Source organism: Salmo salar, chromosome 18 (genome assembly GCF_965601325.2).
Source record: "Salmo salar chromosome 18, fSalSal1, whole genome shotgun sequence".
In the NCBI taxonomy this organism is placed as follows: Eukaryota; Metazoa; Chordata; class Actinopteri; order Salmoniformes; family Salmonidae; genus Salmo; species Salmo salar.
In genome coordinates this window covers 7121289-7265467 of record NC_138308.1, presented here as the reverse complement: position 1 = coordinate 7265467, position 144179 = coordinate 7121289, and the positions used below count along the sequence as shown (strand labels likewise).

Genomic DNA, 144179 nt, shown 5'->3' with positions numbered 1-144179 from the left:
TGATCATGAGAACGGTGAGGAATCAGCCCAGAACTACACGGGAGGATCTTGTCAATGATCTCAAGGCAGCTGGGACCATAGTCACCAAGAAAACAATTGGTAACACACTACGCCTTGAAGGACTGAAATCCTGCAGCGCCCGCAAGGTCCCCCTGCTCAAGAAAGCACATATACACGCCCGTCTGAAGTTTGCCAATGAACATCTGAATGATTCAGAGGACAACTGGGTGAAAGTGTTGTGGTCAGATGAGACCAAAATGGAGCTCTTTGGCATCAACTCAACTTGCCGTGTATGGAGGAGGAGGAATGCTGCCTTTGACCCCAAGAACACCATCCCCACCGTCAAACATGGAGGTGGAAACATTATGCTTTGGGGGTGTTTTTCTGCTAAGGGGACAGGACAACTTCACCGCATCAAAGGGATGATGGATGGGGCCATGTACCGTCAAATCTTGGGTGAGAACCTCCTTCCCTCAGCCAGGGCATTGAAAATGGGTTGTGGATGGGTATTCCAGCATGACAATAACCCAAAACACATGGCCAAGGCAACAAGGGGTGGCTCAAGACGAAGCACATTAAGGTCCTGGAATGGCCTAGCCAGTCTCCAGACCTTAATCCCATAGAAAATCTGTGGAGGGAGCTGAAGGTTCGAGTTGCCAAACGTCAGTCTCAAAACCTTAGAAGATCTGCAAAGAGGAGTGGGACAAAATCCCTCCTGAGATGTGTGCAAACCTGGTGGCCAACTACAAGAAACATCTGACCTCTGTGATTGCCAACAAGGGTTTTGCCACCAAGTACTAAGTCATGTTTTGCAGAGGGGTCAAATACTTATTTCCCTCATTAAAATGCAAATCAATTTCTAACATTTTTGACATGCGTTTTTTTTCTGGATTTTTTGTTTTTGTTATTCTGTATCTCACTGTTAAAATAAACCTACCAGTAAAATTATAGACTGATCATTTCTTTGTCAGTGGGCAAACGTTCAAAATCAGCAGGGGATCAAATACTTTTTTCCTTCACTGTATACTTGCGTGCTATTATTTGTACAGATGAACATGGCACCTTCAGGCGTTTGGAAATTGCTCCCAAGGATGATCCAGACTTGTGGAGGTCTACAATTTTGTGGAGGTCTTGACTGATTTCTTTACATTTTTCCATGATATCAAGCAAAGAGGCACTGAGTTTGAAGGTAGGCCTTGAAATACATCCACAGGTACACCTCCAATTGACTCAAATTATGTCAATTAGCCTATCAGAAGCTTCTAAAGCCATGACATAATTTTCTGGAGTTTTCCAAGCTGTTTAAAGGCACAGACCTCAACCCTCTCCCCTCACCTCCCTGGTGCAGGGAGCTGGCTGGATGTACTGGTGCCCACTGGTAGCCGTAGGTAGAGGTCGTCACCCCTCTCCGGGGGTCCTGCCCCCCTCCCTGGGTCAGCCTCAGCCCTCTCTGGCCCCTCCCCCCCATATCCCCTCTGGATCAAGACTCTAGACAGAGTCTCTGAGTCAGAGCATTAACATTACCTGTAAATGCACACTGGACAGGTGCCATAAACGCGTGTAAAAATGACCATAACAAGCGTTATAATCACCTGTAAATGCACACTGAACAGTGTAATGAGCGTGTGTAAAAATGACCATAACAAGCGTTCTAATCACCTGTAAATGCACATTGAACAGGTGTAATGAATGTGTGTAAAAATGATGACAACATGCATTCTAATCCCCTGTAAATGCACACTGAATAGGTGTAAAGAACATGTGTACAAAAAATGACATTTGACACTTGAAAAAAGCAAGTGAAAAATTATAATTACAATTGTTAAGACGTGTTCCGGTTACGACGATTTGAACCTTTTGGCCTTCCATACTGTTGCCTGTAAAACTGTGCTGTGTGTAATCCAATTGAGTTCTTAGCACCAGGGCGGGCTAATAATAGTGGTAATTTACAGAAAGAAAGAAATGCTTCGAAACACAGTAACATTCCAAGGCTGGATTGAGGCACTGGCAGGGAGTACAGTTTGGTGTCTGTAGCTCCTAGTTACAGAGAGGACACCAATATAACATTCAATGATCACAAGGATTATATTGGAGCGTTGTCGAAGAGGGTGAGGACATTACTAAAGGTTCGAGTTCTTCACATATCGAATGCGACCAGGTAATACGCTGCCAGCATAAACATGTTTGTCTTTCTTTTTAATTCCTGAAGTGTAATTCGGCCTTTGACTATCCCAATAATGGACTAAAGGAAGCTAACGCTATTCCTTATAGTCCAAGGACCTTACATGTTCTGTATAAAGGCGAACTTGCTCTGGAAGCCAAAACAGCCAAATACTCCATCTAAACGTGAATCGATTCTCAATTGTGGTATTGTTCTAGAAATATTAATCCCTCAACTTCCATATCACATAAATATAAAAGCAAAATACACACTTAATGTACAATGTTTTAACCGGGTTTAACACTGTTGCAGCCAACAGTACTTTCAGTGACACGTTTGTTGCGTCTGTCTTCCATTTACACGCAGGTGTTCTTCTTCTTTGGAGTTTAACGACAGTTGGCATCCAATATGTTGCATTACCGCCCCCAACTGGACTATAATATAAATCCATTATACCTTGTGATACAAAATGGAATCACAGGTGTTCGTAGACGCATAGAGCACAGGCATTCCACTCTGTCTTCCATCTGTTTTCTGTAAACAAGCACTATAACATGGCAATAAGTCTGTGTGGGAACCCTAACCCTATAAAGGTGTGTCAATTGAACCTTTTGTTTTTTGAAAATGATTTATCGCTGATATGAAAGTTAACCCACTGGGCACACACTGGTTGAATCCACATCATTTGAATAAAACATTGACCCAACTTGGAATAGACATTGAATTTACGTCTGTGCCCAGTGGGAAGATCCTTATTCTTCCAAAACCACACCACAATCGTTGCGTGTTGATGTTCAGACCGAGCGTCGGGGCTCTTAATAAAACCCTTTGTGCAGAAGATGCCTTCGTCCAATGACTCTTATGTGTAATGTAATGGAACTGAGTGTCATGATCAAGGGCTAGTCCAGCATTTCCCAAATGCTAGTCCAGCATTTTTCCCTAGCACTACACAGCTGATTCAAATAATCAAAACTTGATGCTGAGTTGGTTATCTGAATCAACAGTGTAGTGCTAGGGCAAAAACCAAAATGTGCACCCCTTTGGGGAACACTGGGCTAGTCTATCACCTGCTAATACAATTAGATAATTGGATAGTTAGGGCCTGTTCTGTATCTCCGGTTGTAAGCCCATTGTATCTCATTTTTAGATGAAAGTACTCCAAAACATTATAGGCTATATGTTGTCATGTCCATGTAGGCTACTTGCAAAATAAAATGCAAAAAGGTAGGCTTATAGTTGTGGGCTTATGTAGGCTACTCTACAACTGCATACTGACTAGTGATGTTCAGTTCAGGAACGATTTGTTCTTTTTGAAAAACTATTTTTACTGACTTGAGTCCTGATTTGTTTTTCTGAGTGACTCGTTCATTTCAGTACTTTGTTGTTCTGACCTGCTGGCTACAATGAATCCTACTGCAGTATTGATACACGCTCCTCTGGCTCAGCGGTCCAGAGACGTGCTCCGACCAACAAAAGTCTGTCATATTCATTAGCGCAGGAAAATAGATAATTCTGCAGGCAGCATAAAGAAGAAAAAGACATTCTTAGAACTGATCATTGATCGCATGGTGCAAGAATGAATTAAATAAATTGATTATTGAATGTTTTGATGGACAGCTTTATAGAACCAAAACATACACAGCCTCTGCTCAACAAACTCGAACTGCAATTCGCAAACTATATTGTGCGTACCACCCTCACGACAGTCAAGCAATGCATTCTGCCAAATGTCGTTCACAATCTAGTCCAGTTGCGGCTACAACTAGACCTTGACCTTATTTGTATTCCTAGCAACCAACAAATGTACATTGTTTAAAGCACACTTTTACAAGTCAGTTACAAATGACAGCTCCAATAAGCCAATATGGCTTGTAGAATCATGACTTTCGAGTTTTCAGTTCATTGTTCTAAGGTGGTCCTGGACATTACTAACTCGAACGAACAAAATAAATCGAAAGACTCGTTCTTTTGACTGAATGAGTCGAAAAGATCTGAGTCTGAGTAAAAAGGGCCAAACTTCCCATCACTAATACTTACTTCCAGTATGTGCCTTTGTAGGTTATCCAGATACTCACCCTAAAGTGTTGAAAGTATGCATGAAAGTAGATTTCTGAGTCTGTGATTTGATATTCCTCCTAATTTCTGACACACTAATTGAAAATATAATTCAAAGCATGTCTTTGTTATGCACATGAGGTACAGTCAGTGTCACTCTACTACAGTGAGAAGAGCGTGGGACATCTCTCCTGCTCCTAGAAGTTTATACAGCAGCCATTACTTTATGTCATTGTTTGTCATGATATGTGAGATTGTTGGCATGTACAGTGCCTTCTGAAAATATTCAGACCCCTTGACTTTTTCCACATTTTGTTACGTTACAGCCTTAATAATCTAAAATATATTACTTTTTTTTAAATCCTCTGCAATCTACACACAATACCCCATAATGACGAAGCAAAAACAGGTTTTTAGACGGAAAGTCTCTGACTGTGTAAAAGTCTCTGGTTGTGTAAGTCTCTGGTTGTCCACCAGTGGTTACCATGTCCTTTGTTGTCATAGCTTCTTGGTCTCAGAGTGTCTGTTAGAATGGATCTTCAAGAGGTGTACCACGCGGTGTTCAGCGGGCCTTGTCCTTTACTCTGTTTGTTTAGAATAGATACCCAAGAGATACCTATAGTGGTGAGAGGAAATTGTTCTTTGTCTCATCTTCTGTCACGTTTCCTAGGCTAACAGTGCATAAACAGCTGCAGACTCAATTTTCCTGTGTAGTCTTCTTCTTCTTCTTCTTCTTCTTCTTCGAGAGAGAGAGAGTTTCAGAGGGTCTTGTCATTTTCTGCTATTGTATATGTAAATGTAAATGTAAATGTATCCTTTAAACCATTTCACAATGTATTCAGCTCGTGCTGCACGTATTGTGACGGCCCTGAATTTTTCTGAACCGTCTGTGCTTCTCCTTCCAATAGGGCGCTTTCCCTTTAATTCCCAATTAAATAGCCAGCATTAGCTGTGCAAAAGTGGGGTTGTGATGGAGACGTGAATGAGGATGTGTTCAACTCTCAGTTCCGAAGCGTCTCTCTTCCGTTTGTTGTGTTGCCTTTAAAAGTGTGCTTTGTAGCCTAATAGCAAGTTTACCCAGGATTTGATCAACTCTTTGCGTCCGTGGACTACACCTCTCCGTTGTTCTTCGTGGCCTTTCTCCGCTGGAGATCTGTCGGCGGATTGGCTTGTCTGACTGACCGACTGACTACAACCTTTTTGTGTACGGTATTTCATTTGTTTTGGTGTGATGTATACCGTGATTTATGAAGTAAGTGTAAGTGAGGACGTATTAAGATGTGATACGCTTTATAGTTGTGTGGTAAAATATTTGTTATTTTGATTGATACTGGGTTTACGCTACACTGGTATGAACGGACAAACATTGCGTGACTAAGGTCACTTGAGTTCCCTGAACTTCTTTACCGGGCTGGACTCTTTTTAGGCCCGAGGTAAAGGACATTTCTGGAGGAACCAGAGCTCATTATTTGTTATATTGTTGTGTGTGTGTGATCATTTATGTTGGTAATACAACCCACGCAAAAGAATAGTTGTTTTTGAAGTTCTTTCCAATGTTTTAAGGGTTTATGAAAAGTGTATTTCCATCCTGACTTTTACATGAATCCTTTGTATTGGTGTAGACTTGATGGACCAGATGGGACTCATTCCCTCCCAAACCAAAAGGAGAAACCAATATTTTCTCTGGTAGGGACAACCTACCTGGCACCCCTATAAACGATAACCTCAAGCCAAAACCGTTACAGTATACTGGTCTTTAGAGATTCCAACCATTTCAACATGTGGATGATCCTCATGTTGTCTGGTCTAGTATGTTAATTCTTTAAGAGTCCTTTATAAACACTCTGGGGCGTTCCCACCTTTTGGTATAATTTTTGTGCTCACAGGGGCATGTTGTTACTGAATTGGTAAAACTTTACCTGAAAAACTATGTCTAAAATCACATTTTATCTTCTCACAAATAGTTTCATATTTAATCATATAAGTAACACAACATGAAGATGTATATCTGATAACTGAGACATATACATTTGTAGAGTTACCGTTATTTGGTTACACCATCCTTAATGATATCACAAAACAACAATTTATTTGACATGATTATTGTTTAGCGCCCCACCAACCATTTACCACATTATTTACGTTAGAAATATTGTTTCAATGTCCAACCTTTTGATGTTAAAGTTTTGGCCAAGTGTCTCTCTGTTGTAACACTCAGACATTCCATATTCAATACTGCAGAGCCCAAAGACAGAGTTTCTGCAAGGTATTTACGATCCAGTTATTTACTTCATCCTACTCCTCCTCTGCGGGAGAGAGAGGGCACTGTAGAGCTGACCCACTGTAACCCGATCCTTCGGATCCTCATAGGAGAGTCATGACATACCCAAGAAGACTCACTGCCAAAGGTGTTTCAACAAAGTACTGAGTAAAGGGTCTTTTTGCTTTCTTATTATGTGGTATTGTGTGTAAACTGATAAGGGAAAAATTATGTAATCAATTTTAGAATAAGACTGTACAGTAATAACATTTGGAAAAAATACTTTCCTAAGGCACTGTATATCCACCAGTGCACGGTGAGTTAGAATAGTAGTGTGTCATATTCAATCATATCCTCTCCTCCTACTTTTCCTGCCAGTCTTTCACTGTATTCCCTACACTGAACAAATATATAAATGCAACCTGCAACAATTTCAAAGATTTTACTGAGTTACAGTTCATATAAGGAAATGAGTCAATTTAAATAAATTCATGAGGCCCTAATCTATGGATTTCACATAACTGTGAATACAGATATGCATCTGTTGGTCACAGATACCTTAAACTATTTAGGGGCGTGGATCAGAAAACCAGTGAGTATCTGGTGTGACCACCATTTGCCTGATGCAGCGCGACACATCTCCTTCGCATAGAGTTGATCAGTCTGTTTATTGTGGCTTGTGGAATGTTGTCCCACTCTTCAATGGCTGTGCGAAGTTGCTGGATATTGTTGGGAACTGGAACATGCTGTTGTTCATGTTGATCCAGAGCATCCCAAACATGCTCAATGGATGACATGTCTGGTGATTATGCAGGTTATTTTCAGCTGCCATGAATTGTGTACAGATCCTTGTGACATGGAGCCGTGCATTATCATGCTGAAACGTGATGGCGGCGGATGAATGGCATGACAATGGGCCTCAGGATCTCGTCACTGTATCTCTGCATTCAAATTACCATTGATAAAATGCAATTGTGTTCGTTGTTCGTAGCTTATGCCTGTCCATACCATAACCCCACCGCCACCATGGGGCACTCTGTTCACAACGTTGACATTAGCAAAACCGCTCGCCCACACAATGCCATGCACGCTGTCTGCCATCTGAAACCGGGATTCATCTGTGAAGAGCACATTTCTCCAGCGTGCCAGTGGCCATCGAAGGTGAGCATTTACCCACTGAAGTTGGTTACGATGCCGTACTGCAGTCAGGTCAAGACCCTGGTGAGGATGACGAGCACGCAGATGAGCTTCCCTGAAACGTTTCTGACAGTTTGTGCAGAAATTCTTTGGTTTTGCAAACCCACAGTTTCATCAGCTGTCTGGTTGGCTGGTCTCAGACGATCCCGTAGGTAAAGAAGGTGGATGTGGAGATCTTGGGCTGGCGTGGTTACACTTGGTCTGAGGCCGGTTGGACGTACTGACAAATTCTCTAAAACGACATTGGAGGCTGCTTATGGTAGAGAAATGAACTTTCAATTTGCTGCCAACTGGTCTGGTTGACATTCCTGCAGTCTGCATGCCAATTTCACACTTCCTTAAAACTTAAGATATCTGTGGCATTGTGTTGTGACAAAATCACACATTTTAGTGTAATGACTATGCTGTTTATTCAGCTTCTTAATATGCCACATCTGTCAGGTGGATGGATTATCTTTGCAAAGGAGAAATGCCCACTAACAGGGATGTAAACAAATTTGTGCCCTAAATTTGAGAAGTGTGACTCATCACCTGGATTCAGTCTTGTGTACCAAAATTTGAAAAGGCGTTTTTTACATTGGATAAAAGTAGAGACTCACGGCTACAAAATGGTATATCGTACCCTGCATTTTTGAGATACAATGAGAAAGTAATTCTGCTTTGAAAGTTGATAAACTTGTAAAATCACTTTTGAGAAAATGAAGGAGCTCTTCACTAGATACCAAAACATTCAAAGGCCATTTTCTCAAAAGTCTAAACCCATTCAGCATTGTTCACACCCTCTTAAGATTTAGCCCCACACATCTCGTTTCGCACTCGCAGCGTTCAGAGCGCACACTTGACGCTCTGGCCAATGATTTGAGGGGTGGCAGGTAGCCTAGTGGTTAGAGCGTTGGACTTGTAACCGAAAAGTTGCAAGATCAAATCCCTGAGCTGACAAGGTAAAAAAAAAAAATCTGTCATGCTGGCCCTGAACAAGGCAGTTAACCCACTGTTCCTAGGCTATCATTGACAATAAGAATGTGTTCTTAACTGACTTGCCTAGTTAAATAAAGGAAAACTAAAAAATTGATTTACCACTGGATAACATAAACAGCCTAACCAGGTCTGCTGGCAAAAATTTCATTAGCTTTTTTTGCCGAAGTTTACTGACACTGGCCATATTCAACGAGACATGTAGCTAGGTAAACAATCACACAAGTCACGTAACATTAGCTAATGAGCCAGCCAGCTAACATTAGCTAGTTAAACAACAATGAACATGACTACCCTACATGAATCTGCTGGGAGTGTAATGGAAATTATATGATTAAATTATATCATTAAATTGACTAAATGATTTCACTCAGAAACCCTATAACCTGTTGAAATGTATTCGAAATAAGGCTATAATAATGGGTTAAAAACTATATTCCAATACTGTGTGTGAGTAAGACACTGTTACCACTTCAAAATGAGCAGGGCAGAGTTTATAAGACGACCTTGGGAAAGGAACAGGAGAAGATGCCTCCCTAAGTTAGGGAGAGAAACAACGGCCTGGGAACGGCTAGTTGGCAGGAGATTAGAAGACAGGTGGCAAGGTTGATAAGGAATGTATGTGTACTGTGGAAAAATACAGCCGCCTAAAGCGGGGTGGAGTTCTCTACTGATGTGTGTGTGTGTGTGTTAATATAAAAGGCTTTGTACATTGTAAGGATTTCAGAGCTCTCATAAATAAACGTTTTGACACTTGTGGGCTGGCTATCCATCTGCTTCATTCAACCAGAATCTTACACACTCTGGAGGGGCAGACTGAGTAGTTTAATTGAAGTTCGGTTTAAGAACATTGATAACTTAATTCACGTAACAGGGAGCCAACTAACCAGGTTCAGTGTTAGCTAGCCATGGCTCTAACTAGCAAAGCAAATGGCTCTGGGATACGAATAATAACATCATACACGTAACGTTAGCTAGGGAGCCAGCCAGCTAACGTCAGCTAGCTAGCTAATGTTAGCTAGCTAGCTAACAGTACACTTTAGCTTGAAATGAAACCACTTTCTGTCAAAATGTAGCTAGCTATCTTAGCCGTATACATCATCATGCATGATGGAAGCGTCTCCCTGTCATGGGTGCCATAGCACGGTTGCCCTTAGTTTGAAGATGTAATCCGGAGATACAGTTGAAGTCGGAAATGTACATACACTTAGGTTGGAGTCATTAAAACTTGTTTTTCAACCACTCCACAAATATCTTGTTAACAAACTATAGTTTTGGCAAGCCTGTTAGGACATCTACTTTGTGCATGACACAAGTAATTTCCCAGCAATTGTTTACAGACAGATTATTTTACTTATAATTCACTGTATCACAATTCCAGTGGGTCAGAAGTTTACAAACACTAAGTTGACTGTGCCTTTAAACAGCTTGGAAAATTCCAGAAAATTGTCATCGCTGTAGAAGCTTCTGATAGGCTAATTGACATCATTTGACTCAATTGGAAGTAGGCCTTGAAATACATCCACAGGTATATCTTCAAACTCAGTGCCTCTGCTTGACATCATGGGAAAATCAAAAGATCTCAGCCAAGATCTTTGAAAAAAAATTGTAGACCTTCACAAGTCTGGTTTATCCTTGGGAGCAATTTCCAAATGCATGAAGGTACCACATTCATCTGTTCAAACAATAGTACGCAAGTATAAATACCATGGGACCACGCAGCAATCATACTGCTCAGGAAGGAGACGCGTTCTGTCTCCTAGAGATGAACGTACCTTGGTGCAAAAAATGCAAATCAATCCCATAACAACAGCAAAGGACCTTGTGAAGATGCTGGAAGAAACAGGTACAAAAGTATCTATATCCACAGTAAAACGAGTCCTATATCAACATAAGCTGAAAGACCACTCAGCAAGGAAGAAGCCACTGCTCCAAAACCGCCATAAAAAAGCCAGACTACGGTTTGCAACTGCACATGGGGACAAAGATTGTACTTTTTGGAGAAATGTCCTCTGGTTTGATGAAACAAAAATAGAACTGTTGGGCCATAATGACCATCGTTATGTTTGGAGGAAAAAGGGGGAGGCTTGCAAGCCGAAGAACACCATCCCAACTGTGAAGCACGGGGGTGGCAGCATCATGTTGTGGGGGTCCTTTGCTGCAGGAGGGACTGGTGCACTTCACAACATCGATAGCATCATAAGGAAAAGAATGTGTATATATTGAAGCAACATCTCAAGACATCAGTCAGGAAGTTAAAGCTTGGTCGCAAATGGGTCTTCCAAATGGACAATGACCCCAAGCATACTTCCAAAATTGTGGCAAAATGGCTTAACGACAACAAAGTCAAGGTATTGGAGCAGCCATCACAAAGCCCTGACCTCAATCCTATAGAAAATATGTGGGCAGAACTGAAAAAGCATGTGCGGTAAAGGAGTCCTACAAACCTGACTTCCAAAACTCAACCCTCAAAGTGGAGAGCAGCACTTATGCAGCTCCACTACACAATACATTTTTTTTTAAAGCCGTGTTCGATACGATTACCAACACAGACTTACCAGCTCAAATAGACAGAAGCCTTCTACTGTATATGGCAGACCAATCCGAACTCCTCTCTCGGCATGTCCAGCCCACTCATAATCTCAGCCAATCATGACTAGGGGGAAGGTTGCTGACTGTCTTTGGCTTAACCAACAAGGCTCGTAATTTAACGTAATTTAACAATTGTATTCTTATTTACAGATGGCATACAAGTTTGTTATTAAGGCACATGAGAGTTCACATGTTCCAGAAGGCATTTCTGCCAAGAAGTCGTGACTTGTGACATACGCCTAGTTTCCTGAAACGGGTCACAAATAAGCTGTTTGTGCATATGGAACATTTCCAGGATCTTTTATTTCAGCTCATGAAACATGGGACCATACTTTACATGTTGTGTTTTCTTTGTTCGGTGTAATAAACATATGGGGAGGAAGATGGTTCAGAGGTGTCACCCTCTATTATCATATTCTCTATTCATATTTTCTCTCTCCCTTTCGTCCATCCTTCTCAGTCATTCAGTCCATCGAAATGTATAAAGTTATACAGTTGATGTCGGAAATTGGCAGTTCGTCCAACTGGCCTCACAACTGCCAACCACTATGTAACCACGCCAGCCCAGGACCACCACATCAAGCTTTTTTACCTGCGGGATCATCTTAGACCAGCCACCCGGACAGCTGATAAAACTGTCTGTAATAAAGACCTTTTGTAGGGAAAAACTCATTCTGATTGGCTGGGCTTGGCTCCCCGGGGAGTGGGCCTGGCTCCCAAGTGGGTGAGCCTATGCCCTCCCAGTCCCATCTATGTGAAATCCATAGATTAGGGCCTAATGAATTGATTTCAATTGACTGGCACGAAGACCGCACTCAATGAGCTGTATACATGCATAAGCAAAAAGGAAAACGCCCATCCAGAGGCGGCACTCCTAGTGGCCAGGGACTTTAATGCAGGGAAACTCAAATCAGTTTTACCTAATTTCTATCAGATTGTTAAATGTGCAACCAGAGGGGAAAAAAACTCTAGACCACCTTTACTCCACACACAGAGACTCATACAAAGCTCTTCCTCGCCCTCCATTTGGAAAATCTGACCATAATTCTATCCTCCTGTTTCCTGCTTACAAGCAAAAACATGAAGCAGGAAGCACCAGTGACTTGGTCAATAAGAAATTGGTCAGATGAAGCATATGCTAAGCTACAGGACTGTTTTCCTAGCAAAGACTGGAATATGTTCCGGGATTCTTCCGATGGCATTGAGGAGTACACCACATCAGTCACTGGCTTCATCAATAAGTGCATTGATGACGTAGTCCCCACAGTGACCGTACGTACACACACCAACCAGAAGCCATGGATTACAGGCAACATCCGAACTGAGCTAAAGGGTAGAGCTCCCGCTTTCAAGGAGCGGTACTCTAACCCGGAAGCTTATAAGAAATCCTGCTATGCCCTCCAACGAACCATCAAACAGGCAAAGTGTCAATACAGGACTAAGATCGAATCATGCTACACCGGCTCTGACACTCGTCGGATGTGGCAGGGCTTGCAAACCATTAGACTACAAAGTGAAGCACAGCCGAGAGCTGCCCAGTGACACCTACCTACCAGACGAGCTAAACTACTTCTATGTTCACTTCGAGGCAAATGGCACTGAAACATGCATATGAGAGCACCAGCTGTTCTGGAAGACTGTGATAACGCTCTCCGCAGCCAATGTAAGACCTTTAAACAGGTCAACATTCACAAGGCCGCAGGGCCAGACAGATTACCAGGATGTGTACTGCGAGCATGCGCTGACCAACTGGCAAGTCTCTTCACTGACATTTTCAACCTCTCCCTGTGAGTCTGTAATACCAACATGTTTCAAGCAGACCACCATAGTGCCTGTGCCCAAGAACACTAAGGTAACCTGCCTAAATGACTACCGACCTGTAGCACTGTCTGTAGCCATGAAGTGCTTTGAAAGGCTGGTCATGGCTCACATCAACACCATTATCCCAGAAACACTCCAATTAGCATACCGCCCCAAAAGATCCACAGATGATGCAATCTCTATTGCACTCCACACTGCCCTTTCCCACCTGGACAAAAGGAACACCTATGTGAGAATGCTATTCATTGACTACAGCTCAGCATTCAACACCATAGTGCCCTCAAAGCTCATTAATAAGCTAAGGACCCTGGGACTAAACATCTCCCTCTGCACCTGGATCCTGGACTTCCTGATGGGCCGCCCCCAGGTGGTAAGGGTAGGTAACAACACATCCGCCACGTTGATCCTCAACACAGGGACCTCTCAGGGGTGCGTGCTCAGCCCTCTCCTGTACTCATGACCGCACGGTCAGGCACAAATCCAACACCATCATTAAGTTTGCAGATGAAACAACAGTGGTAGGCCTGATCACCAACAACGACGAGACAGCATATAGGGAGGAGGTCAGAGACCTGGCCGTGTGGTGCCAGGACAACCACCTCTCCCTCAACGTGATCAAGACAAATGAGATGATTGTGGACTACAGGAAAAGGAGGACCGAGCACAACCCCATTCTCATCGACGGGGCTGTATTGGAGCAGGTTGAGAGCATCAAGTTCCTTGGTGTCCACATCACCATCAAACTAACATGGTCCAAGTACACCAAGACAGTCGTGAAGAGGGCACGACAAAACCTACTCCCCCTCAGGAGACTGAAAAGATTTAGCATGGCTACTCAGATCCTCAAAAGCTTCTACAGCTGCACCATCAAGAGCATCCTGACTGGTTGCATCACTTCCTGGTATGGCACCTGCTCGGCCTCCGACTGCAAGGCACTACAGAGGGTAGTGCGAACAGCCCCATACATCTCTGGGGCTTGCCACCCAGGACCTCTATAAAAGGCGGTGTCAGAGGAAGGCACTGAAAATTGTCAAAGACTCCAGACACCCAAGTCATAGACTGTTTTCTCTGCTACCGCACAGGAAGCGATACCGGAGCACCAAGTCTAGGTCCAAGAGGCTTCTAAAGAGCTTCTACCCCCAAGCCATAAGACTCCTGAACAGCTAATCAAATGGCTACCCAGACTATTTGTATTGTCCCCCCCCCTCTCTTTTACACCGCTGCTACTCTGTTATCATCTATGCATTGTCACTTTAATAACTCTACATGTACATATTACCTCAACTGGTGCCCACCCTACATTGATCTTGTACCGGTACCTCCCTGTATATAGTCTCGCTATTGTTATTTTACTGCTGCTCTTTAATTACTTTTGTTTCTTATTCTTATCCATATATTTTTTTAACTGAATTGTTGGTTAGGGGCTCATAAGTAAGCATTTCACTGTAAGGTGACACCTACACCTGTTGTATTCGGCGCATGTGACCAATTACTTTTGATATGATTTGATCAAGTATGCAGACATTTGCACATCTCTAGTCAGAACACGTCTTTGACTAACTTTTTCCCCCTGGCACATTTTCTATCTGGCGTCCGCATTGTTTGAATGAGTTTATTGAATGAGTTTTTGTTGTGGATGTGTTCTGTGTGATGCTTGGATAATATTTTACAATAAAAGGTCAAATTAAGAAATAAAGTTGTAAATACCATTATTTACTATCAGTACAAAACATTGTTTAGATGCTTTTCAGACAACAATGCTGTTTTAGACGTGTTTGTTTCATCATACGTTCTGTAGCTATTGTTCCAATCACATATTTGCGATGGTACACTGCAGGGAACACTCAACAATGACTCTCAAACACCAAGTTAGGCATACCTAATTTCAAAATAGACCATAATCACTGTCAATCGTGAATGATAATTCTTCATGTTTTATCAGTGAATCTGCATGCCAATAATTTGTGTGACTGGCATACCAAGAAGGAGAGTGATGGAGTGCTGCATCAGATGACTTGGCCTCCACAATCACCCAACTTCAATTGGGATGAGTTGGACCGCAGAGTGAAGGAAAAGCAGCCAACAAGTGCTTTTCAGCCAACAAGTGCTTTCCAACAAAAGCATTCCAGGTGAAGCTGGTTGAGAGAATGCCAAAAGTGTGTAAAGCTGTCATCAAGGCAAAAGGTGGCTACTTTGAAGAATATTAAATATAAAATATATTTTGATTTGTTTAAAACTTTTTTGGTTACACATTATTCCATATGTGTTATTTCATAGTTTTGATTCTTCACTATTATTCTAAAATTTAGAAAATATTACAAATAAAGAAAAACCCTGCAATGAGGTGTGTCCAAACTTTTGACTGGTGCTGTATACAGTAAATCAATCAATAATTTGTCTGTATGTATTTTTAGATATAGGCATATTGTAAATGTGTCTTAGTCTCGTCACCATCTTTGTTGCGAAAATAAATACAAATACAAACATAACTTTAAGCTACATATTATAGTCTTTTAGAGTCCAGTCCATCTGATCTGTGTGGCTCAAGGAAAGCTCATTATGTCCAAACAAACTGATTGTGGGCCACTGAGCGGATGATCTGTCACAGATCTCAACAGCTAACAACATCTAACTGATGAAATCCAATCACACTTCACTAAACACTAGAGTACTGGAAATACTGTTTGGATGAGCTGGCACTAGGATGAGCGGGCTCTGTTTCTGAGTATTGGCTCAGGGACAGTCCGTACAGTAAAAGGCTCAGAGGAGAGAATGTGGCTGAGATTTCGAAGAAACAAATGGAGAGGTCGATTTTTGTTTAGTTGCAAATTATTCCCTGTTATTTACCATGGTAAAACAAAAAATGATCTTGAATATCCTGGTTCGGACTTCCTTGTTTTATCTCCATCCCTGGATTTATTTATTATCTCAATGGGCTGGCTGCACCTCAAACAGTTGCTATTCCCTGACTTGTGCTGCTAAACTTCGGAAGTCTACTGCAGTGCTACTGAATCACTGCTATTGGCTTGTTTGTTTACTTTCGCACCATCAGACCTCAGTGACAAAATCACCAGACAGAGGGAACTAACTGTAATGGCTAAAATGTTAATGTTATATGGAGGATATGCAGTAAACAGACACGAGGCCAGAGATGAATAAATATGTTGAGCAGTGCAAATTAAATCAGTCTTAATGACATTAGTTTTCTAGAGTGATCCCTAGTTGATCACCTGCTCAGTTGTGTGTGTGTGTGTGTGTGTAGTGTGACAGACTGATTGTTTTTTTGATTGATGTGTCTGTCTCCCGGTGTGTGTGTGTGTGTGTGTGTGTGTGTGTGTGTGTGTGTGTGTGTGTGTGTGTGTGTGTGAGTGTGTGTGCAGGATGAGCAGCACGTTTGTGACGCTAGCGGAAGTGTTGGAGTGTCGAGGAGGCCCTCTTCTGGAGGACGAGGTGTGGTCCCTCCTCCTGGGCACTGCAGAGTCCCTGGTCGATGTCTCATACAAAGGTACAGTAATACTACTGATGTACTTACTCACTGCCACTGACTAATACTAAATACTACTCCTGGGCACACACTACAGTACTGTTCTTTAAAATGACTAATGCTAATATAGTAACTCAATATACTATACATACTACTTCTTAATATTACATAATAACATTATACTAAGGAGATATGGATTTGTGGAGAAACATGATTTATTTAGAGACATTTATCAGGTATTGCATGTCATTTCCACAGAATATTTCTATTCACTTTTCAGGACATAACAGTATGTGTTGCATCATAAGCCCGACCTCCCTGCTGCTCTCGGCCACTGGAACACTGGCGTTTAAGAACTGCACCCTATCAGATGAGGCAATGGCCTTCACCGCGCCAGAGATGCTGCAAGGCCGTGCCTCCTCAACCAAACCTGCTATAGAGAAGGTTAGCATACACGCATTGTGCACAAGCCCCAGCTCCAATTAGACGTTTCGTAGGCAAAGTCCTAAGGTCAGCTTACCTGCACCAAATCCTATCTATATATATCAGGTGTAAATGTAAACCTGACATTAGATTTGCCTCTATCGCAATGTGGTTTCTGATGTTGACATTAGTAGCAGTTCTGCTGTTGAGCGGTGTAAGTGTGGATTATCTTGGTTCACTACCGACAGAGGATTTATGATGTAATCCATCTCTCACATGGCCTTGGGCCAGCACCACTAACTAAAAGCATTAACACTGCTGCAGTAAGCTAAGTCCCTGCACTGACGCTAATACACAAGGGGGCAGCACTATGCTGTGTGGGGGGGTGGGGGGTGTGGGGGGGGGATTCTCCTGATGCAGTAGATGGCAGCACTAACACAGCAATGAGCCTCAAGTAACTTGAAGCAAAGATAACACACACATATTGCCATCCAGTGGTGCTAGAGGAAATGCATTTTCGTAAGTGCTGCCCTTGTGTCGACAGTGCTTTGCCTGTGTAAACCAAAACACAATACACAAGGATACACCATCTGCGGTGTTAATGTGAATTGTTTTGGCATGCAGATTTTTTCCCCAGAAGGATTTAATGTCTGACTCATATTGAGTGTCATACTCTAATCTCTCTGTCTTCTACCAGATGCTGGTGTATTCACTTGGTATGACTCTCTACTGGTCTGTCGATTATCATCTACCTCAGAATCAGGTGGGTCCATACATTACCGTGGCCCTCAACATTAATTGACTTCAAAATTGAGAAACATAAAACTTGTTGAACAACAAGACTTTCTCTCAAGCATGTTCAGTCCTTCAGTGATTCCGGGCACCCCATCACACTTCTCTTTTTCCCTCCGTTGATATTGATACCTGGAGAGAGATTGATACCTTGTTTTTCATCTTTATTCTTGTCTCTCCCAGCCGGTCCAGTTGAGTGACCACCTTAACAGCCTGCTACTGAGCATGTGCGAGGACCTGGCCCAACGCAGGGTCAATCTGAACAGTATCTTGGAATCCTGTGAGTCTCAGCACAAAGCCTCTCTCCTGCCTCCACCCAACAGAGTCATAGGACAACTGGTGGAGGATGTCTTTCACAAAGCTGTGAGTGTGTGTTGGGGTGGCGGGGTGTCAGTGTATGCGGGTGTCTGTCTGTGTAATGCTGCAATTTTACCCGTGGAATGCTTTTCTCTCAGGTGGACCATGGCTCTGTGCCAGAGCCCTTTGCCCCGCTGAGTGGGAGGAGTCAGATGATCAGAGAGAGGCTTCACGGTAAGGACAGTATCTAAACGGCCTCTATATCCCTCACAGCAAACCAGGAACATTCCCAGGACATTAGGCAACATTCCCCTTAAGTTGTAGTTAGTATGAAGAAAAAAAATCATTAGTATAAATAACGTCCCACAAACATTCAAAGAATGCTTTGATCACCCAATATTTTTTTGAGGAAATGTTTGAAATTAAATATCCTTGGTATGTTCTCGTAACATTCACTAATGTTGTTTACAACTGCCACAGAACGTTCCCCTAAGAATCTTATTAGGATGCCATGGAATGTAATAACACAATGTTCCGGTAATGTTCTGCCACAACATAATATGGGAGCAATAGAAGTGGTTCTGAGGAAACATTACACAAAAGTTCTGCTAATGTTGATGGATATGTTATTGGAAACACCCATAACAACAAGCAGGAAATATTACTTCAATGGTCTCATAAAGTTATAGTGTTACGTTATGACATGATGATGTAAAAACTTTCCCAGAACATGCTTCAGCAAATATATCTGGATTCAATTCAATGGGTTCTGAGAAAACATTACAGGAACGTTCTACTAATGTTCATGGAGACGTCATCCAAAACAACATGCATGGAACATTCCCCCAAGACTCTATAGTTATTTTGTAATGTCATGACATTATGTTCTAAAAACTCACTTTAAAGATAATGGAATTAGTTATGAAAACATAGCCTTTATGTTCTGCTAATATTAATCGTAGTGTAACCAGGGCTCTAAATAAAATAAAAAAAATCTATGGTAACATTGGTGTGCCCAACTTTAAGTAAGGAGCTCAACATAAAATCTTGGAGCACAAGAAGATGCAGTATATATTTTTTTACATTGACTGAGATATAGCATTTTTTAAGTACATGTTGTGCTCTAGAAATTAATATTTTACCCTGTAAAACATTTGTTTATTATAAAAAGCTAAAATGTTGATACAAAAATCTGTCATTGAAATTAGTCATTTGTGGAATAATAGGTTTCTACATTGTGTAAAAGCACTACCTTTGAGATGCATTACATTGAAAGTGCTACACTGTTTCTTTAAGAGCATCAAGTTTGTGAGTGATGACCGTGAAGCCTATCATGCAAGAGATCAGTCATTCATTCATCGCTATGATCATTGATTTTCTAAATAAGGTATCCCTTTTCCTTTCTTTCTGCCCCCCCCCCCTAAAAAAAAATATTTAGATATACTGGTAAAGTAACCAGGTTGTTAGCTAGCTAATGATGTAACATGCCTGAACAATGTGTAAACAAATAGCTGTGAGGGGTTTTGGAACGACCCACGACATGGTTTACGAACAGTTCCTAAAAATTAACTTTTTGGTCCACCAGCCACTGTAGCAGGTAGATGAAAAAAGTATACGAGCCACTCAGAATTCTTACCAGCCAATACATTTATTTGCCATAATGAAACACACTCAAAAAAATATCATTTTTGTTTTTCCAGGTTTCGCACTTCCCCCAGTTGTTTTCTCAGATTTTCACTATTATTCAGATTTTTGTAATAGAAAAACTAAATTGGATCTTCTAAATCCTCAACAATGCTTAAACCACATTAGGAGACCACGTTTGAGGTTTGGGGAAGAGAATTGAGCATCATTTGAGCATGTCAAGAGACTGGTGTTTGTCTGGCTGTGTTTCTGTACTGCATGCACAATAGCAGTTTGCAAAAGAAAATACAACTCGATTAATACAAATCATCATGATATCCTATCATTCTGCCAGTTAACCTCTTACATCTAGACGTTCCGCTAGCGGAACACCTGCTCCAATATCCAATGATGGGCGTGGCGTGAAATACAAATTCCTCTAAAATCCGAAAACTTCCATTTTTCAAACATATGACTATTTTACAGCATTTTAAAGACAAGACTCTCGTTAATCTAACCACACTGTCCGATTTCAAAAAGGCTTTACAGCGAAAGCAAAACATTAGATTATGTCAGCAGAGTACCCAGCCAGAAATAATCACACCCATTTTTCAAGCTAGCATATAATGTCACAAAAACCCAGAAGACAGCTAAATGCAGCACTAACCTTTGATGATCTTCATCAGATGACACACCTAGGACATTATGTTATACAATACATTAATGTTTTGTTCAATCAAGTTCATATTTATATCAAAAAACAGCTTTTTACATTAGCATGTGACGTTCAGAACTAGCATACCCCCCGGAAACTTCCGGGGAATTTACTAACAATTTACTAAATTACTCACGATAAACGTTCACAAAAAGCGTAACAATTATTTTAAGAATTATAGATACAGAACTCCTCTATGCACTCGATATGTCCGATTTTAAAATAGCTTTTTGGTGAAAGCACATTTTGCAATATTCTAAGTACATAGCCCAGCCATCACGGGCTAGCTATTTAGACACCCGGCAAGTTTAGCCTTCACCAAAATCAGATTTACTATAAGAAAAATGTTATTACCTTTCCTGTTCTTCGTCAGAATGCACTCCCAGGACTTCTACTTCAATAACAAATGTTGGTTTGGTCCCAAATAATCCATCGTTATATCCAAATAGCGGCGTTTTGTTCGTGCGTTCTAGACACTATCCGAAATGGTAAATCAGGGTCGCGCGCATGGCGCAGTTCGTGACAAAAAAAATCTAAATATTCCATTACCTTACTTCGAAGTATGTCAACCGCTGTTTAAAATCAATTTTTATGCAATTTATCTCGTAAAAAAAACGATAATATTCCGAACGGGAATCTGCTTTTTGGTAAATAGAGGGAAAAACAGAAAGACGGGGGCGGCCAGTGCACGCGCCTAAGCCCTTTGTCCTCTGATAGACCACTTAGCAAAAGTGCTCGTGTGTTTCAGCCAGGGCTTTGAATTACATCATTCAGCTTTTTCCCGGGCTCTGAGCGCCCATGGAAGCCGTAGGAAGTGTCACGTAACAGCAGAGATCCTTTGTAATGGATAGAGATGACAAAGAAGGCCAAGAAATGGTCAGACAGGGTACTTCCTGTACAGAATCTTCTCAGGTTTTGGCCTGCCAAATGAGTTCTGTTATACTCACAGACACCATTCAAACAGTTTTAGAAACTTTGGAGTGTTTTCTATCCAAAGCTAATAATTATATGCATATTCTAGTTTCTGGGCAGGAGTAATAATCAGATTAAATCGGGTACGTTTTTTATCCAGCCGTGAAAATACTGCCCCCTAGCCATAACAGGTTAAATCATCCCCCGTTTGGCGAAGTCGGCTGTCTTTGTTAGGAAGAAATAGTCTTCACAGACCCCAACAAGCCAGGCGGCCCAAACTGCTGCATATACCCTGACTCTGTTGCAGAGGTGACACATTTTCCATAGTTAACCTCTCTGGGCTAGGTGGGACGTTTGCGTCCCACCCTAGTCAACAGCCAGTTGAATCCATTGGCGCGATATTCAAATACCTTAGACATGCTATTACTTCAATTTCTCAAACATACTATTTTACACCATTTTAAAGACAAGACTCTCGTTAATCTAACCACACTGTCCGATTTCAAAAAGGCTTTACAGCGAAAGCAAAACATTAGATTATGTCAGCAGAGTACCAAGCCAGAAATAATCAGACACCCATTTTTCAAGCTAGCATATAATGTCACAAAAACCAAAACCACAGCTAAATGCAGCACTAACCTTTGATGATCTTCATCAGATGACACTCCTAGGACATTATGTTATACAATACATGCATGTTTTGTTCAATCAAGTTCATATTTATATCAAAAAACAGCTTTTTACATTAGCATGTGACGTTCAGAACTAGCATTCCCACCGAACACTTCCGGTGAATTTACTAAATTACTCACGATAAACGTTCACAAAAAACATAACAATTATTTTAAGAATTATAGATACAGAACTCCTTTGGCACTCACCAAACTCAGATTTACTATAAGAAAAATTTGATTACCTTTGCTGTTCTTCGTCAGAATGCACTCCCAGGACTTCTACTTCAACAACAAACGTTGGTTTGGTTCCAAATAATCCATAGTTATATCAAAATAGCGGCGTTTTGTTCGTGCGTTCAAGACACTATCCATTGGGTGACGCGCCGGCGCATATCGTTACAAAAAAATTAAAAATATTCCATTACCGTACCTCGAAGCATGTCAAACGCTGTTTAAAATCAATTTTTATGCGATTTTTCCCGTAAAATAGCAATAATATTCCGAATGGGAGTCGTTGTTTTCGTTCAAAGACTGAGAAAGGTAAATGGACTCTTCACGTGCATGCGTGTGCCCGTCTCATTGTTCTCAGATCGACCACTTACCAAATGCGCTACTGTTTTTCAGCCAGTAACTGCAGAGTCATCATTCAACGTTCTGGCGCCTTCTGAGAGCCTATAGGAGCCTTAGAAAGTGTCACGTTACAGCAGAGATCCTCTGTTTTGGAAAGAGATGACAAAGGCCAAGAAATGGTCAGAGAGGGCGGTTCCTGTTTGGAATCTTCTCAGGTTTTGGCCTGCCATATGAGTTCTGTTATACTCACAGACACCATTCAAACAGTTTAAGAAACTTTAGGGTGATTTCTATCCAAATCAAACAATTATATGCATATTCTAGTTACTGGGCAGGAGTAGTAACCAGATTAAATCGGGTACGTTTTGTATCCGGCCGTGCAAATACTGCCCCCTATCCCCAACAGGTTAAGCCTACTTTGCAATTAACATTTAATTTGGAACATTTTATGGGAAAGGCTTTAGAAATGACTGTTTCGACATCGCCAACTGGCTACACAAAGTGGTAGACACAGGCATTCCCCATGCAGTTACGTCTTCAGAAAGTTGCAAGAAATTCAAATCAGTGATGCATTCTTTAATATTCTTTACATGTAGGCTTTGGATTGAACCAATCTGCGCTAAATTTTTTCTCTAAGGCACTCAGAAACAACTGCACAGAGAAGCCTATCATTACATCAATTATTATCTGGGTGATTGTTTTTCCTGGTCGCACTGGTTGCTCCCAAAATAAAATGTCAGGTTGCACAGCAAAATATCTAGTAGCATACGCGACCAAAATGGTCTCACTTTAGAGCCCTGAATGTAACATTATTATAGGAACTTGCCAAACTTTTGAACAATTTTCATTTCAATCTTCATACATCATGATATTTTTTTTTTTTTAAAGAAAGTTAAATCAAGTAGATTTAAACCTGCAATCTGAGATCTTCCAGCCCTTTAGGCTGCTTAGTGTGCAGCGCCAACAGGATCCTAATGTTTCCAGTAGATTTCCCTTTACACTGAACTCGTTAGAGGGGCTGAACTCACCGATTCTGCCTGGGCTTTTCTGCTGCTCATTAAGAAACATTTGATTTGCATCTTGGGGGTGTGGTTCGATGTGGGTGTGTTCGCTATATCGCACCCTGACAGTTAAAAAAAAAAGAAAGCTGTGAACACCCATTGTTATTTTCTGAATTATTATTTCTTCTTTCCTTAACATGGTCAATAAGTCAAGCGTTGGTAACCTTTTTTCTAATTTGGCACACAAACTAGATGCATAAGTAACTTGGCCAAAAAGAATGGCACCAATGGCCTAAAGGGGGTGCTGTTATAAACAGTCTCACTTAAACCTCATATCCGTCACCCGTTTGCCCTAGAGACTTGAATATTTAAAAAAAATTTAAATGAATTTTTTAAAGGACCCAGAAGGTACACCTTTTCAAAAACCTTTCAAAAACATATTCTTGTGAACCACAAGTCCAAATAACACTTCGGTATGTAGACCCATGGTACATGTTTTAACTTAGTTTGAGAAAAACTAAGGGATTGGATAAGAGATGGCTGAGTTATTGATCAGGAAATAGGATTTTACATGTCCATTTAAATCCTTTGTAAATCCACTTCACAAAAGCCTATCAACTTGCAACTTTTTTAGGGTCATCAATGACATTAAGTTTGGCATCTATCTTTAAAAACAAGGAAATTATTAACAATTCACTTTGTTGACTATGTAACGCTATTGCTTAAAATAATCATAACACATCTTCTCAAACTAGTCCGATTCACTCCAAATGTGTTATTTTGACTCATCACAATAGTCCCTAATGAGTTTGAGAAAGTAACATGCAGTCGAAGATGGCCACACTATACCAGTAGATGCATATTAGCACATACGCTAAAATATGTTGGCCCATGATACATGTCTTAACAAAAATCAGATTTTACGTATCCATTTAAACCACTGTAAATCCACTCCACATTGGCCTATCAACTTGAAACTTGTCATTGTTATCATGGACGTGGATGAACCACACTAAATTTGGTTTTAAAAAACAAGGAAACTATTAACTGAATGATTACCTGCTGCACTCAAAGATAACCAACCTACAGAACTAGACTAAACTTCACTTGCGCCATCCTTGTGGTATTGCGAGATAAACATGGTAATGCTGTCACTGATTGCCCATAAAGGAAGATAGTTCCTACATGATAGTACTTGCTTTGTTGTCCAACTGATCTTGTCCTTTCTGTCATGCTGTGAACCCCATTCATTGCCGCTTGCAGCTATATTTGTTCTTTGTCCCTCTTGAGTCATGATAGCAACATTTTGCCCTCAAAATCTATTTAAGTATTTGCAGAGAAGATCATAGTCCGCAATGTTACATCTAATTAAGGTGTTTTGTGCAGTATAGCGCAAGTAAAAACAATGTGCATGAAAACTAGTCCATGCACTGCAGACAGTCGAGTCAGCTGCTGCTGAGCTCAGGAATTATTTCTGAGAACATGTCTACTACTTCATCAGCAAGCTGTCAAACTATCGTCACAGATGGAAAAATGAGCCAGATGTTTCACCGGATGTATAAATCGGATGCATCCGGTTGGCATTTCCACTCACCACCAAATATGGTGATGAGAGGAAGCCCAGTGCCCGACGTTGGGAGAAGACGGAGCGAGATGGATTCTGGCCGATGTTCTGCAAATTTTCTCATCTATGAAACATTTGATCCCAATACAGTTCTCTGTTCCCAAAACTAGAATCAGTTACAAACTGAGTGGACCAAGGTTGGTAGACTTTACCCTTTGCCAAAGTAAAAAAAAAGAAAAACATTGTGCAAGGGCAAATTTTGTTATTGCAGAATAGGCATTACCTAATGGAAATATGCAAATATATGCTAGAAGTGCCAAAAGGTTCTCCCTAGCTCATGCTTGGCTCTGCCCTCCTCCTTGCTTGTTTAATTTGTTCCCATTGCAAACGACATGCTGTGGTCTAGTTTGGGTAAAATAATTTTGCTATCATAAATAAAGCACAAGCTACACGCTGTTTATCAGTGCCCAAATTCACTAGCTCGTAAGGCCAGGACAATACCAGTATTACGATACTCATAAGTATCGTGGCTAGGAAAAAAAAACACAAAGCGGATTGACTTCTTTAGGAAAACAGCCGTATCATTATGTTGTCATCCAGAGCTACATTTATTCATTTTCCAAGCTATAGCACATATTTTACCAGAATTCTTTTGCGATACTGGTATTGTCCCTGTTAGGTTTTAAATGAACTGAGTAAAATCTCACGGACGATTATTCCCAATCTTCTGGGAGATATGTCAAGTGTTTTCTGTCTGTTAGAAATGGGGGAGAGATTAGTGGCGTTGAAAGAGTATCCAACATAACACTCTGAGTCACATGTTGGTTAATCACTCTCTGCAGTAGATGTGATGCTATTATTACAGCAGACTTCCCTTCCATTGACGTGGCCTCCTTTATACAGGGATCTGTGGCTATTCTTTCAAACATTGTGCCTACTTTGACAAACCCATCACTGAAAGTGGACACTATTTCTGCCACTAGTCACTAGTCACTACCACTAATCCACTTCTAGAGTGTTCATTTACAAATGGGACCATATATTACCGGTATTAAATGTTCTCATTACGGCCCTTGTTTGTCCCTGTTTTACTGTCGCGAGTGGCATGTTAATGACAGATCTGTATCTCAATGCATTTTTTACCTAAATTACCATGCATTTCCCAGTGTGTAGACCTCCAAAATCAACCTGATACCCCAAATAAACAGTTTAGGGCAACCTTAAAATCAATGTACGGGAACAGTTGACCCCCCCCCCACCTTCCCAGCACTCATCTCATCTCTTCATTTTCTTCTTCAGGGAGCGTTACAGTTCATCTTCCCAACGGCACAGTTGATAGCCCATGATAATGTCCTGATTTCAATATCTGGGAAATAATCACTTTCCCAAGCTCACAAGTCTCTCACCTGAGCCACCACCACCATGTTCTTGGTCAAATGATCCCTTCCATGCATCAAGACACCATCTGTGTTCACCTTTGAATTACTTGAGAGAGAGGACAGAGCAAAACAACAGTTTTAGACATATCTGATTCTGGAAATCCAGACCATCTATTCACCATATGACAATTTATTACATTCCCAATATTCTTAATACCAAAATCTCTCAGACAAACATCAAAGGGCATTACAACACACTGCTGAAACCATTTTTCAAATTGGCTTATATTCCCTTATCATACTGGCGACCTCACCACAGAGTTACCAGGTCAGGGAGTTAGAGCGCTAACAATACAGCAAACCCAATCTGGTGAGATTTGTATCGAAACAAAGACAAAAACAAGAACGAAAACAACAAGAGTACATATATCACCCAAGGTGGGGAAACCCTCAATCCATTTGGAGTAGCTGTCAAACATTATCCACATATATTTTCCTTTTATGTTCCCTTTGCATATTTACCAAGGCCAGGGCCCCAGAGAACTGGTAATTTCCCCTTTGAACACATGACTCACATCGTGATTCAAAAACAAACACCACTGCCTATTGAATCAAAAATAAACAAATTAGAATAACACATCCAATTAGAATTAGAACTCTTGATAACTCCATAAGGAAATAATTGTATCCCATAAGGTAATGGTAAAATAGACTAGAGACAGGTGTCCCTCATTCATATTATACTTAAATCTCAGTTAACATCTCAATCATTTCTAGTGAGGTTGATCAGGCCTCACCAGAAAGTCAAGACAAAGGTCATTCAACACCATTAAGTTTTTTCTTTCCCTTTCCTTCCCTGTACTTCAGAAACCGTTTAACAACATTTCAAACATTTCCATAATTCGGCATACCCAGTTTAAAACCAAATTAATAAGACCCAACACACAATAAATCAAACACGGTATAAACACCACTAACACATATTTATAACCGGTGAGTTGTGTGTGCGTGCTGGTGTGTGTGGCCAGGTCTTACTTATCTGGGAGCTCCCTTTACAGCCATATCCGGATACCTTATACTTAATAAAACTGCAGAATTTCACTAACTGCTCTCCGAAGACAGTCTTGGGAAACATTTCAGAGAGGAGTAATGACTCCTCTCCTGGAAGAGAAAGTACACATTTCATTAGTATTCACTATGCTAATCTTAATCAGCAAACCAACATGTTTTATTTCAATCAAAACATGATAATGATAAGTCCACTGTCCTCCCTCCAATCATTAATCATTGATTTGAATCCACGCAAACATTTATGTATCCTTTATTTAGCATGTACTACCCTTAGACAAGGCGACATTTATCTTGCCACCAAGTCTAACGTATATGACTGGTCTCTCTTTTCCCCATGATTTTTCATATCCAACGCACCTCAATGCCCATCATGTTCATGAACAAAAAATGTTATAAGTTAATGTTTGGTTTGGTAACCCCAATGCTGTCGCTTGACAGAATTGCTTCTTTAAAAGTCCACTAACACTTACCATATTAACTCTAATCTAATTTTTCGTGACCCCTCCTCCCTTTCGTCAATTCTATAAATATATTTCAGAATAAGACAACATAAAATGTAAATAATAAGACTATATAAAATGTCTCACTAAATTAACCCCCCCCCACTTACATCGCCATTTAAAATGATCTGGATATTGTGACTGGGGCGCGTCAACCCAGACAGGAAGATCACGTCAGTGACTCAACCTACTCAAGTGACGCAAATATATATTTTTTTCTATGAATGTGGCTTTCCTCCAGAATTTATAGACAACCTTATCACCATCCACATTCCCTCCTGTTGTCCTTCTCCATGGACTACTTCTTTACAACCTGATATACTAGTACACAAGCATAACAATTTATACATACACACACACTCTATGGCCTTACGACCACCGCGGCTGGGACTTTTACCCCCCTTTACAGGTCTAGTAGGGAACCAAACCCACTCTGGATTTACCCTTTAGGACTTACCCTCTGCAGGTACCAGCCTGCTCGGGCTTACCTTCCCGGGACTTACCATAAAGCTGCGATCGGTCGTAATACAATGGGACTACTGAATAAGCTCAGGCTTTCTAGGTCCGTATCCTATAATTGGTTCAGCCTACGACTCTCATCTCCCCAAGATGTCAGAATGAGTGGTAACAGGTGTAGGAACTGTGCCTACCTTGTTTTTGGTGTCGGCTCCTGTTTCACTGATTCTGAATATCTAGTTTGACTGTAAATCGTGGTGAACCCTGCTCGCAGCGCCAACTGTTAGGATCTAAATTAAATGAGTAAAACCTCACAATCGATTATTAAAGCTCAAAACAAGTTTATTCACCCAATGCATCAGACACCTCAACAGACAAAGACATGTTCCCACCAGCACAAGTGTATACATACCCCAATTTAGGTGAAGTCTCCTCCTTCCCTCTAAACATTACATCTTTATTGCTAGGCAGGAAGTACAGTGATCTGGGTAATAAACTGTTCCTTCTCCCTTAATGTGACCTGACCTGACCTCGGCCCCCATTCCTCACTAATCCACAGCTCTCCTCCCTTATCAGTGACCGCAACCATGTGATTGCCTTTCCGTTACACAGTAACATTCCAAGCCCCTGGCTCATATCCAACCTTAATTGCCTCCACCATATACATTCCTCCTACAGATAACCATTCACTTCTAGGTGGCCCTTCTCCTTTCCATGGGATACCTGATGTCTAACAATAATGTGTTCTGACAGAATGTAAACATTCTACATTCCCCTCTCTCCCTCAGTGACATGAATAAGGATATTTCATATTTTCAAATTTAGAAGTCAGAACCCATCAGTTCCATCTCTGTATTTGTCAGTTAAGGTAGCTAGGAGCTAGCAGGCACATTGAGCAGGCAAACCACTTAAGCTAAATAAGCTTATCAAGTCACTGGCGAGTGGCAACGTATGTGCTTCAGTGCCGTTTTGTTTTTACAACTTTCTCACTATCTATTACCGGAGTGTGGTTCTGTCTGGCAGTGTTTCATAGTGAATCATGTTACAAAACAGGTCACGGCGAGACACAAGATGCTTGCGAATGGGTTTTCAATTTTGGAATAATGACAAGTGGCACTTGGGATGCAAGTGCGGATTGTATCAATTCACATTTTACCCAAAACAGTGAGATTCGAGTGATCACTATCAAACACATCAGCAAGTGGCCACTCCATAAAGGGCTTCGGGGCCAAGTGTTCTTTCAACATTACATAAGACAACACGTCACCAATGTTAACAAGTCCAAGGCACTGCGTAGCCTAATGGGCAGGCCTGTCTCATTGTCAGCACATTTTTTTCTCTGTGCATGACAGTTCTCCCTAGGTGTTACCATCTTGTGTTAGAGGGCAAGGATGCATTATTGAAAGCACAACCCAACCCTCAAATATCCAAGAATCTAGGGACGTAATAGCTCCCCAAAATCTCACAAATCTCAATTTTGGAAAATACTGACTTTATGACCCTACACTTTGTAGTCAATATTAACACTAAAATCAAGTTTGACTAATATCGATGCAACATAGACCATTGGTTGAAGATCTGATAACATTCAGTATAAAACAATATGCATAAGTAAAGAAAATTAGAAAGGGGAAAAATACTTTTTCCATGTCACTGTAGATGGGAGGGGTAAGGGCAGCTGAAGGGTTGGACAAAAAAAGATAACTAAATGTGAAATGTGCCGTAAAATTGATATACACTGAACAAAAATATTAAACGCAACATGTTAAGTGTTGGTCCCATGTTTCATATGCACAAAAAGCTTATTTCTCTCAAATGTTGTGTACACATTTGTTTGCATTCCTGTTAGTGAGCATTTCTCCTTTGCCAAGATAATCCATTCACCTGACAGGTGAGGCATATCAAGAAACCGATTAAACAGCATGATCATTACATTGGTGCACCTTATGTTGGGGACAATAAAATGTGCAGTTTTGTCACACAACAGAATGCCACGTCTCATGTTTTGAGGGAGTGTGCAATTGACATGCTGACGGCAGGAATGTCAAATCAGAGCTTTCGCCAGAGAATTACATTTTTATTTATTCTACCATAACCAACCTCCAATGTCATTCTAGAACTTTCGGCAATACTCCCAACCAGCCTCACAACCACAGACTGTGTGTAACCACAAAAGCCCAGGACCTTCACATCCGGCTTATTCACCTGCTGGATAGTATTTGAACGGCCACCCTGAGAGCTGATGAAACTGTGTGTTTCCACAACCAAAGAATTTCTGCACAAACTGTCTCAGGGAAGCTCATCTGCATGCTCATCATCCTCATCAGGGTCTTGATCTGACTGCAGTTAAGCGTCGTAAACAACTTCAGTTGGCAAATTCTCACCTTCAATGGCCACTGGCACAATGGAGAAGAAGTGTGCTCTTCATGGATGAATGCCAGTTGCAACTATACCGGGCAGATGGCAGATGACATCGTTTGGGTGAGCTGTTTGCTGATGTCAACGTTGTGAACAGAGTGCCCCATGGTGGCGGTGGGGTTATGGTATGGGCAGGCATAAGTTACGGACAGCGAACACAATTGCATTTTATTGACGGCAATTTGAATACACAGAGCTACCATGACATGATCCTGAGGCCCATTGTCATGCCATTCATCCACTGCCATCACCTCATGTTCCAGCATGATAATACACAGCCCCAGTACACAATTCCTGGTAGATGAAAATGTCCCAGTTCTTCCATGGCCTGCATACTCACCAGACATGTCACCCATTCAGCATGTTTGGAATGCTCTGGATTAGAGGTCGACCGATTTATGATTTTTCAACGCCGATACAGATTATTGGAGGACCAAAAAAAGCCGATACGGATTAATCAGCCGATTTTTATATATATCAGTTGAAGTCGGAAGTTTACATACACCTTAGCCAAATACATTTAAACTCAGTTTTTCATAATTCCTGACATTTAATCTGAGTAAAAATTCCCTGTCTTAGGTCAGATAGATCACCCCTTTATTTGAAGAATGTGAAATGTCAGAATAATAGCAGAGAGAATGATTTATTTCAGCTTTTTATTTCTTTCATCACATTCCCAGTGGGCCGGAAGTTTACATGCACTCAATTAGTATTTGGTAGCATTGCCTTTAAATTGTTTAACTTGGGTAAAATGTATCGGGTAGCCTTCCACAAGCTTCCAACAATAAGTTGGGTGAATTTTGGCCCATTCCTCCTGACAGAGCTGGTGTAACTGAGTCAGGTTTGTAAGCATCCTTGCTCGCACATGCTTTCTCAGTTCTACCCACATATTTTCTACAGGATTGAGGTCAGGGCTTTGTGATGGACACTCCAATAACTTGACTTTGTTGTCCTTAAGCCATTTTGCCACAACTTTGGAAGTATGCTTGGGGTCATTGTACATTTGGAAGACCCATTTGCAACTAAGCTTTAACTTCCTGACTGATGTCTTGAGATGTTGCTTCAATATATATCCACATAATTTTCCTACCTCATGATGCCATCTATTTTGTGAAGCGCAACAGTCCCTCCTGCAGCAAAGCACCCCACAACATGATGCTGCCACCCCCATGCTTCATGGTTGGGATGGTGTTCTTTGGCTTGCAAGCCTCCCCTTTTTCCTCCAAACATAACGATGGTCATTATGGCCAAACAGTTATATTTTTAAGTACGATCTTTGTCCCCATGTGCAGTTGCAAACCGTTGTCTGGCTTTTTTAATGGCAGTTTTGGAGCAGTGGCTTCTTCCTTGCTGAGCGGCCTTTCAGGCTATGTCGATATAGGACTCGTTTTACTGTGGATATAGATACTTTTGTACCTGTTTCTTCCAGCATCTTCACAAGGTTGTTCTGCGATTGATTTGCACTTTCCGCACCAAGGTACGTTCATCTCTAGGAGACAGAATGCGTTTCCTTCCTGAGCAGTATGACGGCTGCGTGGTCCCATGGTGTTTATACTAGCGTACTATTGTTTGTACAGATTTCTCCCAAAGATGAACCACTTGTGGAGATCTAAAATGTTTTGCTGAGGTCGACCTCTAGTTTGGACCATGTTAGTTTGTTGTTGATGTGGACACCAAGGAACTTGAAGCTCTCAACCTGCTCCACTACAGCCCCGTCAATGAGAATGAGGGCGTGCTCGGTCCTCCTTTTCCTTTTCCTGTAGTCCACAATCATCTCCTTAGTCTTGGTTGCGTTGAGGGATAGTTTGTTATTCTGGCACCACCCGGCCAGGTCTCTGACTTCCTCCCTATAGGCTGTGTCGTGATTGTCGGTGATCAGCCCTACCACTGTTGTGTCGTCTGCAAACTTAATGATGGTGTTGGAGTCGTGCCTGGCCATGCAGTCCTGGGTGAACAGGGAGTACAGGAGGGGACTGAGCATGCACCCCTGGGGAACTCCAGTGTTGAGGATCAGCGTGGCAGATGTGTTGCTGCCTACCCTCACCACCTGGGGGCGGCCTGTCAGGAAGTCCAGGATCCAGTTGCAGAGGAAGGTGTTTAGTCCCAGGATCCTTATGGTGTTGAACACTGAGCTGTAGTCAATGGCATAGCAGGTCATAGCAGGATTTCTTGTAAGCTTCCGGGTTAGAGTCCCACACCTTGAAAGCAGCAGCTCTACCCTTTAGCTCAGTGTGAATGTTGCCTGTAATCCATGGCTTCTGGTTGGGGTATGTACGTACAGTTACTGTGGGGACGATGTCCTCGATGCACTTATTGGTAAAGCCAGTGACTGATGTGGTGTACTCCTCAATGCCATCGGAAGAATCCCGGAACATGTTCCAGTCTGTGATAGCAAAACAGTCCTGTAGTTTAGCATCTGCTTCATCTGACCACTTTTTTACAGACCTAGTCACTGGTGATTCCTGCTTTAATTGTTGCTTGTAAGCAGGAATCAGGAGGATAGAGTTGTGGTCGGATTTACCAAATGGAGGGCGAGGGAGAGCTTTGTACGGTGTACAGGTGATCATACATTTCTTTACCTCTGGTTGCACATTTAACATGTTGATGGAAATTTGGAAGAACTGATTTAAGTTTCCCTGCATTAAAGTCTCCGGCCACTAGGAGCGCCGCCTCTGGGTGAGTGGTTTCCTGTTTGCTTATTTCCTTAAATAGCTGACAAGTGCGGTCTTAGTGCCAGCATCTGTCTGTGGTGGTAAATAAACAGCCACGAAAAGTATAGCTGAAAACTCTCTAGGCAAGTAGTCTACACTATTATTCTGACATTTCACATTCTTAAAATAAAGTGGTGATCCTAACTGACCTAAGACAGGGAATTTTTACTAGGATTAAATGTCAGGAATTGTGAAAAACGTATTTAAATGTATTTGGCTAAGGTGTATGTAAACTTCCGACTTCAACTGTAATATTGCCCGCTAACGTGAATTTCTTTTAATGAAATATGCAGGTTTAAAAATATATACTTGTGTATTGATTTTAAGAAAGGCACTGATCTTTATGGTTAGGTACATTGGTGCAATGAGTGTGCTTTTTCGCGAATGCGGTTTCATTAAATCGTCACCCGTTTGGCGAAGTAGGCTGTGATTTGATGATAAATTAACAGGCACCGCATTGATTATATACAACGCTGGACAAGCTAGTTAAACTAGTAATATCATCAACCATGTGTAGTTAACTAGTGATTGTTAAGATTGATTGTTTTATATAAGATAAGTTTAATGCTACCTAGCAACTTTCATTGGCTCCTTGCTGCACTCCCGTAACAGTTGGTCAACCTGCCACAGTCTCCTCATGGATTGCAATGTAATCGGCCATAATCGGCGCCCAAAAATGCCGATTACCGATTGTTATGAAACCTTGCCGATTAATCGGTTGACCTCTACTCTGGATCGACGTGTACGACAGCGTGTCCAGTTCGCGCCAATCTCCAGCAACTTCGCACAGCAATGGAAGAGGAATGGGACAATATTCCACAGGCCACAATCAACAGCCTGATCAACTCTATGCCAAGGAGCGCTGCATGAGGCAAATGGTGGTCACACCAGATACTGACTGGTTTTCTGATCCACGCTCCTACTTTCTTTTTTTAAGGAATCTTTGACCAACAGATACATATCTTTATCCAGGCTGTATCACAACCGGCCGTGATTGGGAGTCCCATAGGGCGGCGCACAATTGGCCCAACATGGTATGGGTTTGGCCGGTGTAGGCCGTCATTGTAAATAAGAATTTGTTCCTAACTGGCTTGCCTAGTTAAATAAAGGTTGTATTTTTTAAAAATAAATCCCAATCATGTGAAATCCATGTTTAGGGGAAAATATATATTTTTTAAATTTGGAAGATTAGAAATTATGCAAACAATTACATTGATAGAACCCACAATCTGCAATATTAAAGCTGATCTACCCCCCCAGTATTTAAAGCCTTGCACTTTGAAGTCAACCCGGGTTGGACTGGCCTTGGTGGGCTAGCTCGAATTGCATTTCCACTGCCTCCAGAATTGAAATCTCTATCTAGAAATTGTAGAAAGTAATTTGGCTATAACTAGCTAGTTTGCAAGATGTTGAAAAAACAATTAAATTCACCCACCCCACGCTGTAACTGTTACCCTATACTCTCGACGCCAGCTAGCCGAATGTTTAGCTTGCTATCTAGCTTAACGGTAGCGTTGTCGCTAGCATAATAGGCTATCTATCTAGCTATCTTAATTCCTAACCTTGCTTGCAATGGCCACAGCTAGCGAAATGTTTAGATTGCTAGCTAAATGGTTAGCGTTGTCGCTAGCGTGATTCCTAATCTTGCTTGCCTTGGTATTTGCTATTACTTAGCAGGCTAACCAAACAAACCAGACAATAGGTTTGATCGGATGCAGCTAGCTTTCAATCCCTGCTCCCTCACATTAGCTATCTAGCTTGTTTCAACTCTGATTTGCTAGCATTCGAGGGCTGATTTATCATAAACATTTGTGACTCATCACCTGGATTCGGTCTTTATGTAGCAACATTTGAATAATTTTTTTCACATTGGCTAAAAGTAGAGACTCAGAGCTACAAAACGATATATCATCCACGGCATTTTTGAGGAACAATGGGAAAGTAATTCTACTTTGAAATTTGATACACTTGTAACCTCACTTTTGAGAAAATGGCCATTGAATGTTTTGGTACCTACTAAAGAGCTCTCCTTTTGTCTACACACATTCAGCATTGTTCACACCCTCTTAAACCAGCCCCACCCATCTCTTTAAGGATTCACATGAGGTCATGTGCTAAAGGCTAAAAGTGGTAGTAGCCTACAATAAAGAAAAATTCCAGATAAATAGATACACTTGTCTAAATTGATGGCTCATGTGAAAGAAATGTTATAACTCCCAGCCACATCCAGTGGTGGAAAAAGTACTAAATTGTCATACTTGAGTAAAAGTCTAAATAATTACAAATTCCTTATATTAAACTAGACAGCACAATGTATTTAAGTATCAAAAGTAAAAATATAAACCATTTCAACTTCCTTAAATTAAGCAAACCAGACGGCACAATTATATTATTTTCTATTGATGGATAGCCAGGGGCACAAGCCAACACTCAGACATAATTTACAAACAAAGCATTTGTGTTTAGTGAGTCTGCCAGATCTGATGCAGTATGGATGACCAGCGATGTTCTCTTGATAAGTGTTTGAATTGGACAATTTTCCTGTCAAAATGGGTGTCAAGGAAAATGTATGGAGTAAAAAGTACATTATTTTCTTTACGAATGTAGTGAAGTAAAAGTCACCAAAAATATAAATAGTAAAGTAATGCACAGACACCACAAAAAACTACTTAAGTAGTAGTTTAAAGTATTTTTACACCACTGCCAAAATGACTTTTACACCCAAATTACAGCATGCCATGTAAAGGCACGCGGACGAGGACCAAACAAACACTATACAAAACACAGGATTGAACCCCAAACAAAAGAGCGAGGAGTACCTCGAATAAATAACATATGCGCACAACGATTACCACATGGGATGAGACCCGTAATCATCTGCGCAATCCACAATGACACGAAAGCTAAAACACACAGCACAGGTACTCACACGAACCAACGGACATTGTAACAATAATCGACAGGACAATGGTAAACCAAGGACACACTTATACAATTACTAATCACTGGGAATAGGGGTCAGGTGTGCATAATGAAAGTTCCAGAGGGATCCGTGACACACCAGTACATTAGCATACTTTATATACTGTTACACACGCACTTATCACATAGTATTCCATACATAAGTTAAGGCCATGCAACCTGAGTTGAAACCTGAGTGAGGTGCACATGTACAGTACATAAACAGATACATGCGCCATATATTTAAGTGGTGGACACTTGATGCGGTCACATGATACTGTTATGGTATATCACAAAATCATGTTACGACCACACATATCAATATTAATTTTCTATATCAATATTTTGTCTTGCTAAGTGGATGGACTCTACAAAATGTGTAAACGGTACAGCCAAATGGTTACTTGCATAGTAGCACTTTCAGAAATAGATCAATATAAATAATGTCAATATAAATAAAATATACAGTGTGTACAAGAACAATAACGATATCAGTGATAGACGAGGTAGTTAAATGCATACAATCAGGGGTAAAGCAGGATAAAAAAATTATAGTAGCAGCAACGTATGGCGTGTGTGTTAGGAGAGAGTCATTTGAATAGAGGCACTGCAGATAGTGCTAATGACTGGGCCGTCCGAACCACGCATGAATAAGGGAATCTATATTTGGAGAGCCTGTTTCTGTCCTGCCCTTGACTTTGGTGCAGGGCATGTGATGTCCACCTCTTCGTCGCAAAACTCCCTGATCTTGTCAAAAGATAGTTTGTCTAGCTGTGTCCAGTCCAGGTGGTGCTTTTACAGGCAGACCATCTATGGGAGTAAGGATGTCAGCGTTGCGCAGCAGCTGAAACCTGGTCCTGACAGTCCGAACGCCCCTTGGCGACAACACCAGACTCCAGAGCATTGAAGCTGTAAAACAGGGAATAACAAAAAATCTGAAGACATGATGTATGAGGTAAGAATAACCTCATACAAAGAAAAACATTTTAGTACCTGAAGTGCTGGTACTCTTTGATCTGTGGCAGCAGCCTGAAGTACAGAGTCAGGTGTTTTTGCAAGCCATAGCTTTCCACCAGCCCCGTACCATCCTCCAGTCCAACCAACTCTGGGATGTTGACCCCTGTCACAGTGCTGTCCTTCAAAACACCAGCAATTTCAGACAAAGTGTTCACTCTGGTCTTTCTGAAGTGTTGCTCGATGAGGCCGAAGCACAAGTCAGGGGCAAACTTGGTGTGGCCTGTGATCAGGAAGTGAAGGTCCAGATTGTGGTGGAGCTTGTGCATGGTCCACCAGGCACAATATCAGAGCATAAACGTGTTCTTGTTTTGGCCACTGCAGTCATGACTATTCAGGTCCACAAGTGTGTCCCAAACTCCATAGTTGAAGAAATGGTGCATGTAGTTGATAACTGTGCTGCTGCCTTTGCTTGCTTGGGCCAGCTCTCTTTTTGATGACTGTATGACTGGTGGATTAGAGTCAGGCGCGTTCTACTGATTAATGCTTAAAGACAAATTCCTGATACAAATATTTTAGCATTATTATACAATAGATGTGAAATGGCATTCTGAGAACATCACTACACACAGTTCATACGTTCTTTGTTAGTTAGTTCATTGTTAGTTAGCAAAACAGCCATTGAACTCCAGCTGGCTAGCTAACAGCAAGCTTTAGCTTGCAATGAAAACAACTTTCGGACAGAATTGGAAACGTATAATATCTGAATCTGTAGCTAGATTCTTACCGGTATACATGGATGAAAGCTTCACAGGAGAAGCAACATATTTGCAGTTCTCCATGGCTAACATAATATCTTTTGAAAAAAAAACTGCAGTACGGGAGCAGCTCATTTTATAGACATAAGATGCAACCCCAACCAATCCAAACTCATCTCTCGGCATGGCCAGCCCACTCATTATCTCAGCCAATCATGGCTAGCGGGAAGGTTGCTGACGTTTTCCTGTGGCTAAACCAACTAGGCTCGTAATTTAACAATTGTATTCGTATTTACAGATGACATACAAGTTTGATATTAAGGCACATGAAAGTTCAGATGTTCAAGAAGGCATTTCTGCCAAAAAACACATTTTGATGAAAAATACTTTTTTCACATTCAAAAGGATCTCCTGTGAAGTCGTGACTTGCGACATACGCCTAGTTTCCTGAATCGGGTCACATTTGTGTAGTGCAAAAATAAATGGATCCAAGTATGTTGGTAATTCATGTCATGTCCGACTACGGCTTGTCCATGTGCTAGCTAACAACAACAAACCCAGACGAGCTAAATGTGAAAACTTCCAGTAGAAATCAGCTACTCATTAGCTAGCTAGAATTAGCTATATTATAGCTCTAAAGCATAATGTTTACGTTTTGAAATAACATATATTTATTTGATTGTACAGTTGTAGTCAGCAGTTTACATACACTTAGGTTGGAGTCATTAAAACTCATTTTTCAACCACTCCACAAATGTATTGTTAACAAACTATAGTTTTGGAAAGTCGGTTAGAACATCTACTTTATGCAAGACACAAGTAATTTTTCCAAAATTGTTTACAGACAGATTATTTCACTGTATCACAATTCCAGTGGGTCAGAAGTTTACATACACTATGTTGACTGTGCTAATTGACATCATTTGAGTCAATTGGAGGTATACCTGTGGATGCATTTCAAGGCCAACCTTCAAACTCAGTGCCTCTTTGCTTGACATCATGGAAAATCAAAAGAAATCAGACAAGACCTCAGAAAACAATTGTAGACCTCCACAAGTCTGGTTCATCCTTGGGAGCAATTTCCAAATGCCTGAAGGTACCACGTTCATCTGTACAAACAATAGTACGCAAGTATAAACACCATGGGACCACGCAGCCATCATACCGCTCAGGAAGGAGACGCGTTCTGTCTCCTAGAGATGAACGTACTTTGGTGCGAAAAGTGCTAATCAATCCCAGAACAACAGCAAAGGACCTTCGGAAGATGCTGGAGGAAACAGGTACAAAAGTATCTATAGCCACAGTAAATTGAGTCCTATATCGACATAAACTGAAAGGCCGCTCAGCAAGGAATAAGCCACTGCTCCAAAACAGCCATAAAAAAAGCCAGACTACGGTTTGCAACTGCACATGGGGACAAAGATCGTACTTTTTGGAGAAATGTCCTCTGGTTTGATGAAACAAAAATAGAACGGTTTGGCCTTAATGACCATCGTTATGTTTGGAGGAAAAAGGGGGAGGCTTGCAAGCCAAAGAACACCATCCCAACTGTGAAGCACGGGGGTGGCAGCATAACGTTGTGGGGGTGCTTTGCTGCAGGAGGGACTGGTGCACTTCACAAAATAGATTACATCATGAGGCAGGAAAATTATGTGGATATATATTGAAGCAACATCAAGACATCAGTCAGGAAGTTAAAGCTTGGCTTGGTCTCAAATTGGTCTTCCAAATGGACAATGACCCCAAGCATACTTCCAAAGTTGTGGCAAAATGGCTTAAGGACAATAAAGTCAAGGTATTGGAGTGGCCATCACAAAGCCCCGACCTCAATGCTATAGAACATTTGTGGGCGAAACTGAAAAGGCGTGTGCGAGCAACGAGGCCTACAAACCTGACTCAGTTACACCAGCTCTGGCCGGAGGAATGGGCCAAAATTCACTCAACTTATTGTGGGAAGCATCTTCAGAAGGTCCTTTGCTGTTGTTCTGGGATTGATTTGCACTTTTCGCACCAAAGTACGTTCATCTCTAGGAGACAGAACGCGGCTCCTTCCTGAGCAGTATGACGGCTGCGTGGTCTCATGGTGTTTATACTTGCATGTACAGATGAACGTGGTACCTTCAGGCCTTTGGAAATTGCTCCCAAGGATGAACCAGACTTGTGGAGGTCTACAATTCTTTTCTGAGGTCATGGCTGATTTATTTTGATTTCCCCATGATGTCAAGCAAAGAGGCACTGAGATTGAAGGTAGGCCTTGAAATACATCCACAGGTACACCTCCAATTGACTCAAATGATGTCAATTAGCCTGTCAGAAGCTTCTAAAGCCATGAATTCATTTTCTGGAATTTTCCAAGCTGTATAAAGGCACAGTCAACTTAGTGTACGTAAACATCTGACCCACTGGAATTGTGATACAGTGAATGAAAGTGAAATAATCTGTCTGTAAACAATTGTTGGGAAAATTAAATGTCAGTAGATGTCCTAACCGACTTGCCAAAACTATAGTTAGTTTACAAGAAATGTGTGGAGTGGTTGAAAAACTAGTTTTAATGACTCCAACCTAAGTGTATGTAAACTTCCAACTTCAACTGTACATTCTATACATAGTCTTAGCAAGTACAAGCTAAGCTTTTCTAGCTATAATATTTAGCTATCTAGCTTTTCAAACGTTTGCCTAGCTAGCTAGCGAGCTAGCATCACATTTAGGAGATAGAAAAAGGGTCTTTAGTTTTAAATATAACTTGGTGGGGGGTCCTCCCATATTTGGGGGCTTCTAAAGCTGATTACCTGCATTTCTACACAATATAATATGACCCATAGCACTTTTAGCAGTCTCTATTAAGAACAACATAAGGTAAGCAAAAATTTACATTTACATTACATTTACATTTAAGTCATTTAGCAGACGCTCTTATCCAGAGCGACTTACAAATTGGTGCATTCACCTTATGATATCCAGTGGAACAACCACTTTACAATAGTGCATCTAAATCTTTTAAGGGGGGGGGGGGTTAGAAGGATTACTTTATCCTATCCTAGGTATTCCTTAAAGAGGTGGGGTTTCAGGTGTCTCCGGAAGGTGGTGATTGACTCTGCTGTCCTGGCGTCGTGAGGGAGCTTGTTCCACCATTGGGGTGCCAGAGCAGCGAACAGTTTTGACTGGGCTGAGCGGGAACAGTGCTTCCTCAGAGGTAGGGGGGCCAGCAGGCCAGAGATGGATGAACGCAGTGCCCTTGTTTGGGTGTAGGGCCTGATCAGAGCCTGAAGGTATGGAGGTGCCGTTCCCTTCACAGCTCCGTAGGCAATCACCATGGTCTTGTAGCGGATGCGAGCTTCAACTGGAAGCCAGTGGAGAGAGCGGAGGAGCGGGGTGACGTGAGAGAACTTGGGAAGGTTGAACACCAGACGGGCTGCGGCGTTCTGGATGAGTTGTAGGGGTTTAATGGCACAGGCAGGGAGCCCAGCCAACAGCGAGTTGCAGTAATCCAGACGGGAGATGACAAGTGCCTGGATTAGGACCTGCGCCGCTTCCTGTGTGAGGCAGGGTCATACTCTGCGAATGTTGTAGAGCATGAACCTACAGGATCGGGTCACCGCCTTGATGTTAGTGGAGAACGACAGGGTGTTGTCCAGGATCACGCCAAGGTTCTTAGCACTCTGGGAGGAGGACACAAGGGAGTTGTCAACCGTGATGGCGAGATCATGGAACGGGCAGTCCTTCCCCGGGAGGAAGAGCAGCTCCGTCTTGCCGAGGTTCAGCTTGAGGTGGTGATCCGTCATCCACACTGATATGTCTGACAGACATGCAGAGATGCGATTCGCCGCCTGGTTATCAGAAGGGGGAAAGGAGAAGATTAATTGTGTGTCGTCTGCATAGCAATGATAGGAGAGACCATGTGAGGATATGACAGAGCCAAGTGACTTGGTGTATAGCGAGAATAGGAGAGGGCCTAGAACAGAGCCCTGGGGGACACCAGTGGTGAGAGCGCATGGTGCGGAGACAGATTCTCGCCACGCCACCTGGTAGGAGCGACCTGTCAGGTAGGACGCAATCCAAGCGTGGGCCGCACCGGAGATGCCCAACTCGGAGAGGGTGGAGAGGAGGATCTGATGGTTCACAGTATCAAAGGCAGCAGATAGGTCTAGAAGGATGAGAGCAGAGGAGAGAGAGTTAGCTTTAGCAGTGCGGAGAGCCTCCGTGACACAGAGAAGAGCAGTCTCAGTTGAATGCCCAGTCTTGAAACCTGACTGATTAGGATCAAGAAGGTCATTCTGAGAGAGATAGCAGGAGAGCTGGCCAAGGACGGCACGTTCAAGAGTTTTGGCGAGAAAAGAAAGAAGGGATACTGGTCTGTAGTTGTTGACATCGGGGGAATCAAGTGTAGGTTTTTTCAGAAGGGGTGCAACTCTCGCTCTCTTGAAGACGGAAGGGACATAGCCAGCGGTCAAGGATGAGTTGATGAGCGAGGTGAGGTAGGGGAGAAGGTCTCCGGAAATGGTCTGGAGAAGAGAGGAGGGGATAGGGTCAAGTGGGCAGGTTGTTGGGCGGCCGGCCGTCACAAGACGCGAGATTTCATCTGGAGAGAGAGGGGAGAAAGAGGTCAAAGCACAGGGTAGGGCAGTGTGAGCAGGACCAGCGGTGTCGTTTGACTTAGCAAACGAGGATCGAATATCGTCAACCTTCTTTTCAAAATGCCCAGTCATCAAGCTAGGTAAAAGATCATCACTAAATATGTGACCCATTTCAGGAAACTAGGCATATGTCGCACGCCCCTACTTCACAGGAGCAGTATTTGAAATGCCTTCTGGAACATGTGAACTTTCATGTGACTTAATAACAAACTTGTTTTCCATCCATAAATACAAATCCAATTGTTAAATTACAAGCCTAGTTGGTTTAGCCACAGAAAAAGCCAGGAACCTTCCCACTAGCCATGATTGGCTGAGATAATGGTTGGGCTGGACATGCTGGGAGATGAGTTTGGAATGGTCTGCCATGTAGCGTGATTCTGTCTATAACGTGAGCTGTTCAGTATGTGTTGACAGTTCTTTCTACCGCATCATTTTTGAAAGATTTAACGTTAGCCATCGAGAACAACAAAAGTTTTGCTCCTTTTCTCCACACCATTGCTGGCTCACTAGCTAATGTTACGTGTATGATTTGTGAGGTAATATTATTCTAATCAGAAAGCCATTTGCATTGCTAGTTATAGACTAATGTTATCTAGCTAACATTTAACCTAATTTGTTAGTGTTAGCTACCTGCAGATTCATACTACAGCTATGACAATGTTTGTATTGGTATGAGTTGGGATTATGCCGGTTCATTATTTAGCTAGTTAGCTACCTAGCTAGCTACATGTCTAAACAAAAGGCCAGATTATGAAATTACCCATCAAATTAGCCAGGTGTGTCTGGTGGAGATTACGGCCATCTATTGTATTTCATGAACATGTGTACATGTCTAGACAATAGTGACCCATCCACTTAGCTAGATGTGGCTGGGGGGTGGTTATAACATTTCCTTCACATGAAGTGTGTCGTGTAAGCGTCATCTAATAATGCAAAAATATCTCCCAGGTCATTTTTGTTTGACATATTTTGGGTCACCGGGAAAAGCCTCTATCAACCCTTGATACAGTTTGAAAATCAACTTTAGAGGTTTGTCAGACTGCCTTGAAATAGTTTCAGTCTTTGAAGCTTCTTGCTTGTCCAGTGTTTGCTGCAGAAAGAAAATAAAGTGTTGAATCTGCAAGTATTCACCTCAGCTCCGTCACAGACTGGTCTTCCCTGGCTACTTGACCCTGATGAAACCCTTGTCACCATCTGATCCTGCTCAGATGAGGTATGACAAACAATTACATCGGTGTACATTTATACATTGATTCTATTCATGGATAATATAATACCATTATTCCCAGATCCCAGACTGTAGCCTACCCATCAACTCAAGATGGAACTTTGTATCCAGTCACTGATTGTTATAATATCCTGCAAAATTCACCTGAGCTCTGTAGACTGGTCTTCCCTGGCTGTCTGACCCTGCAGGGACACCTGTCACCATCTGATCCTGCTAAGACATGATGAGCATAGTGTTGTGTACTTACTGACTGTGCACCATGACAGTGAAGCCTGTAGAGCTGTTTATACCATGTCAGTGTGAAAAGTAGGAAATTAGCTCGGGAAACTGACAGCTCAATAACGATACATTGCTATACTGACTAATAAAACTCACATTGTGCTGAAAAAAAGTCAGAATATTGGTCTTCAATCGTTTGGCTGCTAGTTTCATCGTTTGATTCAGGTCTAGTGTGATTGAGGCAAAAATAATTGCTAAAGTTAGCTAACGGCTAATGGTACATCATCAAATTGACTTCTGTTGAAATTGGACTAAACAAAGCATTTCCATACACACACAACAGCTGCTATTGCTACCTGACAGATACTGTAGCTAGAGGCTAGCTAGAGCTGAACTGGCTGTGGTAACTACTAGCTTGCTAAGAAGCTGCTAGTAGTTCATTAATTTCAGTCGAGAGGGGATAAAACATTAGATAACGTAACATTTCAGTTACACTACTAGCTCAGCACTTTTTTTCTGTCAAACAGCAGTTACCTTGCCAGCCAGATCAGTGCAACTAAAGAATTGCCAGTTTCTGCTCTGCTTGTTTTTACAACTTGGAGAAAAAGCGCAACACAGTCAGCAGCTGCATCTGTTCATCTCTCCCGTGCTGGTCCTATACGGCAGCTTTTCAGAAGCGTTGCCTTCACACAGCCTGTTCGCACGCTCTGTGATGTCTGTGTGCTCCTAAATCAAGCTGGCTAAAACTGGAAAACATCCTACCCAACCGCTCTGAGACGTTTGCATGGTCCTAAAGCACATTTGAGCCATGTTTTGTATCACAGTGCAAAGATAAAACTGGAGGGGGGACAAACATGCAATTTCAGAAAGTGGGGGGGTTATGTTCCCCCGTCGCCAGTGAAAGTTGTGCCCCTGGTAAAAACAGCTCTAGCTTAGTTTATAAGACAGATGTTTATTTTTTACAGGATAATTACTTTTAAATTACTTTTGATGCACTCGTAGCAAAGATTTTTAATAACTAGCGAAAAACTGGAAACAGTACATCCCATAAAATCCCCCTAATTAGACCCCCACACCCCCCTCCTCGCTGTGAGATATAGGCCTTTGAGTCTGGATCTGAGCACCTCCCCTATGATTTCTAGAATACAAAGACATTCTAACTGTTCTGGTCTGTCCCAGAAACCGATGGGCTGGGCCTGAGTAAGAACACATGTGGGTAAAGCAGTTTTTTGGAAAATTTGTCATGGGCCTTGATACTCCATTGGTTAGAAATTATCCAATTGCTGATTACTTTGTTTTGTTCAACACCACTCATTTTGACATCACCTCAAACTACTTCAATGATGGCAGTCTCAGATTTAAGTACAGTATGTAGCGAACAATAGAGCAGCGGAAGAATTCAGTTTAAGTCATCAGGCAAGGCTATTGTAAGAAGCTTCAACATTGCCAACAACATGTCGTAGGCTATTAAAAAAGGACCTACCTGATGATATGTGGCCACTGTGTTGAAAAACAACTAGCTTTTTCTCTAATCTATTGACCAGATACTTCAGTTGTAACTGTGGCTCTGTTGCGCTCATGTTTTACGGTTGATAGACAACTTTTCCACTTTTTCAAACATGGACTCTTTTCAAATTTTTACATTAGCCTATAAAAATCAAAAGGTCTCCGGTGTTGCTGCATGGGCTCATTCTTTGTCTTGCTGTCAATTACACAGGTTGTGTGACCAATTTCTTGGTCGACTCATGTCGGCATCTCTGTGCCTCAGTGATGGGGTAGGCTAAATAAATACAACCGAATACAGTGCATTCCGAAAGTATTCAGACCCCTTGACTCTTTCCCAAAAAACGTATGTTACAGCTTTATTCTAAAATGTATTAAATTGTTTTTTCCCCTCATCAATCTACACACAATACCCCATAATGACGAAGCAAAAACAGGATTTTTGAACATTTTGCAAATGAAAAACTTATATCACATTTACATAAGTATTCAGACCCTTTACTTAGTACTAACCGCCTTGAGTCTTCTTGGGTATGATGCTATAAGCTTGGCACACCTGTATTTGAGGAGTTTCTCCCATTATTCTCTACAGATCCTCTCAAGCTCTGTCAGGTTGGATGGGGAGCATTGCTGCACAGCTATTTTCAGATCTCTCCAGAGATATTAGATCGGGTTCAAGTCCGGGCTCTGGGTAGGCCACTCAAGGACATTGAAAAACTTGTCCCGAAGCCACTCCTGCTTTGTCTTGGTTGTGTGCTTAGGGAAGTTGTCCTGTTGGAAGGTGAACCTTCGCCCCAGTCTGAGGTCCTGAGCGCTCTGGAGCAGGTTTTCATCAAGGATGTGTACTTTGCTCCATTCATCTTCTCCCAATCCCTGCCAATGAAAAACATCCCCACAGCATGATGCTGCCACCACCATGCTTCACCGTAGAGATTGTGCCAGGTTTCCTCCAGACGTGACGCTTGGCATTCAGGCCAAAGAGTTCAATCTTGGTTGCATCAGCCAAGAGAATCTTGTTTCTCATGGTCTGAGAGTCTGGTGCCTTTTGGTAAACTCCAAGCGGGCTTTCATGTGCCTTTTACTGAGGAGTGGCTTCCGTTTGGCCACTACCATAAAGGTCTGATTGGTGAAGTTCTGCAAAGATGGTTGTCCTTCCGGAAGGTTCTCCCATCTCCACATTGGAACGCTGGAGCTCTGTCCGAGTGACCATCAGGTTCTTGGTCACATCCCTGACCAAGGCCCTTCTCCCCCGATTGCTCAGTTTGGCCAGGCGGCCAGCTCTAGGGAGAGGTTTAGTGGATCTGTCATGGGCGTCGTAAGGATTGGACCAAGGCGCAGCGAGTAAAGTGCTCATCTTCTTAATTTAAAGAAAACACTTAAACAAAATAAACAAAGGACCAAAAACAGTTCCATAAGGCATCCAGGCTATACAGAAAATAACCACCCACAAAACACAAGTGAAACGAACACAACTAAATATGGCCTCCAATTAGAGGCAACAACAACCAGCTGCCTCCAACATAGAAATAGAAAACTAGATTTAAACATAGAAATAGAAAACAGAACCTAAACCAAAAACATTGAAACACACAAAACAAACACCCCGTGCCACGCCCTGACCAAACTACAATGACAAATAACCCCTTTTACTGGTCAGGACGCGACAGGATCCAAACGTTTTCCATTTAAGAATGATGGAGGCCCCTGTGTTTATGGTACCTTCAATGCTGCAGACATTTTTTGGTACCCTTCCCCAGATCGGTGCCTCGACACAATCCTGTTTCGGAGCTATAGGACAATTCCTTCGACCTCATGGCTTGGTTTTTCCTCTGACATGCACTATCAACTGTGGGACCTTTATATAGACAGGTGTGTGCCTTTCCAAATCATGTCCAATCAATTGAATTTACCACAGGAGGACTCTAATCAAATTGTAAAAACAGCTCAAGGAAACAGGATGCACCTGAGCTCAATTTCAAGTCTCATAGCAAAGGGTCTGAATAAATATGTAATCAAAGTAGTTCAGATTTTTTTTAATAAAGTTCATCATTTTGCAAAAAAATCTAAACCTGTTTTCGCTTCGTCATTATGGGGTATTATTTGTTGCTGATGAGGGAAACAATGTATTTAATACATTTTAGAATAAGGCTGTAACGTAACTAAATGTGAAAAAGGTCAAGGGGCCTGAACGCTTTCCGAATGCACTTGTATGCCTAATTAAAAGAACAGTGATGAAGGAAATGAAAAAATCATGGGCAGAGCATGCTCAGAGCATTTGGCTGAGCGGGACTTGGAGCGAGAGAAAGCAGACGTTCCAACATTTTTTCAATCCGCGCCACGCTCCAGCCAAATTATGCACATTCCGCTCCTCGCTCCACTCCAGCTCCACTACTCCACTCACATCCTCTGATTCACATGGCACCAACGGAAACCCTTGTTTTTGTCTTCTGTTGCAAAACCTTTTGCTATGTATTAATACCGCGTGCATTAATGAACTGTCTTCATCTGGTGTTCTACCGGGTTTCACCTGGTATTTTGCTTGGTTTTTCACCTGGTGTTGTACCAGGTAAGCGTGATCGGTATCCTGACTACAGTGAGGGCAGCGCGGCTGGAGCGGAGAGCAGACGGTACTCTAACGACTCCACCAAGTCAGGTAAAATGCATGTGTTAAATGCTGAATCATGTTTGGTTGGAACAAAATAGCTTTTTGGTAGCACTTTAGTTTACAGTGCTGAAATAACAGGATAACGTCCGGAAAGTAACAGTAAACAACAAGGAAATAGGATGGCAACATCCAGGTAAGAATGCAGTAATAACCCATTAATAGTTAGTATGTAGCTGCTAAATACTGATATAAAGTGTGATGCATTTTCCTTGTTATGCAGAAACAATTATTTGTTACTGAAAACTATCAATAAGAGGCTAATAAGCAGATGTATTTTGAGGCCATTTCACCTCTTACCAGCACCGCCCATACTTATTAAGAATGTACTTGAAACGATTACGAGGCGCATGCGTGTACCGATAGGATGCATAGGGTGTGAGTAGCTCCGTTTAGTACCGACAAAACTGTCGTTTATATGTAGAAACTAGACAACAAAGTCTAAATCAAGCCTCTAAACGTGATCAATCAATATATCCCGAAGCAACTGGGAGAGTGCGAGCGATTAGGTTTGTGCAGCAGTGAAACAAACAGTTGGTAAAACACCTCAGCCGCACGAATCCAACAGACCATGGCCTCCTTCAAAAGAAAAGGAAAAGACAAAGGGCAACTTGGAGACGCAAACCAACAAGCTGCTTTGTAATATGTTGTCAAAAAAAGTAGATTTGCTCGATAAAACAGTAGAGGCTGTCAAATCAGACAAGCAAAAACGTGCGCATGAATTTACAATAAAAAATAAATATCCTTTTGGAAACAAAGTTGCAAACTTTAGAAGAGGAATTGGACCAGCAATAAAACAGAATGAGATGTATATTGTCCTTACGAGAAGACGAGGAAATAGGAGACAGTCACTGGAGGAAAATGGGATCAATTCTCAACTCAGTTTCCCGGCTGTGTTGTAGGTATGGAAGGGAAAGCAAAGGATGGAATTCACAAGCACCGATAAAGCCTTAATCTAGCTGCAAGAAACTTTTCCACTCGAAAGCCTACAAACATTAAGCGTAATGGAGACCTCCATGGACAGAGTGGAGCCCCCTGCACTGAGAAGATGGAGTGGGAAGAAGCGATGCACGCAGGCTACATACAGTAATACTTAAGACTTGCTTATCGTACATTGTGACAGTATTATTGTCCCCTCCCCAAACACAATCTATAATCTACTTTCCCCAAGTAACTGTTCATCTCTATGAAGTAATGATAGAAGTAGCCGATGCCAACAGGCTACATGGACACTGATAAGAAAATTCAAAGGGGGAAATGTAGCATAACATAGACTGATCAGGTGAATTTAGGTGAAAGCTATGATCCCTTATTGATGTCACCTGTTAAATCCAATTCAATCAGTGTAGATGAGGTGGAGGAGACAGGTTAAATAAGTCTTGAGGCAATTGAGACATAGATTGTGTATGTGTGCCATTCAGAGGGTGAATGGGCAAGATAAAATATTTAAGTGCCTTTGAACGGGATATGGTAGTAGGTGCCAGGTGCACCGGTTTGTCAAGAAGAACTGCAACGCCGCTGGAATTTTCACACTCAACAGTCTCCCGTGTGTATCAAGAATGGTCCACCACCCAAAGGACATCCAGCCAACTTGAAACAACTGTAGGAAGCATTGGAGTCAACATGGGCCAGCATCCCTGTGGAACGCTTTCGACACCTTGTAGAGTCTGGCTGTTCTGAGGGCATGTCAATAGGTGTTCCTAATGTTTGGTATGCTCAGTGCATGTCAGTAACTGTTCTATGGATGGGTGTGTGTGCGCCCATGTGCGTGTGTGCTCGTGTATATGAATGGATGTGTGAGGGAGGGTGAAAATGTATAGGAAGGCAGGAGAGAATGGGTGTGTGGATGCATAAGGTAAATGTTGTATGTGAATTAATGAGAATGGACGAGTAAGTCGATGTATGAATGCGTGTAAATGTTTCTGAGAAGAGGGGAGGGTGGGAAGAGAGAGGAGGTTGGGACAGGCTTGGCTTGGATGGGGGTGTGTAAAGGGGGGGAGGAAAACGGAGGGGCAGGTGGAGAAGGACAAGCTTGACTTGGGAAAGATGGAAGGATTTATCTATACTACAATGTAATTTTATTTATTTTGCAAACCTGCTGTAAAATTAATAAGTTCTGGCCAAATTAGGAGAGGTTGTCAAGTCATTATTATTCCTTGTGTCATTATAGCTAAGATCCAATGGTGGTTATTGGTGAGAGTGGAGATGGGCTTTATCCAAGGGATCGGGGGGCTGGAAGGGCATCAGACACTTCCGTGAAGTATGTGTGGTGCCTCCACTCATTTCACTTTGTTTTTTTTGGTGGACCCACTCTCCCTAAGTAGAGCCCCACCAGCCACTATACTTTAATTTAATTCACACGGTATTATAAACTGACCGCACTATTTAAGTGGCAGTCTTTCTCTCATGTATTTACAATCACATAATCCACAAAATGTTGGTACATTAGGAGAAGAGTTGGCGCTTAAAAGCCCTAAAAAGGAAAAGTGTTTCAAAGTACAAACTAGTACTTGCTTTATGTTTTTTGTGTGTTATTTGTTAAATGTTTGCTCAGCCTACATGTTCACGCATTCTATACAGTGGCAGTCAAAGGTTTGGACATACCTACTCATTCAAGGCTTTTTCTTTATTTTTACAATTTTTTACATTGTACAATAATAGTGAAGACATCAAAACTAAGACACGGCGATTGGAACTAATAATCTCAAATTTGGACTTATCAGACCAAGGACAGATTTCCACCAGTATAATGTCCATTGCCTGTGTTTCTTGTCCCAAGCAAGTCTCTTCTTCTTCTTGGTGTCCTTTAGTAGTGGTTTCTTTGCAGCAATTTGACCATGAAGACCTGATTCAAACAGTCTCCTCTGAACAGTTGATGTTGAGATGTGTCTGTTACTTGAACTCTGAAGCATTTATTTGGGCTACAATTTCTGAGGCTGGTAACTCTAGTGAACTAATCCACTGCAGCAGAGGTAACTCTGGGTCTTCCTTTCCTGTGCCGGTCCTCATGAGAGTCAGTTTCATCATAGCGCTTGATGGTTTTTGCGACTGCAGCTGAAGAAACTTTCAAGGTTCTTGAAATGTTCCATATTGACTGACCTTCATGTTTTAAAGTAATGATGGACTGTCGTTTATCTTTGATTATTTGAGCTGTTCTTGCCATAATATGGACTTGGTCTTTTACCAAATAGGGATATGTTCTGTATACCACCCCTACCTTTTCACAACACTGATTGGCTCAAAAGTAAATTCCACACATGAGCTTTTAACAAGGCACACCTGTTAATTGAAATGCATTCCAGGTGACTACCTCATGAAGCTGGTTGAGAGAATGCCAAGAGTGTGCAAAGCTGTCATCAAGGCAAAGGGTGGCTACTTTGAAGAATCTCAAATATAAAATATATTTTGATTTGTTTAACACTTTGTTGCTTACTACATGATTCCATGTGTTATTTCATAGATTTGATGTCTTCACTATTATTCTACAATGTAGAAAATAGTAAAAATAAAGAAACTCTTGAATGAGTAGGCGTGTCCAAACTTTCGACTGGTACTATTTGAATTAAACCAAAGATACTGCAGTACGGGAGCAGCTCATACGGGAGTACGGGAGCAACACCGACCAATCCAAACTCATCTCTCGGCATGTCCAGCCCACTCCTTATCTCAGCCAATCATGGCTAGCGGGAGGTTGCTGACTTTTTCTGTGGCTAAACCAACTAGGCTCGTAATTTTAACAATTGTATTCGTATTTACAGATGACACACAAGTTCAGATGTTTCAGAAGGCATTTCTGCCAAAAAACACATTTTGATAAAAAAAAAAAAAGGATCTCCTGTGAAGTCGTGACTTGCGACATACAACTAGTTTCCTGAATCGGGTCACATTTGTGTAGTGCAAAAGTAAATGGATCCAAGTATGTTGGTAATTCATGTCATGTCCGACTACGGCTTGTCCATGTGCTAGCTAACAGCAACAAACCCAGACGATCTAAATGTGAAAACTTCCAGTAGAGATCAGCTATTCATTAGCTAGCTAACGTTAGCTGTATTATAGCTCTAAAGCATAATGTTTACTGTTAATGTTTTGAAATAACATATATTTATTTGATTGTAAACTTGTAGTCGGAAGTTTACATACACTTAGGTTGGAGTCATTAACTCGTTTTTCAACCACTCCACAAATGTATTGTTAACAAACTGTAGTTTTGTGAAGTTGGTTAGGACATTTTCCAACAATTGTTTACAGAGAGATTATTTCACTTATAATTCACTGTATCACAATTCCAATGAGTCAGAAGTTTACATAAACTAAGTTGACTGTGCCTTTAAACAGCTTGGAAAATTCCAGAAAATGATGTCATGGCTTTAGAAGCTTCTGATAGGCTAATTGACATCATTCGAGACATTTGGAGGTTTACCTGTGGATGTATTTCAAGGCCTACCTTCAAACTCAGTGCCTCTTTGCTTGACATCTTGGGGAATTCAAAATAAATCAGCCAAGACCTCAGAAAAAAATTGTAGACCTCCACAAGTCTCGTTCATCCTTGGGAGCAATTTCCCAAGGAGTCCTATAGAGTCCTATATTGACATAACCTGAATGGCCACTCAGCAAGGAAGAAGCCACTTCTCCAAAACCGCCATAAAAAGCCTGACTACGGTTTGCAACTGCACATGAGGACTTTTTGGAGAAATGTCCTCAGGTCTGATGAAACAAAAATAGAACTGTTTGGCCTTAATGACCATCGTTATGTTTGTAGGAAAAAGGGAGAGGCTTGCAAGCCGAAGAACACCACCCCAACTGTGAAGCATGGGGGTGGCAGCATCATGTTCGGGGGGTGCTTTGCTGCAGGAGGGACTGGTGCACTAAACAAAATAGATGGCATCATGAGAAGGAAAATTATGTGGATAAATTGAGCAACATCTAAAGATATCAGTCAGGAAGTTAAAGCTTGGTCGCAAATGGGTCTTCCAAATGGACAATTTTCCGAAGCATACTTCCAAAGTTGTGGCAAAATGGCTTAAGGACAACAAAGTCAAGGTATTGGAGTGGCCTTGACAAAGCTCTGACCTCAATCCTATAGAAAATTTGTTGGCAGAACTGAAAAAGGCGTGTGCGAGCAAGGATGCCTACAAACTTGACTCAGTTACACCAGCTCTGTCAGGAGGAATGGGCCAAAATTCACCCAACTTATTGTGGGAAGCTTGTGGAAGGCTACCTGAAACGTTTGACCCAAGTTAAACAATTTAAAGGCAATGCTACCTAATACTAATTGAGTGTATGTAAACTTCTGACCCACTGGGAATGTGATGAAAGAAATTAAAGCTGAAATAAATCATTCTCTCTACTATTATTCTGACATTTCACATTCTTCAAATAAAGTGGTGATCCTAACTGACCTAAGACAGGGACTTTTTACTAGGATTAAATGTCAGGAATTGTGAAAACTGAGTTTAAATGTATTTGGCTAAGGTGTATGTAAACATCCGACTTCAATTGTATGTAATGTGTACAACAACTATGTATTCATACTATGACTCTTCCATATACATCGGATGTCCACCGCCCTCATATGACGTCTGCTTAACTGTTTTATCTGGTTCTTCAATGACAGACGGAACAGACAAGGTTAACTTTGATTCTATATAATAAAGGCCAACAATATCCAGTTCATTACATGGAATAAGGTTATTGAATATTTAAAGAGATTGTCAGCAGATGTGGTTTTCCTGCAAGAGTTACTTCATAAAAGGAGAAATGTAATATTTAAAGAGGAGCTTGGTTGGAGAGGCCTATGCTGCCACCTACAGTACTGTTGTAACTGTAGAGGTGTAGGCAGTCTGATAAACAATACACACTTTTCCCTTATCCCAGCACATGGACCAAGAAGGACTTTTTCAAATTTTTTATTGTATCTTTACATGGTGAAAAATACACATTGATTTCATTGTATATCCCCCCATCCTCTAGAGTTTTTAGATAGAATTCAAGCTATTTAAGATCAAACACAGACTGGAACTAATATTTTAGCAGGTAACCTAAATTACACATTCTGCAAGTTAGACAGACATAGCAATAAAAAAAGGCAAATTCAAGGAGCCTCCAAAAAAGTCTGAAAAATGTAATCTACAAATATTTTACAGGACACATATAGATTGACTATTTCCAACTACAAAAGACTGCTCCTTTTTTGTCAAAGTAAGAAAAGCTCTTTAAAATGGACTACATTTTTATCTCCAACAATATACTGGGTTAAAAAATCCATGATATCTTTTGGACATCAGAGCAATGTTGAGGGAATTGTATTTGAGTCAGAAAAGGATACCCATATGAAGGTAAGATATACAAAACCATGCAGAAAGCCTATCCAACTGACAATCTCTTAAACAATATATAAACTATTCTAACCAAGACCTAAAAAGAACTGATATTGGCACAAGATGGAAGGATTATTGGAACATAACTAATGAATATTATACAGGAGACAAAATTCACAAATTCTACAGCAAAAGGCAGAGTAATGTCTTAAGTGTAAAGCTAACATAACTCAATGATTCATGCTTTCTGGGATTGCTATAAAGTACAAAAGTTATGGGCGGAATTAGAAAGTTTGCTCTCAGAAGTTTTACAATATAAATGTACTTTTAATCCATCTACTTGCATATTTCAAGACTTGTCAAATGAGGGTGCGGTGAGATACCCAATGGGTTGGTCTGTACTTTTCTCATCAATCATTTGAAAAAACATTTGCTTAAAAACTAGAAATCAATTGACCCTCCATCATTAAGACAGTGGATGAATCAAATGCATTATTATTTAAATATAAAAAAAATATGGGCTACAGAGAGAAAAAGAATAGTGCAATTGGATGTCATATGGCATTGAGAAGTGGTCACCAACCGTTCCTGAGTCAAGATCACTTTCTGAGTCAAAATGCAAGCTAGGATCTATCGCTCAGATTATTTATATACATGACTTAAAAAAAAAAAGTTGTTTGCAACATTAACCAATTAAATCCAGTTCTGTAGCAATGAGGTTTGTGCAGTAGGCTATAGCCACAAGAAATTATCACTGCATAATGGCTGTGCTTAAATTACCCTGCCAATGTTGTTCTTCCCAGAACATTCTGAAATTATATTTCAACATTTTAGGTATATGATCACACTGGTTATATATAGTTTGTTGTATTACTCGTGAGGCACATTTACTGGACTGATGGCCTGCATCTGATGGTCAGTCTAAGGGGAGGGAGGGAGCAGCGGTGAGATTGCCTCTCACCCAACTCACAGACCCTCCTCTCTCCCTCCCTCCTCTGAGAAAAGGGGACACAGTCTTCCAGCTGATGTCGAAACTTAAGCTGCACTATTTCTACCTCATGCACCAATTCATGTTACTCCTATGACCAGAGAAAGTGAAATATTCCTCGATATTAAAAAAGACGCAAACCGCTAATAATACCGAAAGTTTAACGAAACATTTTGCTATACTCACTCGTAGCAGCTGCAGTTCTGGTTGTAGTGTGAGTGGAAGTAGGGAGAACGCACATTTTATATCTTATAAAAGTGTTGAACAAAGTGCTGACAGTGCTGAATAACAACTTACCCATGAACTTACTCATAAAAACAGCAGCTCTTTCCTGTATTCGCTGAGTCTCTTTAGTCATGGTTTTAAAAGTTTGAGTCTCACATTAAGAACTTTGCTGTGCGTTCGAGGCTTATTTTTAGTCTATGGTGCGAGGAAACTGCACACACGGTGATCCAAGCTATCTGATTGGCCAACAGTAGGCCTATAAGTGCACTTGATTTGCTCTTTGGGCCTGCCGAGTAGGCGGAGCTCTACCTTCAGACACATGAAATGGTTCAAATGGGAACACTCTGCCTTCCCAGGGCTAGGGCTTCTGAATCAAATGCACCTACCGCCAACAGCAAAAAGTAAATAAAAAATAGAAATGCAAAGCTTTATCGTTGGATTTTTTACAGAAATGTTTGTTGTTCAACTAGGAATGCCTTGTCGACCAGTTGTAGATCACTGGCATAGTCTTACAACCATTATAAATTGAATGGGTGGAAACATGTGGGTCTGAGCATGCGTTGTCTTTTGTCTATGTATGGTTTGTTTTGTTAGATTTTTTTTTACATCTAAAAAAATCTAAAAAAATTGGAAGAATGTACTTGGAACTTTCGTGGAAAGATTGTTTATTTAACAGAAATGTTTGAGAAACGACGTACTAATTCTGTATGTGGAGTCTCATCTAGGGCTGTTACGGTGACCGTATTACAGTCACACCGGCGGTCACAAGTCATGACAGCAGTCAAATTCCACGTGACCGTCACAGTAATTAGGCTTCTCCGTGCTCGGATGCTGCTGATGGTCATGAGTAGCCTACCAAACTTGCTAACTGCCTGGTACTCAGCACTCTATTGTCCCTCTAATCAACCCGACAACAATGCAAATGTATCAAAAATCTAAACAAACACTTCATGAGAGCCCCAGAACTCATGCTGCGCAACATTTCTATTGTCTATACAATTGCGTGAGAAAACATAGTTTTGATGGCCTGTATTAAAAAAGGGAAGGATCCCTCAGCTCTCTATAGGCTAGGCCTACTGTATTTATTTCTCAACTTTCCTAATATTACGCAGATTGCTTCTCTTTACAACAAGAGTAAAGCCTACCTGGCTGGTATGAAAATAAACCATGGGAAAGGCGTCCTTCATTCGCTATTTAAGTGCATAGATGACATGTATATTTTTTTCCACCTGTCCCTGTTTTGAGACTGGTGCATGATAGTGGTCCATTCTAAATCCAAACAAATCTCACGCATATAGTGCATTCAGAAAGTATTCAGACCCCTTGACTTTTTCCACATTTTGTTACGTTACAGCCTTATTTCTAAAATGGATTAAAAAAAAGAATCCTCATCAACCTAGCCACAATACCCCATAATAACAAAGTGAAAACAGGTTTATAGAAATGTTTGCACAAAAAGAAAAGATTACCTTATTGACATTAGTATTCAGACCCTTTACTCAGTACTTTGTGGAAGCACCTTTGGAAGCGATTACAGCCTTGAGACTTCTTGGGTACGACGCTACAAGCTTGGCACACCTGTATTTGGGGAGTTTCTCCCATTCTTCTCTGCAGATCCTCTCAAGCTTTGTCAGGTTGGATGGGGAGCATTGCTGCAGAGCTATTTTCAGGTCTCCAGAGATGTTTGATCGGGTTCAAGTCCGGGCTCTGGCTGGGCAACTCAAGAACATTCAGAGACTTGTCCCGAAGCCACTCCTCTGTTGTCTTGGCTGTGTGCTTAGGGTCGTTGTCCTGTTGGAAGGTGAACCTTCGCCCCAGTCTGAGGTCCTGAGCACTCCAACATCTAGTGTGTTCCAACGTCTAGTGTAAAGCCTTCCCAGAAGAGTGGAGGCTGTTCTAGCAGCAAAGTGGGAACCAACTCCATATTAATGGCCATAATTTTAGAATGAGATGTTCGATGAGCAGGAGTACTTTTGGTGATGTAGTTTATCTTTAACAGGTTATTACTGCGTTCTTACCTGGACGTTGCAGTGCTATTTACTGTTTACTATTACTTTCTGGATGTTACCATTATTTCAGCTTTGTAAACTAAAGTGCTACAGTTTTGGTTTTTCTCGTTTAGTGACTCATGGAAAACAAACTGATGTTATTTGTGTGACTTAATTCTGGGTTTGCAGAGGAGTAGCTAGACAGCTCTCAGTGTTTTTCAAACATGATATTTGTTAATACTGTACAAAAAAGGAGATTTCCGTGTTTCATTTGTTGAAGAATGTTCTAGATGATCTTAAGCACTCCTAATGATTAATTTGCTCTTTACAGTTAATGAGATAAATATTGCTGTGGAATGTGGAAGCTGCTGACATGCATCCAGAGGGAAAGGTTCCTTTTCTTAGTGTAAAATGTGTAAACCGTTGCTTGCAATAGGTATAACAGTATAATGTGTGGCATGTTTAAAATATTTAAGTATCTTTGAACTGAACAAATGTTTGTACTAGGCCTATTTATTCCTAAAGTATCTGTTCTATCAGTGTCGTTTGGTGTTTGTGTTACAGAAAGTTTACTTCACAAACCCTGGAGACAGAAACCCAGGAGTTCGCCCACCCCTGCATACCCACCAAACATAGACCGGTATATATACCTGGAAATGTTGCGTACATGGCTAACAAAGCAGATGAGCACACACACACACAAACACACCTACCTGTGGGACTGACCTGTGTGTATCCTCAGACTTTAAACAACCAGATAGACTCTGGGAAATATGCACACCCTCATCCATTACTGCATCCTACAGTCTTTGGAAAAAAAGTGCTATCTAGAACCTAAAAGGGTTCTTCTGCTGACTCCATTGGAGAAATGTTTGAAGAACCCTTTTTGCTAAGAGTAATACACGAAAATGGACAGAAATAAATAATTTTATGTTGTCTACAACGTACTTGATAATGAGCAACTAATGCTGTAAAAGTATTGGAAAATATTTTTTAAAAGTGTTCTGATTGTTTTGGAATAAGGCACAAGATTAAAGCCTGTTGTGAAGGAAATGTTACTTTGTGAGGAAACAGTCTTGAAAATATTAATCTTGACTTTCCGTCACGCTTCATAAAATCCGCCACCGGTTTTCCTCGCAGATCCCCACTGGAAATCTCCACAGACAGAATCAAAGCAAGTAACGACAAGAGAATCATTAAAGATGCAAATGGGGTAAGAAGGGAGCCCCTGCTCGCAGCACCAAGTGGAGTTTCTTACACAGGGACACAAAGTCAATCTTAAATGAATCATTGTTTATTATCAGCGCGCTGGAGAAGTTCCAACCAACTCAACGCACCAAGTACACATGACGATCAGGAGCTCTAATGGGGCAGTCCCGTTAGTCCCCTTATATACTGGTTACAGACACGTTAAATAGGCATAGTTCATAGGGTTGGTTCTGGCATGTGTCTGGCACCGTCTCCTATCATAACTTAACAAACATATTCTGGGCGTTCTGCCAGATAGTCCTAAGGAGGAGGTCATGACGCCCCCCCACCACCCCTCATATCTTTACCAGACACAGGCAGAAACCAAGGATTGTTTATGACACCAAAGACAAGATTAACATTTGAAGACTGTTTCTTCACAAAGGAACATTTCCTTCACACGCTCTTTCTGAACTTTCTATATATCTCTCTCACTGCTTGTTGACTTTGACTCTGAGCAACAATGACACTGTCTGAGTGTGTCACTCATCTCCCCTGTCCCCTTCTGCATGTTGTCCTTGTTTACTTCTCTCTCTCGCTCTCTCTCTCACTCTCCTTCCCTCTCTGACTATCTCTCTTTCTTTGAATCTCTCCCTGACTCTTTCTCCCCTGTCCTTCAAGACTGCCACAGGGTCTCAGACACAGAGAAAGTAGTAGTAGCTGGCTGTGCCAGAGCCCCTACATTGGCGTCCCCTCAAAGGGCGCACCCCAACTCCCCAGCCCCTCCATCACTTTCAGCGACTCCTCAGCCAGCCTCACCCAGAGGAAAGCCAAGGTAAGTCTGTCTGTCCATCCGTACCTACATCCGTCCCTGCATCCGTCTATGATCTATCTATGACACCCTGTTATGTTGGCTGAGACCCATGGAGTTATCTGCTGGGCTGTGGGGGTGATAATACACAAGAGCATTCATGACTCTAAATCATAGATTCTATATACTGTGTACTTCTTATTATTCTCATAGTTTGTCCTACACAGTTTAAGCTAGAATCCCAGTTTCTTAGATAATTTGATTGATTTGTATGTTACTCAAAGTACATTCAAGGTTTTTTACAGGAAAAATAGTTTTTCTTCGAAAACTAGAATGTGTACAAGCAGGAAAGTGTGTGTGGGGATGAAACGAAGATACAATAAACTAGGTTCAGTCAGCGTAGCCTGTGACGTCACAGCCCCAGTGAGATTGAGGTAGCTGTCACCTCCGATTCAGTTCTGGTTTATCAGTCTTGACTTCAGACTGCAGTGCTGCTGGAGCATAGTGACTGTCACAACCAGGGTTGGTGCATCCTACACACAGACTGGAGAGTGTACGGACGTGTATGAGTGAGTGTGTGTGTGTCTGTGTATTGTGTTAGTATTGTTTCTGTGTGTAGCAATGTTATCATGGTGTGATTGTGTATCTGCATTGCTGTGTTTACATCGTGTTGTGTCTTGTCAGGCTCTTGGTCCCGAGTTTATCCGAATGGCTGACGAACCCCAGGTAGTTCTGGAGCTACCCGGATCCATAGTGGTAAGAACATTTACCACAATATTCATGATTTTTATTCTTGAGTGCATATTTTTGTTGACTACAGATTGATTGATTATCTTTTTTTACCCTCCTTTCTGTGTGTGTGTCTGTTTCTGTCTCTCCCTCTCTCTCTCACGCTCTCTCTCTCTTTTTCTCTCACTCCTGCACCTCATCCCTCTCTTCCCACCAGTCTAAGAAGGGAAGGTCTTGTTCGTCCCAGAGAGAGGTCATTGTGGTGTTGCCCAGTGGTCAGTCTGTATTGGTCAGATGTGACATAAAGTCTAGAGGGAGGGATGTGTTTGACATGGTGGTGGCTCACGCTAACCTGGTGGAGCACTTCTACTTCGGACTGGCCTACATCGACGGTAAGAAACAACTTTGTGTCTCATAAACATACAGATGTAGGATCTTCATTTGATCACTAGTTTGTTGCTAAGAATTTTGCAGGAAATGCAAACTTGTAGTGTATTTAAGGTTTAAAAAGGCATCTAAAGTTTGAAATTTCTACTTTAAAATGTCAGACTTGATTTTCCATAACTAAAAATGTATCAACCCCTACAAAATTTTTAAAAGTCATTATAATCCACATAATAATTCACATTTCCTGTTGCGGCAGTATTATTTTCCTGCTGTAGCAAGCAAATTAAGATGCTACATCTGTAAAGTTGATTTTATATTGTCATATATCTTTCCTTTCTTTTAGATGATGAATATTTCTTCTTGGACCATGAGACGAAAATCTCTAAAGTTGCTCCTGACAGTTGGAAGAAAGTAGTGTCGACCTCTTTTCTTGTTTTTCTAAGGATCAAGTTTTTTGTCGATGATATCTCCTTCATATTGTGAGTCTGCAATACTTTTTTTATTTAAAGTATCTGGAGATTTGGTGTCATGAACTGTTAGTGAAATGCAGTTATCAGTTTTTTCTTTAAAGAACTGTACATTGTTGTGGTGTTCCAGACACAAGGTGACGCTTCACCAGTACTACTTGCAGCTGCGGAAGGACATCCTAGAGGACAGGTTGTACTGCAACGAGGAGACAGGCATGTTCCTGGCGGCTCTTGCTCTACAAGCTGAGTTTGGGGACTACATGTCTGAGGTAAACTGAGTGAAGCACTGTCTCAGTTAAGAAACTTTTATTTTAAAATATTTTATTTTATGATGTACATAATGGATTACGTTCTCCATAAAACCCCGAGAGATTGTATGGCTCTTAATCAGTCTTCCAGCCAGAGCAGTAGGTTTATGAGTAAGTAGTACATCTCATTGACAGACCTGCAACCTTGGTGTTAAATTATGTGGTAAAGGGTATTGATAGGATGAAGCACTACGCTCTCCTCTATTGACTTATTGAAGGCTTTCGATACTGTTGACCACTCTTTATTTATTCAAAGATTAACTGCAATTGGTATATTTCTTCAGGTGTCATGTAATTGGTTCGACAATTACTTGACACACAGGACACTGTTTTTTTCTGATGGTGTTACGTCAGATTTCCTTGATATTACGAAAGGTGTCCTACTAGGATACATTTAAGGTCCTGTACTTTTTACTGTCTATATGAACTATGTTGGTTTATCTACACAAAAATGTAACATACACCTGTATGGCAGATGACACTGTTGTGTATGCTATTACCCTCGCGGTTGAGCAGGTTCTTTCAGAGCTTCAATCTGCCTACATTGCTTTACAGAAAGCCTTTGTTGAACTGAATTTGGTACTTAATGCAGGTAAAATCAAGTATATGTTATTCTCCAAATCAGGTAAAAAGTGTATCTGATGATATATGCATATGTAAATTCGATGGTTCCCTCATTGATATTTTCCCCGTTTATAAATAGTAAAATGGGCTTATTTTATAGGAATAGGCCATGCTAAATGATAGAAAACATATAAATCGGTCGACATTCATACTGGTTATAGAATTTTGCGATATTGTCCTTATGAATGCAACTGCCACTGGACACAGTTTATCATCATGCATTAAGCTTTATTACTGACAATAGGTTCAGTACACATCACTGCATTTTGTATCAGAAAGTAGGTTGGCCCCTCTTGTAGATTGATGCATTTCACTCTTTTTGTTTATAAAGCCCTGCTGCATAAACTTCTGCCGTACCTTACTTCATACAGATGTACAAGATACCAGACCGTCTCAGGGATGGCTAACTCTGGAGATCCCTTCGATCTCCACTGAGTTAGGTAAATCTGCTTTTAGTTATTTTTTGCACCTTTAGACCCAGTGACTAAGGGGGCAGGTGAAATCGGTGAGGGGGCACAATTTTGGGGGGGGTTCTTCCATTGGAATTATATTGAATTCTGCTTATATCAAGCTATACTAGGGTTAAATATTTTCCGGTATTTTACAAATGTCTTATCCCGAGAATAAAACACTTTTCTCCCGGGTAACCCGATATTTCCCGACAAAACTGGAAGTGTCATTCAAAAGCTGTCACGTCCTGACCAGCAGAGGGAGCAATTGTATTAGTTTTGGTCAGGACGTGGCAGTGTTTCAGGTGTGTTAAGTGATTTGTTGGTGATTGGACTCCCAATTGAAGGCAGGTGTGTTGAGTTGCCTTTGATTGGGAGTCCTATATCCTCTCTGGGCTAGGCGGGACGAATTCGTCCCACCTACGTAACAGCCAGTTGAATCCTGTGGCGCGATTTTCAAAACCTTTGAAATGCTATTACTTCAATTTCTCAAACATATGACTATTTTACAGCTATTTAAAGACAAGACTCTCGTTAATCTAACCACACTGTCTGATTTCAAAAAGGCTTTACAACGAAAGCAAAACATTAGATTATGTCAGCAGAGTACCAAGCCAGAAATAATCAGACACCCATTTTTCAAGCTAGCATATAATGTCACAAAAACCCAGAAGACAGCTAAATGCAGCACTAACCTTTGATGATCTTCATCAGATGACAACCCTAGGACATTATGTTATACAATACATGCATGTTTTGTTCAATCAAGTTCATATTTATATCAAAAACCAGCTTTTTACATTAGCATGTGACGTTCAGAACTAGCATACCCCCCACAAACTTCCGTCGAATTCACTAACAATTTTCTAAATTACTCATGATAAACGTTCACAAAAAGCATAACAATTATTTTAAGAATTATAGATACAGAACTCCTCTATGCACTCGATATGTCCGATTTTAAAATAGCTTTTTGGTGAAAGCACATTTTGCAATATTCTAAGTACATAGCCCAGGCATCACGGGCTAGCTATTTAGACACCCGGCAAGTTTAGCACTCACCAATATCAGGTTTACTATTATAAAAGTTTGATTACCTTTTGTTGTCTTCGTCAGAATGCACTCCCAGGACTGCTACTTCAATAACAAATGTTGGTTTGGTCCAAAATAATCCATCGTTATATCCGAATAGCGGCGTTTTGTTCGTGCGTCCCAGATACTATCTGAAATGGTAAATCAGGGTCGCGCGCATGGTGCAATTCGTGACAAAAAAAATCTAAATATTCCATTACCGTACTTCGAAGCATGTCAACCGCTGTTTAAAATCCATTTTTATGCCATTTTTCTCGTAAAAAAGCGATAATATTCCGACCGGGAATGTCCATTTAGCTAAACAAAGGAAAGTAAACAAAGCTTTCGGTCGACGCGGGCACGAGCCTGAGTCTCACAGTACTGTAACCAGCCACTACCCAAACGCGCTACTTTTTTTTCAGCCAGAGCCTGCAAAGCCACGATTCAGCTTTTTACCGCCTTCTGAGACCCTATGGCAGCCGTAGGAAGTGTCACGGGACAGCTAAGATCCTCACTCTTCAATAAACAGAGACAAGAAGAACGACACCTTGTCAGACAGGCCACTTCCTGCATGAAACCTTCTCAGTTTTTTGCCTGCCAAATGAGTTCTGTTATACTCACAGACACCATTCAAACAGTTTTAGAAACTTTAGGGTGTTTTCTATCCATATGTAATAAGTATATGCATATTCTAGTTACTGGGTAGGAGTGGTAACCAGATTAAATCGGGTATGTTTTTTATCCGGCGGTGTAAATACTGCCCCCTAGCCCTAACAGGATATAGTAGTGTGTGTTTTTCTTTGGGGTTGTGGGTAGTTGTTTTTGCACTGCGTTTTGTGAGCCTGCAAAACTGTTCCTGTTGTCGTGAGTACTGTTTATTGTTTTCCCTGTGGATGCTTTGCGTGTTTTATTAAAAGAATATGAGTATCCACATTCCCGCTGCGCCTTGGTCTTCTCTCCACTACGACACTTGTTACAGAACTACCCACCACAAAAGGACCAAGCAGCGGAGGAGGAAGGAGCCACAGGGGAACAGCGTGATGGACTGGACATGGGAGGACATCCTGGACGGCAAGGGTTCCTACACTTGGGAGGAGATCCTGGCTGGAAGGGATCGCCTCCCATGGGAACAGGTGGAGGCACTCAGAAGAGCGGAGGCAGGACAGAAGAACCAACGGCAGCGGTATGAGGGAACACGGCTGGGTAGGAAGCCCGAGAGACACCCCCAATATTTTTTTTGGGGGGGGGCACACGGGTAGTTTGGCTAGGCCAAGGAAGAGCCGTAAGCCAGCTACCCGTGATTACATGGAGGAGCGTATGAGGTGGAGGGCGCCATGTTTCGCTGAGGTGCGCACTATCTTGCCTATACGCACGCACAGCCCAGTCCACCCTGTACCAGCGCCCCGCATGTGCCAGGGCGAGGTGACCATTGAGCCTGAAAGGGTGATGCCAACCCTGCGCTCGAGACCGCCAGTGCGCCTCTACGGTCCGGTGTTTCCCGCTATACGCACTAGCATGGAGGTGTGTGTCTCCAGGCTGGCACGTCCAGTACCAGCCCCACGCATCAGGCGTCTAGTGCGTCAGCCCAGCCTCGCCAGTCAAGAGTCGCCAGAGCTGCCCGCCAGTCAGGAGTCGCCAGAGCTGCCCGCCAGTCAGGAGTCGCCAGAGCTGCCCGCCAGTCAGGAGTCGCCAGAGCTGCCCGCCAGTCAGGAGTCGCCAGAGCTGCCCGCCAGTCAGGAGTCGCCAGAGCTGCCCGCCAGTCAGGAGTCGCCAGAGCTGCCCGCCAGTCAGGAGTCGCCAGAGCTGCCCGCCAGTCAGGAGTCGCCAGAGCGGCCCGCCAGTCAGGAGGCGCCAGAGCGGCCCGACTGCCCGGATCAGCCAGAGCGGCCCGACTGCCCGGATCAGCCAGAGCGGCCCGACTGCCCGGATCAGCCCGAGCGGCCCGACTGTCCTCCGGCCAAGCCCGAGCGGCCCGACTGTCCTCCGGCCCAGCCCGAGCGGCCCGCCTGTCCTCCGGCCCAGCCCGAGCGGCCCATCGGCCCGGCGCAGCTATCGGCGCCACCGAAGTGGGCGACGCCGAAGGTGGAGCGAGGTTCACGTCCCGCACCTGAGCCACCTCCAGGATAGGTGGGTTGGGGAGGGAGGGTGTAGCACAGTGCCATCGTTGACGGCAGCCACCCTCCCTTCCCTCCCTTATTGTTTAGGGGTTATTGTTTTTGTTGGGGTATTGGGGATTTTTTTGTGTTTTCTTTTTTAAGGTGCATTCCGGGGTCTGCACCTTGAGGGGGGGGGGTACTGTCACGTCCTGACCAGCAGAGGGAGCAATTGTATTCGTTTTGGTCAGGACGTGGCAGGGTTTCTGTGTGTTAAGTGTTGTGTTGGTGATTGGACTCCCAATTGAAGGCAGGTGTGTTGAGTTGCCTTTGATTGGGAGTCCTATATAGTAGTGTGTGTTTTTCTTTGGGGTTGTGGGTTGTGGGTGTTCCTGTTGTCGTGAGTACTGTTTATTGTTTTCCCTGTGGATGCTTTGCGTGTTTCATTAAAAGAATATGAGTATCCACATTCCCGCTGCGCCTTGGTCTTCTCTCCACTACGACACTTGTTACAAAAGCATTATAAAGCATAAAAATATGTCTGGATTTGAATAGAGCTTTAATCTGCATGAAAATTCAAACCTGATGCTACCTGAGCCCGATGAGCTATATATAAAATACGTTTTATGAGTCCTACATGAATGACATTTAATGAGCCCAAACCCAAAAAAGCCCAAACGATTGTTCCATTATCTATATCGTATAGACTACTGCACATTACGCACGACAGAAAAACATAAAAGCTCATAGATGTAGCTAGCTATATGTTCCCATTGGTAAATAAAAAATGAAATTAGCTCCAGTAGGCTAATCTTTTTGAGTGTGAACTGTATTACTGTACTGTATTGTACTATACTGTATTATATGGACTGGAATTATGCACATTGTTCAAACCATGATAAAGCAGAAGAGAACATGAGATTCTAGGTGCAGCACATGCATCCTACAAAGTTACAAGTAGGCTATAGGCTTGCGAATTTGAAATATAGTAGGGCTTAATTGTATAGGCGAATTAGTAGGATGAAGCATATATACCTTTCATAATATTTCCCCTAATGTTATTAGCCTACCTCTTGCTTCATTCCGCCCTCGTATTCAACAGTTAACCTCTATGGGCTAGGTGGGACGCTAGCGTGCCACCCGTGGTGCACTCCATCAACAGCAGGTGCATTTCAAGAGCGGCAAATTTGAATCCAAATAAATGTCAAAATTCAAATTTTTCAAACATACAACTATTTTACACCCTTTGAAAGATAAACATCTCCTTAATCTAACCACGTTTTACGATTTCAAAAAGGTTTTACGGCGAAAGCATAAATTTAGAGTATGTTAGGACAGTACATTTACAAGAGTTGTGTGTAATGTTTTGTCAATTCAAAGACAGGGTAACCAAAACCATAAAACCAGCTAAAATGATGCACTAACCTTTTACAATCTCCATCAGATGACACTCCTAGGACATTATGTTAGACAATGCATGCATTTTTAGTTCTATCAAGTTCATATTTATATCCAAAAACAGCGTTTTACTATGGCATTGATGTTGAGGAAATCGTTTCCCTCCAATAACCGGCAGTCAAGTCAGCGTCACAAATTAAATAATTAAAATGAGAAAACATTGGTAAAATATTATATTGTCATTTAAAGAATTATAGATTTACATCTCTTGAACGCAATCAACTTGCCAGATTTAAAAATAACCTTACTGGGAAATCACACTTTGCAATAATCTGAGCACTGCGCCCAGAAAAATACGCGTTGCGATACAGACTAGACGTCATGTTGGGGAGATCTAAAATCGAAAATACTATGTAAATAATCCATTACCTTTGATTCTCTTCATCAGATGTCACTTCCAGGTATCACAGGTCCATAACGAATGTAGTTTTGTTCAAAAAAGCTCATCATTTATGTCCAAAAATCTCCGTCTTGTTAGCACATGATCTAAGCCAGCCGGACTTCTCGTCATGAACGAGGGGAAAAAATATATTTACGTTCGTTCAAACATGTCAAACGTTGTATAGCATAAATCATTAGGGCCTTTTTTAACCAGAACATGAATAATATTCAAGGTGGACGAATGCATACTCTTTTATAACGTATTGGAACGAGGGTACCCAACATGAACTCGCGCGCCAGGTGTCTAATGGGACATCATCGTTCCATGGCTCTTGTTCGGTCAGATCTCCCTCCAGAAGACTCAAAACACTTTGTAAAGGCTGGTGACATCTAGTGGAAGCAATAGGAAGTGCCAAAATATTCCTCAGCCCCTGTGTTTTTCAATGGGATAGGTTTAAAGGTAATACAACACATCAGGTATCCACTTCCTGTCAGAAAATGTCTCAGGGTTTTGCCTGCCAAATGAGTTCTGTTATACTCACAGACACCATTCAAACAGTTTTAGAAACTTTAGAGTGTTTTCTATCCATATATAATAAGTATATGCATATTCTACTTACTGGGTAGGATTAGTAACCAGATTAAATCGGGTACATTTTTTTTATCCAGACGTGCAAATGCTGCCCCCTAGCCCTAACAGGTTAAATGAAATACGTTTCATTGTCCTTATCTTCGTCATTCTAATGGCATCCTTGACTATTTTATGACTAGAATTAGATGCAGAAGGCTTTCACTTCTCTTCACGAAGATTGAATGGTTATGGGTCTGAATAAATAATTGCTATAGCCTACCGCCATTGCACGCTCTTTTACCTGTGAGTTCTATTGGCTGCTGTATTTAACAATCGGCAAAAAAGAGCTTGCTTTCCTCTTCGAATAGTCTATTGGTATATGACATGCAAAAAAAATTATGCCCAACAAGCTATTCTAGTCTACCTAAGGAGTATTTTTTAAGGATAGGCCAGCGGAGCACAGGTGCTTGCGTATTGCGCAAGAGACAAAGGCAATAAGTTAGAAGCTTATTATGCATAACCCATCATTAATTAGCTAAATATAAGGCTAATACTGCATTGAATGTATTGTCTGAAAGAGGTAGGCTAGGACATCTACATATAGGGTATATATCAATCTATAATAGGATTATCTATTTTGGATGCAATTTGAATGGAGTTGATAGAGAGGGAGAAAGACTGCAAGAGATGATTGGTCTACATGTATTGTGAACTGCGTTCCATACTGAGATGGGCTGTCTGTCCTCACCCTGAGCGTTGATTCATCATGCAGAGACCGTAGAAAAGACAGATTTAGACACCGCATATAATTTAACAGTTCCATTTCACGCCATGATGTTCATATAAATGATTTATTATAATTTATCGGTTTCTTGCAGTGATTTATCCCTGGAAAAGGGAGTAGTTTTGGGCGGTAAATCTTGGTAACCGGGTTCCCGCCATTCAACTCTGTTCAACAATAAACATAAAGTTAAAATGCCGAGACGCCGAGACCATTGAGTGCTTTTGAAGTGACAGGTTGGCGTGAAATCTGTAGCCCATCTCCACTTCGCTGTATCAACACAATGGACAGTGCCATACATCCTAAAGCAAGGCCTATTTGGCAATGAACATAGGCTACAAGATACTATAGATAAGATTATTCACCTATTACAAACCCCTATGTGAATGTAGCCGTACACACAGCTGTCTTACCAAAATGATACAAACTAAAAGCTGAAAGTAGTAGCCTAGTTATTCATGCCTAACAAAAATAAGGAATAGCAGTTTAGCTTAGAATACAGACGAATGCAAACGAATGAAAGCAAACAGAACAAAATAGCGGTAGGCCTACTAATATGCCTATAAGCTAAATTTCATATCGATAAAGGCATGACAAAATCAATATTTAGGCTAGTTATATTGACAGTAAACAAACACAGCAAACAAAAGGTGAACGTCTACGCCTACCAAAACAGCCGACGACAGTGAGATACAACTCAATCATCAAGTTTGCAGACGACACAACAGTAATAAGCTTGATTACCAATGATGACGAGACAGCCTACAGTGAGGAGGTGAGGGCTCTGGGAGTGTGGTGCCTGGAAAACAACCTCTCACTCAACGTCAACAAAACAAAGGAGATGATCGTGGACTTCAGGAAACAGCAGAGGGTACACCCCCCCATCTACATCGACAGGACTGCAGTGGAGAAGCTTCAAGTTCCTTGGCGTACACATCACTGACAAACTGAAATGGACCACCCACACAGACAGTGTGGTGAAGAAGGCGCAACAGAGCCTCTTCAACCTCAGGAGGCTGAAGAAATTTGGCTTGTCACCTAAAACCCTCACAAACTTTTACAGATGCGCAATTGACCGCCTGGTATGGCAACTGCACCACCCGCAACTGCAAGGCTCTCCAGAGGGTGGTGCGGTCTGCCCAAGGCATTACCGGGGGCAAACTACCCACTACCCGCTATCATCCAGAAGGCAAGGTCAGTACAGGTGCAGCAAAGCTGGAACCGAGAGACTGTTAAGCGTCCCACCCGTGGTGCACTCCATCAACAGCAGGTGCATTTCAAGAGCGGCAAATTTGAATCCAAATAAATGTCAAAATTCAAATTTTTCAAACATACAACTATTTTACACCCTTTGAAAGATAAACATCTCCTTAATCTAACCACGTTTTACGATTTCAAAAAGGTTTTACGGCGAAAGCATAAATTTAGAGTATGTTAGGACAGTACATTTACAAGAGTTGTGTGTAATGTTGTGCCAATTCAAAGACAGGCGTCACCAAAACCATAAAATCAGCTAAAATTATGCACTAACCTTTTAAATCTCCAACAGATGACACTCCTAGGACATTATGTTAGACAATGCATGCATTTTTAGTTCTATCAAGTTCATATTTATATCCAAAAACAGCGTTTTACTGTGGCGTTGATGTTCAGGAAATCGTTTCCCTCCAATAACCGGCATTCAAGTCAGCACCACAAATTAAATAATTCAAATTAGAAAACATTGGTAAAATATTATATTGTCATTTAAAGAATTATAGATTTACATCTCTTGAACGCAATCAACTTGCCAGATTTAAAAATAACCTTACTGGGAAATCACACTTTGCAATAATCTGAGCACTGCGCCCAGAAAAATACGCGTTGCGATACAGACTAGCCGCCATGTTGGGGAGATCTAAAATCGAAAATACTATGTAAATAATCCATTACCTTTGATTCTCTTCATCAGATGTCACTTCCAGGTATCACAGGTCCATAACGAATGTAGTTTTGTTCAAAAAAGCTCATCATTTATGTCCAAAATCTCCGTCTTGTTAGCACATGATCTAAGCCCGCCGGACTTCACTTCATGAACGAGGGGAAAAAATATATTTACGTTCGTTCAAACATGTCAAACGTTGTATAGCATAAATCATTAGGGCCTTTTTTAACCAGAACATGAATAATATTCAAGGTGGACGAATGCATTCTCTTTTATAACGTATTGGAACGAGGGTACCCAACATGAACTCGCGCGCCAGGTGTCTAATGGGCCATCATCGTTCCATGGCTCTTGTTCGGTCAGATCTCCCTCCAGAAGACTCAAAACACTTTGTAAAGGCTGGTGACATCTAGTGGAAGCAATAGGAAGTGCCAAAATATTCCTCAGCCCCTGTGTTTTTCAATGGCATAGGTTTAAAGGTAATACAACACATCAGGTATCCACTTCCTGTCAGAATCTGTCTCAGGGTTTTGCCTGCCAAATGAGTTCTGTTATACTCACAGACACCATTCAAACAGTTTTAGAAACTTTAGGGTGTTTTCTATCCATATATAATAAGTATATGCATATTCTAGTTACTGGGTAGGATTAGTAACCAGATTAAATCGGGTACATTTTTTTATCCAGCCGTGCAAATACTGCCCCCTAGCCCTAACAGGTTAAACAGCCATCACTAGCACATTAGAGGCTGCTGCCTATAGGCATAGACTAGAAATCACTGGCCACTTTAAGAAATGGAACACTAGTCACTTTAATTATGTGTATATACTGTATGCTATACTATTCTACGGTATCTTAGTCACTTAATAATGTTTACATGTCTTGCATTACTCATCTCATATGGTATATACTGTATTCTATAATATTCTACGGTATCTTTGTCACTTAATGTTTACATATCTGCCATTACTCATCTCATATGTATATACTGTATTCTATACTATTCTACTGTATCTTAGTCCATTCCGATCATATGTATATAGTCTTAATTCATTCCTACTTAAATTTCTGTATATTGGGTATATGTTGTGTAATTTGTTAGATATTACTTATTAGATATTACTGCACTGTCGGAGCTAGAAGCACAAGCATTTCGCTACACCCGCAATAACATCTGCTAATCACGCGTATGTGACCGATTTGATACACACACACACACACACCGCACTCCGAGGCGCGCTCTGTCCGTGGTGCTGATACAGCGCAGCGGAGATACAGATTTCACGCCAACCTGTCACTCAATCATTTGAACTTTTTAGTTAATTTTATATAGGGGCATAAAAACTGAGGTGGCACAAGTTTCAACTGAGGGGTCTATGCCCCCTTTTCCAGCCTCGCGGAACTGGGTCCGTGCACCTTACTTGTGGAATAATCTCCTAGGCTCTCTAAAATTGAATTAATTGGTCTAGATCAATTCAAAAGGCTGGTTGAGGACCTTTTTACTGGAGAATGTGTTTGTTTTTATGATAGTGTTTTGCTTTTCGTGTATTGATGTGAATAGTGATGTGTATAGTGTATATTGATGTTAATACAGGGCTCATCTGTAAAAGAGACCTTGCTGTCCGCATGACAAAAATGAACATTTCTTATTGGACAAGTCAAGGTAGTCCCTTCATGTTTCAGTTACTTTTCTTACGTTTGGTACCTATGGAACGCAATCCTGTTATATCTATGGTAAGAATTACTACAATAGTGGCAGTATATGTCATTGACAGGCCTATTATCTCTGTTCAGTTGTATGGCAGGAACTACTACCAGCTGGAGCAGTTTGTGTCTAAGAGGATGCTGGAGAAGATGGCTCTGCCCAATCTAAAGGAGGAGTTGTCACGGTTACATGCCAACAATGCCGAGATGCTGCCAGAGGAGGCAGAAACCGAGTACCTAAAAGTAGGCAAGAGGAGAGACAACACACATGCATACAGTACTGTATGCATGCATTTGCACACACACACTCAGTAAATTTACTGAATTGAAATAATCACTTTTTTATAGAACTTTTATTTGACTTATAGGTGTCGAAAATCTTCATTTTAACCTTGTTTAACCTCTTTCAAACCTTGTTCAGCCCTGCAACATGAAAAAATGGCCCGCTCTCACACTTGATTATTATTTGCAATAATATAAGGTTTGGAAATGAAAGGCAATTAAAATCAAGCTTCTATTATTGCAAATCATAATCAAATGAGTGCTGGCCCTTTTTATATTTGATCTATTTTGGTTTTAAGCATTCTATTTACTTGTCTACACAAGAATATTTTGAGTTGAGCACATTTTCCTTTACTACGATCAACCTTGCAACATACTTGTTCTATCTCCTCTTCAGATCGCCCAGCAGCTTCCAGAGTATGGGATGGTGTTCCATCGGGTAGGCCGGGAGAAGAAGCCGGTGGTGGGGGAGCTGGTGCTGGGAGTCTGTGCCACAGGAATCATCGTCTATGAGCTGAAGAACCACCTCCGCACTGTCACACGGCGATTCCTCTGGAGGGAGACCGATACCATCTCCGCCAACGTGAGTACTACTGGAATACTAGGGTTGTTCTACAACTACTATAGTACTTTTACTAGTTCCACTGTAGACCAGATAGCAGATTTTCCACACACTCTAAGAAAAAAGGGTTCCAAAAGGGTTCATTACAGAGGGATTGGGTTCTACCAAGAATCATTTTCATCTGAAGAACCATTTTTGGAAGACGAGGGTTCTTTGAAAAGTCAAAGGGTTCTACTTAGAACCTTTATCGTCCTAAGAACTGTTTTTTCATAATTTCATAATTAATTAACATTATTTAAAATAAAATAAAAGTGTTATTTTTCAGTCTTCTGTGATGTAATATTGGAATGCAAACTCAAAATATAATACATTTCAACTCTATATCTGACATGGTACAGGTGTTTATTTAAAACATTTTAGGACCATAACCATGTGTGTAAGGTGAATACTTTTGTTTCAACGTAGATTTGTTTAAGACTACCAAGAACACTCTGTATGACCCTGATTTAGCCCACTGCAGTAAAAGGTTCAACTTTAGCCTTCTAGAGTGAGAATGTTTTAAACTGTACCTAATATGAGGAAATGTGTACACAGCAAATTGGCCAGTATTACCTAGTGTTGATTTTTCAGTGTAACATTTCAGTGTAACAAAGAGGTAAATTAACACTCGGTGGTGTAAAATGACCCCAGTGTTGGTGTGAAAACCAGAGGTGAGTGTGATTTGTGTAATTTTTACTTTGTGTAGAGTAAAATACTCAGCCACACCCATCATTATCATATTTCCCAGCATGCTCTAAAGCATGCTCTAAAGTTTGTTTCAATATCTGTGTTTTTGCATGTGCATTGGGATTGATGCTGATGCAAAGATAAATAGCATACATTTTTCTAAACTAATTGAATCTGTTAGTAGTTGACTTATTGCCCTCATTACTGAGATGGTTGTTCCAGTTAAGATGGTTTAGGTAGTCTCATTTTTCATTCTTCCCCACCCTGGCAGTCATTCTGAATGCAGGTTGCGGGTGATTAAAAGGTTCAATTGTTGGATATCCTCACTCTGGCTGGATGCCAATAAGAATTACACATAATTTTGCAAGCCAGCATAACGTGACTAGAAGGTGTGGTGTGGCCTGTAAACTAGGATTTTCAATATTAGGAAGGTGTTCTTAATGTTTTGTACATTGAGTGAATGTGTCTATTGTCATAAAGAGTTTAATTTTAAAGCCTGGTTGAACCTTTTATAGACGGTTCAAGGAAGAACCCTTTCAAGATAAAAGGGTTCTCTGTAGAACCCTTCATAGAGGGATCTAGGAAGAACCAATTACAGGGGTTCTAAGAAGAAACCAACAGAGGGTTCTATGTAGAACACTCTGCAAAGGGTTCTACCTAGCATTAAGAAGGGTTCCCCCATGGGGACAAACCCCAAAACCCCTACATGGTTCTACTTAGCACCTTTTTTTGTAAGAGTGGACTGTGCTTTCAGAAGGTTTTGCCATTAACAGCTCCAATGCTCTTGATTTAAAAGACAACCCCCTGACAGTTGTCTCTCCTCCCACAGCATCGTAAGCTGACCATAGAGTGTGGTGGTCCCAGTGGTAAGAAGCACAGCTTTGTAACAGAGAGTTCTAAGATTGCGCAGTACCTCCTTAGTCTCTGCTCCGGGCAGCACAAGTTCCACAGCGAGATGAGTTCCAGGCAACTCAGCCACAGCATCGCTCAAGGTACGGGGCTCTTAGAGCACACACAGGCAGGCACACACACAAACACACACACACACAATTGCTTATTCATTATGATTATTTGTTGTCTTTCCAGATGAGAACATTGACAAGTACCAGTCTATTTGTCGGACCAGTGACTCCCGTATGAAGCGTCTTTCATGTTCTGAGGTTGTCCTGAACAGCGTAGAGTTACCATCCAACCTCGGCCACCGCGAGTCATTAAGTAAGTCGTGTGATGACATCACGGCGAAGGTGGAGGCGCGTCTAAGGCAACAGAGAGAGTTGAGGGAAATGAACAGAGATCTACCCGAGCCATGCCCACTGTCAGAGATGAAGGAACAGCAGGCCTGGAGGTAACACTACAAAACAGTACAAAACACTATGTAACCCTACATAACACTGCAAACACTACATACTCTATGTACAAAACTACATAACAATGAACCTCATCATCAATAACATCCACTACAATGTGTTTACATTTACATTTAAGTCATTTAGCAGACGCTCTTATCCAGAGCGACTTACAAATTGGTGCATTCACCTTATAATATCCAGTGGAACAACCACTTTACAATAGTGCATCTAAATCTTTTAAGGGGGGGTTAGAAGGATTACTTTATCCTATCCCAGGTATTCCTTAAAGAGGTGGGGTTTCAGGTGTCTCCGAAAGGTGGTGAATGACTCCGCTGTCCTGGCGTCGTGAGGGAGCTTGTTCCACCATTGGGGTGCCAGAGCAGCGAACAGTTTTGACTGGGCTGAGCGGGAACTGTGCTTCCTCAGAGGTAGGGAGGCGAGCAGGCCAGAGGTGGATGAACGCAGTGCCCTTGTTTGGGTGTAGGGCCTGATCAGAGCCTGAAGGTACGGAGGTGCCGTTCCCCTCACAGCTCCGTAGGCAAGCACCATGGTCTTGTAGCGGATGCGAGCTTCGACTGGAAGCCAGTGGAGAGAGCGGAGGAGCGGGGTGACGTGAGAGAACATGGGAAGGTTGAACACCAGACGGGCTGCGGCGTTCTGGATGAGTTGTAGGGGTTTAATGGCACAGGCAGGGAGCCTAGCCAACAACGAGTTGCAGTAATCCAGACGGGAGATGACAAGTGCCTGGATTAGGACCTGCGCCGCTTCCTGTGTGAGGCAGGGTCGTACTCTGCGAATGTTGTAGAGCATGAACCTACAGGATCGGGTCACCGCCTTGATGTTAGTGGAGAACGACAGGGTGTTGTCCAGAGTCACGCCGAGGCTCTTAGCACTCTGGGAGGAGGACACAAGGGAGTTGTCAACCGTGATGGCGAGATCATGGAACGGGCAGTCCTTCCCCGGGAGGAAGAGCAGCTCCGTCTTGCCGAGGTTCAGCTTGAGGTGGTGATCCGTCATCCACACTGATATGTCTGCCAGACATGCAGAGATGCGATTCGCCACCTGGTTGTCAGAAGGGGGAAAGGAGAAGATTAATTGTGTGTCATCTGCATAGCAATGATATGAGAGACCATGTGAGGATATGACAGAGCCAAGTGACTTGGTGTATAGCGAGAATAGGAGTGGGCCTAGAACAGAGCCCTGAGGGACACCAGTGGTGAGAGCACGTGGTGCGGAGACAGATTCTCGCCACGCCACCTGGTAGGAGCGACCTGTCAGGTAGGACGCAATCCAAGCGTGGGCCGCGCCGGAGATGCCCAGCTCGGAGAGGGTGGAGAGGAGGATCTGATGGTTCACGGTATCAAAGGCAGCAGATAGGTCTAGAAGGATGAGAGCAGAGGAGAGAGAGTTATCTTTAGCAGTGCGGAGAGCCTCCGTGACACAGAGAAGAGCAGTCTCAGTTGAATGCCCAGTCTTGAAACCTGACTGATTAGGATCAAGAAGGTCATTCTGAGAGAGATAGCAAGAGAGCTGGCCAAGGACGGCACGTTCAAGAGTTTTGGAGAGAAAGGAAAGAAGGGATACTGGTCTGTAGTTGTTGACATCGGAGGGATCGAGTGTAGGTTTTTTCAGAAGGGGTGCAACTCTCGCTCTCTTGAAGACGGAAGGGACGTAGCCAGCGGTCAAGGATGAGTTGATGAGCGAGGTGAGGTAGGGGAGAAGGTCTCCGGAAATGGTCTGGAGAAGAGAGGAGGGGATAGGGTCAAGTGGGCAGGTTGTTGGGCGGCCGGCCGTCACAAGACGCGAGATTTCATCTGGAGAGAGAGGGGAGAAAGAGGTCAAAGCACAGGGTAGGGCAGTGTGAGCAGGACCAGCGGTGTCGTTTGACTTAGCAAACGAGGATCGGATGTCATCAACCTTCTTTTCAAAATGGTTGACGAAGTCATCCGCAGAGAGGGAGGAGGGGGGGGGGGGGGGGGAGGATTCAGGAGGGAGGAGAAGGTAGCAAAGAGCTTCCTAGGGTTAGAGGCAGATGCTTGGAGTTTAGAGTGGTAGAAAGTGGCTTTAGCAGCAGAGACAGAAGAGGAAAATGTAGAGAGGAGGGAGTGAAAGGATGCCAGGTCCGCAGGGAGGCGAGTTTTCCTCCATTTCCGCTCGGCTGCCCGGAGCCCTGTTCTGTGAGCTCGCAGTGAGTCGTCGAGCCACGGAGCAGGAGGGGAGGACCGAGCCGGCCTGGAGGATAGGGGACAGAGGAAATCAAAGGATGCAGAGAGGGAGGAGAGGAGGGTTGAGGAGGCAGAATCAGGAGATAGGTTGGAGAAGGTTTGAGCAGAGGGAAGAGATGATAGGATGGAAGAGGAGAGCGTAGCGGGAGAGAGAGAGCGAAGGTTGGGACGGCGCAATACCATCCGAGTAGGGGCAGAGTGAGAAGTGTTGGATGAGAGCGAGAGGGAAAAGGATACAAGGTAGTGGTCGGAGACTTGGAGGGGAGTTGCAATGAGATTAGTGGAAGAACAGCATCTAGTAAAGATGAGGTCAAGCGTATTGCCTGCCTTGTGAGTAGGGGGGGGAAGGTGAGAGGGTGAGGTCGAAAGAGGAGAGGAGTGGAAAGAAGGAGGCAGAGAGGAATGAGTCAAAGGTAGACGTGGGGAGGTTAAAGTCACCCAGAACTGTGAGAGGTGAGCCATCCTCAGGAAAGGAACTTATCAAGGCGTCAAGCTCATTGATGAACTCTCCAAGGGAACCTGTTTATTCATCCACAAAGGGAGAGACCCTCTGCTAATTTACGTTGACTTTATCCTTCGACAATGATGACAATATTTATGGTGACAAACTGTGTCGTTGTGTTCCAGTACTCAACAATTATTTCCAACAGTACAGATTGTTAGTATAATGATAAACTATGCAAACCCATGACTGTTGTGTTCCAGTCCTCCAGAGCCCATCCCCAGAATCATGTCCAATCCCATGCTACAGAAACATGACTCCACAACCTCCTCTATACAAGGTGAGGACTGACCACGCTATATACTCTTATCTAAGGAATTTACTATAACACTGCATATGCTTAACTCTCTGCATTAACTTAACTCTTAACTTAACTCTAATCTTAGCTTTTTTATGAATGCACTTGGTATTATGTTTAACCCCTGACCTGTGGGTTATTTTACAGTAGACACTCCAACCAGGGGTTCTCCAGAGAGAGAGATCATCAGTCTGGTCCTAAGGAAAGACCCTAAACTGGGCTTTGGTGAGTAATAGAGTTTTAGGGGTGATTAGGTATTGAAGGGTGAATTTGTAGATTTGTTTTTTGTCATAGAAATACAATGACTCTGGTCCTCTGTCTCTCTCTCTCTCTCTCTCTCTCTCTATTTTGTATCTCTATCTCTCTTTCTCAGGGTTTGTGATAGTGGGGGAGAACAGCACAGGGAAACTGGACCTGGGAATCTTCATAGCCTCCATTGTACCTGACGGACCAGCAGACAGAGACGGCAGAATCAGACCAGGTACTGAACAGGGAGCTAAAACAAGTCTTCAGGTGTCAGACAAGATTACGTATCAAGTGAACATAGTTCAAACACACACACCTACACTGCCTTCAGAAAGTATTTTATTGTAATTTTTTGGTCAATGATCTACACTAAATATTCTGTAATGTTAAAGTGGAAGAAAAATTTGAACATTTGTTGAAAAGTCATGAAACACTAATATATCTTGATTAGATAAGTATTCAACCGCCTGAGTCAATACATGTTAGAATCACCTTTGGTTGCGATTACAGCTGTGAGTCTTTCAGGGTAATTCTCTTATGAGCTTTCCACACCTGGATTGTGCAACATTTGCCCATTATTCTTAACCAAATACTTCAAGCGCTGTCAAATTGGTTGTTGATCATTGCTAGACAACCATTTTCTGGTCTTGCCTTAGATTTTCAAGCAGATTTAAGTCTATACTGTAATTCGGCCACTCAGTAACATTCACTGTCTTCTTGGTAAACAACTCACAGTGTCTGGTGGAAAGCAGACTGGACCAGATTTTCCTCTGGGATTTTGCCTGTGCTTAGCTCCATTTCATTTCTTTTTTATCCTGAAAAACTCCCCAGTCCTTAACAATTACAAACATACCCATAACATGATGCAGCCACCACTATGCTTGAAAATATGAGTGGTACTCAGTAATGTGTTGTATTGGATTTGCCCCAAACATACAGTAACACTTTGTGTTCAGGACAAAAGGTGAATTGCTTTGCCACACTCCAGATACAGACTGTAACACAACAAAATATGGAAAGAATCTTTGGGGTGTGAATAGTTTCTGAAGGCACTGTACATATCATACTAGTATTTTATTTTATCTTTGGTTGATGGTCAGACTGATATTGTGCTTTGCTTGGTTGATTATGCAGGTGGTCGTCTGATTTCTCTAAATAAGATCAGTCTGGAGGGCGTGACGTTCACTGACGCAGCAGTCATCCTCCAGAACAGCCCTGATGAGGTGGAGCTCATTGTCTCACAGCCCAAATGTACGTAGAACTTATTACAACCCTTATACAACCCCACCCAAATATACTCTTCATACTCTGTCATTGTCAAATCAAATTTGATTAGTCACATGCGCCAAATACAACAGGTGTAGACCTTACAGTGAAATGCTTACTTACGAGACCCTGATCAACAATGCAGTTTAAAAAAAATACGAGTAAGAAATAAAAGTAACAAGTAATTAAAGAGCAGCAGTAAAATAACAATAGCGAGACTATACACAGGGGGTACCGGTACAGAGTCAATGTGCTGGAGCACCGGTTAGTTGAGGTAATATGTACATGTAGGTAGAGTTATTAAAGTGAGTTGATTACAACAGAGAGTAGCAGCGGTGTAAAAAAAAAGGGGGGGGGGCAGCAATGCAAGTAGTCTGGGTAGCCATTTGATAAGATGTTCAGGAGTCTTATGGCTTGGTCTTGGATGGCAGGAAGCTTGGCCTCGGTGATGTACTGGGCCGTACGCACTACCCTCTGTAGTGCCTTGCAGTCGGAGGCCGAGCAGTTGCCATACCAGGCAGTGATGCAACCAGTCAGGATGCTCTCGATGGTGCAGCTGTAGAACCTTTTGAGGATCTGAGGACCCATGCCAAATCTTTTCAGTCTCCTGAGGGGGAATTCGTTTTTGTTGTGCCCTCTTCACAGCTCTCTTCGTCATTTATTTTTATTTCTAGACCTTATCTGGAAGATTGCTGCTTTTCTCACTCGTCTTTTGTGGTACTCAGCATAATTATATATTTTTTTATTTGGTTGATTAGCTTTTTTCACCCTCTTCCATTTGTCTATGTGTGTATTTCTGGGAAAGGGTAAGGGGGATACCTAGTCAGTTGTACAACGGAATGCATTCAACTGAAATGTGTCTTCCGCATTTAACTCCTCTGAATGTGCCTAAAGCTAGGTTTCCATCCAATTGGCGACAAATTTTCATTGCAATATTCCAAAATCTGCATAAATCAAAGTGCATTTTCCCACCATCAAATTGATACAAGTTAAATGGGTTTCCATCGCATTTTCAACTGTACTAATTGTTTTGTCACAAAAGAATGTTGTGTTATATAGCAAATGTGCCCAATCTGGTCTTGGCACGTGCACTGTAGCCAATAGCTCGCAGATACATTTAAAATGTTTTAACATATTTGTCATTTAGCAGACACTTTTATCCAGAGATTATTACAGTAGTGAGTGCATACATTGTCATACTTGTTTTTTCTCACCTGGTCCCCGATGGGAACCGAACCCAAAACACTGGCATTGCAGGCGCCATGCTCTACCAACTGAGCCCCACAAGACAATACGGGCAGGCTACCTACATGATGAGATTATTTTCGACAAAAGAACCAGATAATTTTTATTGGTCAAACGGCAGCCACGCATCGATCATCATGTCACCACAATAAGACCCTCAATATTTATTGGAAAGGAGCGTCAAGCTCATCACCGTGCACTTTCACCACCCTATGAAGTTCATCATAATTTATTTCATCTGTAGCCTAATAAACTGCATGCTTTCCTGAGTCATAGTGGGAGAATCAGAGAACATATCATCACGACTTCAAGTTTACTTCGATATGATGGTTATTATATTAATATTTGTGCATAAAGGCAATTCCACCGTCATTTCTCACATATTCAATTTTACTGATGTAAAAAGATCCCATCTTGTCTAGCCTATTTTGTTTTGTAGACATTTGGAATGTTTACAGACACATTTGCTGTTTTCATCAGGCCTGTCATTTTTTATTTGACATTAAAAGGTTGGATGGAAACCTGTGGTCTCATTTATCAATATTGCATAGAAACTAGAATGTTCATACGCATAGAAAAAGTGTGATGTATCAACAATCCTACAAGTGTCATGCACACACCGGTAGGAGATAATCACTGATAAATACCAATTGTTCTTAGCCTCAGTGCTCATGCATGACCTTGGCTATTTGCATTTTGAAATGCCCCTAATTAACCAATCAAAATTATCCCCTAAAACCTTACCATGAAATACGAAACAACCAAAAAAAGCTAAAATATAATAAATTCAGACTGAAATAGAGGTGCTAGTGTCAGAGATTGAGTACAACCAAAATGTTTTATTTGGCTTGCTCAGTTGTTGCTTGACCAGTAAAAATAAATACATAGCTAAAATAAGCGGACCATTAAGACAACTAGTTGCTTTAACAATGACAAATATACTTCAAATGAGTAGGCAACACTCACCAATAAGCTGTCCATCCTCAACAGCTCCCTCCTGTAGGTGTATAGGCCAACATTGCTGTTCTGCAGAATGAATGAGTCGTGCTGGCCACCTTGCCAACACATTCAGCAGCGTCCTTTGCGCATCAGATAACCTATCAGTTAGTTGGATGGGCTATTTACAGATGGGCTGTGTACAGCTGCAGCGATCGGTAAGCTGCTATGACAGCCAATGCTTTAACCTGTTGGGTCTAGGGGGCAGCATTTGCACGTCTGGATAAAAAAAATGTACCCGATTTAATCTGGTTACTAATCCTACCCAGTAACTAGAATATGCATATACTTATTATATATGGATAGAAAACACTCTAAAGTTTCCAAAACTGTTTGAATGGTGTCTGTGAGTATAACAGAACTCATTTGGCAGGCAAAACCCTGAGACATTTTCTGACAGGAAGTGGATACCTGATGTGTTGTATTGAGTTTAAACCTATCCCATTGAAAAACACAGGGGTTTAGGAATATTTTGGCACTTCCTATTGCTTCCACTAGATGTCACCAGCCTTTACAAAGTGTTTTGAGTCTTCTGGAGGGAGATCTGACCGAACAAGAGCCATGGAACGGTGATGTCCCATTAGACACCTGGCGCGCTACTTCATGTTGGGTACCCTCGTTCCAATACGTTATAAAAGGCTATGCATTCGTCCACCTTGAATATTATTCATGTTCTGGTTAAAAAAGGCCCTAATGATTTATGCTATACAACGTTTGACATGTTTGAACGAACGGAAATATATTTTTTCCCCTCGTTCATGACGAGAAGTCCGGCTGGCTTACATCATGTGCTAACGAGACGGAGATTTTTGGACATAAATGATGAGCTTTTTTGAACAAAACTACATTCGTTATGGACCTGTGATACCTGGAAGTGACATCTGATGAAGAGAATCAAAGGTAATGGATTATTTACATAGTATTTTCGATTTTAGATCTCCCCAACATGACGTCTAGTCTGTATCGCAACGCGTATTTTTCTGGGCACAGTGCTCAGATTATTGCAAAGTGTGATTTCCCAGTAAGGTTATTTTTAAATCTGGCAAGTTGATTGCGTTCAAAAGATGTAAATCTATAATTCTTTAAATGACAATATAATATTTTACCAATGTTTTCTAATTTTAATTATTTAATTTGTGACGCTGACTTGACTGCCGGTTATTGGAGGGAAACGATTTCCTCAACATCAATGCCATAGTAAAACGCTGTTTTTGTATATAAATATGAACTTGATAGAACTAAAAATGCATGCATTGTCTAACATAATGTCCTAGGAGTGTCATCTGATGGAGATTGTAAAAGGTTAGTGTATCATTTTAGCTGGTTTTATGGTTTTGGTGACCCTGTCTTTGACTTGACAAAACATTACACACAACTCTTGTAAATGTACTGTCCTAACATACTCTAAATTTATGCTTTCGCCGTAAAACCTTTTTGAAATCGTAAAACGTGGTTAGATTAAGGAGATGTTTATCTTTCAAATGGTGTAACATAGTTGTATTTTTGAAAAATTTGAATTTTGACATTTATTTGGATTCAAATTTGCCGCTCTTGAAATGCACCTGCTGTTGATGGAGTGCACCACGGGTGGCACGCTAGCGTCCCACCTAGCCCCAAGAGGTTAAGTAAGTGAAGGAGATATAAGTCTCCAACTTCAGTGATTTTTGCAATTCGTTCCAGTCATTGGCAGCAGAGAACTGGAAGGAAAGGCGGCCAAAGTAGGTGTTGGCTTTGGGGGGTGACCAGTGAAATATACCTGCTGGAGCGAGTGCTACGGGTGGGTGTTGCAATGGTGACCAGTGAGCTGAGATAAGGCAGAGCTTTACCTAGCAAAGACTTATAGATGCACTGGAGCCAGTGGCTTTGGCGACAAATATGTAGCGAGGACCTGCCAACGAGAGCATACATGTCGCAATGGTGGGTAATATATGGGCTTTGGTGACAAAACGGATGGCACTGTGATAGACTGCATCCAATTTGCTGAGTAGAGTGTTGGAGGCTATTTTGTAAATGACATCGCCAAAGTCAAGGATCGGCAGGATAGTCAGTTTTACGAGGGTATGTTTGGCATCATGAGTGAAGGAGGCTTTGTTGCGAAATAGGAAGCCGATTCTAGATTTCATTTTGGAGGTGTTTAATATGAGTCTGGAAGGAGAGTTTACAGTTTAGCCAGACACCTAGGTGTTTATAGTTGTCCACATATTCTAAGCCAGAACCGTTCAGAGTAGTGATGCTAGGCGGGCGGGCGGGTGCGGGCAGCGATCGGTTGAAGACCATGCATTTAGTTTTACTAGCGTTTAAGAGCAGTTGGAGGCCACGGAAGGAGTGTTGTATGGCATTGAAGCTCGTTTGGAGGTTTGTTAACACAGTGTCCAAAGAAGGGCCAGATGTCTACAGAATGGTGTCTTTTGCGTAGAGGTGGATCAAAGAATCACCCGCAGCAAGAGCGACATCATTGATATGTACAGAGAAAAGAGTCGCCCTGGGATGGTGCTTTTATGGCAATGTGGGTGCCGTCTATTGCTCCGTTCGTATTTGGGAAACCATTGATGGCAAAGAAACCCCTCTTGACTTCAACCTGTTGTGCGATGGTGTATGGAAATGGAATGTTACAGTTTTTTTTCCTGATAATTGCATCCAAAATATTGGTTCATCAAGGGCTGGGTGATGCCGATCGGCAAGCTTCACTTGAAAAGTGCCCTTTGTGGATAGCACTTGGATGTGCACAGGAATGGCATGCGTTTGCCTTTTTAAAGTAAGACTTAAATCCTCACAAACTCCTATAAGAGTTTTGGGAAACAATATCTGATGAGCCAATCTGTACTTTTTGCCAAAAAATCCCAACTTTCTCTAAAAACTCGCTCTCTGCGAAATGCAGCGTGTGCCAAATCTTCCAACAGAGCAAGATCAACCATCTCTCATTCGATTTCCCATTATCAGTCTTTTATAATATTTCACCAATGGTTTCATTTCACAGTACCTATAATTTAACAAATGATTGTACTTTGTATAGATTATTATCATAACAAATGTACTGCTGTGGTGAAATGATATGGCTGTCAAGATATGCTGCATGAATTCATGATGGAAATACAATGAAATCGAAATTATTTCATTATTACTCCCACAATTTGACATTTTCAACATATAGTGTATTTTCCCCACTCTATGCTTGACAAGCAGTTCCCTTACTCCACCAGTTGGCACTGTGCATATACATGGTCAAGGCTGTGCGTACATTTACGCACACTCTCAAGCGAACATTAAAATTATCCCACGTATAGTTAACGCACAGATTTGTGCCTAGGCATGATTGATAAATGAGGCCCCTGGTTTGTGTCTGTCTGTTTCTCTCTCTTTCTCTTTCTATCTCTTTCTTTCTTTATATAGTAACTGTATACAGTACAAGTCGAAAGTTTGGACACACCTACTCATTTTCTACATTGTAGAATAACATCAAAACTATGAAATAACACATATGGAATCATGTAGTAACCAAAAAAGTGTTAACCTCTCTGGGACGTTAGCGTCCCACTCTAGTCAACAGCCAGTGGAATCGCGTGGCACGAAATACAAATACCTCAAAAATGCTATAACTTCAATTTCTCAAACATATGACTATTTTACACCATTTGAAAGATAAGACTCTCGTTAATCCAACCACGTTGTCCGATTTCAAAAAGGCTTTACAGCGAAAGCAAAACATTAGATTATGTCAGGAGAGTACCCTGCCAAAAATAATCACACAGCCATTTTCAAAGCAAGCATATATGTCACAAAAACCAAAACCACAGCTAAATGCAGCACTAACCTTTGATGATCTTCATCAGATGACACTCATAGGACATTATGTTATACAATACATGCATGTTTTGTTCAATCAAGTTCATATTTATATCAAAAACCAGCTTTTTACATTAGCATGTGATGTTCAGAACTAGCATTCCCACCGAAAACTTCCGGTGAATTTACTAAATTACTCATGATAAACGTTGACAAAATACATAACAATTATTTTAAGAATTATAGATACAGAACCCCTTTATGCAAACGCTATGTCAGATTTTAAAATAGCTTTTCGGCGAAAGCACATTCTGCAATATTCTGAGTACATAGCTCATAGCTCATACTCACAGACACCATTCAAACAGTTTTAGAAACTTTAGAGTGTTTTCTATCCAAATCTACTAATTATATGCATATTCTCGTTTCTGGGCAAGAGTAGTAACCAGTTTAAATCGGGTACGTTTTTTATCCAGCCATGAAAATACTGCCCCCTAGCCCCAACAGGTTAAACAAAACAAAATATATTGTATATTTGAGATTCTTCAGTGTAGCCACCCTTTGCCTTGATGACAGCATTGCACACTGTTGGCATTCTCGCAACCAGCTTCATGAGGTAGTCACTTGGAATGCATTTCAATTAACAGGTGTGCCTTATTAAAAGTTTATGTGTGGAATTTATTTCCTTCTTAAAACCTGTTAGGGATAGGGGGCAGTATTTTCACGTCCGGATAAAAAACGTACCCGATTTAATCTGGTTATTACTCCTGCCCAGAAACTAGAATATGCATATAATTAGTAGATTTGGATAGAAAACACCCTAAAGTTTCTAAAACTGTTTGAATGGTGTCTGTGAGTATAACAGAACTCATATGGCAGGCCAAAACCTAAGATTCTATATGGGAAGTGCCCTGTCTGACCATTTCTTGTCCTTCTTTAGCCTCTTTATCGAAAATACAGGATCTCTGCTGTAACGTGACATTTTTTAAGGCTCCCATTGGCTCTCAGATGGCGCCAGAACGTGGAATGATAACTCTCCGGTCTCTGAGCGAAAAACAGTAGGGGTTTTGGAGAGTGCTCCTTCTGAGAACAATAACACTGGTGCGCGCGTGCATGTGAAGACTCCATTTTCTTATTTCAGTGTTTGAACGGATACATCGTCTCCCGGTTGGAATATTATCGCTATTTTACGAGAAAAATCGCATAAAAATTGATTTTAAACAGCGTTTGACATGCTTCGAAGTACGGTAATGGAATACTTTGAAATTTTTTGTCACGATACGCACCGGCGCGTCACCCTTCGGATAGTGTCTTGAACGCAAGAACAAAACGCAGCTATTTGGATATAACTATGGATTATTTGGAACCAAAACAACATTGGGTGTTGAAGTAGAAGTCCTGGGAGTGCATTCTGACGAAGAACAGCAAAGGTAATCCAATTTTTCTTATAGTAAATCTGAGTTTGGTGAGTACCAAACTTGGTGGGTGTCAAAATAGCTAGCCGTGATGGCCGGGCTATCTACTCAGAATATTGCAAAATGTGCTTTCACCGAAAAGCTATTTTAAAATCGGACACCGCGATTGCATAAAGGAGTTCTGTATCTATAATTCTTAAAATAATTATGTTTTTTGTGAACTTTTATCGTGAGTAATTTAGTAAATTCACCGGAAGTTTTCGGTGGGTATGCTAGTTCTGAGCATCATATGCTAATGTAAAAAGCTGGTTTTTGATATAAATATGAACTTGATTGAACAAAACATGCATGTATTGTATAACACAATGTCCTAGGAGTGTCATCTGATGAAGATCATCAAAGGTTAGTGCTGCATTTAGCTGTGGTTTTGGTTTTTGTGACATATATGCTTGCTTTGAAAATGGTTGTGATTATTTTTGGGATGGTACTCTCCTGACATAGTCTAAGGTTTTGCTTTCGCTGTGAAGCCTTTTTGAAATCGGACAGTATGGTTAGATTAACGAGAGTCTTATCTTTAAAATGGTGTAAAATAGTCATATGTTTGAGAAATTTAAGTTATAGCATTTTTTAGGTGTTTGTATTTCGCGCCACGCTATACTATTGGATAGTGGTGAGGCGTTCCGCTAGCGGAACGTCTGTCCCTAACAGGTTAATGCATTTGAGCCAATCAGTTGTGTTGTGACAAGGTAGGGGTGGTATACAGAAAATAGCCCTATTTGGTAAAAGACTAAGTCCATATTATGGCAAGAACAGTGTCACGGTTTTTGCTGGTGAAGGAGGACCAAAATGCAGCAGGACTGTGTTTGTTCATCTTGAACATTTATTAAACTCAAAATGAACACCAAAACAACAAAACAAACTCACGATCACCGAACAGTCTTCTCATGCTCATACACGCTAGACAAGAAACAATCTCCCACAAAAACCTACACCAAACAATTACCCATATATAGGACTCTCAATCAGAGGCAATGAGGAAACACCTGCCTCCAATTGAGAGTCCCAAACCCCAATCAACCTAACATAGAAATACATTAACCAGACTACACATAGAAATACATAAACATAGACCATAAACCAAAAACCCGGAAATAATAAATCAAACGCCCTTTTACCAAAACACCACCCCGAACCACATAAAACAAATACCCTCTGCCACGTCCTGACCAAACTACAATAACAGTCAACCCTTATACTGGCCAGGACGTGACAAACAGCTCAAATAATCAAAGATAAACGACAGTCCATCATTACTTTAAGCCATGAAGGTCATTCAATACAGAACATTTCAAGAACTTTGAAAAGTTTCTTCAAGTGCAGTCACAAAAACCATCAAGCACTATGATGAAACTGACTCTCATGAGGACCGCCACAGGAAAGGAAGACCCAGAGTTACCTCTGCTGCAGAGGATTAGTTCATTAGAGTTACCAGCCTCAGAATTTGCAGAGCAAATAAATCCTTCACAGAATTTAAGTAACAGACACATCTCAACATCAACAGAGAAGACTGTGTGAATCAGGCCTTCATGGTTGAATTGATGCAAAGAAACCACTACTAAAGGACACCAATAATAGTAAGAGACTTGCTTGGGCCAAGAAACATGAGCAATGGATGTTAGACTGGTGGAAATTAGTCCTTTGGTCTGATGAGTCCAAATTTGAGATTTTTGGTTCTAACCACAGTGTATTTGTGAGATGCATAGTAGGTGAATGGATGATCTCCGCGTGTGTGGTTCCGACCGTGAAGCATGGAGGAGGAGGTGTGAATGTGGGGGTGCTTTGCTGGTGACACTGTCAGAATTCAAGGCACACTTAACCAGCATGGCTACCACAGCATTCTGCAGGGACATGCCATCCCATCTGGTTTGCGCTTAGTGGCATTATCATTTGTTTTTCAACAGGACAATGACCCAACACACCTCCAGGCTGTGTAAGGGCTATTTGACCAAGAAGGAGGGGGATGAAGTGCTGCATCAGATGACCTGGCTTTCACAATCACCCGACCTCAACCGAATTGAGATGGTTTGGGATAAGTTGGACCACAGAGTGAAGGAAAAGCAAGTGCTCAGCATATGTGGGAACTCCTTCAAGACTGTTGGAAAAGCATTCCTAATGAAGCTTATTGAGAGAATGCCAAGAGTGTGCAAAGCTGTCATCAAGGCAAAGGGTGTCTACTTTGAAGAATGTCAAATTCAAATGGCACTCGCACACCTGAGCTATCTTTTTTGCAGGTGCATGGTAGCAGTTGAATAAAATGAGAAAGAAGAAGAAACCCGTACACTGCTCTTGGTAGTAACACTGCTCTTTAATAATAAGCTTCATATATCAGCCTCACGGCTTTCGTCAGAGCTTTTGTTCGTTTTTTATATTATCACCACACATACGAATGGGGTTGGTGTCGAGGGAAAACAAGTAAGTGCTACCAAATAAAACAATGTGCATTTCATAAACATTCAAATAAACTGTGTACATAAAACGTATTAAACACGTCTGTAAAACCACAATGAGGACATCAACCTTCCAAGAAAGTTTTCAAAAATCATTGGGTACAGCGCAAGAAAAACGTCAGAGTAATCTGAAATGGGGGCATAATTCATATTCACATTTACCACATAACATACATGGGCATTTCATCATTACGACCTCTACGAAATAATGTCTGGAGGGTGAAAATCTCAAAATATTCTCTTTTGCTTAGAGTATTTTTTATATCACCTCCCCTGTCTGATATCTTAACTTTTGCTATGCCACAAAATCTAAAGGTAGAAATGTCATGTTTCAGGTAATTAAAATGTACTGCGACTGGATAATCCTTGTAATTTCTCCTGATTGAAATTTTATGTTCACAAATTCTCGATTTGAGAGAATGTTGTGGAATTATTGTAATTAAAAGGAGAGACTTTTAAATTTCTTCAAAACAAGTAAACTTTATTATTTGATTACTGTAGTAATGGCTCAGACTTTCCATGTTGGAGTTTTGGCAGCACAGTCTCTCTCTGTTGTAACAAAGGGATTTTTAACTTCTCTATACTGCAGTGCAAGAGCGAGAACGTTTACGACCAGTCGTTAAGTCATAAAACCGGCCCAACTGTCCCTCTCCTCTGGGAGAGAGGGGGTTTGGGCTATCTGTCATCCTGTGATCCTCACCGAGAGAGAGAGAGTCATGACAACATCTTCTTTTTCACACGTTTCCAGAAACCAGGCCAGCTCAGTATGGCTTGGTTTGGCATGGCTCGTTACTGCTCATTAGTTTAAAAAGCACCTCTTTGTCCCTTCTCTCCCATGCAGATTCTCTGAGAGACAGTAAGACTTCTCTGGCCCCCAGTACCCTGAGTCTGATGTTGGAGAGGGGCATTGGGTGCCAGACCACCCTGGGTGGAACAGAATTCCAACCAGCCATGGAGGAGCTGGAGGATGCACTGGCTCTGTCTAACATGGCCACACCTAAACATGGCAAGAGACTCCACATCCCTGTGGTCCGGATCCTGGATGCTCAGGTAATGATGGTATATTAACAAGAAGTTTATCTTTAAACCCATGTATAACACTTGTATTTTTTATAATGAGTATTTCTGTTTTTGAATTTGGCGCTCTGCAATTTCACTGGATGTTGGCCAGGTGGGTCGCTAGTGAGGTTAAAAAACATCTGCTGCGCTCTGCGTGTGAACCTACACCTTTTTCTCCCTGAGTATTCATTACAGAATACCTCACCTAAAAACGTTATGGATTCAGCAGAGCTACAGTGGTGCCTAACCCAGCAAGAGGAGCTTATGGAGGAAATTTGCCATCTTCTCCGCCAGCCTATCCCTACTCCTCCAACGCCAGATATCGTAACCCATAGCCCTCCTTCGTTCATACCCATGCCTGGAAAATATGACGGTTCGTCTGGGAAATGTAAGGGATTTCATATGCAATGCAGCAAATACATTGAGCACAACCCCACTAACTTCGCCATCGACAAGAGCATGGTGGATTTTGTTGTGTCTCTACTCACAGGCAAAGCCCTGGATTGGGCCACCATATGGACTGCCAACAGCACAGAACTCGGATCCAAGACCCATTTCCACACCCTCTTCAAAGAGGTATTCGATCACTCTCCCTCCGGTCGTCCTATAAGAGACCTCCTCATAGAACTTCAACAAGGACGCAATTCAGCTGCCGAGTATGCCCTTGAGTTCCGCACCATGGCTGCAGGGAGTGGATGCAATGAGGCTGCTTTACTTACCGTCTGCCAAAGAGGGCTCAACAGAGAAGTTCAGGTGGAGCTGGCCTGTAGATGTGACCTTCAAGATTTAAATCAATACTTTCTTATGTCCATCTCCGTCGACCACCTCATCGCCGACCGCTGAAGAACTCTGCCACCCAGGAACCCGAAACCTTCTCTTTCTACAATTTCGTCATCCCATGCAGTCTTCCAGAGCCCATGCAGTTGGGCCATGCTCCTCTCCCGTGTATTGAACGTCAAAAGCGGATCCAAGAAGGGCTCTGCTTATACTGTGGAGGGAAAAATCATCTACTCAGCCCTTGCCCTGTTCGCACCCCACGGAGAGATGAGAAGGGTCCCCCCGCTGTCATGCAGGTAGGCATGTCCTTATTTCTAAATATCTCCCAGAAACAATTCTCTGTCCCAGTATTGATAACCGTGAAGGGGGTTACCAAGTACGTAGAAGGCTTGATAGATTCGGGAGCAGCAGGTAATTTTATCGATCACCAGGTAGTACAAGAGCTTGACATTGATCTAACACCTGTCACCCTTCCCTTAAGGATTAACACCCTGGATGGGCAGTCATTAGGCGCAAGCTTCATCACGCACCTGACAGAGCGTCACCCTCCAGATTGGAGTCTTCCACACCAAAACCATTCAACTCATGGAACTCTCATCCCCAAAACAGCCACTCATCCTCTGACACCCCAGGCTTTGTCGTCATGACCCTGCCATCTCGTGGCAACAAGGTGAACTACTGTCCTGGTCTTCTACCTGCTTCTCCAGTTGTCTCAGCCTACCCTGCAGAGCCACCACCATTGAGGACTCTGCCTTGGCATTGCCACCCACCATACCATCTGAATACGCCCAGTACAGAAATGTCTTCAGCAAAACCAAGGCCTCCACTCTGCCACCACATCGCTCAGGAGACTGTGCTATTGACTTACTCCCTGGAGTGTCCCCACCGAAGGGCCGTGTTTACCCCTATTTATCCCCGGAAAATGAGGCAATGGAGACCTACATTGATGAATTGAGTTTAGTTTAGTTTATTAATTCGACCATTTTAAAAAACAAGCACACATACAACTTAAATCTAGACGTTCCGCTAGCGGAACACCTGCTCCAATATCCAATGATAGGCGTGGCGCGAATTACAAATTCCTCAAAAATACAAAAACTTCAATTTTTCAAACATATGACTATTTCACAGCATTTTAAAGACAAGACTCTCCTTTATCTAACCACACTGTCCGATTTCAAAAAGGCTTTACAGCGAAAGCAAAACATTAGATTATGTCAGCAGAGTACCAAGCCAGAAATAATCAGACACCCATTTTTCAAGCTAGCATATAATGTCACAAAAACCCAGAAGACAGCTAAATGCAGCACTAACCTTTGATGATCTTCATCAGATGACACACCTAGGACATTATGTTATACAATACATGCATGTTTTGTTCAATCAAGTTCATATTTATATAAAAAAACAGCTTTTTACATTAGCATGTGACGTTCAGAACTAGCATACCCCCCGCAAACTTCCGGGGAATTTGCTAACAATTTACTAAATTACTCACGATAAACGTTCACAAAAAGCATAACAATTATTTTAAGAATTATAGATACAGAACTCCTCTATGCACTCGATATGTCCGATTTTAAAATAGCTTTTTGGTGAAAGCACATTTTGCAATATTCTAAGTACATAGCCCAGCCATCACGGGCTAGCTATTTAGACACCCGGCAAGTTTAGCCTTCACCAATATCAGATTTACTATTATAAAAGTTTGATTACCTTTTGTTGTCTTCGTCAGAATGCACTCCCAGGACTGCTACTTCAATAACAAATGTTGGTTTGGTCCAAAATAATCCATCGTTATATCCGAATAGCGGCGTTTTGTTCGTGCGTCCCAGACACTATCTGAAATGGTAAATCAGGGTCGTGCGCATGGCGCAATTCGTGACAAAAAAATTCTAAATATTCCATTACCGTACTTCGAAGCATGTCAACCGCTGTTTAAAATACATTTTTATGCAATTTATCTCGTAAAAAAGCGATAATATTCCGACCGGGAATCTCCTTTTCGGCAAACAGAGGAAAAATCACAAAGACGGGGGCGGCCAGGGCACGCGCCTAAGCCCACAGTCCCTTGATCGGCCACTTGACAAAGGCGATAATGTGTTTCAGCCTGGGGCTGGGATGACGACATTCTGTTTTTTCCAGGGCTCTGAGCGCCCATGGAAGACGTAGGAAGTGTCACGTTAGAGCAGAGATCCTTTGTAAAAGATAGAGATGGCAAAGAAGTTCAAGAAATGGTCAGACAGGCCACTTCCTACAAAGGAATCTCTCAGGTTTGACCTGCCATTTGAGTTCTGTTATACTCACAGACACCATTCAAACAGTTTTAGAAACTTTGGAGTGTTTTCTATCCAAAGCCAATAATTATATGCATATTCTAGTTTCTGGGCAGGAGTAGTAACCAGATTAAATCGGGTACGTTTTTTATCCAGCCGTGAAAATACTGCCCCCTAGCCATAACAGGTTAACGAGAGAATCACTGACATGATGTCAGCTGGTCCTTTTGTGGCAGGGCTGAAATGCAGTGGAAATGATTTTTGGGGGATTCAGTTCATTTGCCATTGCAATTAATTGCAATTCAGTACCCCCTCTAGCACCAGGGTCAGCGCACTCTCAAATGTTTTTTTGCCATCATTGTAAGCCTGACACGATCACACTATACGATACATTTATGAAACATAAGAATGAGTGTGAGTTTTTGTCACAACCCGGCTTGTGAGAAGTGACAAAGAGCTCTTATAAACTCAGCAAAAAAAGAGAAACATCCTCTCACTGTCAACTGTTTATTTTCAGCAAACTTAACGTGTAAATATTTGTATGAACATAACAAGATTTAACAACTGAGGCATAAACTGAACAAGTTCCACAGACATGTGACTAACAGCAATGGAATAATGTGTCGCTGAACAAAGGGGGGTCAAAATCAAAAGTAACAGTCAGTATCTGGTGTGGCCACCAGCTGCATTAAGTACTGCAGTGCATCTCCTCCTCATGGATTGCACCAGATTTGCCAGTTCTTGTTGTGAGATGTTACCCCACTCTTCCACCAAAGCACCTGCAAGTTCCCGGACATTTCTGGGGGGAATGGCCCTAGCCCTCACCTTCCGATCCAACAGGTCCCAGACATGCTCAATGGGATTGAGATCCGGGCTCTTCGCTGGCCATGGCAGAACATTCATGTCTTGCAGGAAATCACGCACAGAACGAGCAGTATGGCTGGTGGCATTGTCATGCTGGAGGATCATGTCAGGATGAGCCTGCAGGAAGGGTATCACATGAGGGAGGAGGATGTCTTCCCTGTAACGCACAGCGTTTAGATTGCCTGCAATGACAACAAGCTAAGTCCGATGATGCTGTGACACACCGCCCCAGACCATGATGGACCCTCCACCTCCAAATCGATTCCGCTCCAGAGTACAGGCCTCGGTGTAATGCTCAGTCCTTCAACGATAAACACAAATCCGACCATCACCCCTGGTGAGACAAAACCGTGACTCATCAGTGAAGAGCACTTTTTGCCAGTCCTGTCTGGTGCAGCGACGGTGGGTTTGTGCCCTTAGGTGACGTTGTTGCCGGTGATCTCTGGTGAGGACCTGCCTTACAACAGGCCTACAAGCCCTCAGTCCAGCCTCTCTCAGCCTATTGCGGACAGTCTGAGCACTGATGGAGGGATTGTGCGGTCCTGGTGTAACTCGGGCATTTGTTGTTGCCATCCTGTACCTGTCCCACAGGTGTGATGTTCGAGTGTACTGATCCTGTGCAGGTGTTGTTACACGTGGTCTGCCACTGTGAGGACGATCAGCTGTCCGTCCTGTCTCCCTGTAGCACTGTCTTAGGCGTCTCGCAGTACAGACATTGCAATTTATTGCCCTGGCCACATCTGCAGTCCTCATGCCTCCTTGCAGCATGCCTAAGGCACGTTCGTGCAGTTGAGCAGGGACCCTGGGAATCTTTCTTTTGGTGTTTTTCAGAGTCAGTAGAAAGGCCTCTTTTAGTGTCCTAAGTTTTCATAACTGTGACCTTAGTTGCCTACCATCTGTAAGCTGTTAGTGTCTTAATGACCGTTCCACAGGTGCATGTTCATTAATTGTTTATGGTTCATTGAACAAGCATGGTAAACAGTGTTTAAACCCTTTACAATGAAGATCTGTGAAGTTATTTGGATTATTACGAATTATCTTTGAAAGACAGGGTCCTGAAAATGGGACATTTATTTTTTTGCTGAGTTTAGGACCAGGGCACAAATAATATAATAATAATCAATACATTTGCTCTTTATATAACCACCTTACATATAAAACCTTATTTGTTCATCGAAAATGGTGACTATCTCACCACAGGTTAATGAGAAATGTGTGCTTGAAAGGTTGCACATAACTCTGCAATGTTGGGTTGTATTGGAGAGAGTCTCAGTTTTAAATCATTGTACTTAGTTGTCATGCTAGTGAGGTCCCAGAATCCACTCTCACATAGGTACGTGGTTGCAAAGGGCATCAGTGTCTTTCTTAACAGTGCAATTGACCAAGGAACGATACTCTGAGCGCAGCCCAGTCCAGAAATCTGGCAGTGGCTTCTGATTTAAATTACATTTTCACAGAACCACTTGTTGCAATTTCGATGAGGCTCTCTTGTTCAGATATCGGTAAGTGGACTAGAGGCAGGTTACGAAAGGGATAACGAATCCAGTTGTTTGTGTCATCTGTTTCGGGAAACCCGCATAATTGCGCACCCAACTAACTCGGTTGCTTCGCTATATCACATTTGACATTTTCCGTAAGCTTGAGTTAATTTGCACATAAAAAATCATACAATAATGGAAAGACCTATGTATTGTCCTTGTAAATGCAGACAGAGAAGAGCTCCAACTTCTTAATCATAGCTTCAATTTTGTCCCGCACATTGAATATAGTTGCGGCGAGTCCCTGTAATCCTAGATTCAGATCATTCAGGTGAGAAAAAACATCACCCAGATAGCCTAGTCGTGTGAGAAACTCGTCATCATGCAAGCGGTCAGACAAGTGAAAATTATGGTCAGTAAAGAGAACTTTAAGCTTGTCTCTCCATTAAAAAACATTTGGGCAGTCTTGATACAACATTTTGAACAGAAATACAATGGTTCGTTGGATCAGTCTAAAACTTTGCACATACACTGCTGCAATCTAGTGGCCAAAATCTAACCTGGAATAACACATTGTGACCTTTCTCTTGCATTTCAAAGATAATTTGAAAAAATATATAAAAAACATGTTTTTTTTCTTTGTATTTATCTTTTATAAGATCTAATGTGTTATATTCTCTTACATTAATTTCACATTTCCACAAACTTCAAAGTGTTTCCTTTCAAATGGTATCAAGAATATGCATATCTTTGCTTCAGGTCCTGAGCTACAGGCAGTTAGATTTGGGTATGTCATTTTAGGCAAAAATGTTATTAAAGGGGGCTATCCCTAAGTTAAAGCCAGGCTCCCTTTACAGGTCGTACAACCTGTTTAGTGCATTGGGAAGGTCTTGGTTGTGCATTTGGGCTCCAGAGAACACAGTTGTGGTCACTTGAGCCGACGAGAGGGAGGATCTCAGGCTTCAAGTACAATGTCTTTATGTTGGTGACAATCATGTCAGGATGGCTTCACCGCTGGTGTTGTTCTAAACTACCTGACAGTTTGTTGTCCAAGGCAGATTCCATGGACACTGAGGCAGTTGAAGTCCCCAAGAGTTGTCCGATGTCTGCGTACTTAGTACGGAGCAAATCAGATGAGGATATTAGATGTTCAAAGAGTTCATCCTGATGTGGTGATTGTGGCGGTGAGTACACCACACAATGTAATAGTAGATAGGTGCCGTGCAAGTCTCAGGTGTCTCACGTTCACCCACAAGCATTTCAGATGGTCGGTAACACTAATGAAGGTTAAGGGGGTATGAATGATGGAACAGTCTCTGATTTACAGTCCAACACATCCTACCTGGTGGATCCTGCCATATGCTTGTCTCAAAGATTAAGCCATGCAAGTCTACGTGCACACGGACGGTACAGTGAAACTGTGAATGACTCATTAAATGTCTCAAAGATTAAGCCACGTAAGTCTTAGGGTGTTTCTCAATATGTATACTACCATGCTCCGATCATTCAAATTTGAGCATATGTGGTCGGAACATGAGTCCAAATCAGAACACTCAAAACGAAGCAAGGAGGGCAATTCTCGGATGCGTACTCCATTTGTACACATTTTGAATAATGCATTGATGCAAGCTTCAATGGAAAGTATGCACAGAAATATGACTCAACCACTTAAAAAACAACGCAACATTTCTTAAAAACAATGGCAGACAATATTTGAGCTGGAGCGAGAGAAAATAAACTCTGACGCAGAATTAAATGTTGCCCATTCACATCTCATATGTTGCCTGAAACGTTGTATCTTGATACATTAATAAATATGAACTGTGTTTAATTTTGGCATGTTTAAGTCAATAGTGCCAACTAGCTAGCTAGCCATGAAAAATTGGTTGCTAGCTAGATTAATACGATTCACATATCGCTAGCTGGTAATTATGAAGTAAAAAGTTTGCTTTATGTATATCTTGTTACATCTCTTTTGCCATTGTCCTGGCTGGAAGCAGGTTCAGTGAATGGGAATGTGCAGCGTGAGGGAATACGGTAGCAACGGAGTGCGAGTGCAATATCAAATGTAATATTTGATGCGTTCTCCACACTCTCGTCCCCACAAGAACGTACTCAATAGAACGCTCATGGAGAACGAACTCTGAGCATGTAAGTGTAGAGCACGGTTGTATGAGAAACACCCATAAGTACACACGGCCGGGTACAGTGAAACTGCGAATGGCTCATTAAGTCAATGATATAGCTATAATATCATAGCAGCTGTCGAAAGCTGTGTATGCTGTAAACCCTTGTGTGAAGAGGTCAAGTGAAGGGTTGTGTTGTTCATATGAATTCCGTGTGTTTTACACTATTGACAACCTTAACAGAATGGTTGTGTGGTATAGGATAGGATGTGATTTTTTTTTTTGTCCCTGAGGGGAAATTCTTGGAAAATTCTACTTGTTCAAGAGACTTGGATGGCGACGTAATGGGATAATAGGTTAGCCGATCAAGGTCATGTTCGTGGCTAATGTATAAATGGATTAAGGCTGGAGTTCAGGAAATTTGGAATACGTTTATTTGTATGACGTTATTGTAAACGTGCTGTAGAATTCACGACGTGATTGCATTCTTGGCATTCGTTCATTTTCTCTCTTTCTCTCACACACTCCCCTACCTCTTACCACCTCCCCTATCTCGCTCTCTGTCCCTCTCACTTTCTCCCCCTCTTTCCCTCCTTTCTCCCTCTTTCTCTCCCTCCCCCTCCAGGAGGTGCGTTCCAGGTCTCCCTCTATCTGCAGTCTGAGAGCCAGGGAACAGCTTGTGGTGGAGCTGAAGAAGGCCAACGGCAGCCTGGGCATAAGTGTAGCTGTGAGTAAATATATATATATATATGTTACAGTAGTGCTTCCCAACCACACCTTGGCCATACCATAGAAACAGAATAACTAGAATGTGTACCCATGAGTGTTCCAGTCAAATTGCTTTGTCGCTTCTAGTAATTATATTCCTAATTTCCACCTATAATACTACCACTGTCTCAGTCACACCACTCTCTACAGTACACATTCTTCTATAGGGTGGTTAGGGGTCAGGCTAGGGTTTAGGTTTAGGGGTCATGATCATAACAATCCCTAGTGCCTTTGCCTAGCCCCTACTCGCAGTCTCCTATACTTATGCAGTATGTTATATGTTCTCTATAGGGGAGTCAAAACCAGTGTTAGTTTTAGAGGCAGTACTCTGAGGCTAGGGCCAGGGGTAGAAGCTATGATATAGTATATACAGTACAGTATGGGATACAGTATGTGTTGTGCTCTACAGGGTGGCATGAACACCTGTGTTCGTTACGAGGGGATATACATCAAGAGTCTGGTGCCAGGGGCCGCTGCTGAGCAGGACGGGCGCATTCAGATAGGTAACCAAACATCACTAATCAACCAATACCTGACTAGAGTCGACATTCAGATAGGTAACCAGACATCACTAATCAACCAATACCAGACTAGCTTCACACATTCAAATAGGTAACCAGACATCACTAATCAATAATGTGTGTATGTATGACAGGTGACCGACTGCTGGAAGTTGATGGGTTCAACCTACGAAGTGTAACACACAAACAGGCCGTGGAGTGCCTGAAGAAGACTGGAGAGGTACGATGCACACACACTCCATCTTTCTCTCGCTCTTTATTCTTGCCTCTTTCCTTCTCTCTCTTTCTCTCTGATAGTGGCAGGGCAAACCATATGTTTACAGTTGTTGTTATTTTAGCCCTTGCTAATGAGCTTTAGCCTCAGCCTTTAGGCTTGCTGACGTTAGCATGCTCTACACTGACACCCGGGCCACATCTCTAACATAGTGTTAACAGACAGCTTAGCTTAGCCCAGTCACCCCCTGTCCAATCACTGGGTTACGTAACTCCCAGATTCCAGGACAAAAACAAATAACATAACAAATCTAGCTATATTCTCACGACTTCACTAGCATAACGAGTCTTTAAACAGCACTGTCTTAACCCTTAATCCCTATTGTCGGACAGAATTCTGTGATTTTAGCTGTTTTGTTTTTTCTGTGTGCATGATCGTTGTGTGTGTGTGTGTATGAACGCTGTGTGTATGTTCACTGTGGGTCTGTGTGTGTCTGCCTGCCTGTGTGTGTGTGTGTGTGTGGTGTGTGTGTGTGTGTGTGTGTGTGTGTGTGTGTGTGTTAGGTGGTGAGTCTGCTTTTAGAGAGGGAGCCCCAGGTGGTGTTGGAGGCGGGAGCGAATCGCCCCCGCTCAGCTTCACAGAGCCAATCAGGAAGTCTCAGGAGAGACAGCTCCATGGTGATGACCTTGAGTGGCAAGACCAAGGACTACAGCTTTGTCACTGATGGTGAGAGGAGAGGGCACACCACACACACACTCTCACACACACAAACACAGGCACACAACCAGGCAAACACACACACACGCAGACTCCCCCGAGGTGGCTGTGACTTATCTGACAGCTACATTGTGTTGGCTGTCACAGACATCCCCGACACACCCCCAGTCCCCTGAGAGCAGACACACTGATGCCTTATAGCTCAGTGTGTCTGCGCGTGCGTGTGTGTCAGCGTGTGCGTATGCATGCGTCCGTACATACGTACAAAACTCGGTCTTGGTTTTACTGTTTACACACATTCCAGTCTGGTGGAGGGGTACAATGAAATGAGTCATGTTTTTGTTTTTAACAGCAGAAAATGCTTGTTGGTGCATGTAAATAATGATGTGAAGCTGAAGCACCCTCCCCCTCTCTCAAACACTCCTAAAATAATGATGACTCTTTGCGCTCTTCTCAGACAACACTCTGAAGGTGCTGTTGAAGAAGAGCCTGTGTGGTTTGGGCTTCAGCTTCTACATCAGTGAGTTGAACAGTGGTTGTGACCAGGGCAGCAGTGTGGTGCGGATCAAAACCCTTTTCCAGGGTCAACCAGCCCAGGAGTCAGGACAGATCAGAGAAGGAGACGTCATATTGGCTGTTAATGGACAATGGGTTAAAGGCCTCAGCTACCAGGTACACGATGTCTTTCTTGTACAAATCTCTTTATCATGGTCCTTCAAGCCAGATATGAAAAATTGTGTCCTGTTGGTCAGTGTGAATGAGGTGGTTAGAGTTAGCGTTGTATTAAGATTAGGTTGTGTATGTTAGGGTTCGGTGTTAAATATTTTCATATGTTGGCGTACCTTGCTGAATCTGAGAGGGGGAAGGGGGGTGGTCTACCGATGAGGCGCAAGAGCATCACTAATGACGTTCTTTGTCTTTTTGTATGTTCTTTTAACAAATTATGATTCACAGATCACAGATTATTTTGACGAGTGATGATTTTATGGAGGTGGTGCTTAAGAGGAGGCAAAGATTTTAACCATAAAGTTTGGGTAGCTCTGTTAGTGTCATCTACCTAGTGCATGCAATATTTGGTTCTAGTTTCTGAAAAGAGGTTTAATTTAGTGTTAGAATGCAGTGCATCTCTCTGTATGTTAGCTCTGTGCTTTATTAAGCACTCTCTCTCTACCTCCTTTGCTCTCTGTGCCACATCACAGTTAATCCCCTAATCTGATCTAATAGAAATTAACTCTGTATGTCTCACCTATGGCTCTGAACTATGGATTACACAGCGGTCGGACTGAGACGGCAATGTAGTTAACATGCAAATTAGTTGTTGTCATGGAATGCTTGGTGGCAAAGGGGTACTGCATGTATCTGTGGCCCACCAAAATAACCATACATTAGTGGACAAAGTACAGTGACAAATAAATGCAGCAGATACAGAGAACCCCTGACCAATATGCCCCTGCCCTCCCCAGCAGACTGACCCACACACATATCAAAAAATTCCTTGTACTGACCCTTGACCTCTCATCCACAGAGGGTGTTGTTCCTGCTCCGTGGGCCTCCGTCTGAGGTCCACCTGACTCTCTGCAGACCTGCTCTTGGAGTACTGTCTCAACTGGATGCTGACACACTGGTGAGTACACACACACACACACACTGACACACACAGAGAAAAACAGGCACACAGATAAATAGACACACACACACCTACACACACTGAGCACTGAGAATTGAGCACTGAGTTGTATCTCTCTCTTTAAATAGGTTCCTTTCTTGTCTCCAACCCGTGGGGTGAGGTCCAAGTCTCTAGACATCAGGCTAGAGGAAGATTATAGCCAGCTGCTCAAGCTACAGGCATACCAGAACCATCAGTACAACCAGGATAACCAGGCCCTGAAGGAGCCAATGCAGACATTACAAGCCCAGGACCAAGCCTCCAGGCAGGCCAGCCAAACAGACAAATCCCCTGAGCCCTCTGGAGGTCCGAAGACTCAACAGAGTCAGGATAGTCAAGACAGTGAGATGGATGCAGCCGAGAACCAGCCCTCCTCACCATCTCCCACCCCTTCCTCACCCCCTTCCCCCATCTCCCTCGCCAGCAGAAGTGATGCAGGAGACAGTGAAGAGTTGTCGGTTGTGGACGAGGAAGTTTCCGAAGAAATTAGCTCGGCATCTGTCGGGGCCAAGACTAGTACTAGTCCCGTGTACACCAGGTAACGTTGATGTAACATTTTAAGTACAGAACAAATTACTGATTGCTGCCTTTTAGAAACAGGTCGCTCTTATAAAATAAATGTTTATTTTCAATGGGATTTACCTGTGTAATTAAAGGATAAACTAAATGAAAATAAATACACAGACAAACACACACACACACAACTGTGAATGAACCCTGTATGTACTTCCAGTGGCATCAGAGAAGAAGCGGACGGCAGTTTAACATACTGCCTTATGGGTGATGGAATAACCATTCTGGCTGATAAAGAGTACTTGACCATCAGTTCGACTTCGGAGAGTCCCTCTAGCCTCACCTCAAACACCTCATGTACCCCCAGTGTGGCTCCACACACTACCTCTCATACCCCCAGGAACAGATCCACCCTCCCTACTAGGGTCCGATCCACCACCCCCAAAAGTACTTCCATCCCCCACAGCTTGTCCTCGCAAACCACAAGCTCAACAAACCCCAATTTGTCATCGCAAACCACCTCTGTCCAGCAGACACCATCTCAGCCCTCCTCTAAGCCTACATCCAGCCTTTCCTCTAGGATGTCTGACCTCAACATCAGCCACTCGGTGCATCCTCTCCAGCCCCAGCATGCTACACCTCCTCTTCTCAGCCTCTCCTCCCATACCTCCAACCCCAATTCCAGGACCTCCGATCGTAAACACAGCATCACCTCCGATCGTAAACACAGCATCACATTCAAGACTACCAATGCCTCCAACATCACTCGTTCAGTCATCCAATACCATCCCCAACCCCCTGACACATTGCCCCCCTCGCAACCCCCCGCACTCCACCCCTCTCCCCAGCCTCCCTTGTCCTCACTCTCTCCCCCAATTCAGGCTGCACCTCTCCCACACACACACCCTACCTGGAGACAGGAGACAGAAGGGGAGGACGAAGATGAGGATGAGAATGAGGAGGATCCCAGAAAAGTGAGACTTAATGTCAATGACATTACGTATTTTTTATTTATTTTTATTACATCCATAAAATCACTTTCCTAGGTGCTGGATTAAAGAGGATAATGTAGAACAAAAAATACATCTGTCAGTATTATTTTCCTGACGCAGCCATAGTTTGGGGTTGAAATGTTGTCCGATTAAACAACACTTTGGGAGGATATACCAGTGTGCAGATACATTTTTTGTTCTAATGACATTTGATTGAACTTTATTCATAGGGATCCCGAGTGGCTCAGCGGTCTAAGGCACTGAATCTTGAACCAGGGACTGTAGAGACGTCACTACAGCCCCTGGTTCTAATCCAGGTTGTATCACATCTGGTTGTGATTGGGAGTCCCATAGGGAATCACAATTGGCCCAGTGTCGCCGGTGTAGGCGACACTGGGCCAATATATTTTTTCTTAGCTCACTTGCCTGGTTAAATAAAGTTTAATTTTAATTAAAAAATTATAAAAACAATTACAAAAAAAATGTTTTATAGCACTTTTCACAACTTCGTTCACAAAAACCCAAGCCTAAACCCTAAAGAAAACAGCAGAGATAGTGTCCAGGCCTTTGTTCTATTTATCTGTCTTTGTGTTTTCCATCCAGGGCATGATGAAGGAATTTGAGATGTGTGTGGTTCTGACCAAGTCGTGGAGCGGTAGTTTTGGGTTCACCATCACACGCAGCAAACTGGATGCCTGCTACTACATTCAGGACATACTGGACAACCCTGCTAAGACTGACGGACGGCTCAGACCAGGGGACAGACTAGTCACGGTATGCACACACACACGGGAATGCACACATACACATAGGCACACATTGTCTTTACCTGTCTCTCCCATATTCCCCACTCCCAGGTCAACAGCCAGGATATGACGAATGTGACAGATGAGGTTGCCATGTCGATCCTGAGGTCGTCTCCTAGGAGACTGAGTTTGATCCTGGGGAGGGCGGTGACCAACCTGATAGCTCCACCTTTTCCAGACAGCCTGCAAGACATCATACTGTACAAGACACCGACTGGACAGCTTGGTAAAACACTGAATGGGAGCATGACTATTAGTATTTATCAGATAGGGGAACTATATTATAGAAAGCCAGTGTGAGGGTCTGCGCTCAGGCTGCAATGTATGGTGGCCGGTGCGTGGGAGAAAAAATATTTGTAGAACTACGTAGGTACTCAAACCATGAAAATGAACAAAACAAAAAAAGGAGCATACGTTTCGGCTTCTATGCCTTCGTCAGTGCTGTACAATCTCATTAAGGAGGCACGTACTTAAGAAGACACCTGCTGTGCGTAACAGATGCAGGAAAAACGTGCTCTGTTACAATTTCAACCATTCTGTCTGTATATATTTCTAATATCTGGATGGTGTTCATTAGGGCACACCATAGCAAAAACTTTGCAATGGAAAACATTCAATTGTTTAGATCGTATATCCTCGTGTCACTCTTTTTTCTTCTGTTTTGCTCCTAATGAACACATCTCTCAGGTATAAAGCTGACGGGTGGTATAGGCAGCAAATGGCAGGGGATCTACTGTCTGGAGGTGGTTCCTGGTTCACCTGCCTGTGAGGAAGGCAGCGTCCAACCAAACGACAGGATCCTGTACATCTGTGGCCGATGCACCATGGGAATGACTCTGGAGGACGCTGTCAAGGCCTGCGAGAACGCTCCACGCAAAGTGAAACTCAAGGCCACCAGGTGTGTGGGGTTGCCTGAGTGTGTGTGTGTGTTTTGTAGGCATGCATGCGTTTCTTTTGTTAAATGATCCGTCTGTTTCCTTTCTTTCTTGTTGTAGAGATGACCAGCCTGTGACTCCCAAAGCCAAGAGTAATGGTGCGTATAAGATCATGTAGCGAGATGCTTTAACCTCCCGGTGACCACCATGTTCAGTTCAAGACTCATCTCGGTGTATATGACCGCTGGTTCACATAGAAACAGACACGAACTGAAACACTGGAATGTTGGCTAAGTGTTGCAATGGGTTAAGTTGATGTAATGAGAAGTTTGTAACCAGGCAGGTTGATGCCTCATTGACAAAGTAGATGCTATTCTCAGATCAATCATTACCAGGGTAGATAACCATATTACCTGAGACAGAAGCTTCATGGTTTGGTCTTTCAACATTACGGTGTGTGATTCTGTGTCCTGTCTGTCTGTGTCCAGGTCTCATTGACCTGAGAGAGTGGAAGATGGAGAAGGAAAGGGAGTATTTCAGTGGGACCCCTCTCTCGCTAAATTTTTTTATTGGTCTCTCTCCTCTCATCACTTTGTCTGTGTTTGTAGCCGTAGCCCGGTGCTGACAGACAGTGTGTGTGTGTTTGTTGACAGACAGGGCCTGTGCTGCCACTGCAGGATTAATTATTACAGAGCATCTAAACCTCCACTGGGGTATTAGACCACACACACACACACACACACTAGTTGTTTGTTGAGGGACAAGAGAGGGACAGTCTGAAAGGCCAGTGTTGTCTACCTGGTCGAGAGGACACCTATGCACCAAAATGGCCACAGAGGAGGGAGGTCAACGTGAGTTTCTGTCCTGTTCTGAATATATCATCACCAGGGGAATGTTTTACTTTTGTTTGACGTGGACAGCTTTTGCAGAGGCTTTGTTTTGTGACTGGAGGGATAGAACATTTTCCAAGGTCAAACAGGAATTAATGTGTTAGATTGATCTTGTTTGATCATACGTCTGTATTGGTTGTGGTAACTTTGCTTATGAATTATTGATGATGTATGTTTCTAATACTTGCAAGTTGTTTTTATCTCTCAGTAGATTAAGTTACATTGAGCAGGATTCAGGAACATTGAGCAGGAGCTATCATTTACCTTACCTGCCACACTGGCCTTTGGGTTGACCATAGGACTTACATAATATAGCAAACTTTTTTGGTCCATTGAAATGAAATATTTTGTTCTGTCTCTCTGTTTGTTCTGTAGCTAAAGCCGTGCCCGAGACCACTGGGAAATTCAGACCACTTCTCTCTGTCACCTCCGATCAAGACGTAAGTGTTAGCTCTCACTCTCTCCGTCTCTTTATCTACCTATCACTCTCTTTCTCTATCTTTCCTCTCTGTCTCTTTCTCCAACTTTTCTTTCTCCATCTCTCATCTTTCTCCAACTTTTCTGTCTCTGTCTCTTTCTCCAACTTTTCTTTCTCTATCTATTTCTCTCTCTCTCTCTCTGATGACACAGGTTGAAACTAGAGTCATCTGTTCTCTCGGCTTGGGGCCTGTGTGGGCATTCTCACCTGATTCATGCATTAATATTTTACTGCTCAAACACTGCTTACCTCAGCCTGTGGCAGAGAATTGGGAATGCTCTTATAGCAGTCTGGATAAAAGTGCCCACTTAATGGATAAATTGTAATTGCAAGTATCGCGGGATAAGGGCTTCCTAACTAGAATTTTCCCAGTAATTTGACTTAAGTGGAAGTTAGCATTCACCCCTATGACTGGATTTGTAACTTCTACCTCTCCCTCTCTCAGAGCTGTATCTTGCAAATATATGTGTGTAAGCCAGAGAGAGGGGGTCTGGGCTTTGCTCTGATTGGAGGATGCAACGGAAGCGCGCTCAGAGTGAAGGAGATCTGCGCTGGAGGCGTGGCGCAGCAGGATGGACTGCTCAGAGTGGGAGACATACTGCTTGAGGTACGCACACGCTAAAGCCCTGCACAGGCATGCATTTTAAGCACAAGGCCTACCCATGCCTGCGACATTCAGAAACTCGGAATCAGAAATAACTTCCTCCGTTAGAACAGTAAATCCATTAGTTGCTCCTCTCTGTCTGTCACTCGCTCCCTGCGCACAGCTCGCTCTGCATGCGCTCTACTCATGGCTGCTTTGAGTCTGTGTATCCATAGCAGCAGCTCCACCTGGGCTGCTCTGCTCAATGAAGAGATATAAGAGAGCATTTAGCTGTTAGGAATTTTTTGTCACTAAACATTTTCTGTGAAATAATCTCTCCTGTCTTTTATTTGACGAGGTTGAAGTACTTCGTTATGATCTTAGTCAGATATGACTGTGCAGCAGAGCACAAACAAAAGGTTCAGCTTCAAAATATTAGTGATACACGAGTCCTGCCTGTACCCTAGTTATTCATGGGAAAACAGGCCCTACCTGACCCTATCCTGATGTATAATGTTGGGGCCCGTCGGGCTCGGGTCGGGTAGCAGAGCTCTAACGCACACATGTGACTTATAAAGGACTGATCCATCCATGACTGATGATGCGTCCAAACATGACTTTTAATACAGTTGAAGTCGAAAGTTTTACATACACTTTAGCCAAATACATTTAAATTAAGTTTTTCACAATTCCTGACATTTAATCCTAGTACAATTCCCTGTTTTAGGTCAGTTAGGATCACCACTTAATTTTAAGAATGTGAAATGTCAGAATAATAGTAGAGAGAATGATTTATTTCAGCTTTTATTTCTTTCATCACACTCCCAGTGGGTCAGACGTTTACATACACTCAATTAGTATTTGGTAGCATTGCCTTTAAATTGTTTAACTTGGGTCAAATGTTCCGGGTAGTTTTCCACAAGCTTCCCACAATAAGTTGGGTGAATTTTGGCCCATTCCTCCTGACAGAGCTGGTGTAACTGAGTCAGGTTTGTAGGCTGCCTTGCTCGCACACGCTTTTTCAGTTCTGCCCACAAATTTTCTATAGGATTGAGGTCAGGGCTTTGTGATGGCCACTCCAATACCTTGACTTTGTTGTCCTTAAGCCATTTTGCCACAATTTTGGAAGTATGCTTGGGGTCGTTGTCTACCCCCACACCATGATGCTACCACCCCCGTGCTTCACAGTTGGGATGGTGTTCTTCGGCTTGCAAACCTCCCCCTTTTTCCTCCAAACATAACGATGGTCATTATGGCCAATCAGTTCTATTTTTGTTCATCAGACCAGAGAATATTTCTCCAAAAAGTACGAACTTTGTCCCCATGTGCAGTTGCAAACCATAGTCTGGCTTTTTTATGGCAGTTTTGGAGCAGTGGCTTCTTCCTTGCTGAGCGGCCTTTCAGGTTATGTTGATATAGGACTCGTTTTACTGTGGATATAGATACTTTTGTACCCGTTTCCTCCAGCATCTTCACAAGGTCCTTTACTGTTGTTCTGGGAATGATTTGCACTTTTCGCACCAAAGTACGTTCATCTCTAGGAGACAGAACACGTCTCCTTCCTGAGCGGTATGACGGCTGTGTAGTCCCATGGTGTTTATACATGCGTGCTATTGTTTGTACAGATGAACATGGTACCTTCAGGCGTTTGGAAATTGCTCCCATGGATGAACCAGACTTGTGGAGGTCTACAATTTTTTTCTGAGGTCTTGGCTGATATCTTTTGATTTTCCCATGATGTTAAGCAAAGAGGCACTGAGTTTGAAGGTAGGCCTTGAAATACATCCACAGGTACACCTCCAATTGACTCAAATGATGTCAATTAGCCTATCAGAAGCTTCTAAAGCCATGACATCATTTTCTGGAATTTTACAAGCTGTTTAAAGGCACAGTCAACTTAGTGTATGCAAGATTCTGACCCACTGGAATTGTGATACAGTGAATTATAAGTGAAATAATCTGTCTGTAAACAGTATTGGTAAAATGACTTGTGTCATGCACAAAGTAGATGTCCTAACCGACTTGCCAAAACTATAGTTTGTTTTAACAAGACATTTGTGGAGTGGTTGAAAAACAAGTTTTAATGACTCCAAACTAAGTGTATGTAAACTTCCGACTTCAACTGTATATTTGTACTAAATATGTGTCATTGTTGTATTCAAATGTGTTCTAGGTGAATGGTATAATAGTATCAGGTCTGAGCCACTGTAAGGTGGTGGATATCCTCCGTCAGGCTGAGGGAAACATCCAACTCACAATCTGTAGAGACATACCACGGGCTAACACAGCACCCTGCACTGATGCATTCTTCTCTATGGGCTTCCCTGGAGACAACATGGCCGTCTGTCCTGGATCCAATATGGCCTCCTGTCCTGGATCAGCATCCAATATGGCTTCCTGTCCTGGATCAAATATGGCCTCTTGTCCTGCATCAAATATGGCATCTTGTCCTGGATCAAATATGGCCTCCTGCCCTGAAGTCAACATGGCTACCAGCAATGGATCCAACATGGCATCCTGCACTGGATCAAATGTGTCAGTCTTCATCGAAGCCCGTATGTCGAACAAAGCCGAACCATACTACAACCCTTCTGCATGCTCCTCACCTGATGTCCAGCAGGACCTTGCCCCTGGTGAGATCTAAGGGATAGTTAATCCAAAAGTAATATTTGTTGTGGGGTTTCATACTTAAAAAGTGTTACTTTTAGCTATTTTTAGCGAAGTAAATATTTCAATCTGCAGGCCTAAATCCTAAACAAAATGTACTTAAAGGCCCAATGCAGCCATTTTTATCTCAATATCAAATCATTTCTGGGTAACAATTAAGTACCTTACTATGATTCTTTTTGACCATTTTAATTAAAAACAAACAAAAATAGCTCAAGCTAAATAGCTCAAGCTAAAATTTCTCTGACTTTCAGGGAGTGGTCTGAGTGGGGAGGGGAAAACTGGAAACTAGTTGTTATTGGCAGATAGGTTTGTAACTCTTTCTTATCAAATTTTATTGGTCACATACACATGTTTAGCAGATATTATTGCAAGTGTAGCGAAATGCTTGTGTTTCTAGCTCCAACAGTGCAGTAATATCTAACAAGTAATATCTAACGATTTCACAACAATACACAAAAATGTAAAGTAAAGGAATGGAATTAAGAAAATACAAATATTTGGTCGAGCAATGTCGGAGCGGCAGAGACTAAAATACAGTATGAGTAGTGCAAAATATGTAAACATTATTAAAGTGACTAGTGTTACAAATTATTAAAGTGGCCATTGATTTCAAGTCTATGTATATAGGGCAACAGCCTCTAATATATTAACAAATTTACCGTCTGCTGATGTCACCAGGCAGGCCAAAACTCTATCCCACCAAAACAGGCGGTCTTTTCAAACGGCTCTTACACTAAAAGGGCATTAAAAAACTAAAAAGATATGTGTCCTCCGAAGAGGGGTGGTGGTGGATGGGTTAATAACATTTTTAGAAATAAATAAAGAATAGGAGCAGGGTACATTTTATTCCGATGGCCATCAGGCTGCTGAACAGTGGAACATAGGACAGATGTAGGATGCTGAACAGTGGGACATAGGACAAATGTAGGCCCAATACATGGTCGGGCAGTAGACTGCAGAGATGGAATAATTATCTTTCCAGTGTTTTCCATATTGAATGTATTATAGTGTATTATATTTTGTATTTGTATGCTGGCTTCACAAAATGAATTTTCATGTAAAAAAAAAAGAAGGAATGGCATTACATTTGCACAATTTCACAGTATTATTCCAACCTCATACTGTGGAAATATATGTATAAAACCCAGGAAAATAACATTTTTGACTGCACTGGGCCTTCTAAATAATTGAGTCATACTGTATGTAATTTTGCCTGTGTATTTGACTACAGAGGGGACTTCTGATCCAGTACCTGATGTAGAGGAGGACATTACCCCCCGTTTACCCCCCGACCCCTCCTATCACCCCTCACTTCGCCTGCGGGCCCTCACAGAAGAGGACATGGCTGGACAGGTAACACACATACACACAACACTGTAGCATTGCAGTCTATCATGAAAATAGGAGCCACCACACTCACCTGTCACCTCTCTCTCTCTTTCTCTCCCATTCTCTCTCTGGTTTGTGTGCGTGTGTAGGAGAGCTGTAACAGTAAACCCTCTCATCCGGCTTGCTGCCTGTCCAGCAAGAGTATGACTAACTTGCTCCATGAAGCCTCGGACAGGTAAGACTGATCTTATCCTCCTCTCCTCTTTTCCTCCTCTCCATTTGTCTCTCAATAACAATCACACATTGTTGCCAGTAGGGGAGAGTGGGGTAAGTGGAGGTAAAATAAAAAATATATATACAGTGCCTTCGGAAAGTATTCAGAACCCTTGACTTTTTCCACATTTTGTTACGTTACAGCCTTATTCTTAAACAGATTAAATTGTTTTTTCCCATCATCAATCTACACTCAATACCCCGTAATGACAAAACAAAAATAGGTTAGCGAATGTAGGATGCTTTTCCTGTGGTTCATATTCATGCCAGCCAGGTAGACTATACTCCTGTTGTAAAGAGAAGCAATGTGCTTAATATTAGGAAAGTGAAGTTAAGAAATAAATATAGTAAGCCTAAAGAAAGCTGATGGGATTCTCCTATTTTTATTAGAGGCCATCACTCTGTTTTCTCACGCAATTGCATAGCCTATAGAAATGTTGCGCAACATGAGCTCATGGTCTCTCATGGAGTGTTTGATAAAATGTTTCTTTACATTTGCATTGATGTCCGAGTGATTAGAAGGACAATAAAGTGCTGAGTACCAGGCAGTTAGCAACTTTGGTCGGCTACTACCAAACTAAATTACTTCTATGCTCTCTTCGAGGAAATTACATTGAAACATGCATGAGAGCACCAGCTGTTCCAGACGACTGTGTAATCACAGTCTACGTAGCCGATGTGACTTTTAATAAGGTCAACATTCACAAGGCCGCAGGGCCAGACGGATTACCAAGACGTGATCAACTGGCAAGTGTCTTCACTGACATTTTCAACCTGTCCCTGACTGAGTCTGTAATACCAACATGTTTCAAGCAGACCACCATAGTCCCTGTGCCCAAGAACACTAAGGTAACCTGCCTAAAGGTCTCATCGACTCGGCTACAGTGGAGCAGGTTTAGAGCTTCAAATTCCTTGGTGTCTACATCACCAACAAACTATCACAGTCCAAACGTCTATAGCCATGAAGTGCTTTGAAAGGCTGGTCATGGCTCACATCAACACCATTACCCCAGAAACCCTAGACCCACTCCAGTTTGCATACCGCCCCAACAGATCCACAGATGATGCAATCTCTATTGCACTCAACACTGCCCTTTCTCACTTGGACAAAAGGAACACCTATGTGAGAATGCTATTCATTGACTACAGCTCAGCGTTTAACACCAAAGTGCCCTCAAAGCTCATCACTAAGCTAAGGACCCTGGGACTAAACACCTCCCTCTGCAACTGGATCCTGGACTTCCTGATGGGCTGCTCCCAGGTGGTAAGGGTTGGGAACAATACATCTGCCACGCTGATCCTCAAAACAGGGGCCCCTCGGGTGCGTTCTCAGTCCCCTCCTGTACTCCCTGTTCACTCATGAGTGCACGGCCAGGCACGACTCCAACACCATCATCAAGTTTGCCGATGACACAATAGTGGTGGCCTGATCACCGACAACGATGAGACAACCTATAGGTAGGAGGTCAGAGATCTGGTTGTTTGGTGCCAGGACAACAACCTCTCTCTCAACATGAGTAATAAGACAAAGTAGATGATATGGACTACAGGAAAAGGAGGACCGAGCACGCGCCCATTCTCATCGACGTGGCTACAGTGGAGCAGGTTTAGAGCTTCAAATTCCTTGGTGTCTACATCACCAACAAACTATCACGGTCCAAACACTCTAAGACAGTTGTGAAAAGGGCACAACAAAGCCTATTCCCCCTCAGGAGACTGAAAAGATTTGGCATGGGTACTCAGATCCTCAAAAGGTTTCAGCCACACCCGTTGCTGACAGGTGTATAAAATCGAGTGCACTCTCATAGGATGACACCTTTCCAAATAGTCAGTTCATCAAATTTCTGTCCTGCTATAGCTGCCCCGGTCCACTGTAAGTGCTGTTATTGTGAAGTGGAAACAACAGCTCAGCTGCGAAGAGGTAGGCCACACAAGCTCACAGAATGGGACCGCTAACTGCTGAAGCACGTAGCGCTTATAAATCATCTGTTCTCGGTTGCAACACTCACTATCGAGTTCAAACTGTATCTGGAAGCAGCGTCAGCATAAAAACTGTTCGTCGGGAGCTTCATGAAATGGGTTTCCATGGCCGAGCAGCCACACACAAGCCTAAGATCACCAAGCGCAATGCCAAGCATCAGCTGGAGTGGTGTAAAGCTCGGCGCCTTTGGACACTGGAGCAGTTGAAACAACCCTCTGGAGTGATGAATCACACTTTACCATGTGGCAGTCCGACGAACGAAACTGGGTTTGGCGGATGCCAGGAGAACGCTACCTGCCCAAATGCATCGTGACAATTGTAAAGTTTGGTGGAGGAGGAATAATTGTCTGGGGCTGCTTTTCATGGTTTAGGCTCCCTAGTGAAGGGAAATCTTAACACAGAATGTGTTAACACAGAATGTCATTGTACAGCATACAATGACATTCTAGACGATTTTGTGCCTCCAAATTTGTGGCAACATTTTGGGGAAGGCCCTTTCCTGTTTCAGCATGACAATGCCCCCCTCCACAAAGCGAGGTCCATACAGAAATGGTTTGTTGAGATCGGTGTGGAAGAAATTGACTGGCCTGCACAGAGCCCTGACCTCAAACCCATCAAACACTTTTGGGATGAATTGGAACGCCGACTGCGAGCCAGGCCTAATCGCCAAATATCAGTGCCCAACCTAACTAATGCTCTTGTGGCTGAATGGAAGCAAGTCCCCGCAGCCATGTTCCTACATCTATTGGAAAAATGTACCTGAGGAGTGGAGGCTGTTATAGTAGCAAAGAGGGGACCAACTCCGTATTGATGCCCATGATTTTAACCAATAGCTAGCTACACAGACTAACTATATTGATAAAATACTGTATATAAATGCAACATGTAAAGTGTTGTCCCATGTTTCATGAGATGAAATAAAAGATCACAGAAATGTTCCATGCTCACAAAACTTATTTCTCACACATTTTGTGCACAAATGTGTTTACATCCCTGTTAGCCTCTCCAGCGTCCCGTCCCGTCTGCGGGATCAAAATCCAGGGAAAACTCCTAGCGACATTAGCATAACGAAATTTAATATATATATTTTTTCAAATATAGGACTGTCTCATATCGTTTTATAGATACACCTCTCCTGAATCAACCCACGTCGTCCGATTTCAAAAAGGTTTTACAGGAAAAGCAAATCATTAGATTATGTTAGAGGAGTCCATCGTAAAAGCAGCAACATAGCCATTTTCCGACCAACCACATGCATCACAAATAACCAAAAAACAGCTAAATGCAGCACTAACCTTTTACAAACTTCATCAGATGACACACCTAGGACATCATGTTACACAATGCATGCATTCTTTTGTTCAATAAAGTTCATATTTATATATGAAAACAGCATTTTACATCGGCGTCTGACGTTGACTAACTATTTTCCCGTCAAATGCATCCAGGGAAACAGTGCTACAATTTACTGAATTACTATTCGAAAACATTTTTAAAATGTAATATTGTCATTCTAAGATTTATAGATGAATATCTCTTGAAAGCACCTGTCATACCAGATTTAAAAATAACTTTACTGGGTAATCACACTTAGCGATAAAAGGGGATGCGATTCTCAGAAAATGAGCTAGTAAATACAGCTCGGCGCCATCTTGGAACAATCATGGTCATTACACAGGTGCATGGTCATTACACAGGTGCAACTTGTGACGGGGACAATAAAAGGCCACTCTAAAATCAGCAGTTTTGTCACACAGCACAATGCCACAGATGTCTCAAGTTTTGAGGTAGCGTGCAATTGGCATGCTGTTTACAGGAATGCCCACCTCAGCTGTTGCCAGGGAATTGAATGTTAATTGCTCTACCATAAGCCGCCTCCAACGTTGTTTTAGAGAATTTGGCAGTACGTCCAAACACAGGACCTCCACATCCGGCTTCTTCACCTGCAGGATTGTCTGAAACCAGTCACCCATACGGCTGATGAAACTGTGGGTTTGCACAAACTGTCAGAAACTGTCTCAAGGAAGCTCATCTGCGTCCTTGTCATCCTCACCAGGGTCTTGAGCTGACTGCAGTTCGGCATCGTAACCGACTTCAGTGGGCAAATGCTCACCTTCGATGGCCACTGGCACGCTGGAGAAGTATGCTCTTCACGGATGAATCCCGGTTTCAAATGTACCGGGCAGACAGCGTATATGGCGTAGTTTGGACGAGCAGTTTGCTGATGTCAACGTTGTGAACAGAGTGCCCCGTGGTAGCGGTGGGGTTATGGTATGGGCGCATGAGCTATGGACAATGATCACAATTGCATTTTATCGATGGCAATTTGAGATACCGTGACGAGATCCTGAGGCCCATTGTCGTGCCATTCATTCGCCATTACCACCTCATGTTAAAGCATAATAATACACGTCCCCATTTCGCAATGATCTGTACACAATTCCAGGAAGCTGAAAATGTCCCAGCTCTTCCAAGGCCTGCATACTCACCCATTGAGCATGTTTGGAATGCGACAGTGTTTTCCAGTTCCCAGCAATATCCAGCAGCTTCGCACAGCCATCGAAGACATGTCGGAAACATTCCACACGCCACAATCAACAGCCTGATCAACAGCCTGAAATGTGTTGCGCTGTACGAGGAAAACGGTGGTCACACCAGATACTGACTGGTTTTCTGATGCACACCCATACTTTTTTTCTAAATGTACAGTATCTGTGACCAACAGTATTCTCAGTCATGTGAAATCCATAGATTAGGGCCTAATGAATACTGTATATTTCAATTGACTGATTTCCTTATAAGAGCTGCAACTTAGTGAAATCCTAGAAATTGTTGCATGTTGTGTTTATATTTTTTGTTCAGTGCACTTAGCAGTCTTACGGCTTGGGGTAGAATATGTTCAGGGTCCTGTGGGGCAGCAGGTAGCCTAGCATTTAAGAGTGTTAGGCCAGTAACCAAAAGGTTGCTGATTCAAATCCCTGAGCCGACTAGGTGAAAAATCTGTCTGTGACCTTGAGCAAAGCACTTAATCCTAATTGTTCTTGTAAATCTCTCTGGATAGGTGCGTCTGCTAAATGACTAAAATGTAATGTAAAATGTTCCAGACTTAGTGCATCGGTACGGCTTGCTGTGTAGTAGCACAGAGAATAGTCCATGACACGGGTGGCTTTGACAATGTTTAGGGCATTCCTCTGACACCTCCTGGTATAGAGGTTCTGGATGTCAGGGAGCTCAGACCCAGTGATGTACTGGGCCATGCACACTACCCTCTGTAGCGACTTGCGGTCGGATGCCAAGCACTGTGTGTTCATATTGAAGTCGTGTCTCAGTTGTCCTCGGAGTACACTGTGTACATCTCTAGTGTCAAACTACAGACTGTTACTCAATGTTTTTGGAGTGTAGACTGACCACAATGAGGCAGCAAAGAGTCACTGATGAAACACAAACTTGTGCTGCCTATGATGATACTGTATAACCATATCACAATGGGATCTCCTGGTTGAATAGAGGTTGACTTGATAGTTAGTATATCAGTAATGATATATCATAACATAATTATTGATAAAATCAGATACAATATAGAAAAGCACGGAAAATAGCATGATTTCAACCCCCTACGAAACACTATAAATGGTCTGGTCTGCCTCCCTACAGAAAAGTAGAAATGGTCTCATCCCTACCCCCTGATCCCTCCCAGGAACCAAATCCCTGTGATGCCATTGGACGAAACCATGATGGGCAGCAAGAACAGCCAATCAGACGGCTGGAGCAGCGAGGATGAGGATGATGAGACATTTGGAGCTCAAGGTCAGGAGACCATGTCATCTTTCTCAGGTACAGTTGTCAGGGGAGGGTGGCCGGTTCAAATCCTAAGTCTGACAGGAAAATGTGTTGCCGTTGTGCCTTTGAGCAAGGCACTTACCCCTAACTGCTCCAGAGCTCTGCACCATGGGCTATTATTTTTATAGCGCTGATAAATTGTTGATTTTTGAAAACCTAACTACAGTGCATAGGTCCCATATTTATAATCATGAAGAACTTATTCCCTCTCCTCTTTCCAGGTCCACCTATAGTATCAGAAGAAGAGTTGGCCAGCCTAGCCATGATCAGTCCAGCTAAGACCAGTCAATACGCTGGGTCCAGAGTGAAAGCCCTCATACATATACTACAACATCAACTAGACCAGCAAGAGCTGGTCCGAGAGTTCATGGTGGGCATACACTGTGTGTTCCTCATTCATACACATGCGCACACACACACACGCATGCATGCAAACACACACACTTATGAAGTATGTTAACCATGTCATGTAACTTGGTCTGCCTTTTTCAATAGCAGCAGGAAACATTTTCTGTTTGTTTCAGGCCTTGGAGCATCTAAAGCCGTCTGATAACTGTCTAGTGGGGAAAGCTCCGGAGAACCGGGAGAAGAACCGCTACCGTGACATCCTGCCCTGTAAGTCCCTGTTAAACCGGTTGAACTACAGTCCCTTTCATGCTTCCGTGTAGTCTGCACTGGAACCATCTAATCTGGGCTGGAGAGGACAGCTGCGGGAAAAATTGACACAAGACGTGTTAATTACGTCATTTTCTGGTTGTAAGATTACAACCTAATGGTCCCTGTTGCAACCAGATAATGATGGCTTTTTCATGACGATATCAAGACGTCAGACTTCCCTGTAGCTCAGTTGGTAGAGCATGGTGTTTGCAACGCCAGGGTTGTGGGTTCGATTCCCACGGGGGGCCAGCACAGGAAAAAAATATATATATAGGTATGAAATTGTATGAAATGTATGCATTCACTACTGTAAGTCGCTCTGGATAAGAGCGTCTGCTAAATGACCAAAAAAATAATAATAATATTAAAATATATAATATTAATTTAAAAAAATTTAAATGTCATATTTTGTTTGTTATCTGGTCATATAATAGTTAATAAAGATATAGACATATTTTTATGGTGGCTGAAAGACGTCAGCAACACGTCCTTATACAACCAGTATACAACCTAAAGGGTATACTACAAAGCAGATTCAATGAGTTAGCCAGTATTTCTGTATTTTTAAGTTATATCTTGAAAACTTTATTGCTGACATGCAAAACATTTCAGGACTATAACAACAATGGACTAATGAAACAAATACCAAAATATTGTTTTGGGGTGGAATTTTCCTTTAAATATGATAAACAACCAGAAAGAACTTTATTTTCTGTTTCAATGAGAAAGCTAAACTTAGATAGGACACTCCGTTGTGGATTTAACTCAGTGTCTCGACACTTGCATCACAAGAAAGAGAAGAAAGTTAACTTTTATTTTAGTGGGTGTGGATTCTTTTGTGCAATTGAAAAAAGTAACGATTTAATACAGTTGAAATGTTTACAAATTAGATGTGCGGAAATGAAAGCATCCACACTCGGATTCTAGTGATATTATGTCTGAGCTCACAAACAATGTAAAGTATGTATAGACACGTGTAATCTACAGCCAAGTGTTTGGATTTTAAATCTGGGCATCCTTCTCTTGACATAGTTGTTGTCACGTTCTCTTGCATAATTCAACAACAGTAATTCATTAGGCACTCTAGACAGCGCAGGTGAGTGCAGATAGGCCAAGACAGGAGGTTTTGGAGGTTGCAGCCCTGCTCCACCCCTTTATATTTATTTATAAATGGATGCAAATACATCCAGTGTATACAGTGGGTATCATAAATATTCATTGGATTTCTTCAAAAAATTGTTGTGTTACAAAGTGGGATTAAAATGGATTTCATTGTACTTTTTTGGTCAATGATCTACAGAAAACACTCTTTTAAAGTGGTAAAAAGTGTGTCCTGTATATAAAACACAAGAAAATCACATTCTTGACTGCACTGGTTCTTTAACAAATCATATAGTAAGTTACGTGGATACACTCTGTGTGAAATAATAGGGGTTGAAATGATTTTTGAAGGACTACACCGTCCTCTATCCCCCATACATACAACATATGTAAGGTCCTGCAGTCAAGTATTGCATTTCAAGCACAGATTCATTCAACTATAAAGACCAGGAACATTTTTGAAAACCGTATAAAGAAGGGCAGCGATTGGTAGATGGGTAACAATAACAAATCAGACATTGAATATCTGTTTAAGCATGGTCAAGTTAATAATTATGCTGTGGATGATGTATTAAACCACCCAAACACATCAATGATACAGTCGTCCTTCTGAACTGAGCTGAAGGACAGGAAGGAAACTGCCTCTCTGTCATTGCTCATCCATATATTTATATGTATATATTCTTATTCCATTTCTTAGATTTGTGTGTATTAGGTAGTTGTTGTGGAATTGTTAGATATTGCTGTACTGTCGGAACCAGAAGCACAAGCGTTTCGCTACACTTGCAATAACATCTGCTAACCATGTATATGTGACCAATAAGATTTGATTTGATTCTCTCTACTCCTGCTCTCTAGATGATAAGACGCGTGTTCCAGTGGGTGATAACCAGGACTATATTAATGCCAGTTATATCCGTATGGAGGTTGGCAGTGAGGAGTTCATCTATATCTCCTGCCAGGGTCCTCTGCCCTCCACTGTGCCCGACTTCTGGCAGATGGTCTGGGAGAACAGGTCTGTGTTGTGAAGTTCACATACAGTGCATGACATTAGTGTATACACAATCGTTTCCGCCAGGCATCGTTTCGACAGAAGACGTTTTGCAGGGGAAAATGAGAAATTCTTATTGTCCCATGTAGTCCCTCCCTGTTTCAGTCCGTTTTCTTCTGTTTGGTGCCTAATGAACACAACCCTGGTGTGTCAGTGCTGACCTGTAACTAAAGTCTTAAGGCATGAATAGTACAACATTGTTAACAACCCTCGTTCCCCACTCCCCAGGTCTGATGTGATAGCCATGATGACCCAGGAGGTGGAGAGAGGCAGGGTGAAGTGTCACTGCTACTGGCCAGAGAGGGTGAGCTGTCCCCTAGACACGGGACGCTTCCAGCTCAGCCTGGAGAACCAGCAGATCAAGGAATACTTCCACATCAAGATCATCCGCATGGTGGAGAAAGAGGTGAGGGGGAAGGAGGAACGATAGAAAGAGGAGACAGCTCAAATAGATGTGACGGAGAGGATACTAAAAAGAAGGGAAAAAATGTAAAGCATGAATTAGCATGAGTACAATGTGTCTATTTTTTGTGTCTACTAAATCCAGCGAAAGTCATTTTGAAGGACACACTATCTCTCATATCAATTACATTTTTCATCAGCCATCTCTGCTCTCTCTTAGCGGATTTAGGCACTGGTCTCCTTTATGACAAAACCCATTTGGAAAATTTTACAATTTGGAATTTGATTGGTTGATCAGTTGATTGATATCTGTTCCCTCCTCCTGTTCCAGTCTGGTGAGACCCACTTTGTCCGTCACCTGAAGTTTATCCGTTGGCCTGACCACGGTGTGCCGCGCTGTTCAGAGCAGCTGGTCAGATTTATCCGCTACCTCCGAGCAGTCCACCATAAAGGACCTGTCACTGTACACTGTAGTGCTGGGATAGGACGAACAGGAGTACTGATCTGCACCGATGTCATCCTGAGTCTCATAGAGAACGATCTCCCGGTGAGTTCGAACACACAGGTGCACACCAATGATGTATAAACACTAGATTGCTGATACTATGTATTGGCCAATGAGAGACTTTGAAGCCACCATATTGGTACTCCTCAGAAGGAGCCAGTCCTCCATAGGAATTAATAGAATTCTACAGTATTTCAATTTAATGTTTCAATTTAATTGAATGTATTTAAGTATTTCTTTGTTGTAGTGGAGACGTTAAAAGTATGCATTAAGATATAATAGAATATAATATATTAGCAAACATTTATGTAGTCACAGGATCGGACCCTTTTTTTTATAATGTTCTCCTAAAATGGCATACCCACATCTAACTGCCTGTAACTCAGGACCTGGAGCAAGGATATGCATATTCGTGATACCATTTGAAAGGAAACACTTTGAAGTTTGTGGAAATGTGAAATTAATGTAGGAGAATATAACACATTAGATCTGGTAAAAGATAATACAAACAAAAAAACATGCGTTTTCGCCCCAAAAATCATCATCTTTGAAACACAATAGAAAGGCCATTATGTCGCTTAGGAGTCTAGGTGCAATTTGTCTTTTGGCCACTAGATGGCAGCAGTGTATCTGCACAGTTTTAGACTGATCCAATGAACCATTGCATTACTGTTCAAAATGTTGTATCAAGTCTGCCCAAATGTGCCGAATTGGTCAATTGATACATTTTGAAGTACATAACTATGGAGAACATACATTTTTTATTACCATATCATTTTTGTAAGTTTACACACTTCCAGGAATGTTATATATTATGGATAATTAGCTTCCCTTGCAGAAAAGTTACTAACCTTCACACATCTAGATGGGGGGGGGGGGGGGGCACAGCAGGGGTTCAAACTATTGAACCCAGTCCCTACATTTTAATATCAAAATTAATTTTATCAAACAAAACTATGCTACGTTTTATTTCTGGGACCCTCAGGATAACAAATCAGAGCAAGATTACTGAATGTAAGAATAATATTTACCTTCAGAGGTGAATGTATCAAATCAGTTGCCGTGATAAACGTTTTTTGTTGTATTTCACTCTCCTCAGACAAAAGCATGGTAGTTTTTCACTGTAATAGCTACTGTAAATTGGACAGTGCAGTTAGATTAACAAGAATTTAAGCTTTCTGCCCATATAAGACACTGCTATGTCCTGGGAAAAGTTCTTGTTACTTGCAACGTCATGCTAATCACATTAGCACACGTTAGCTCAACAGTCCTGCAGGGGGGACACCGATCCCGTAGAGGTTAATACACTTTTTTTACAATGGCTTTCGAAACAGTGCCTCTGGTCAGTTATCTAGTGTTTATATACATAATTGTTGCACACCCAGCCACAAACACATGCATGTACACACTTGCACACACTCCTTACCTCAAATAAGGATACAAACAATGCTCTTCACTTGGTGTTCTTAAAAGTCCTTATATATATCAGAGCGATACCTGTACTAACCTCCATGAACCTAACTCCTTGTCCTTCTCTGTCCTCAGATCAACGTCAGTAACATTGTGAGGGAGATGAGACTGCAGCGCTATGGCATGATTCAGACTAAGGTCAGTACAGTAGGCCTACCTGTATGAGGTTAGTGTCAGGAGTCACAGGTCAAACTTTTGATTGAACAGGCTACCATCAATCAGGCTACCATTGATTCTTTGTCTATGGCTTCCATAATCCTATCCACTATTGCTTCCTACATAATCAAATATTAAATGAAATATTCCACAAACCCAGTTTGAGTGGTGGTTCTTTGGTCCTGGGGTGGGTTTCCCAAAGCCTTCATAGCTAAAATCTTGACGCTCAGCCACCCAGCCACCGAGCCCTGAAAGAGTAACAATTGTAAAAATCTATGCTTGACGGTCAATCATCTATGCATGAATCATATATCATTTGTAAAATAAAGCACTTTGCGGTTGGAGTGGCACGAGTCTGGATGGTCGAAAGAAAGTATGTTAGCTGCCACCCAGAGAGTTGGAGTTAATAGAGTTAGTGGACCCCCAGAGAGCTAGAGAGAGAGAGAGGCTGCCACCCAGAAGCTGTTTCCCCCTAACCACTAATGTACCACATCATAAATCATTATAACATCCTATAATTATCTGACTACAGTCAGCTCTTTACTGCACTGTGTGTGTGTGTGTGGACAGTGCATGAGTGTTTGTGTGTGTGTGTAGTAACATCTGTTTTGTCTCTGGTTATAGGAACAGTACCTGTTCTGCTACAAGGTATGGTTGGAGGTTCTACATCGCATCCTGCAGCTGCATGGTAAACAATGGCAACCAGAGAGCCCCCGCAAACTTAATACGAGCCCTCGCACACACAGTAACCGATGGCAACCTGAGAGCCCCCATGAAGATAATCAATTTGTTTGACCAGTTACTTGCCCCCGCCCGTTAGTTGATTTTGTTATGAACACTGTATATGTATGTGTTTTAGCCAATTCCTCTGTTCGTTTGATGTCATGCCGAAACATGACTATTCAGAGCTGGCTAAAGCACATATAGATGGGACGACCAGGCTACAGTATGTTTCTGCACGGTTTTGATATTTGGGTTCTCAATTTATTGATGGAGGTAGACATTTTTACTGTTGATTCTTTTGTGTTTTTTTTTGAGATGGCAGTGACTGATTAAAAACTTAATTGAAATGAGAGATACTGTGACTACAGTATTGGTTTGAGTTAGATCAATTATTTGACAGCATTTAGGGGTTTAGTGACTTTGTCTTCTGTGTTAAGTTAGGAGTGTTTTGGTTGTGTGACTTTTAAAGGGTGTTACTATTTAAATTGTTCTATTTAATCATTTCACATTTTATTTTAAAGTTAATGTGTATATTTTGCCTATAATCAATTATAACCTAAATACATTTACTAGCACCACAGCACATCACTAATCAACAATGTCACTGCTCATTGCAATGCACAGGGTGAGGTGTATTATACCAAAATGTATATTAGAATATCTTTAAATATGTAGCTAATATGTAGAGTTAATGAAATATTGTGTTTAAATATTGTGAAATAAGTGCATGTAAATCTTGTATGAGTTTTGTCCATGACTGAAACCAGAAGTGAATAGAATCAAGTGCCTTGGAAAGACTTTGTTTCACCTTCGGAAACCTGAAAACCAGATTTGATTGAACAGGACCCTGAGAACACGTGCTCTGTGTGATTCTGTAAGGAATCTCTGTCTGATACTTTCACAGTTTTTTGTTCATATTGTGTTGTCCCACAGCTTGGTTTCACTGTATGTGAATTAGTGGTGAAACTGTCTTCATTTTGCAGTCTGTCTACAACCACTGAACAAGTGCTTAGGCGTTTGAAATGTAATGGCAGTCAAATGCACAAAAACATATTGTATTTCTGAAAGCATTTCTCATCATTGTACAGTAACATCACTATTGTAGCTGCAGTTTCAGTAGCATGATAATATACCTCACTGTAACATACACTACCAGTACAGTGCAACCTTGGTCTGAACACTATGTATTACCTCTGACTGTCATATAAAAGCTGTTCTCAAATACTTATTTGTTTCACATCGTGGTAAGAAACAGCATCGGGATTAGAAACAGATTTTCTTCATTTGGTAGGTCACAGGTATTGTATATGACAATGACTATTTACAAACTGACAGAACATGGAAAAGAGAGAAAGGAGAGAGGTCTACCTACAGGGCTAACTGACAGAACACGGAAAAGAAAGAACGAGAGAGAACCTTAACTGTGACTACATGGAGCCCTTTTCTTGTACAGAGTAAATTCTCTCTCCAGGTTTACTACATGATAAATAAGTATGTCTCACATGGGCCTTTGTGACTGCATGGAAACCCCACTGAGTACACACTGGTTGAATCAACGTTGTTTCCACACACACACACACACTTCTTAAAACCTGAAACTGGGGAAAGCCCTGCAGCAATGTCTCCCTCTCCCACTGTCAGGACTCCATACCTCACTCCAACACTCACTCCTTCACTAAGTCCCTTCCTCATTCCCTCTCTCACACTCTCCCTTCTTCACTCTCTACCTCAGATGTTGTTATAGTTGTGTGTTATTGTATAATAGGCCTGACATGGGTTATTCAGGGTCCAGTCACTTTTAGGTTTATAGAGTTTTATATAAATCCTAATAGTCTTTTATAGGTTTGTATAAATAGTTATTTCCTTTTTTATAAAAGGTGATTGCAGGAATCTTGGCTGGAATGAATGAATGAAGAAATTAGTGAATTCATAAATTATTGTAATCCCTGGGCAGGGTCTGAGTGAGAGCTGGAACCTCTCTGGGAGAATCTCAATTGCATTGCCTTGATTCCTCGCAACCTCTGACCTCCAATGGGTTTTGAGAAGGAGACAAGGAGAGAGGATGCAAGGAATTTAGGAAATGCAATTAAGATGATCCCCCCTGATCAAGTCTCACATCCTCCTTATCTGTCACCAGCCACCATTCTAAAGCACCACTGTGAACACTGCCCTCCTTTCTAACCATATGACACACGGGAGAGGATAAACACTGCTTTAGCTGCAAGGAGAAGAGGAGTTGAGGAGAGGACAGACGGAGGTGAAAGAGAAGGAGTGGAGGAGAAGAAGAGGACAGACGGTGGTGATGGAGTGGAGGAGAGGACGTACAGAGGTGATAGAGATGGAGTGTGGGGGACATGGGGAGGTGGTAAAGAAATTAGTTGTGGTGTGTTCAGTGAGAGAACAGTAATTTATAGACCACACGGGAATGTGTAGAAATTAACTCACTGACTTCCAGTAAATCCTCATTCTCTCGGGTTCACACAGCAACACACACGCACGCCACCATGTTTTCTGTTAAGTAGATATATATATATATATATATATATTTATTTAATAACACACACATGAGCTGCTGCATTACTCATCGCACACACATCTTGTTGGGCTTTAAAGAGCGTCTTAACTGTTCTATGGGAAGGTTGGTCTAGGACTCATCACCTGTGGGACACTGGGAATTAGAATTTTCTCATGACTACTGTGGACTCGTCATGGACAGTTAAATGAGTGATATGAAGAACAGACGGACATAAACACTCAGGGAGGATAGAACACATCTTCCACGTATCCTGGAGTTTTCTGAGTGGCCAGAGAGCTGTAACTGACACACACACACACAGAGAAGGTGCTGGAGGTTCGAAGGCAAGCAGCTGGATTTTCAATTACACCTAGTGTCTAGGGGGAGCGTGAGGTGGGGGGGGTGTATTTTTGTCTCAGTGGAGGTGTGTTGTCGGCACCAGCCTGTTGTTGAATGGGGGCCGAAGGTTAGTGATGATAGGGGCTCAATTGTCTTGGAGCGTACAGTACGAGTCAGTACATACCTCACTGTCACCACCACAACTTAGCAAAGTAGTTGGTGGCTGTGTGTGTGTGCACATTTGTGTTTGTGTATGCGCACATAAGTGGATGTGCAGGCATATGTGTGTTTGTGTGTGTTATTCACATCTCTTGTGTGTGTGTTTGTGTGTGTAGACCCCCTTGTCGTCTCTGGAGTGACAAAGTGACACTCACAGAACAACCATTCATGACAACGCTGAATAAAACCACTTATTTTACAGACGCACTCAAAGGAACAAGGAAGTCAAGGAAAACCAGTTATGAGAAGTCCCTCTTGTAGGTCGACTTATAATTTATCTTAGGACTGACTTAAGGGGGAGTCGCTGCTGTCATGTTCTGTGGTCATGTGGGGTTTTGAGTTACTGCCAGAAGTAAATAAAACACCATTTCATTTGTCACATGCTTCGTAGACAACAGGTGTAGACTGACAGTGAAATGCTTACTTACAGGTCCAAATAGTGACCTGAGGAATAAATACAGGGTGAATTACGAATACAAATAAAGAGTAAAAATATCATGGCTATATTTAGGGAGTAGAAAATAACGTGGCTATATACAGGGAGTACCAGTACTGAGTCAATGTGCAGGGGTACGAGGTAATTGAGGTAATTATGTACTGTACATATAGGTAGGGGTAAAGTGACTAGGTAACAGGATAGATAATAGACAGTAGCAGCAGCTTGTGTGTGTGTGTGTTTGTGTGTGTCAGTGTAAGTATGTGTGAGTGTGTGGGTAGAGTCCAGTGTGTGTGCATAGTCAGTGCAAGAGAGTTAGTGCAAAAAAGAGTCAATGCAGGTAGTCCGGGTAGCCATTTGTTTAGAAGTCTTATGGCTGTGAGGGTAGAAGCTGTTCAGGTTCTTGTTGCTTCCAGACTTGGTGCATTGGTACCGCTTGCCGTGCAATAGCAGAGAGAGCAGTCTGTGGCTTGGGTGGATGGCGTCTTTGACAATTTTTGGGGCTTGGTATAGAGGTCCTGGATGGCTGGGAGTCCGGCCCTGTGATGTACTGGAGTGTACGCACTACCCTCTGTAGCACCTTGTGGTCAGATGCCAAGCAGTTGCCATACCAAGCTGTGATGCAGTAGATCGTGTAGCTGTAGAACTTTTTGAGGATCTGAGGGACCATACCAAATCTTTTCAGCCTCTCCCCCCTCTTCACGACTGCCTTGTGATGTTTGGACCATGATAGCTCCTTAGTGATGTGAACAATGAGGAACTTGAAGCTCTCGACCCACTCCACTACAGCCCTGTTGATGTGAATGGGGGCATGCTCTGCATTCTGTTTCCTGGAGTCTACGATCTGCTCCTTTGTCTTACCGATGTTGAGGGAGAGATTGTTGTCCTGGCACCACACTGCCCAGTCTCTGACCTCCTTCCTATAGGTTGTCTCATCGTCGTCAGGCCTACCACTGTCACGTCACTGGCAAACTTAATGATGGTGTTGGAGTTGTGCGCGGCCACTCAGCCATGGGTGAACAAGGAGAACAGGATTGGACTAAGCACGCATCTCTGAGGGGCCCCCGTGTTGAGGGTCAGCATGGCGGATGTGTTTTTGCCTACCCTCACCACCTGGGGGCAGCCCGTCAAGAAGTCCTGGATCCAGTTACAGAGGGAGGTGTTTAGTCCCAGGGTCCTTAGCTTAGTAAGGAGCTTCAAGGGCACTATGGCGTTGAACGCTGAGCTGTAGTCAATGAACAGCATCTTCACGTAGGTGTTCCTTTTGTCCAAGTGGGAAAGGCTAGTGTGGAGTCAATAGAGATTCCGTCATCTGTGGATCTGTTGGGGCGGTATGCAAATTGGAGTGGGTGATGGTGGTGTTGATGTGAGCCATGGCCAGCCTTCCAAGCATTTCATGGCTACAGATGTGAGTACTACGGGCGGTATTAATTTAGACAGGTTACATTGGCGTTCTTGGGCACAGGGACTATGGTGGTCTGTTTGAAACATGTAGGTATTACAGCCTGGGTCAGGGAGAGGTTGAAAATGTCAGTGAAGACACTTGCATCTGGCTACCATCTGGCCTTGTGAACATTAACCTGCTTAAGGGTCTTACTCACATCGCTACGGAGAGCGTGATCACACAGTTGTCCTCTCACGCATGGTTCAGTGTTGCTTGCCTCGAATCGAGCATAGAAGGCCTTTAGCTCATTTGTTTGGCACGTGTCACTGGGCAACTAGTGGCTGGGTTTCCCTTTATAATCTGTGATAATTTGCAAGCCCTGCCACATCAGATGAGCATCAGAACCGGTGTAGTAGGATTTGATCTTGGTGCTGTATTGATGCTTTGCCTGTTTGATGGTTCATCGGAAGGAGTAGTGGGATTTCTGATAAGCATCAGAGGTAGTGTCCCAATCCTTGACAGCGGCAGCTCTAGCCTTTAGCTCAGTGCGGATGTTGCCTGTAATCCATGGATTCTGGTTAGGATATGTACATAGGGTCATTGTGGGGACAACGTTGTCGATGCCGGTGACTGATGTGGTAAACTTCTCAATGCCATCGGATGAATCCCGGAACATGTTCCTGTCGGTGCTAGCGAAACAATCAAGTAGCTTAGCATCCACTTAGCATCTCAGTATTAAGCACATCACTGGTGCTTCCTGTGAGTTTTTGCTTGCAATCAGGAGGATAGAATTTTGGTCAGATTTGCCAAATGGGGAGATGAGGGAGAACTTTGTATTTGTCTGTGTCTGGAGTAAAGAAGTTTTTAGCCCTCTAGTTGCAGATATCCTGCATTAAAATCACCTATGAGTGCTGCCTCTGGCTGAGCATTTTCTTATTGGCTTATGGCCCTATATAGCTCGTTGAGTGTGGTCTTGGTGCCAGCATTGGTGTGTGGTGGTAAATAGACTGCTACGAAAAATATAGATGAAAACTTAGTTGGTAAATGGCATGGTATACAGCTTATCATGAGGTATTCTAACTCAGGCGAGCAGAACCTCGAGACTTCCTTAATATTAGAGATTGCGCACCAGCTGTTGTTAACAAAGTGACACACACCCCTGCACTTGAGTTTATGACACACTGCCATTCTGTCCTTCTGATGCATCGAAAAAACAGCTAGATTTAAATGAACCATGTCCTCGTTCAGCCACGACTCCATGAAGTATAGGATATTACAGTTTTTCAGGTCCCATTGATAGGATCATCTCGAACAGAGCTTGTCTAGTTTGTTCACCAGTGATTATACATTTGCCAATAGGCGGTTTATTTACTCGCCGCCGTAGTTTCATCAGGGTGCCCCACGTCGGCCTCTATAATGCCATCTTTTCCTCTTCCGAGTGTCGGGGATTAGAGCCTGGTTTGGAACCTGCGCAGCCAAGTCATTGAAGTAGAATTCTTCATCCAAATCGAGGTTAGTGATCGCTGTTCTGATGTCCAGAAGCTGTTTTCGGTCATAGGACACAATGGCATTATGTACAAAGAAAGTTAACATCAGCGCAAAAAAACACACAATAGCTAAATTGATCAGGAGCCCGTAAAACGGCTGCAATTACATCCCAGCGCCATTCTATCCTGCTCTCTGTGCATGCTCTTCTTTGTTTGAGTTGGTGAGTGTTTTGAGGCTGTCAGTTGGTGTTTTTCGCAAGAGTATTTTCTCATTGTGTGGTTGTTGTATTGTGAAAGCAGGAGTTACTATATTAGCAAAAAACAATTGCTGTCTTTGAGATCTACTGTGAGATTGATGTAAATGAATAAGTTCTTCAAAAAGACAACGTTGAAAGAAATGGACAGGTGAAAGCATTACAACAGTAGGCCTTCACTTAATTGCTTTCACCTATATAGTTTCCAGATCAGTGCAGATAAAAGTAGAGGACGCCACTGTAGACTATTGAGATGCTGCCCTGGGTATATGGAAGGAAAGGTCTAAGAAGCAGATGTGAAGTAGCTAGTGTAGGGTTGACTAGCCCATCGTGCTGGAACGTCATCTCCCCTGAGACTTGAAGTACTGTGTCGTTTCCTGTCTACCAAAGCTGCTGTTTTCCAAGGGATATAATTCCGGGCCAGGCATACAGTAGGACCTGCGTTACATGTACACTAAAGATACTGGATCTGAATACACCACTAGCTGGGTTGAATACAGCACTAGCAATCTGTTTCCACTAGCATTGCTACATGCTCCTAAAATGCTTCTACACAAACCATACTGGGTCTAGGCAGGACTCAGCTTTCCCAGCCCCACTGATTTGGCTCTTCTGTATCTGCTTGATTATAATTAGATAGCTGATATCTGAAGCGGACAGGGATACTGATGATGACAGACACTGATGAGGTAGAAACACTCATTGGGTTAACATGTGGTGCATTGACCCTGAAATAGAATACTAGTCAATGATGAGAAAATGTAGAGAAAGGTCTGCACTCTTAATATTGAGCCGATGAAAAGATCAATTGAGCTCGTTCACTATTCAATTTCATCTCATTCTCCACAATGCACCTCTCCTCACCACGGTCTCTTCACAGACACTGATTCATCTAATATCTTCCCGCCCATAGGGTTATTCATGATCATCAATCCCTATTCCTCTGTAGAATAAGAATTATATTTCCATGAATCTGGCTCTTCACCTCATCAGTCAGAGTCTTCTTCCAGTAACCCTAACGCACAGAGACCATCTATCCGTGTAATGACAGGGGTGGTATAAGGATGGTCTAGACATTAGTAGTGTGTGTGTGCGTGTGCGTCTGTGTGTGTGTGTAACTGCACACGTGTGTATGTGTGTGATTGAAAAGCAGACTGAATCCAACATCTGTCCTCCAGGTCTTCGATGTGTCCTAATTAAGGAGCACTGAGTATCTCCATGGATGGGTTAACTTTACTGTAAACTCTATGTCAGTCTCTGTTCAATTAGACTGCTAGTCCTATTACGGATCTCAGAGGTCCTATCTCAGTTAAATAGATGGGATAACCATACTACTTCCCAAGATGGCGCCAACGGAGATGTCAGCATCGCAACTAGCTCTTAGGAAACGTTGCAGTATTTCGTTTTTTTATGTACTATTTTTTTACATTATTAGCTCAGGAAATGTTTTGTGTCATTACATACAGCCAGGAAGAACTATTGGATATTAGAGTGGCGGTAACTCACCAGAACTACCAGCATTATGACCAAGAATATGACTTCCCTGGAGCAGATCCTTTGCTCACTCTCCCCAGAGCAATTGAACTTATTCCAGAGGCTGACCCAAAACATCGACGGCGGAGGAGAGGCACTCGAGGCGGCCTGCTGGTTCGACTTAGGAGACACGCACACCACCCACCGCTTACGAGTATATTACTCGCTAATGTTCAGTCTTTGGATAACAAAGTTGATGAGCTTAGAGCAAGGACTTCTTTCCAGAGAGACATCGGGGCCTGTAACATACTTTGTTTCACAGAAACGTGGCTCTCTCGGGATACTCTGTCAGAGTCGGTAAAGCCAGCAGGATTCTGAGTACATCGCGCAGACAGGAAGAAATATCTCTCCGGGAAGCAGAAGGGGTGGAGGGGTGTGTTTCATGATTAACGACTCATGGGGTAATTCTAGGAACATACAAGAACTCAAGTCCTTTTGTTCAACCAACCTAGAATACCTCACAATTAAATGCCAAACATTATATCCCAAAAGAATTCTCTGTCATCTCCACGGCCGTTTACATCCCACCTCAAGCCGAACCCTCGATGGCCCTCAAAGAACTTCACTGGACTTTATGCAAACTGGAAACCACACATCCTGAGGCTGCATTTATTGTAGCTGGGGATTTCAACAAAGCAAATCTGAGGACAAGGCTGCCGAAGTTCTATCAACATATCAACTGTACTACTCGTGCTACTAAGACTCTCGACCACTGCTATTCAAACTTCCAGAATGCTTACAGGGCCCTCCTCTGGCCTCCTTTCGGCAAATCTGATCACGACTCCTGCTCCTCCCGTCCTATAGGCAAAATCTCCAACAGGAAGTGCTCGTGCTTCGTACTATTCAATGTTGGTCTGACCAATCAGAATCCACGCTTCAGGATTGTTATGATCACGTGGACTGGGATATGTTCCGGGTATCTTGCGAAAATAATCTAGACGAATACACGGATACGGTGACTGAGTTTTTAAGGAAGTCTATAGCAGATGTAGTACCCACTGTGACTATGAAAACCTACCCTAACCAGAAACCGTGGATAGATAGTAGCAATCGCGCAAAACTGAAAGTGAGAACCACCGCATTTAACCATGGCAAGGCGATTGGTAATATGGCAGAATTTAAACAGTGTAGTTATTCACTCCGCAAGGCAATCAAACAAGCTAAACGTCAAGTATAGAGATAAAGTGGAGTCGCAATTCAACGGCTCGGACACAAGACATATGTGGCAGGGCCTACAGACAATCACAGACTTCAAAAGAAAAAACAGCCATGTCTCCGAGACCAACGTTTTGCTTCCGGACAGGCTAAACACATTCTTCACACTCTTTGAGGATAGCACAGTGCCACTGACGCAGCCCGCTACCAAGGACTGTGGGCTCTCCTTCTCCGTGGCCGACATGAGTAAAACATTTAAACGTGTTAACCCTCGCAAGGCCCAGACGGCATCCCTAGCCGCATCCTCAGAGCATGCGCAGACCAGCTGGCTGGTGTGTTTATGGGCATATTCAATCTCTCCCTATCCCAGTCTGCTGTCCTCACATGCTTCTAGATGCCACCATTGTTCCTGTATCCAAGAAGGCAAAGGTAACTGAACTTAATGACTATCGCCCTGTAGCACTCACCTCTGTCATCATGAAGTGCTTTGAGAGACTAGTCAAGGATCATATCACCTCTACCTTACCTGCCACCCTAGACTCAATTCAGTTTGCTTACCGCCCCAATAGAGCCACAGACGATGCAATCGCCATCACTCTGCCCACTGCCCTATCCCATCTGGACAAGACGAATACCGATGTAAGAATGCTGTTCATTGACTATAGCTCAGCATTCAACACCAAAGTACCCTCCAAGCTCATCATTAAGCTCAAGGCCCTGGGTCTGAACCCCGCCCTGTGCAACTAGGTCCTGGATTTCCTGATGGGCCGCCCCAAGGTGGTGAAGGTGGGAAACATCAGCTCCAGTCCGCTGATCCTCAACACTGGGGCCCCACAAGGGTGCGTGCTCAGCCCCCACTCATGACTGTGTGGCCGAGCACACCTCCAACTCAATCATCAAGTTTGCAGACGACACCACAGTAGTAGGCTTGATTACCAACAATGATGAGACAGCCTACAGGGAGGAGGTGAGGGCTCTGGGAGTGTGGTGCCTGGAAAACAACCTCTTACTCAACGTCAACAAAACAAAGGAGATGATTGTGGACTTCAGGAAACAGCAGAGGGTCACCCCCTATCTACACTGACGGGACCGCAGTGAAGAAGGTGGAAAGCTTAAAGTTCCTTGACATACACATCACTGCCCAACTGAAATGGACCACCCACACAGACAGTGTGGTGAAGAAGACACAACAGAGCCTCTTCAACCTCAGGAAGCTGAAGAAATCACAAACATTTACAGATGCACAATTGAAAGTATCCTGTCCGCTATATCACCGCCTGGTACGGCAACTGCACCGCCCGCAAACGCAAGGCTCTCCAGCGGGTCATGCGGTCTACCTAACGCATTACCGGGGGCAAACTACTCACCCTCCAGGACACCTACAGCACCTGATGTCACAGGAAGGCCATCAACCACCCTGATCCACTACCTGTTCACCCCGCTATCATCCAGAAGCGAGTTCAGTACAGATGCATCAAATCTGGGACCGAGAGACTGAAAAACAGCTTCTATCTCAATGCCATCAGACTGTCAAACAGCCATCAGTAGCACATTAGAAGTTGTTGCCTAGAGGCATAGACAATAAATCACTGGCCACTTTAAGGAATGGAACACTAGTCCCTTTAATAATGTTTACATATCTGGCATTGCTCATCTCATATGTATATACTGTATTCTATACTATTCAACGGTATCTTAGTCACTTAATGTTTACATATCTGGCATTACTCATGTGATATGTATATACTGTTTTCTATACTATTCTATGGTATCGCATTCACTTAATAATGTTTACATATCTTGCATTACTCATCTCATATGTATATACTGTATTCTATAATCTATATGAGCAGATATCTCTTGAAGTTCAAGTTGACTTTGTCTGTCTTCGACAGGAAACTTGCTCTTTCTCTTGTCTTGAGCTCAATGAATTCAGATTAGCCTACTGATGCCAGCTCTGGGCCCAGTTTTTCAAAACTTTTCTGTAATCCAGGATCAGATCAATCTAGCTGATTCTTAGCCAGTCTTTCTGAAAATAATTGGATAGGATCATTCTGATCCAGATATCACAATATCAAGATCACACTACAGATTTCCAGTGCTTTTGACTAGGCCTACACCTTGCCATCTACTGGACAGGTTATGTTACAATGTCTACACTATCATAGTGAAACAGATGGGTAAACTATGTACATACATGAATAAAGGTAACTATGATTAAAAATAATATATCCTGCATTCCACTTTTAAATAAGTACACACATTTCTTATAACAACTGACCACATACCTTTACTGCAGTTAATTTAAAGTTATGAACCTTTGGTTTTCAGATGTAAAATGATAATGTTTAAAAAAAAATGTGTTACATTGAAATGTATTGGTTGTGGTGCTTTTCAACTCTCTGAATCCACCCTGAATCCAGATTATCCAGATTTTCAGCACCAACACAATCCCAATCCAATAATTAAATCAGTCATTCAAGAATATATAATCCTGATTAAAAATTGGATTAGATTACCAAATCTGAAACCCAATCCGAATGATGAGAATCTCATTATACATTTTGAAATACAAAATTCTAAGAATGAATTCGATCCGATTGCCAACACCCGATCAAGAGGGAGAGATGCACCCCCCTCCAACACAACAAGCCTCTCCCAAAACACAACACACATCAATCATATAGACACACACCTCCACTTCCAGTCCTTCTCAGTCAGATCACATCCTATGATCCTCCTGTTACATACACAAGGCCGTTATAATCACACACACACACAGCTCTTTCTTCACTCCCAGAAAAGTGGGAAGCATTTTAAAGAGGTTTGGTCTGGAGAGAGTAAATCAAAAGGTGTTTGGGGACAGAGCCTGGACAAGGCCCATCTTCAGAGCTCTGGAAAGACTGACACACACGCAAGCACACACACACACACACTGTTTCCACTCCATTTCTGTAATTATCTCTCCCTGCAGGGAGAGAAGCAGACTACATGTGAATGGGCATCGGTCACCAACAGTACTGAGGGTTTCACCACCACAACTCTGGGAATGGAAACAACTTTACTGAGTAAAATGTCCCTCAGTAAAGGGACATTACACTTCAAAAATCTAATTTTGTCAGCTGTTTTCAGACCTCAAAGTAGTCTTATATCAAGATGAGTCAACATTCCATCCCATCGGTGGTGTAGATCCAGCTACACGTCTCGACCCAAATGAATGGAAAACATCAGCACTGCAAATCTGGATATTACATGGTGCTTATCTTTTCCATTCAATGGCCTGTTATGTGAAAGTATATCAACAGAAGAGCAATTTTAAGGTATGAAAACATCTGTCAAACTTAGATTTTGCGGTGTAATGTCCCTTTAAACTCCTATAGGTCACAAATTAAAAGCTGTTTCATAAATCATATCAGAAAGACATTTATCCAAAATGATTTGGGTCATGATCTTCTGAGACTTAGCAGCCTTTTCAGACGGCTTTTATCCACTTTCTTTACTCTCGTACAGAGACTTCAAGGACTTTCTGTTCTCACAACTACAACATGTCACTTGAGTGTCAAGGACAGTCTTCTCTCTGTCACACACGCACCTCCCGAACTCCCCCACCCCTCAACAGCCGCGTCAGAATATCGTGATTAACACCTGCTGCCAATTAGCCAACCCTCTTCGTCAAGCTGTTGTTTGAAAAAAATAACTGCGGCTCGCAACATCAAAGATGTTCCCCAAATGAGAAAATGATATTACACACACACACTCCATGGTTAGGAACGTCATTTATCTTCATCTATGGCAGACCATCCTTGAGCGGCTCCGGCAGGAGCAAGTAATTGAAAAACAGCTTTGGAGCTTCGAATCCATGTTATTTAGCGGCGATGATAATTGATGACTCTCAGCTTGTGGAGTCCTGGGAGTCGTTTGTATTCATTAGTGTAAATTCTAATTAGGGTTTGTGATTAAAATGTGACTGTAACAGGCAGCGGGTTGCCGGGTGCGGAGACAGGCGCTGATGAGACCTCTGGTTCGGGTCATTGCCTCAGAGATTTGCCCTTAACCAGTAGTGTCATGGATGAGGAGGACGACAGTCCTCACTGCCGGCTAGCGCCATCAATCTGTGTCTACTTCCAGTTGAGACATCCGCTCTGATGGACACTGCATTTGCTTAAAGGAGAGATAGGGAGAGTGCTCCGGGTAAGCAATTAAATAACCACATGCATGCATACACGTGTCATAGGCCAATAGACCTAAATGCATGTGCACATATACACACATTCCGGGAGAGACAAAACATACTTAATAAAAGTCACTGTGTATCGTTCCAAAAGACTAGTTAGAAATCATCTTCACTTCACCCTATAATAATAATAATACCTCTCTTTCCTGAAAATTATCCATTGAAGAGTAGTCTTATTAATCCATTAATTAAAGAGCGACTGCACCTAAAAACCATGTGGCATCAATATGAGTCAAACATTTATTCTAGTGACAAATTTACCACAAAGTGTATATAGGTTCATTTTAATCATAAAGTCAATCTCGTCTAAAACAGAGTTTGGAACCTCAGTGCGTCACAACGAGGAAATTAAGGTTGGGTTTGGATTTAATTATGTCATCAAATCATGACCCCTTTTGCCAAGCTCCACCTGCAAATTGCCCCCCGCCCACTTTGCGTCCCTTCATTGAGGGCTCTGTTGTTTCATGGCCATTTAACACTGAAAAGCCCTATACAGATTGACCATGCAATGCATCCAGCAGGGTGCACAGCCAACAACTATGGTTGCATGTCCTGCCAAAGGACCCTGCGGAATAGGTGGTTGGAGTTTGTTGGTCCCCAGTGGTGGTGAATATACCAGTAGCTAGACCATAAACTGCTGGTTATGTACTGTATCTGGTTATGTATATTTTGATAATCATGATCAACTATCATCGCTAGCATAGCTGACATTAGCTAGCTAACTAGCTAACATTAACCTACCTCAATACAACTTGGATTTGACTTGGAAACACGATAACATTTTAAGAAGAATGAAAGTAATTAGTAGGACAACCTTTTGTCATGATTGTGATGTTGCCAGATTGACTTTAGATGCATTATAACTTTATCCAGCTAACTAAGATTGAGGGGACCACCGTATTTTAGCTAGCTAACAGTAGCATTGCTTGCTATTTTTGACAAACTTGCTAGTAACAGTAATGGCAACACTCCTATCTCTCTAAAGTACATTTCAAGTAGATCTGACGACGTCATAATATGGCAAGGTTGTTTGCTACGAATTATTTGCATACTTTAGCAATGTCATTGTATTTCTATGCCACTATAAATGAGTGTAATTTAGACTAAGTAGTCACATTAGCCTCTGAGGTGCAACCCATGTCTAGGGCACAAATAAACATTGGATGCAGCTATGGTGGTACTAGCTAACTCATGTCTGACCAACCCAGGGCCATAGCAAAACATGTCACAGTTGGTTGCATAGTGTAACGGCATCACCGGCCTGTATCTAATCCAATCTGAAGCCAATCAGTCTACATTGTAAAGCATATAATTAGCTTCCAAACAAGATTGCATTATTTCTAAAGCAATGTTCATAATTCAGGGATGATGACAATCGTTGACCCTGTTTTTCTGTAAGACAAAGTGCACAGTTGGCTGCCAGACTTATCCCCTGGTTATGAATGGACGACCTACCAGAAGGAGCTAAGGTGGGTATTATAACATGTCCAGCAATGTGATTGCAATGGTTTTAACGACCTCCCAAAATTATTTAATTTACTCTTCACCTGCAATTTTCACAGCTTGTCAGGTAAGACCTCAGAATAAAAGTGTAATGCAACACAAGTACCCCTGTGACACCTCCTCCATTGTTGCCAGTCTCCCTCGACTCCTATGAAAAGGACAGCCCATCCTGAGACCTCTGATAGTGACCCGAGTTACTGTCCTGATGACACAGACGGCTTCATCAACAACGACAGGCAATGTGTGTTATGTGAAAAGTTGTATTAAAAAATACTCGACTTGATAAACTAACAGGCTAATTCCGCAGCCAAGCAGATACAACTAGAGTCATTTTTAGAACAAAATGCAATTTACCACTTGGCTGTCTGTTATATCACCCTGTCACATGCCGTCCCAGTCAACACCACCACATAAGATTGCCTGCTGCAGTTGTTTAAGAGATGTCCAGTTTGCAGCCGAACATGCAGCATATATACTGAACAAAAATATAAATGCAACAATTTCAACAATTTTACTCAGTTACCGTTCATATATGGAAATCAGTCAAGTGAAATAAATTAATTAGGCCCTAATCTATGGATTTCACATGACTGGGCAGGGGCGCAGTCATGTAAGGGCATAGGCCCACCCACTTGGGAGCCAGGCCCACCCACAGGGAAGCCAGGCCCAGCCAATCAGAATGAGTTTCCCCCACAAAAGGGCTTTATTACAGACAGAAACAGTCTGCAGTTTCATCAGGTGGCCGGTCTCAGATGATCCCACGGGGGAAAAAGTCGGATGTGGAGGTCCTGGGCTGGCGTTGTTACACGTGGTTACACGTGGTCTGTAGTTGTGAGGCCATTTGGACGTACTACCAAATTCTGTAAAATAACATTGGAGGTGGCTTATGGTAGAAAAATTAACATGAAATTCTCTGACAACAGCTCTGGTGGACAATCCTGCTGTCAGCATGCCAATTGCATGCACCCTCAAAACTTCAGACATCTGTGGTGTTGTTTTGTGTGACAAAACTGCACATTTTAGAGTGGCCATTTTTTAAACATGGGCCCAACACTTCACATGTTGCGTTTATATTTTTGTTCAGTATAGAAGACCTAGCAAGGGGGCTCTCATTAGCATCATGCAGACATGCACTCGCTGTCAGCATTCCAATTAATGGAACAGTCAGACATGTGTTGGCAATTAATCTTGTGTGTGTGACCGACCAGTATCTTTTATGAGGGGCCAGAAACTGATCTATGCTGCTATGTCCATCAATGGGGTTCTGGCAAAGACCTCACCTCCAGCCTCACCTCTTGCCTGCTCTTCAACGGTCGTCAATGGGGAGAACAGAATTAGGTTTAGACTGACTTCACCAAAGTATATGTTTGTGTGTCAGATTTCACCTGTTCCGGGATGCTGGCCTTCGAGGCAGAGTTTCTCTGTCCAGTGTCTGTGTTCTTTTACCCATCTTAATATTTTATTTTCATTGCAACTCTTCTCGGGAGAGTTGCGAAGAAAAAGATATGGCTTAAAGTGACAAGTGATCCATTTATTAAAGTGGCCAATGATTTCAAGTCTGTATGTAGGCAGCAGCCTCTCTGTGTTAGTGATGGCTGTTTAACAGTCTGATGGCCTTGAGATAGAAGCTGTTTTTCAGTCTCTCGGTCCCAGCTTTGATGCACCTGTACTGACCTCACCTTCTGGATGGTAGCGGGGTGAACATGCAGTGGCTCGGGTGGTTGTTGTCCTTGAGGATCTTTTTGACCTTACTGTGACATCGGGTGCTGTAGGTGTCCTGGAGGGCAGGTAGTTTACCCCCAGTGATGCATTGTGCAGACCGCACCACCCTCTGGAGAGCCTTTACGGTTGTGGACGGTGCAGTTGCCATACCAGGCGGTGATACAACCCGGCAGGAAGCTCTCAATTGTGCATCTGTAAAAGTTTATGAGGGTTTTAGGTGACAAGACACATTTCTTTAGCCTCCTGAGGTTGAAGAGGCTCTGTTGCACCTTCTTCACCGCACTGTCTGTGTGGGTGGACTATTTCAGTTTGTCCGTGATGTGTACACCGAGGAACTTAAAACTTTCCACCTTCTCCACTGCTGACTTGTCGATGTGGAATGGGGGGTGCTCCATCTGCTGTTTCCTGAAGTCCACAATCATCTCCTTTGTTTTGTTGACATTGAGTGAGAGGTTGTTTTCCTGACACCACACTCCAAGTGCCCTCACCACCTCCCTGTAGGCTGTCTCGTCGTTGTTGGTAATCAAGCCTACTACTGTTGTGTCGTCTGCAAACTTGATGATTGAGTTGGAGGTGTGCATGGCCACGCAGTCATGGGTGAACAGGGAGTACCGGAGGGGGCTGAGCACGCACCCTTGTAGGGCCCCATTGTTGAGGATCAGTGAAGTAGACATGTTGTTTCCTACCTTCACCACCTGGGGGCGGCCCATCAGGAAGTCCAGGACCCAATTGCACAGGGCGGGGTTGAGACCCAGGGCCTCAAGCTTAATGATGTGCTTGGAGGGTACTATGGTGTTGAATGCTGAGCTATAGTCAATGAACAGCATTCTTACATCGGTATTTGTCTTGTCCAGATGGGATAGAGCTGTGTGCAGTGTGACGGCGATTGCATCATCTGTGGACCTATTGGGACGATAATCAAATTGAAGTAGGTCTAGGGTGACAGGTAAGGTAGAGGTGATATGATCCTTGACTAGTCTCTCAAAGCACTTCATGATGACAGAAGTGAGTGCTACAGGGCAATAGTCATTTAGTTCAGTTACCTTTGCCTTCTTAAGTACAAGAACAATGGTGGCCATCTTGAAGCATTTGGGGACAGCAGACTGGGTTAGGGAAAGATTGAATATGGCCGTAAACACACCAGCTAGCTGGTCTGCGCATACTCTGAGTGACTGTGTGTATGTGTTCACAGATGCAGAGAGACCTGGGGCCTCATTCTCAACCGTGTATATCACAAATCTGTGTGTAAACCATACAGGGGATCATTTCCACACGTAGTGTGAGATTTATCAATATGAATGTTTGCTTGAGTGTGGTTAAATTTACTCACAGCCATGACCATGCGTAAGCACAGTGCCAAGTGGTTTAGTAAGGGAACTTCTTGTCAAGTGTAGAATGGGGAAGATGTATGTTGAAAATGTGTGAAATATATGTTGAAAATGTAATAATTAAATAATAACATTATTTCATTGTATTTCCACTCTGAATTAATGCAACATATCTTTTATGATTTTTATTGATCCATCCACCACCACCCCTCTTCAGAGGACAAAAGTAACTTTGTTTTTTGCAACATATCTTGACATGCTATGTAATTTGACCACATCAGTGCATTTGTTTACAATAATAATCCATATGAAGTACAGTAATTTGTTAAATGAGAGATACGTGTGAAAGTGATACTATTTTTGAAATACAACAAACGACTGAGATAATGGGATATTGAATGAGAGATGGCTAATCTTACTCTGTTTGAAGACTTGGCCAATGCTACATTTTGCAGAAAGCGTGTTTTTAGAGACAGGTGGGACTTTTTCTGCAGAAAGTACAGAATGGCTTGCAAGGTTTAATTAAGATCCACTTTAAAAAGGCAAACACATGCCATTCCGGTGCACATCCAACTGCTATCCACCGTCGGGTTTTTGGCAACAGGCACTTTTCAGCGGGAGCTTGCCGATCGACATCGCACAGCCCTAGATGAGCCAATGTTTTGGATACAATCATCAGCAAAATGAACAGTAACACATACAATTTCCATACACCATTGCACAACAGGATGAAGTCAAAAGGGGTTTCTTTGCCACGATGCCATCAATGGGTTCCAAAGTACGAACGGAGCAATAGACGGCACCCACATCACCATAAAAGCACAAACCCAAAATGATTTCAACTATGTGAACAGAAAAGGCTTCCGCTCTTAATGTGCAGGTGATAGGTTATGTAATGCACAAAACACGCTGCTGAATGTGGTGGCAAGGTGGTCCGGTGGAACGTACGACTTGTTCATTCTGCAGAACAGCAATGTTGGCCTATACGCCTACAGGAGGGAGCTGTTGAAGATGGATGGCTTATTGGTGAGTGTTGCCTACTCATTTTAAGATGGTCATACCAAGGATCATTTAGCTGTTTGATTTTTAATTTTGGGACCCCTTTAGGATTCAAGGCACACAAAAAAAACATATCTCTATCTTAAACGTACAATATGTAGAAATCGCGGCGCCATTTCCTGGTTGCTAAAATTCTAATAGTTCAGTTTATGTGACAAAACAAGCAATGGATAGTGTAGAGAATCATTGTACCATCTAAACCACTGTGAAATATACAGTACCAGTCAAGTTTGGACACACCTACTCATTCAAGGGTTTTTCATAATTTTTTTCCTATTTTCTATATTGTAGAATAATAGTGAACACATCAAAACTATGAAATAACACATGGAATCATGTACTAACCAAAAAGGTGTTTAAACAAATCAATATCTGAGATTCTTCATAGTAGCCACTCTTTGCCTTGATGACAGCTTTTCCAACAGTCTTGAAGGAGTTCCCACATACACTGAGGACTTGTTGGCTGCTTTTTCTTCACTCTGCGGTCCAACTCAATCCCAAACCATCTCAATTGGGTTGAGGTCGGGTGGCTGTGGAGGCCAGGTCATCTGATGCAGCACTCCATCACTCTCCTTGGTCAAATAGCCCTTACACAGCCTGGAGGTCTGTTGGGTCATTATCCTGTTGAATTTTAGCGTAATATTTGTTATTACCACACAAATTACCAAAATTACAGGTTAAGAATGGTCAAAGAGATATGCTTATGTGTTCATCTTATCATATTTCTCCAAATCAGTGTGTCTTGTTTGCAATGAAACTGTCTCAGTTTGCAAATAATTACAATAAATCTGAGAAGTCATTAGGAATCTGAGCA

At 42.3% G+C, this 144179-nt stretch overlaps 1 protein-coding gene across 2 annotated transcripts; it reads left to right on the top strand.

Moving 5' to 3' along the window:
* The first annotated feature begins 48261 nt into the window (after nt 1-48261).
* On the top strand, nt 48262-125421 carry ptpn20 (protein tyrosine phosphatase non-receptor type 20). 2 transcript variants are annotated; one of them, XM_045700684.2, is made up of 41 exons: nt 48262-48561; nt 58653-58728; nt 59958-60111; nt 60772-60843; nt 61034-61208; nt 61547-61682; nt 61801-61939; nt 73125-73277; nt 73714-73899; nt 75434-75596; nt 75691-75949; nt 78884-78960; nt 79126-79203; nt 79352-79459; nt 80359-80475; nt 91278-91486; nt 99642-99743; nt 100194-100287; nt 100440-100525; nt 101083-101245; nt 101694-101908; nt 102762-102860; nt 102992-103440; nt 103636-104389; nt 105011-105181; nt 105265-105439; nt 105901-106111; nt 106209-106246; nt 107354-107418; nt 107902-108063; nt 110213-110672; nt 111941-112062; nt 112188-112273; nt 117990-118126; nt 118354-118502; nt 118657-118747; nt 120749-120905; nt 121170-121347; nt 121675-121890; nt 123394-123456; nt 124099-125421. In XM_045700684.2, the coding sequence occupies exons 1-41, from the start codon at nt 48324-48326 to the stop codon at nt 124267-124269; spliced, it is 6954 nt and encodes a 2317-aa protein (XP_045556640.2). In that variant the 5' UTR covers nt 48262-48323; the 3' UTR covers nt 124270-125421. The 2 variants fall into 2 exon arrangements, with proteins under 2 accessions (XP_045556640.2, XP_014009796.2); XM_014154321.3 differs by lacking the exons at nt 48262-48561; nt 58653-58728; nt 59958-60111; ... (23 more) ...; nt 105901-106111; nt 106209-106246 and adding an exon at nt 106513-106939.
* Nucleotides 125422-144179: the final 18758 nt, after the last annotated feature.

What these genes read in the sequence shown, in the direction of transcription:
- ptpn20 (XM_045700684.2), top strand. Translation starts at nt 48,324, where the DNA reads ATGGCACCAACGGAAACCCTTGTTTTTGTCTTCTGTTGCAAAACCTTT. An exon ending in AGACCCTAAACTGGGCTTTG is followed by an intron (nt 79,204 to 79,351) that starts GTGAGTAATAGA and finishes TCTCTTTCTCAG; the next exon opens with GGTTTGTGATAGTGGGGGAG. An exon ending in GCCTGGGCATAAGTGTAGCT is followed by an intron (nt 99,744 to 100,193) that starts GTGAGTAAATAT and finishes TGTGCTCTACAG; the next exon opens with GGTGGCATGAACACCTGTGT.